The sequence below is a fragment of the Panthera leo genome, chromosome B2, assembly GCF_018350215.1.
Source record: "Panthera leo isolate Ple1 chromosome B2, P.leo_Ple1_pat1.1, whole genome shotgun sequence".
NCBI lineage: Eukaryota > Metazoa > Chordata > Mammalia > Carnivora > Felidae > Panthera > Panthera leo.
This window is the reverse complement of record NC_056683.1, coordinates 35,687,556-35,830,537: the sequence shown is the minus strand read 5'-3', so window position 1 is coordinate 35,830,537 and position 142,982 is coordinate 35,687,556. Positions and strand designations below refer to the sequence as shown.

Below are 142,982 nucleotides of genomic sequence, written 5' to 3'. Positions count from 1 at the left end.
CAGCACTGCATGGGAGGAGACAGGAGGGGCATTAGCCCCAGTAGTGGTGGTCTCAGGGAGGGTTAGGGTCCTGGGGGTGAGGCAGTCACTCTGGAACAAAAGACCCCTTGCCTGAACCCTTGGTTTCCTTGTGTCCCCTGGAAGCTGGAGCCACAGACTCAACCCCCAGAAGAGACAGACCCTGCTGACTCCAAGGCATGCCTTCACAGCTCTTGTTACTTATTACTTATTACTAAGTAATAACCACTTATTACTACCCCCCCCCCCCCCCCCCGCCCCAGGCACCTTGCAACAGAGAACCCTGGAGAACCTTCTGCCGAGAGGCCAGCCAGGGAGGCACAGAGAGGTTAAGTGACTGGCTTAGTGCACCACAGCCTGGAAGCTGCAGGGTTGTAGCCACCACCAAATCCAGAAATTCTCAGTCCTGAAGAATTAGGGAAAGCAGCAAGGAAGGAATGTGAGACACACAGAGAAGTAGTCAAAGCGGGGCACAGTTTTCAGGAACTGGTTTCCCCTTCAAACAATGGCCAAGTCCCCATCCCTGCTTCACATGCCCCCCTCCAGTTCTATACCCTGAAGATTAAAAAAAAAAAAAAAAAAAAAAAAAAAAAAAAGCGCCAAGCTGACTACTTGGCCTCTGCCTGGAGGAAGTGATACCAAAGCAGTCTTTAAGAAACAGTGGGGTGGGGGTGCCTGGCTGGCTCAAGTTGGAAGAGCATGTGACTCTTAATCTCGGGGTCAGGGATTCGAGCCTGAGTCCTATGTTGGATGTAGAGATTACTTAAATAAATAAATCAACTTAAAAAAAAAAAAAAAAACACGGAGAAGCAGTGGGGGTCCTCCAGGATTAACTAGAGGTTAAAAGGGACAGAGAGGGAAATCCAGGCAGAAGGGGAAGCATAGCAAAGACAGAGAGACACGGAGTGTGAGAGGAGTAGAGACAGCTCTGTATTCCTGGGGTGAAGGTTCAGCAGGAGCAGAAAGATATTTCAGAAGAAAGAGGCAGAGCCTAGTTCCGGAGGTCTTGCTGTCCATCTGAGGAGTTCACAGTAGGGAACTGAAGGGTTTTGCACAAAGGAGTAGTAAGTTGAGATTTGTGACATAGGGGGTGGATTGGAGGCCGTGGGTATTAGAGACAGGGAGGCCAGTTAGTAGGCTACTGCAACAGTCTGTGGGGGCAGGGAATGATGGGGAACCACATCAGGCGGTAAGAATTGGGTTGGGGGAAAAGGGAGAGTCCAGAAATATTTTGGAGGTCAAAGCATCGGGACCTAAAAGAATAGAGACAGAGTGAAGAAAACTGAGGTCAAGGCTGACCCCTGGATGTCTGGCTTGGTTGTGGTAAAGGTAGAACCACCCTCTGAATGGTCCTAGGGGAAGAAGAACAGACTCAGGGGACTCATCCAGGTGGAGCATGTTGAGTTTGAGGATGTGCAGACCAACTGGGGGTAGTTGAATATTCTGGCCTGAGCCCCATTGTTTGTGGTGGCTGAATTCCCAAAGGGGAGTAGAGGTGACTGCCTGCGGCGGAGAGAGCAGGGGCCCAGCAACAGACACATGAAAGGATGCTCAACATCACTTATCACCAGGGAAATGCAAGTCAAAACCACAGTGAGATATCGCCTCACTCCTGTCAGAATGGCTAGTATCAAAAAGACAAGAAATAACAAGTGTTGGTGAGGATGTGGAGAAAAGGGAACCCTCGTGCACTGTTGGTGGGAATGCAAACTGGTGCAGCCGCTGTGGAAAACAGTATGGAGGACGCTCCAAAACCTAAAAATAGAACTACCCTAGGATCCAGTAATTCTGCTCCTGGGTATTTATCCACAGAAATTGAAAACACTAATTCAAAAAGATATATGCACCTCTATGTTGCCTGCAGAATTATTTATAATAGCCAAGGTATGGAGGCAAGCCAACTGTCCATCAATAGATGAATGGATAAGGAAGATGTGGTGTATACATACAATGCAATATTAGCCATAAAAAAGAATGATACCTTGCCATTTGCAACAACACGGATGGACCTAGAGGGTATTACGCTAAGTGAAATAAGTCAGACAGAGAAAGACAAGCACTATGTGATTTCACTTATATGTGGAATCTAAGAAACAAAACAGATGAACAACAACAACAAAAACCAAATGGACTCTTAAATACAGAGAACAAACTGGTGGTTGCCAGAGGGGAGGGGAGTGGGGCACAAACTTCCAGTTATAAATTAAATAAGTCACAGAGATGAAAAGTACAGCATAGGGAACAGAGTCAGTAGTATTGTAATAATGTTGTATGGTGACAGATGGTGACTACACCTGTGGCGAGCATTGAGCAATATATGGAATTGTCAAATCACTGTGTTGCCCACTTGACTTGAAACTAATATAACATTCTATGTCAACTATACTTCAGTAATAAATTTTTTTAAATAAAAATAAAAAAGAAGGGGCCAAGACAAAACTATCAGAGAGAGAGAGAGAAGGAAGCTAGTAGAACACTGTGTTGGGGAGGGAGGGGAGGAGAGAGGGGCTGATGAAGGAGGGAGGGAGAGACGGGTGCCAGGTCAGATGCTGCAGAAGGTGCCGGTGAGAAAAACACCAAGGGTGCCCCAAGGACTTGGCACCAGGGATTTAAAATTTGCTTTCATGTTTATTTGTTTATTTTTGAGAGAGTGAGAGAGAGAAAGTGAGGAGGGCAGGGGCGGGGAGACAGGGAGACAGAATCCCAAGCAGGCTCCACACCTGTCAGCTCAGAGACCGGCACGGGGCTCAAACTCACAAACCGTGAGATCAGGACCTGAGCTGAAACCAAGAGCCGGACACTCAACCAACTGAGCCACCCGAGTACCCCTGACACTCGGGATCTTATTTATAATCAGGGTCTGGCAGGAAACTCAGGATATGTTCAAACTGAGTAATCCGAAGGGAGTTTCATGAAGGTGCTGGCAAGGTGCAAAGGTGTGGAGAAGACGTAGGGAAATCAGGAGGGTGCGGTGAGGGGCCAGGCCAAAGGAGACCTGGGTGGGGGAGCCATGTGGAGGAGTCACTGGCCAGGAGCCATAGGCAAGGGGAGAGGAACACAGCCAGCCTCCTGCAGCTGACAGGGAACAAGTCAGGAGATTAAATACCTCGGCCTCACTCTCCCCCTTCTCTCCACCTCCTGTGGGACTCCCCATCAGCGGGGCCCACCTGAAGCCACAAGGCAGGGATCCTGGGCCATGCAGCCCGGAGCCCAGGCACTGACCACCAGGCCCCACAACCCTGGTGAGCAAACAGATAAATGCACTGACCCATGGAACTAGCAAGAACGGGGTGGCACTGGCTCCAGGCCCGTCTCGTTCCTTTCTCTCCTCTCTGTTTCTTTCTGCCTGATCACTCATTCCTCCCTGACAGGGGTAGCCCACATCTAGCCCCTTCCTGTGTCTGTCACCCCAAAGGAAAAGTTGCTCTTCCCTGCTGGCTCCAATGGCAAAATCCCAGGAAAGATGTCTGAGTGGTCTGGCCCAGGTCACATGCCCATCCCAGAAGCACTCATTCCGCTTGGGGTGGGGAAGAGGAGACTTGTCCATGGCAGGAGCCGCCCCAGGAGCACTCAGCCCCGGGAGAGGGCGGCAGCTGCTGAAAAGCGGATACTTGTAGATTAAAGCTGGGAAAGTGGTGAGGAGGCAGGCTGGGACCAAGATACAGCCCTTGGTGTTTCTAAATGAGACAGGAGGTGAGAAGGCAGCAGAGGGAAGCTTTCCTTCCTTGCCTCCTGCTGGGCGGACACCAAAAATACAGAGATCTGTACTCCCACACACCCACAAACACACATGCTTGCATATATATCACTATAAATATATGTATATATAGGCACATACGCATGCCTATACAAACATGCTTGCTCACTTTACACTCCTGCACAAACATATACATAGTCACCGATGTTTATACGGTATCAGTCAGGATAGGCAAGGTTGTGCTGCCCTAACAAACAGCTCCAAACAATCTCCGTGGCTTAAGACCACAAAGGCTTCATTCTTGCTTATACGCGATGTCCATCACAGCCCTTGTTCATTGTGGTCAGCCCAAACCTTGCTGGGCACCGTGCCAGAGGGAAAGAAAGACCTTTGGAAGGTCTTGGGTGATTAAATCTTTACACCCAGAAGTGACACTTTCTCTTCTGTTCACTGGCCAGAACTGGTCCTATGGTCCCCACCCAAGGAAACCAGAGACCCAGAACTTCTTAGCAAATAGCACTAATGATGACCACAACATAACACAGACATGTGTTCACACACACACACACACGCACGCACTCACTGCCCTTCCCATGGCTTTTGCATTTCTCATATCCTTGTGTTTCTCAGACCCTCACAACTCCCTGTTCCCAGCAATCAGGGTTAAAAGTCCCTTCCTGGAAACCAGAGGTCATGGAAACCCCCACCCTCTTTTACTTCAGGCCCAGTCGGCTGCTAGCAGCTCTCCCTCTCCCAGCAGGGCACAGCCAGGCATCTCCCCTCCCCTGGGTGACTACTCCTCCTTACCTCCCTTTGCCCCTGCTTCCTCCCTCCTGCTGAGGACAGATAAAAGGGACAGCTGCAAGCTCCCCACTCCCTCCCTGCCTTTCTTCTTTCTGCGATTGCCTTGGGAGCTTACTAAGTGTGAGCTGGTGGCACAAGAGAGGCAGGCTTCTAGGGGGCTAGAGAGACAAGGAGGCGAGGCCCAGAGGGCCTGGGGGTGAAGGGAGGTCAGGCAGACACCAGCAAGGACCCTGAGAGGGCCTGTGATGCAGGGAGACGGACACAAATGGAGAGAGGCAGAAAGGAGACGAAAAACGTGGCAGAGAGACCCAAAAACACAGCAGAGCAACAGAGGCAGATGGAAAGAGACACAGATTGACAGAGATGAAAACAGAGACAGAGAGATGACAGAAATAGGTGGAAACAGAGACACGGAGACTGGGCAAGAGAGATGCTTGCAGAAAGGAGCGGGACAGAAAAGACTGTTGAGCTCCAGTGTGGAAGTAGGGATGTGTCAAGAGTGAGTGAGTGTGTGTGTGTGTGTGTGTGTGTGTATTACCATACAGCCCTGGTTTTGAAGCCATTTTATCATTCGTTAAAATGGACCAGTGAGAGGCCCCTGAGTGGCTCAGTCGGTTAAGCGTCTGACCCTTGATTTCGGCTCAGGTCATGATCTCATGGTTCCTGAGACTGAGCCCTGAGTCAGGCTCTACACTGACAGCACAGAGTCCGCTTGGGATTCTCTCTCTCCCTCTTTCTCTGTTCCACCCCTACTTGCACTCACTCTCTCCCTCTCAAGATAAATAAATAAACTTAAAAAAAAAAAAAAGAAATGGGCTAATGAAAGTGGGCTCTGAGGTATCTTTAGAGATGGGGAGAAGATGTGTCCCTTTTCAAGCAAGTGGCCGGGTTTGGGGCCAGGCAGTAAGCTCAGGGGACTGGCGGGGGTTTCCTTGGAGATGTCTACTGTTCGGCTCAATCATGCTCGTTCTGTGGGTTGGAGAAAACTGCAGGGTCTGAGCTGTGAATATATTCCCAGCTATCTCTGCCCCACCTCTGCCACCTGCTGCAGCTGTGGCCCGGCAAGACGACCCTGGAAGAAACACAGAGGGAGACATGTGGTCCCTGTTCTGTGCAAGGAGTGGAGGTGTCCCAGGCTGGGAAGAGAGGCAGATTCCTGCCTTCAGGGGGCCCTGGGTCTGAGTGGAGACTTGGGCTTCATTCATTCCTTCACCAAAAAATCATGGAACCTGTGCCAGACTCTGTGCCTGACCCCAGAGACGCTGTGGAAGACAAAAGCCACAGGCTCCCCGTATAGTTTAGTACAGCTGACAGACTCCAAACAAACTGCAATTGTATAATGACAAATCAGGTTAAACGCTACAAAGGAAGACAGCGTCATGTGCGAGGGAGATTCTTCAGACTGGGTGCTCAGGAAGGTCTCTCCAAGAGGTAATATTGTGACCAAGACCTTCCTGATGAGAGGGGGCCAAGCAAGAGGAAGAGTGGGTGCGGCATGGGGTGGGGAGTGGGGAGACAGGGCCCAGGTGGAGAGAACAGCCTCAGCAAAGGCCTGTAAAGCAACACCAAGCTTGGGCGCCATACCAAGACCCAAGGAAGGCCAGTATGGCGGGAGCCGTGAGCCAGGGCGGCCCCGGGAGTAGGACCAGCCAAGTGGGCAGGCGTGTCCAGGGCAAGCCCTGCACTGTGGAGTGTATTCTAAGGGCAACAGGAGAGACATGAGTGGTATCCCTCCATTCGTGTGCTGGCACCTACTATTTGTCAGGCGCTGGAAGCCAGCTAAGGTGTTGGGGTAGGAGTCAGAGGACTGTGGAGCAAGGAGACTAATGCACACGGTCATGTTGCTGCTTTGCTTAATCCCCCTCAGTGGCTCCCACTGAACAAAGTCCAGACCCTTTAGCAGGACTGGCAACGCCCTGCCATCCTGTCTCCACCTTCCTCCCCTGTCATTCCTCTGCCTCAGACTCAACGCTCCCCACCAGGCCTTTGCACATGCTGTGCCCTCTGCCTGGAACACCCTCCCTGCTGCTCTTTCCCTCCCTCTGCCGACTCCTAGCCATCCTCCAAGACTAGCTGCAATCTCTTTCCTCTTGGCGAAGGTTTTCATGAGTCTGGTCCCCTCCCCAGTGAAACGGACCACCCCCACTTTGGGCTTCCCAGCATCAGGGGCTCGGGAACATTTCCCTGCCCTTGTCTGTCTGTGTGTCTGTCTCCTGGATGGAGTCCTGGAGACCACCGCTCTGCAGGCCAGCTCAGGATCCCCGGATGAATTGCCCACCTGTTTAGAGGCAGGGCTCTTTGTCCCAAGGGGTTTTCCAACGTCCACACCCCAATGCCACCTCAGGAGAATCGGAGCTGAACGCTTGTTTGTAGGGAGAAGAGACAGAGGGCCAGAATCTAGGAGATGTGTCTAAGAAATGTTCGCAAGCCTTTTGCCTCGGTGCATCCGTGAAAGCAAGGCGGGGCACCGGCATCCGTACCGGAGCCCTCTGGGAAAATGTGACCAGAGTTCCCGCTCTTGCAGCATCTGCGCAAACCTGCGGTCCCATCTGGAAATATGGCCTCAATAAGTGCTGCTAGTGTCCCCCTTAGTACGCAGAGGACACAGGCTTCATTAAGCTGGATCGGTGACCTTCCTGGAACGGATCATTCGAGACATCTTCCCAACAACCGAAGTAGTGCTGGCTCTTTGTATGTAAAATTGTTAAAACTTTAAAAAAGAAATGTTTCGAGGCAATGAATGGGGGGCAGGGTTCAGGAGACAAGGCAGGGTCATGGTTTAGCAGCGGGGCTAAGGGGCTCGGAGCTGGGAGAAGGGGTGGACCGGGCAGCGGGGCCGTGCTGAGGACTCTGGGTAATTGAGGCAGGGACCCGGAGAGAAGGTCAGGGAGGGGAGATGCTCTCCATCTCTGCTGTCAGGTGCGCGTGACTCGGGGCACCGTCTGGGAGCGCCAGACTGAACCTCTGCCTAACCCCGGGCAAGTGCTGCTGCCACATGGAGATTGTTATCCAATTTGCCACTGTCTCCTCCAGAGACTTCATGTGCTGCCAGGACGGAGGCATAGGGAAAGCCTGTCCCCCAGGAGATGACCTCTCCAAGATTCTTGCCATGCTTCTATTTCAAGGAGGACATAGATGTCTGTGCCACGGCATCCCCTTGGGAGGACCTGGGAGTGGGCGGCAGGGGACAAAGCTAAAAAGTCAGGGAGAGGGGGACAGAGGTCAGGAGAAGCAAGGCAGGGGCGAGGGAGCCTGGGGAGAAGGAACTATCACAGAAAATGGTACAAATTCACCAGGCCCCCAGCCCACCATCAGGGAGGCAGCAGGAGGAGGGCCCGTAGAGGGCTTGCCTCCGAAAGATGGAAAGCTAGGGAGAGAAGAGTAGAGGCCAAGGCGAACTGTTCCCATGGCTGCTGGCTCTTCTCTTCCTGAGCACTCCTGGCGGGAAAGGGACATTACCGAAGTCCAGCGTGGTTTGGATTCCCATAAACCAGTCCCAGAGGCCCATGCAACTGAGTGAGATCCCTGGATGGCCAGACTATCCTGTCAGCACCTACTGAAGCTGGGACTGCCCTTGGCATCTAGAAAAAGAAGGCTGCACTTTGCCCAGAGCCTGACAACGGAGACAGCTGCATTCGGCCCCTGATGCACAGCAGGGCAGTGGGCCTGGGGTGGGGGAAAGGCCCTGTGACGTGGGAGATGGAACAGCCTGACCTGGAGAGATGTGGCAGCAGCAGGGAGGAGGACACAGGCCCACTCCAGACCGTGAGCTCAAACAGAAAGACATACAGGGATAGAGACACGGACTGGAGGTTGTGGGGAATGGAGAAAAAACCAAGAAGCAACGCCAGTTGCTGTAACAGGCAGGTCCCCGCATCTCAAGGGCCTGGCCTATGAAAGTTCACTTCTCTCTCAGCCACAATCCAATGCGAGTGTTGGGGTGGCCTGCCATGTGGCCCGTTAGGGCCCAGGCTCCTTTCTTTTGTGCCTCTGCCTCCCTTAAGATCTCTGACTCCTCCTTGTTCAGCCAGCAGAGTGGGAGAGACACCGGAAGGGTGCCCCCAACCCTTGATGCTTCTGCCTGGAAGTGACATGCCCCCATTCCACTGGGGAGAACTAGGAATGTGGCCCCACCTAGATGGAAAGGGGCCTCAAGCATGGCCAAAACTCAGCCCAAAACTCGTCACCGTGGAATGGGGTTCGTGAAATTGTGGCGGACTGCTGGTCAGCTCTGTTTCTGTTGCCAGCATTAATTGGACATTTCTCCTGGGCCACACCTCTTACAAAATGCAGTTTATTCTAGTCTTCACAACAAGCCCTGAAAACCAAAGACTGTTAATCCCTTTATACAAGGAGAAACCAAAGCTCAGAGGGGTTAAGAGGCTTAGCCCTTGGTGGGGAAGCGGGGATTTGAACCCTGGGACTTTCAGGTCAGGGCCCATGGCATTTCATTTTCCCAGATCACCAGGCTGTTTCTCTAGCAAATGGCTGAGAGCTGGAGATGGGCAAACAGGAGGGAAGCAGGAGGCAGCGATGAGGAGTAAAGGAAAATGACGAGGGAGAGAGGACAGGAAAGAGGGAACTACAAATAAAAAGAAAACTGGAGATTCCCATGGAAGGAAGCAAGTAGTGAAGCTTGAGGGGAGAAAGAGCTGGAAGGAGATTCCAGGAAGCTCTTGGTCCAGACACCGAGTCACTTGTCACACCCTCGCACCTCCTCCAGTGAAAATGAGCTATTCTCATAGACAGTGTGGGCCCGGCCTCTCCCCTCTTCACTCCTCTGCCGCTTCGGGGCTGCTCAAGGCCGCCTCCTTTGTGAGCTTCTCTGCTTGGCCTCACCCCTTTGAGGAAGGATCTGGCTTTAGCTGTCCACCACAGGCCTGAATTTGAGTCCCACCTCTGCAAGTACGAGCACCAGGTGTTGAACGGTTGAGGGCTCAGTGACAATGCAAGCACTTTATAAACGCCAACAAGAAATGGTCCCGGGAGGGGGGGGGGCGTTCTGAGGGGCGTCCGCTGGAAAGAGTGGCAAGACGGGGAGCAGCCCAAGGGCTGGGGAGGCAGCTCGAAGCCTTGCTGCCCTGGATGGTGCGGAAGGGAGGGGAGGACGGAGATAAGGCATCTGAAGGCAGCTGTGTTTCCCAGCTGCCCTAAGTCAGGAGCGGCTTTCCTGACAGGGTGACTCGGGAAATGAAAAGAAAATGAGTTGCTAAAATGTTTTATTTCCCTGGCTGCGTCATCACCGTGGGTGCAAGGACTGCAGTGAGGAGCCGTGCATCACTTGACCCCTCACCTTAGTGGATGATGGAGGGTCACTGCTCCCCGCCTTGCAGGCCCCAGAGCAACCCTGCCGCTGCACAGCTTGTAAATCGTTATGGCCCGATGAAGAGCTCACCCTTAAATGTCACTTACTGGGGAATTAAGGCGAAGACAGGCATTGGGCCCGAGGTGGGGGCTGACGGGGTGGGGAGTCAGCCTCCCCAGGAAGGGCAGTGGGACACTAGGTCTGGGGTTAATGAAAAGTGCCCCTGTCCCCCTGGGTGATCATTATCTCCAATAATTATCTCTGCTCCTGTGGCGGAGGCGGGGTGGGGGAGACGCTTGAAAAGCTGTCATTAGCCTAGATGGGCTAAGAATAGAGAGCTGGCTGGCACCATGGACCTGGGGTCCTCATCCCCTCCTGCCTCCTCTCTCTCTCTGTCCCTCTGTCTCTCTCCTGCTCCCTCTCTCTCTCTCTCCCCCTCTCTCTTTCCTTCCCCCTCCCTCTCCCCCACCCCTTCTTTCTTGTCTTTCTCACCCCAGAGATCTGCATGGTTCATGGGCTTCTCTCTGCCCCAGTGGACTCTGAGCGCAGAACTGAGGAGGAATCTTAATGAGTCTCCGGGCCAGAGGGCCATGGTTGGGGGCTGCCACGCCAGCTTCACTTTCTAGCTTTGGGGCCAAGGAGAGGTCAGCTTCCAGCTTTTCCTTGGAGGCTCTTTCCTGGAAGAAGTGACACCACAAGTCTCAAGTCATCCCAGCAGTGACCCTTCATGCCTCCTCTCTGTCCCATAACCTTTTTTTTTTCATTGCAAAATAAGTCTCGCATCCAGAAAAGGACATGAAACAAATGTGCCATTTAATAAATTATTTTATGGGCACCCAGTTGGCTCAGTCAGTTAGCGTCTGACTCTCGGTTTCGGCTCAGGTCTAAATCTCACGGTTTCGTGAGTTCGAGCCCCGTGTTGGGCTCTGTGCTGACAGCGCAGAGCCTACTTGGGGATTCTCTCTCGCGCCCTCTCTCTCTACCACTCTCCCACTCACACCGTCTCTGTCTCTCTCAAAATAAATAAATAAGCATTTAAAAAATAATACATTATTTTAAACAAACACTAGGGTAGCCACCACCCCAGCCAAGGAGCAGCTCTAGCAACCCATGGACCCCTTGCCCATCCGCCTCCCTCTTCCCCAGGAGGTCCCAGGCAATCACTTCCTGCTTCTCTTTCTAGTCTGTGTGCTCCCTCAGTAATACGGTGCTGTTTTGCCTGTTTCTGAACTTTACATAAATAGAATCGTATGTTACATATTCTTTCATGTCTAGCTTTATTCAACCAACCTGGTGGTGTTTGTGCGACTCAGCAGTGTGGTCGGTGTAGTCACAGTTCATTCGTTCTCATTGTTGTAGAGAAGTGTTGTCTTCGTGCCCATCTGCCCAGTCCCGCTGTCACCAGCTGCAGCACCTTAGCGCTTCAGGCCACCCATACGGTGGGGACACAGCTTGAGTCTCGCAGCAGCCAGGCAGAGCCCTCTGCAGCCTCTGCAGACAGACTTGTCTAGATGGCATGGTAGGAGTGCTGGGTCAGAGTGAGCCCCGGGCTCTGGGCCCTGAACCCAAGCTCTCCCACCCTCCTGGGAGTGCTGTGTGCTAACAGGGAGCCTAGGGAGACTCTGGCACCCACAGAGAGAAGTTCTAATGGTGGCATCCCAGGCATGGGCAGTAGCTGGGGAGAGAACTTGAAATAGCATTTGGAGCCCAAGTGTTGCCTGGTAGACGTTTGCTGAGTTAATGAATGATCGCCTTCCCAGGATCCCTCCAACCAGGCTTCTAGGTGGCCAGCCCTTGTTCCCTTCCCCCCCGTTGCCAACCACACCAGCTCTCGGCTGAGAGCTTTCTGAGACTCCAGCTTTCTGAGATTCCAGACTCATAACCTCCCTCCTGCCTTGCCTCTCAGTGACATTAACTGCTCTACACACGATACCTGCTTGCTCCTGGGCCCTGGAAGGAGCTGTGTGGACTGCTTCCTGTCACCTGTTGCAGGTCTCCCAGCCCGTCCTGCCCGGAAGTTCCCTTAGGTCTAATCACCATCCCCCTCACCTTCCTCACCTGACCCCCGCGCCTTGACGTTGCTGCCTTGCTGGCTGTGATCAACAACAGTAACTCATCAACTGCATTTTGAATGTATAAAGCGCTTCCTAATAACACTAATCGCGTGTGGACAGCTATTATCATCCTGTTCCAAGCATTGTACATTTTAAACTCATTTAACCCTCAGAACCACCTCTGCGGCGGGGACTATTATTATCCCCACTTTATAAAGGAGGGAGCTGAGGAGTTAAGGAGCTTGTCCAAGCTAGAGTTGCCAGATAAAATACAGAATGAGCAGTTAAATTTGAATTTCAGATAAACAAGGAATTTTTTTTAAGTATAAATATGTCCCAAATGTTGCATATCAAATTCAAATGGGCATCCTATATTTTTGATTTCCTAAATCTGCCAGCCCTAGCCCAAAGTCCCCCAACAAGTAATGGTGGAGTCGGATTCAACCCCCAGCTCGCCTCTGCTCCACCGGGACCCACGCTAAGGCCCTGGCGCTGGCAAAAGACACAGATGGATTTCAGACTCTTTTGTAAATCAAACCAGCAGAGCTAGGAAGCAGACTTGCTATGGAGGCTGAAAGGAGCCCAGTTTCTGGCTCCAGGAGATAAGATTTAGAGAAGAGCCTTCTTGCTGGGAATCACTCAGCTCAGAGCCTCCAAAGGCCAAGGTCAAGTCCCCTGGGTTTCAGATCACCTGGGGGCCAGTGACCATACCCTTTGATTCCTGTTTTCCATGCAGCCACAGGGGTTGGCCCTGCCCTGCCCGGCTCAAACCCAGGCACCCCAGTCCTTCCAGCTCTCCAGAGGACCCCCGTTTCCAGCCTTAAGACTCATAAACCACCTCGTCTGACTGCTAAAGCCTCGCCAGGGCCTTCTGCCCTCTGCCCTCTGCCCTCTGCCCTCTGCCCTCTGCCCTCTACCCCGTCCTCCGCCAGAGCTAATTGCTTTATTTAGATGTGATGTGGCCACAAGATGTAACTATGAAAATTGCAAAAATGACTATGTGGTGGTGTCTGAGGCTGCAAATGGGGGTATGTGCTTTTATTTTGCACCAAATAACGCATTTACTTCTTCGGGGGGAAGCCTGTTTGGCAGATAGCGAAGGCACTGCTAATAATAACACTTTGCACTGAGTGCCTCAAACATAGAGGAAGAGCCACGAAAGGGTCCCGTTTCTGTTCCCGACAACTTGAAAGCTCCGCGAACACGCGTGCCTCCTTCCTCAAGAGCAGAGGGAATTGTGAAGAAAATGCTGTGCATTTTCGCTTTTAACTTGCTGTTTTGATCATTTCCAGCCACCAGATTGTAGAACCCCTGGAGAGACTGGGGGGGGGAGGTGGCTGCGGGGAAGTGGGTGTCTGGATGTGGAGGTCGGGGCTCCCCCCTTCTCCCTCCTTCCACCACCCTCTTAAAGGGCAGAGCAAGAGGGAGCCGCCTAAAACAACTTCTGCCCTGGCTGAGGCGCAGATCTGTGGGCAGAAAAATGAATCAGGAGAATTCTGTTTTGCCAGTTTGGGCAAATGATGCTCCATACCTGGGCCTCAGTCTTGCTGGGGGGTGTCGGGCTTCATGATCCTCGTCCGGACAAGGGGGCTCGTAATGAGCCCCGTACAAGGATGCCGTGAGGGCTAAATAAGTCAGTTCATATAAATGGGCTTAGAACAGGGTCTGACACATAGAAGAGCTCAATGCATTTAGCCAGAATAACAGTTATCATTTTCTGAACCATGAGGAGTTTAGAACAGCTCGGGGACCAAGGAGATAAGCGTGTGAGGAGATGGGGTGTGAGGCCATAGGGAATGGAGCAGACTATGACTAAACTACAACCTGTGTGGACAAAGTCAAACATAAATTGAAAAAAATACTCGGCAAGGCAAACGAAATGGGTCTGCGGGCTGCCCACAGCTCTGGGTCCACCTGTTATAACTTGGTTGAGCTTCAGGAGGGTCCCTTCTACCATTAAAAACCTATGATTTAGGGGCGCCTGGGTGGCTCAGTTGGTTGAGCGTCCAACTCTTGACTTCAGCTCAGATCATGATCCCAGGGGTGTGGGATAGAGTGCCATGTCAAGCTCCACACTGAGGGTGGAGCCTGCTTGGGATTCTCTCTCTCCCTCAGCCCCTCCCAACGCCCCCCCCCCCCCGCCAATTAACAATAAATAAATAAATCTATGATTTAGATCCAGCCTCTAGCACTCAGAACTAGAAAGTGCCTTGGACCCATCAAGTCTGACCAACTCCCTCACCCATTTTACAGGTGAGGAAATGGAGGCCTAGAGGCGGAATGTGCCATGTGAGTTGTACGTGTGGAGGAGGGGGTGGACTCCAACCCAGGGTGTCTGTCACCCATGCAGGGCACTTTCCCATTCATCCTCCTGGTTTGCTGCTGTGTGCTCTTGGGGAAGCTCCTGTACCACTCCAGGCTCACTGTTTCCTTCCCTGTGGAAGGAAAGGCTTGGACTGCATGCCGAATGTGGGTTTAGGAGCAAGGGAGGCCTGGATCCGAATCCTTGCTGTGTGACCTGGGCAAGCAACGTCAGTCCCCAAGCCTCATCCATCGTCATCCACACTACCACCACCAACACAGCTCACTCTCTATAGGGCTTGCTGTGTGGAGGCCCTATTTATCCTAAGTTGCTTTACCTGGATGGACTCGTTTGTTCCTGACGACAACACTGGGAGGTGAGTCCTATTATTATCCCCAATTTGTAGATGAGACAACTGAGGCCCACAGAGGTCAAGTAGCTTGTCCAAGGTCATGCGCCTCTCTTGGGTTATTAGTGGGAAGGAGTCAATGTCCACTGTATACGCCAGTGTGAACATCAGTGCCCCACCCCCAGCCCCAATCTAGCCAGTGCCTTCTAGGAATCTGTCATCACAGCCAAGACTCCCAGGAACCAGGAGACCTATTATGCACCATATGGCTATAGAATTAATAAAGTGTTGTAACCAAAGATTGGAAAAGAGATCAGGGGACTCAGCTCCCGGAGTGAAACTATTAAAAAAAGAAAGAAGCCACTCAGCTCTGCAACAGGGGAGTGGGAATGGGGCCCAGGTCTCCTCTTAGATGCTGGGCAAACACCAGGCGAGGGAACATCCCTAACCGGCTCAATGTGTCTGCTGTTGGTCATAAAGACCCAGTTTATTGGCGCTGTGGTGATAGGAGAGCCGAGAAGTAACAAGAGGACCTCTTTGCAAGGGGGTAAGGAGGCAGGTTTATTACTTCGGCAAAGAGAGCCACTCAGCGCTGTGACTCCCATCCTGACGACAGAAGGCAGAGCCCACCTCACCGGGCCTTGGGGCTGCAACCCCCCATCAACCTCTGCTCACAGGCGGGGGGATGAATCAGACTCAGCATAGCCTTTGCCCTTCCTCTTTGTTTTTCTGGAGCGATGTCTACACTCTACCCCAATGGCAGAAGCCAGAATAGGCTTCCTGACTTCTGCTGTCCTCCCTCCTTGCCTGTCCAGGCAGAACTGAATTGTTCTCACCTTCTTCTGCCTTTCCTGGTGCCAGGGCTGCCTGGGTTCAAATACCAGCTCTGTCACTTACTGGCTGGGTGACTTGGGCAAGTCACTTCACCTCTCTGGGCTTCAGTGCCATCATCTGTGAAATGGGCATAATAACAGAAACCACTTCATGGGATTGGTATGGCGATTAAATGAGGCACGTAAAGCCCAGTGTTTGACACTGTGTAAACACTCAATAAATGTATTTTTAAATTATTATTAATACCAGTTTGGCCCTTACCCTATTGTATTATAATTTGACAATGAGTCTGTCTCCTCGACTAGACCATGGGCTCCGGACTTCTCCTGTCCTCCTAACAACCTCATGATGTAGTTTCTTTTGTTTCTTAATGTTTCTTTATTTACTTTGAGAGAGAGAGAGAAAGAAAGGGACAGCAGGGGAGGAGCAGAGAGAGGGAGAGAGAGAATCTGCTGCCAGCGCGGAGCCCAACGCAGGGCTCGAGTCCACGAACCATGAGATCATGACCTGAGCCGAAATCAAGAGTCAGACGCTTAACCGACTGAGCCACCCAGGCGCCCCTCCTGATGTAGTTTCTATCGTCTCCATTTTAAATATAATGGCATTGAAACTCAGAGCGATTAACCAACCGGCTGCCCCAGAGTCACACAGCTGGTACCAGACGGGGAACAGATCTGAAAATTAGACTCTGTGACGCTTACATTTTGCAACCAGGTCCTCAGCCTGGGTGACATCCAGGGGCTCCCAGTTCTGCTGCTTCAGTGCTGGGCTTTTGGGCAGTAAATAGTTAAAGATGCTACTCCAGACTTCAGGCAGGAAACAGTTAAGGAAAAGTACAATTCCAGGGAGGGCCCAGAAGCCAGAAGCCAGAAGCCAGGTCTGCCGGCCTCTGGGACACGGTGCCAGGAGGCTCAGAGGAATCTGAGCTGCAGAGGGCAGCTGCCATCACTCAGACAAGGAAACACCAGCTGGAACGCCTTCATCACCGGGAAGGTGCTGCTGCTGTCAACCAGCGTGCACACACGGGGCCAGATATGCAGAGATGCATACACACGGATGTATACACACACAAACACGCACGCGTGCATGCACACGGGTGTGCACACACACTCTCACACACACCCACTCACCCCCTGCAAAGCTGCGCCAGAGGGAACCACTGTGCCTGCTTCCTCAGGAGGGAGGCTCAGTGTTTTGCCAAGGACGCCTGGGGGGTCCTTGTCATAGGAGAGGAATTTGGATGAACGTGGAAAGTGCAACTCTGGCAGGCAGCACTATAGGGAGGGCAGGGGGCTTCCTAGAGTTTTGCTCAGCAGGAGTTCAGTGTGAAGGGGTGAGAGGTCAGAGGACCTTAGGGTTAGCAGATCTGATCTCCCTTGGCTGACATCCATCCAAACAAGTCTATGACCCGACCCTGCCTTTCCCCTCAAAGAGGCTTTGCATTTTTTTTTTTTTAAGTTTATATGTTTTGGAGAGAGAGAGAAAGTGAGTGCGAGCAGAGGAAGGGCAGAGAGAGGGGGGACAGAGGATCTGAATCAGGCTCTGTGCTGACAGCAGAGAGCCCAATGTGGAGCTCAAACTCACAAACCGTGAGATCATGACCTGAGCCAAAGTCAGACGCTTAACCGACTGAGCCCCCCAGGCGTCCCAGAGGCTTCACATTTTAGTGGACATCAGATCCACCTGGGAAGCTAATTTAAAAATTCAGATCCCTGGGTCACCCCACCCGCAATCATCCTCCCCATTTGGCAGGTGTGGAAACTAAGGCTCAGAGAGGCTAGGTAACTTGCTCAGGACCACACAGCAGAGCTGAAATGGAACTCTGGGGCCCAAGTCCTGAGAGGCCAGTGCCAGGCTCTGTCTCAGGGGTAGGCATCTGAGAAAGCCACAACCGATCCCTTGGGGAGTGAGACCAGGAGCAGGGGGGCAAAGGTAGGAAAAAGGGTCGGGACCCCATACTCAGAGGCAGGCATTCCAGGCAGGGTTCTGTTTCTACTGGGGGCTGGAGGCTCAGAGAAGAAACTGAGGCATGGGCACAACTATGTGGACTGGCTCGGCATCGCTTCAAGACAAGTGCCTGGTGGTCAAGGACACTGGCTGTGCAGTTAGCAGGGATTATGTGACCTTGGGCAAGTGATTTGGCCTCTTTGAACCTATAAAAAAAACAACTGGGGTAGCAGCCATCCCTACCGCACAGGGCTGTTGTGAGGACTAAGTGAGCTAATGTGCCAGGGGTCCCCGGAGTGGAGGGGGGAGGGGGTCTAGCCTGGTACAGACCCAACCACGGGTGACCCCCCTCCCCCCAGCCCGAGGTGGGTATACCACCCCAAAGCTGCCTGAGGGCTGGTCCACTCCTCCCGGCCCACCCCAGGCCACCTTGAAGCCAGCCCGACTCACCTTGCTCTCCAGGAGGGGAGCAGAAAGGAGGCCGACCCTGGCTCCGGATGCAGTCAGCCGGAGCTGCTAATAGAGTCTCCTGCCCCCGCCCTGGGCTGCCATCTGTGCAGGGCCGGACGGACCTGACAGTCTCAGAGGGCGGTTCATTTATAACCGGCCCTGCTCCCCATTTGTGCCCAGCCAGAAGGGCCACGAGCCCCAAACCCTCAGCCTCTCTGCAGGAGAAAGAGAGGAGAGCGAAATCGGGAAGAAGTTCCAGCCTCGAATCCTTTCTTCCCAGGGACGGGTAGACAAAGGGGCACGGAGGTGAGGCCTCTGTCCTTTAATTCCATCTATCAAAGCCTTGGACTCACATCCACACCTCATTAATCTGCACACTTTACTGAGAGGCAGGAGGGTGAGAGAGCCCGCCAGAGCGGGGGCTCTGCAGCCCGACGGACCCAACCTCCAGTGCCCACCAGCTCTGCAGCCTTGGACAAGTTGTTGACGCTCTCTGGGCCTCTGTTTCCTCGTCTATAAACCGGACACCATAACAGAAGCCACCTCCCAGCGCTGTTGTAAGGATTAAGTAATAATACAGATAAAGATTTCGAACAATCGCGGGCACATGGTAAATGCTCAACTGTCATTATCAGCTGCTGGACCATCTGGCGTCATCGTGGGCACTGGGGGGGGGGGCCCACATATGAAAAAGGAGGCAGACGCGCCTCAAGGTCTCCCTGGGGGATGGGGGAGGCATCTGATGTGTAACAGGTTGGGTGATTGGAGAAGGGCCACACGGTGGGGCAGGTAGTAGATGGGGAGGGTAGCAGAGGGTGTCCCAAGGAGCAGCGGCAGAAGTCCAGGGGTCTTTACGGAAGGGACTGGAAGTCTGGGCTTAAACCACTCGGCCTGGCTTATGTTTTTCCCTCCTTCATTCTTTGTTCACTTTCTGTACGACTCCTGAGGGAGAAACCGACAGAGAACTCATCTGTGGTTGGTCATTTTCCCATCAAGGGACTGGCCTCAGGCCACCAGGCATTCCTTTAGGATCTCTGCCCCCTGGTTGGCCTAGGACTCCATCAGGCCAGCGTGGTCACCGCGGAAGGGGAAAGCACAGTGTTGACCAGGAACCAGGACGCTCTGTTGTTTTTTGAGGAGTAACCCAGCAAGGGCCCCGACCAGGAGGCATCTTGTCCTAACTGTGCATGGGGGTGAGGCTCCCTCACATGTGGTATCTCCCCCACTCAGATATTCAGCTCTCTGAAGACGCAGTCACTGTTCTGTCCCCTTGTTTAGGGGCTCCCTGAGGACAGGGTTGTCTCCTCCCTCAGGCTGGGGTTCACTGAGGGCAGGACTGTGTCTCCCCCCCCCCCCCAACCCCAGACTGGGACTCCCTGAGGGCAGGGCTGTGTCTCCTCCCTCAGACTGGGGCTTTCTGAGTCAGGGCTGAGTCTCCCCCTCAGACTGGGTCTCCCTGAGGGCAGGGCCATGTCTCCTCCTTCAGACTATGGGTCCCTGAGGGCAGGGCTGTGTCTCCCCCCCCCCCCCCCCCCCCCCCCCCCCCCCGCCCTTGGACTGGACTCCCTGAGGGCAGGGCTGTGTCTCCTCCTTCAGACTGGGATTCACTGATGCAGGGCTCTGTCCCCCCCTCAGACTGGGACTCCCTGAGGGTACGGCTTCTCCCTCTCAGACTGGGGCTCCCTGAGGGCAGGGCTGTGTCTCCTCCCTCAGACTGGGTCTCCCTGAGGGCAGGACTGTGTCTCCTCCTTCAGACTGGGATTTTCTGAGGCCGGGCTGTTTCCCCCCTCAGACTGGGGCTCCCTGAGGACAGGGCTGTGTCTCCCCCCTCAGACTGGACTCCCTGAGGGCAAGGCTGTGTCTCCCCCCTCAGACTGGACTCCCTGAGGGCAAGGCTGGTCTCTTCCTTCAGACTGGGGTTTGCTGAGTCAGGGCTGTGTCTTCCCCTCAGACTGGGCTCCCTGAGGGCAGGGCTGTGCCTCCCCCTCAGACTGGGGCTCCCTGAAGGCAGGGCTGTGTCTCCTCCTTCAGACTGGGATTCACTGATGCAGGGCTGTGTCCCCCCCTCAGACTGGGACTCCCTGAGGGTAGGGCTTCTCCCTCTCAGACTGGGGCTCCCTGAGGACAGGGCTGTGTCTCCTCCCTCAGGCTGGGGTTTGCTGAGGCTGGGCTGTGTCTCCCCTGTCAGACTGGTCTCCCTGAGGGCAGGGATGTGAGATAGAGAATTAAAGTGCAGGCAGGTAGTGGAAAGCCCGGTGAGAGGCGTAGATCCCATGTTTAGGCAGTGGGGGTTGATGGAGGGCATGTCCGGAACACCCTCTCTTCCCGGCTCCTGCCCCAGCCAGCAGCTTTCACAGACCTGTCTCTGGCTTCAGGGGCAGGGAGGAGTGTGAAGGGCTCCCCAGTGCCCAGCCCTCTCCAGAGCCCCAGAAGGAAGCTCCTGTGCTGTGAGAGCCAGAAGGACCCACTCTACGCATAAACCACACAGACTGCTTAGGTTTGAGTTGCTGCCCAGCTAGTGTTTGTTGAGTGAATAAACGCAAACATACCCGCCAGTGATTCCCCAGCCTAGATGGCTCACCTTTACCACACTCCATCTTTCCAAATCCTCCCAGGCCAGCCCGAATTCCAAACGGCCCAGGCACAGACTCTCTCAACCTTCTTTGACCCCCTGCTGCATTTGAGCACGGCCCCGGCCCTCGACTCCAGTCTTCAACCGTGGCACGCACTGGACTCGACCTGGGGAGTTCCCTAAAACACTAATGCCCGGCCTCCCCATCGCGGATTCTGATTTGATTGCCTGGGTGTGGGGCTGCAGGGCATTGCTTCTGTCTCATTCCCCCGGGTAATGCCAACAGCTGCAAGGTTGAGAGCCATGCAATTGAGAGATCGGGCTGAGGTCTCCTCTAGAGGAAGGGGAAGTTTTGTCACCACTAAATCCCAGCGCCTAGCACCATGCTTAGCACATAGTCCATGCTCAATAAGTGTTTGCTAATAAACGATTGCATGACAGGTGGGCCGATCCCCCTCCTGGAGGTGAGGTAGTGATTAAGAGCTTATCTCTGCGGACTGAAAGACTAGAGTCAAGTTCTGCCGCGTCCTCAGTCTTGGGCACGTTGAACCTCAGTTCCCTCATCTGTAAATGGGGCGAATAACCGCCCCTTACCTCGCAGAGTTGTTCTGAGGGAGGATGGAGAGCATATCTGCCAAGGCTTAGCTCAGGCTGTTTGTGTTGATCTGGGTCCTGGCAGGAAACAGATGGTTCATTCAAACCACCGAGGAGAGTCTATCAGAGGGGTTAGTTGCAAAGATATGGGCAGGATTGAGGAAGGAGCAAGGGATGGGAAGAACCCCGGGGCTGGCAACACTGGGGAGCTATTAGCACCCCTAGGCCTAGAGGAAGATGAGGAGAAAGCAGTCGTGGGGAGCCGGGAGACAAAGCTGTGCTGCAGGAGAGGGACCGAGACGGGGCATCGTGAGCACTGAGGAAGCAGCCACCGCATCCCGAAACACCTACCTCAACCTTACCCCCCTCCCTCCTCCATTTCTCAGCGCAGCCTCCTCCCGGACACTGCCAAGCAGGGGAGGTCATGGCGTTGTCCATGAGGTCAGGCTCCTGGAGCCACAGTGCAGGGAGGAAGAGGGCAGAGAGTGGGTTTGGAGGAACAGACAGAAGATACGCAGCACTTGCCATATGGTAAACACTGATGAAATAGTATGACTATTATTACTGTTCAGGTGGCTCGCGCGGACCATTTTGTGACATCTGACTTTGACATTTAGCGGTATCATCTGCACATGTCAGCTCTCGCTAGCGTAGCAGACGGTTTAGGGGCCAGGCCCAGCTCCTCAGCTACCCCATCTGCACACAGCAGGTGCCCCATACGCACTGGAGAGAGAAAGGACCGCAGGAAGGAATGACAGCACATTTCCGTGTTCAGCCATGGGCTTCAGCATGTTTGACAAGCCATCAAAATGGCTTTGCGATAGCAAGCTTCATTAAAATGGAAGCATGGTGCTCTAGTATGCAGATGGGGCCACTTTATTACTTTTTAATTTGTTTACAGAAAGCCCATGTTTGGTGTTCACCATCTTCGCAAATAGTAACAAATGGGCATGTTTGCTGCCTCCAAAGCTGTGGTGTCCCTGGATAAATAGGCTGAAACCGTGTTTGAACACTGCACGTGGTTACTCTTAATAGAATCTGACATGCTCCTCAAAATGTGTGGGAGGCTGAGGGGAGGGGGACGCTAAGTGTGTGGTTTGCGGCGTGTGTATCTTTGGGTGACTCATGCCCTTCTCTGGACTCACCTTCGCCATCTACACGATAAGAGCCCTGGGCCAGAAGGTCCCCACAGCCTTTGCGGCTTTCCTATCCCAGGGCTTTGTAATGCCTCTATCACCCTAGAAGCTACCAACCTCCCTGAACCACCAGCTTCCTGACTCCCAAGAGAAGCCCTCTTCACGAAAATAAAATAAAACTACACATTACCAAATGCATTTTGAAAATGGGTCAAATTGAATGAAGAATACTTAATGGAGCATAACTATTCGAGCGACAGTTACAAATACTTACGCTGTAGTCCCCCAACGCAACAACATTCATAAACCCACCGGGACCCTCGAATCCCAGTTTCACTCGTTATTAGCTATGCGACGTTGGGAGAGTTACTTAACCTCTCTGTGGCTCGGTTTGCTCATCCCTGAAGTGGGGTTAATAACGACACCCTCCTCATACGGCTGTTGTGGGGCTTAGATGCATAGTAGTATTTGTATCAGAGAGAAAGGATTTAGGACAATCTCTGTTTCATAGAGTTGCCCATTCAGCGGAGCCTGTCCCATCCTGACCATGCCCAAGGAAGTGGCCCAGCCCCATGGGTTTATTTTCTTTGCAATGCTCATCACAACCTTCTTATTTATCTCTCTCTTTATGGCGTTCTCTCTCCACTTCAGTTAGGGCTGCGGGAGGGCACGAACCTTGTCAGTCTTATTCCTGGCTGCCTTCCCAGTGCCTAGAACGGCATCCGACTGGTTCTCCACAGATTCTTGTCCAGTGAATGAACGTGCAGGGCATGGGGACCAGACTGGAGCATAAACTCTGAAAACCAGTGGTCAAGATCGGGCCCCACATGGACCCCACACGCACGTACTGTGTGTTTCATACACACATATCCAACCTCTGAAGTCTTGGCTCACGGGACTGTCCTTTAACTGGATTTGCGTTTTGACTTTTAGGATAAAGCAAGATCAGCAAAGAAGGCACAGAAGCACCTTCTGTTCCTTGGGGCGGAGTCTGAGACCCAGCAGCCTTGCGCCATTACCTGGGCCTTCGCTCCAGGGGCTGGGGATAATGTAACTTCTTATCCTGGAAAGGGGCCCCCAGCAGAGGCTCCCAGATGATGTACCCCTTTGGGTGCCCAGGGCTTTACAGTTTAGAAAGTTCTCTTGGAGCCCTCATCCCACCTGATACCTCCATGTGAGAAGGGAAAGCCTGCACTCGCTCAGGGATCATGACCCCACCCCCCACCACCCCATTTTATAAATGCAGAAGCCAGGTGTGGAGGCAGGACAGACTTGCCAGCCTTAGGCAGCCTGGCCTGGGCTCTTTCCAATAATGCCAGGAGGCCACCCGCAGAAAAGAATATTAAGTACCCTGCTGATTAAATCAAAGAAAGGAGTTTGTGCATTTCAAATGAATTTCCAACCACAAAGGGAATGAAACTGAAAGGAATGGGCTACTCTCAGTTAACCAGAGTATTCTGTTAACCAGGAACATACCCTCCCCCAACCGTCAGCACACTACCTGGAAGCATACCTTGGAGATCATCCTGTCCGGTGTTCTCAGGATTTCAGAAATTATATCTATTTCTATATATCTTTTTTTTTTTAAGTTTATTTATTTTGAGGAGGGGAGGGAGAGAAAGAGGAGAGAGAGAGAGAGAGAGAGAGAGAAGGAATCCCACGCAGAATCCACACTGCCAGCACGGAGCCAGATGAGGGGCTTGAACTCACAAACCGTGAAATCATGACCTGAGCTGAAATCAAGAGTCAGACACTTAACCGGCTGAACCACCCAGGTGGCCCAGAAATTATATATTTCTAATTGATCACTCTAGCAAAGACTCAGGACCCAGTACAATAAAAACAAAGAGTCCACCTTTCCTGAGAAGCATTTAAAGGCATTCCGTTATTACCCAACGGAATGGGTAAAAATACCCAACCAAGTATGCACTTACGATGCTCCAAGCACTCTTCTCAGCCCTTCAGGTCACAACCCTTAAGATACATCATTTTCCCCTATTTTATAGACGAGGTACAGAGACGTTAAGAAACGTGCTCAAGGTCACACAGCTCGTAAGTCGTAGAACCAGGATTCACATCCAAATAGTCAGGTTCCTGAACTCATGCTCTCCAAGGGAAAAAAAAAACTCAGTAAATTTTAAAGAAGTAAAAAGACACAGCAATATTGGTAAAAAAAAAAAAAAAAAAAAAATCATTTTATTGCCAAGGTTTTAAATCACAAAGATAATGGTTAGCAGTGGAAAGTCCTGACTATCATATCATATAACTTTCCTTATAATTGTACTACCAGTGAGTGAGGCTGCAGCAGACGGTGTATCCCATTGACTGGCGGAGGTGGCAGAAAGTGAGTTTGGGTCACGGTTATAAAACACTGCTAACGACCGTGATTATGCTATGTCTTCTCACCTCTGTTCTTCTTTTATGTGTACAAAACCCAAAGCCCAGAGAGGTTGGGTGATTTGCCAGAGGTCACACAGCAAGTGAGCTGGAGAAGCTAACCCACTCAATTCAATGAATGTTTATATAACATCTGCCACGTGACTGAGTTATGTTCTTTGCACCAGAAGCGAAATAGGAAGCCGGAGGCCAGATCGTCGTAAGCCAACTTGTTAGCCAGTCTAGGACTAAAACAGCTCCTTCCCTTGCCCCAGCTGTAGCCCGGGGCTATTTTCTGCTGTTAGTGCAGTGGCCACTGTGGGGTAGTCACTTAAAGGTTTTAGACCTTGGTTCTCCTCAGGAGAGGAAAAAGGAAAAGGCCAGACGCCTACTGCTCCTTTTATTTGGAGGCCAATGAATCCCTCTCACCTCTCAGAAACTTCCAAATAACCCTCTCCCTTCCAGTAATTCTAGGAGAATGAAAATTGACTCCCACCTGCTTCTCCTACCACCATTCAAGCTAATCGCTCAGGGAAAGGCAGGGACAAGCTTCTCTGTGTGCCAGGGGTCTCCCCTTTCTCCTCACCCGCCTGCCTGGGGAGACTGATAATCCCCATCAGTGATGTCACAGGACTAGGTGGGGAGGGGGGCCGCTGTCATGCAGGGGACGTGAAGACAGAGGTCTCCAGCCAGGTGGCTGGGCAGCGGTCAGAGCAGAGGAAGGGGCCCCGGAGCCCCTCCCAGGGTCTGCGTTGGAGGCTTTCGCATGAAGCGACAGCAGCTTATTACAGCTAATTTCCTTCCCCTTGCTAGAACCGCAAATCCACAGGGTTTTCACAGCATATTTGTGTATCTGGCACTCTCAGCCCGCCTCCCCTCGGGGACCATAAGAGATGCTGAGGAAAGAAGCAACATGGTCTTCCATAATTTCAAAGTCAGTTCCAGAGTTAATAATAAATTAAGAGCTGGGGGCGGGTAGAAGGGGACTAGATGTGGAAGGCCCACTCACTCCCTGCCAGTGTAGACCGGCCCCTCCAGGAACATCTTCTAGGCGTCGGGGGAAATAATGGGAGCTCCGGGGTCTGAGATGCTGAGGTGGCTTCCCCAAGGTTACAAGGCCACTAGACCCCAGATCTTTGTGGTACCTAACCCGGTGGGTCCCCCACCCCCCAGGATGGCCAGGTGGGGGATGGAAGAATTGAAGCACATTCTCTCCCATAGCTATCTTTCTCCCTGTCCGTGGAGGGTTGGGGCACCCTAGCAGGCCCCAGCCCCCCTCAGAGCACCTGCTGATCCCAGAGAAAAGGCGAGACAGCTTTTTCAGACAGAACTGGAAAATTCTTCTCCCTGGAAGACAACTAAACCCACTCACCTCTGAGGAGGTTTCCAGACCAGCAACCACGCCAGTTGGAAATTCAACAGTTCCAAATGCCTGTGTAATTTTGTTATTCATTTTTTGGTCCTAGGAAGACTATCTCCCAGACTGGGAGCTCCCTGAAGACCAGGGGCTCTGCCATCAGACTGGAGGCTCAATCAATTCTTGTCAGAGCTAAGATCTCGAGGGGACTTGGAAGCAGCAGCGAGAGGACGCTGGGCACCACTGGGTGGGTTGAGCCTGGAGAAGACAGGGTGGGGTTGGACAAGATGGCTGCCTTGGAATCCCAGAAGGGCCGTCCTGTGAAGGCTGTAGAATTCACTCTTTCTATGTGCTACCCCCAAGAAGAAGGCTAGAATTAAGGAGAGATGATACAGGGAACTGGACTTTGGTTACAGAAAAGGATGAACTTTCTAAGAGAATGGATGGGCAAGAGGTAGTGAGCCTCCCATTATTAAAGGGGGAGCTTCTGAGGAGGGGTCTGAAGCACCAGGTCATAGCTGGACCAAGTGCCTTTAAGATCCTTTCCAAACCCAAGGGTCAATCAGTGATGGTGGGTGTTCTAGTCTCCTCCACCCTCACACCTAGGACTGTTCCTCCTGATAACCCCAGGAATGGGCCAGAGGCAAATGGGCAGGAGGACACAGGGACCCAGCCCCAGCCAAGGAGGCCACTGAATAAATTAGTCAGGCAAACAGCTACAACAGAGATGCATGAACACATTGTGGCTGCTGCAGGCCTGGAAGATGGCCCCACTCTCTGTAGCTGAACAGAACAAATAAATAGGAAAATAAATCTTCCTTGCTGACCGGGATCGTGTTCCATCCTTACTACTGCGGGAGAGCAAGGCCTCTGCCCACCTAGGACACTACGGGGGACCCGCTCATTCTTCATAAGGGAACCTGGGCCAGAACCAGGGAGTGACTTGCCCACAGTCACACTGTGGCTAGTGGCTAGCAAGGGGCAGGGCCAGGGCAAAGCCCTGGAGCTCCTTCCTTGCAAGCCAGTGCTTTCTCTCAGTCTTGGCTGCCCCCACAGTGCCATCCGCTCCTGCAGCAGCTGGGATTCCTCTTTAAAAATATGTTCATCGCAGGCAAGTCCCAAAGTGGACAGAGAGATGATATGTGCATTATTTGCTGACCCAGGAAGAGCAGGCACAATGAGCTCCTGACATTTCTGGAATATCAAGGAATGTGTTACACTCAGTCTCCCATATTTCCTCCCCAAGCCATGTTGTCTCCTGAGCAATTGGGAAGCACAGACCTTTGTCATCCTTCACCTTCCTGTGCCTTTTGATTCCTTCCAGGAACCCCTCCACACCTAGTTCCTCCAGCTGCCTGATGGGCTGATAAACTCCTCCACTGGAAGATAGTAGCCGTTCAAAGTATTGCTCCTTCCAGAAGAATTTACTTACTAAGTAAGGCTCTGCTAAGAGGGGAAGGCTTAATATAGAGCCAGAACCCGGACATCAAGGGCTTTCAGGATGACAGGGAAAGATGTGGGGGGTCAGAGATGCCTTCCCGGGGCTCCTTGGCTGCTCCCTGATGAGGAAGGAAGGCTCAGGTGGAGGTGGGGCACTATCCAGGAGGGGAGGGAGATAAAAAGGAGCCTGGGCACACCCGGAAGGCTGGGGGCAGCCCTCTCCACCAGGAACCAATGGCAAGGCTGTCCCCAGACACCATCTGAACCAACCAACCACCATGAACCCACCGCAGACCATCCACTTCACCCACCAAAACAGACATCACCAAAACGTTGCTGTGGGGTGACTTGGGTGGGCTCTCTCTTGGAGCTAGTTTATCACATGCTGTCTGCATGCCAGGGACTGGATGCAGTGACCTCCGGGGGTCCCCTGCTGGAGATTTCTAGCCCCATCAATCCCAGGGCACTGGAAGAAAGGAGCAAATTCTATGTCCGGGGACTCCTAGGAGCGTGTTCACAGGCTCCAGAGCAGGGCCTGAGCAGGGCCTGTGGCTCCTGATCCCTCCCCCACCCCTCCTCTCCGACCCAGGGCAATTTCCCCAGAAGTGTGCTCATGCTGCGCCCTTCGAGCCTCAGCGCCAATTGACTGGATTTCAATCAGAAATCCATCTCCCTTAAGGACCGCTTTGGATAAAAGCAGAAGTAACCTGCAATCTAGATGCTGATGCCAAGTCATAATGGGGGAGCCGGAGAGAGGCCAGCTGCCCGACTCGGGTCCCCAGCCCCCAGCGAGAATGAAACCAAGCTTTGGCTGAGGCTGCGGCCGGCCGACTCAGCTTCCACGGACTTACAGGAGAGGGGTAGAGCCTGGTCTCCCTCCATCTCTGCTACCCGCCGCCGGCCGAGCCACCGAGCCTCGCCGAGGGGTTAATGGGCTGCTAGCAGTTGGCCAGGGTCCGGGAGCAGCTGTGCGCCCTGGGCGCGCCCTCCGGGTGGTTCCCGAAGCGCGCGTGGCAGGGGCTCCGGTAGGCTGGCTAAAGGGGACCCGACATGCCCTTAAGAGCAGGAGGAACCGGGGGCTCAGTACTTCTCCCCACCCACAGACCCCAACCTCATCGGAAGCTGCTACTTCTGTCACCCGTTCCTCTCCTGACCTATACTGGAGTCAGGAAAGGGTCCCTCCGAGAGAGGACGGCTGCTCCAGTCCCCTCCCCGCCAAGACCCCGCACCCTGCGGGCGGGGCCGGGCTGCAGGGACAGGCGGGACCCCGCGGAGCGCTGGCGGCTCTGGTGCGCAGCGCGGGCAGCCTCCCTGGTAAATAATGCACGCCTCCCAGTCGCGGCTGCAGCAGGTAGTGTATCAAAGTAATATCGCGCCGCGAATTGCAGTGTAATCGCCGTAATTTAGGGCCCCATGGGTGAGCCCGTTTCGGAAAGGCTGCGCGCCCGGACGGGCAAGGTGACTGGAGCGTCTGCGCTGGCTTTGACCTCTGGATTTCCTCCAAGCTAAGTGAGGCCATAAAAAATTCAGAAGCCCAGGCTGTCTCCTAGCAAATGGGGTGTGGGCAGAGAGATTGTATTATCTATCTAGACCCAGAGAGACGGATGCGGGGCCGGGAGTAAAGCGCTGTGGCTGTGCGCGCACAGCCAGACACGTTGGTCGTTGGCGCGCTGCATTCATCCTCTCCCAGGTGGCCGAGAAAGGCCCGGACGGTGTGTCCAGGGCGCCCTGCCAGAAGCGAGGCGATGTTTTCATTAGGACTTGGGCGGCCCCTGCAGCCAGCCGGCGGATCCGTTCCTCCCGCGGGCTGCTCAGCAACCAGCTTCCAGACCCTCCGAGGACCCCGTTCGGCGGCCGCCGCCGCTGCTCCTCCTCCCTCCCACCCCCGGAGCTGGGAAGTCGTAGGGCATTAATATTCCTGCCCAGGTCCCCCTGAGGGGCAAGCTGCCCGCGTCCCCTCCCCCAACCCCGCCAGGGAACGTCGCTGTGGGGTGGAAAGATGATAACAGGAGATGTATTTGCAGGCTCCCTTCTAACTTCTTGATGGGAGCCAGCTGGAAGCGCACGAGCTGCGCTGTCCCTCTGCGCTCCGCCTCTGGTGACCTACAAGGTGATAATCAGGAGCTTCTCTCAGGAAAGACAAAGAAATGGAAAAACTTATCAGGCCCTGCAGCCCTGTCACATTGCATTAGCGGGGAGCCTGTGTATTTGGCCCTACTTTCACTTGGGTGTCAGAGGGGCTGTTTCCTGGATCTGTAAAAGCCCCTCCCCCCACCCCAGGCCTAACTGTCTGGACTCAGGCGTTCTCTTCCCTCCTCACCCCTCTCCAAATCATTTCCATCTCTCAGGGAAGAGATGTGACATACATCAAGCTTTCCTGGACTGACAGTCAGCTGATGTTCCCCACCCCGGTTCCACCCCCTGGTTTTCTCTCTGTTGCCTGGGCAGTGAGCTAGTAGGGCCCTCACAAACCAGCAGTTCCGGCTGAAACTAATCTAACGCTGTTTATTTATTACACTTCAATTAAAAATTAAAAACAACAAGAAAGAGATTTCTGTGTGTGTGTGTGTGTGTGTGTAAAGATGTCCAGACTATATTGTTAAACAGAAAAAGCAAGTTGCAGAATAGCATGTAGAGAGCTATCTCATTTGTGTTACATTTTAAATAAAGGCTATATATACTCACATGCTTGCATATGCATAGAAAATGTCTGAGAAGATAAAAAAGACTGTTAACAGCGGTTGTCCCACGGGATGGAGAGAAAGGGACTTTAACCTCTTACTCTTAAATTTTTGTACTGTTCAATTTTTTTCAACAAACAATTGCATTGCTTTCATAATTTAAACATAAATCTTTTTGAAAATAAAAGAAAAGAAAGAAAGAAAGAAAGAAAGATCTTCCAGTATAACCCCTTCATTTTAAACCAGGCCCAGAGAGAGAAAAGGAGTCTCCCAGGTTGCACAGTGCCCACATGGTAACCCAGTCCCTGTCCTACACTGTTCCCACACCAAGCCCCTTCCCAGGCACACAGCCCTGCCAGTCAGGCTCAATGGGACTGCAGGGGGATCATGGACCCCTTTCCCAGAGCAGGAAAGGCCTCTGACAGGAGCATGACCTGATTCAAGGGAGCAGCCAGATAAAAGAGGGGGAACCAAAGACAAGAGTTGGAGCCAGATTTGGACGCGTAGCCAGTGTGGCCTTTACTTGCCGGTGGCCCTGCTTTCATCCAGCCCCCACAGACCCAATCTTCTCATGTAGCTGGCTTCTCTTGGTCCAGCCTTAGCAAGGATGAGTACTGAAAGGTCATGCCTAGAGTGTCTAACCATCCTGACTTGTCCAGAACCGAGAGGGTTCTCAGAATGTAGGATTTTCAGTGCTACAATTGAAACTCTCCTAGGCAACCCGGGACATGGACAGCCTCGTGCTAGCCATGTCTACAGCAACCCCCTGAGAGTTTGGCAAGGGCACCCCTTGACAACTCAAAGATGAAGATTCTAGGTTATCTCCAGGCGAGGACAGCCAGCACCTGCTCTGGCTTTTCTCAGAAGTATGAAGCGGTAAGAGTTAATTGATGTCTTGTCAGTTGTGATTTCCCCTCAGTTCAAGTACATGCACACGTGTGCGCATGCACACACGCACACAAAACACCTCCCTACCTCCCTTAGTCTGTCCAGAGGCACGTCAGCCAGGGCCCAGCAATACCGCCCAGAGCCCCCATGTGTCTCTGAGCAACATAATCCTCAAGAAATTCTAGAGCCTTTAATTACACACGGGGTGCATCGCAATTTCTCATCTCTCCCTCCCCACCTCAGGAGACAAAAAGGAAATTTCACACCCTAGTGAGCCCAGCTCGTCTTTTCCTTTTTGATGCCAGCCTGGGGTTAAAAAGCAGGGACAGGCAACACAAACCTCCTCTGGGTTCTGATACTTTTTCTGATTTTGAGATTCAAGGCACGCGTCTTAAAGATCATAATCTGGTTTTGCCATGCTCGCCTTCCCCGCCGATTAATGGCACCCTGGCTTCTGTATTACAGCACCCAGAGTTCTGCAGAATGCCACCTTCCACATACCCTCCACCTGCCTCTGGCCCTGCTTGAGACTGATAGCCCAGAGGAGAAAAGGCTAAGGTTAAGCAAGGGAATCTTCACAGAACAAACGGGAGATCCCAGATCAAGTGCTGGTTCTGTCACTAGCTAGCTGTGTGACATTGGACAAATTGCTTCCCCTCTCTGATCTTCAGTTTCCTCATTCATAAAATAAAGGGGTTGACCTAGGTGGTCTCTAAAGTCCCCATAGGCCTCAGCTTAAATCCTGGCTTCCCCTTCTAGGCGGGTGAACTTGGGCCAGTTACTTAACCTTTCTGTGCCTCGGTATCTTCATGTAGCTCATTGGGTTGCGGTAAGGTTTAAATATGTTAATATTTGTAAAATCCTTAGAGCAGTGCCAAACACATACTAAAGCACTTGTGACAGAGATATCGGTGCCCCTACCACATGCCCTCTGCTCTCACGAGTCCACGTGTAGCACTTGGATTTGTCGGTTTCAAGGATCTGCATTTCTGTGTCTGACAGCTTTCTTCGATCCCCCCCCCCCCCCCCCCCCACCTACCCCACCCCTGAGCTCCAGGCAGCCTGGAAATGCAAGCAGTTTAAGTACCTGCTCACAGTAGGGAGTTGCCATATAAATGCCCAGCAACCTTGTCCCTCGTTGAGACAACTCTGAGGCTTGTTCCACGCAGTTTCCCAGAGGCCCAGCAGAACTGAACCCAGGATCCAGGACGGTAAGTGCTCTTCAACACACCCTTTATCGGCTTTCCTCCTTTCTCCGCCTGCCTCCCAGTGCTTCCCAAGATCACCCTCCAAATAAACTCCTTGCCCACAAACCCTTCCCTCAGTTATCACTCTGTGCCAAGGCACTTTAGGCATTACTTTCACTCGCTGCAACAACTCTGTGAAGTGTGTGTGTGATTGTTCTGGGTTACAGGTATGGAAACTGAGGCCCACAAAAGCTAAATGCCCTGCCCAAGATCATGCAAGTAAGTAAGTGGCCCGGCTGGGATTTGAACCCAAGTGTGTCTGACTCCGTAGGCTCTGTATTTCCATCCGCCTGCCTCTGAATCTTGCTCCAGGGACAGACACCTCATTCCTTCGGAGCTACAGCAGCAGCTCCTTTGCTCCAGGCAGGGAAAAGGGGCACGGGGCCAGGGCCATCTGTGAAATTTCCTCCCTGGCAGCCACTGAGAGGCCACCCAAGGACTCTTTTTCCAATCACACAGACAGCCACAGAGCCCTTGGGTGGCGCAGTCCTGGGCAGAGCGATCAGGCGCTTGGTACCACAGCCCCAGTTTTAGCGCAAACATGTGGGGTCCCTTGGGGGAAAGCGGCCTCCCAGGGCGCCAGGAATGGACTAAGCGGCTGCCTGCCCCGAGGGGGCCCCATGTTTCCTGGCCCCCCCCACGGAGCCTCCCTCTTGGCCTCAGAAGTATGTGCAGGAAGCAAGAGCAATGGACCATATGCCTGAAACTGGAGGAACCAAGCCTCACAGCCAACCCCCAGCAGAAGACCTCACTTCAGACTCGGGCTCATTACGGTCCCTGATGTTTTAAGTCAGATTTTATACTTATCAATAGCTTTTATACGCACATGGTTCCAAATTCACCAAAGACTCCCTCCCTTCTTTGCACTCCACTTTCCCTCCCTGAAGACAACAGCTGCTGTTGCTGATTTACTGTGAATCCTCTCAGAGATATTCTACGGATAGACAAGCACACAAATGTAGGCATTATAGCACGTCGTTCTTTTTTCTCCAGAACAATATATCTTGGAGATCTTTCTATATGAGTACATAAAGAACTTCCTCGTTCCCTTTTACGGCTGTTAGTATCCCAGTGTATTTATGTCCCATAATTGATTTAACCAATCCCCAATGGATGGATATGACCACCCATTTCCACTCCTTTGCTAATACACACCTCGTACATATGTTATTTTGCATGCTTGGGAGCAGGTAGGAAAAATAGCTACACATGGAATTTCTGGGACAAGAGATACGTGCATTTGTAATTTTGAAATATGCTGCCACACTGACCTCCAAAGATGGCGAGTCATTTGCGCGCCCACCAGCCATGTGCCCTGCAGAGGGCCGGCTGTGCCTGGCATATATGTGCGTGCTGACTTTGATCTCACAAAGTGAGAGGGTGGCGTTATTATCCTTCTTTGATGAGAAAATTGAGAGCGATTCAACTTTGCCTAAGATGACCCAATAAACCTTTTTATTGAGCCTTTAATTGCATGCCAGGCTCTGTGCTAAGCGTTTTACGCTCATTATCATGTTTAACACTCCCAATAACACTATGAGGCAGTTACTCTTACCATCATCATTCATTTTACAGAGGAACCAAGTGTGGGAGCTCAGAGATGTTAGGTTTTCCCAGCATCACACAGCTGCCTGTGTGCACACACTTGAACAAAGAGAACCCGACTAAGCAGCCTAGTATCTGTGTGGAGGGAGTCTTATTTATTAAGCACCTGCTGCATACACATAATCATTTAAGTTCCACAATAACTGTATCATTTTACATTCCCAGCTGAAGGGGAGCACTAAGAATTCAGGAGCACAGGAGTAAGAAAGTGAAGGCAGATTTGGGAAGAAGCCTAAAACCCAAGCCGAAGGCATGCCACCTACAACATGGACAACAGTGAGCTAACAGGGCTGATTATAGGTTCTCGAACCAGGACGTGACTTCATCAAAGTCGTGTTTTAGCATAGTAACTCTGGTGGCAGTGCTTTGCACATGCTATTCCCCTGCTCAGAATGACTTTTCTCCTTTTTACACCTGATACACATGGAGAATTATAGCTGAAAGTTCTCTGTGAAGCATTCCCTGACCCCTGGGAGTTTGACTAGGTGCATCCACACCCCTATGATAGACGGAGAACCCCCAAAAGCAGTGGCTGGGTCTTATCTTTGCTTCCCCAGGCTCTTGGTCCAGTGTCAGGTACGGACGGAGTGGGAGCTCCATAAATAGTTATAGAATGAATGAATGAATGAACGAACGAAGGCCTGACAGAGATAGTGGCAGCAGGAAGAGAAAGGAAATAGGAAGCCAAGTTGAAGAAAGACAGAGAGGGCCTCTTGACTGGTTAGGTATAATAATAACAGCTTACATGCATATAGCACCTACTGTATACCAGACCCCATAAAAGAGGTACTATTATTATCCCCACTTGACAGATGAGGACACTAAGGCTTGGAGACATTACCCAGTCAGTCAGTGCCTGAGGTCACACAGCTAGTAAGTGGTGGAACTAAGCTTTGAACCCAAATGAGTAAAGTCAAAACTCTCTGTCCCGGGAAACTGGCATCACGATGCCCAGAGCCCCTAGGTCTTCTGATCTCTGCTCTGTTGCATTAGCCCTGCCTTCCCACCTCCCACTCAGTTATCACCTCGAACACTCTTACAGGACCCAAGCTGCAGCCCCTGTAAAATGTACAGCCTGGACAGAAGGGGCACAGTCCCCTCCTTTTCTAGCCCTGTGTGCAGAAACGGGGGAGCATGTGGAAGTGCGGGCAGGAATCAGAGCCCCACCCCAGTGGCTTTTGGCCTGCCCCAGTGGGCTCTGGGCGGGCAGCCAGTGCAGGCTGTAGTGCCTGCCATCTCTCAGCTGCACCTCCTCCTTCACCCAAGTCACACTCCACACGCTCAGGTTCCTTTGTGGTGGGTGTTTTGATTAATTTTATTCTAATTAATTCAGTAATCTCAAGCTGTTTGCAAAATCTGCACCGAGCACTGCTCTGTGATGGATCTGCAGAAGGGGCTGCAGACAAACACACGATTCATTTCTCTGTTGGCGCTATATATATCTTACGGCTCGGAGAGGGTGGGCTGGGGAAAGGCGCAGGAGCGCTGCCTGCTTGCTGGCTTTCAGAGTCGTCTCCCAGATGCCCTCTGCTTGCTCGGGGCCGGGGCTTTTATGGTTGGTGGCGGGAGGACCAACACCCCAGAGGCTTTCCTGTAGGCAGGCTTGGTGGCACTTCTGCTTCTTTTTTGTGGTTCCTTGGGCAGTTTGCTTAACCTCTCCAACTTCGGCACCCTCACCTGGAAAATGTAGGTGAAACACCTGCCCTGGCTGCCTCATGGGCACTCAGAACCATCTAGAAGTAGGAGGACAGGCTTGGGAAACTGTACAGAAACAAAGCGCTGCTGACATCATTATTGGAGAGGCAGTAGAGCATGATGGTTAAGATTGCCGTACCCTCTTTCTATCTGGATACTTTTGGAGAGGTTACTTCACCTCTCTGTACCTCAGTTTCCACACCAGTAAGACGGGGATGAAAAGAGCACCCTCTTTATAAGGATTCTTGTAAGGATTAAATGAATACGAGTTTTTAGAACAGTGCTTGGCATGGAATCAAGCACTGTACAAAATTACTATTATTATGGTTATCTCAGCCATCTTCATCCCTTTAAAATCTTTGCAGTGGAACACAAGTGCCCAGTTAGGCAGGAAGCCTTTTCTTATTAACAGTAATGAAACTTGCACCCCAGTCCCAAAGCATCCATCTGTCCCTCATTTCTCTGAATGTATTGAAGTCTTCAGTCATAATCTCTATGTCCTCCTTGGGTGGCCCATTTTCTTTTCTTTTTTTCTTTTCTTTTCTTTTCTTTTCTTTTCTTTTCTTTTTTTTTTGCCTGCTCAATGGAACAACCCAGATTACAGGACCTGTCTTGCCCTGAGTCTGTAACTCCCATGATCCTGAGATTAAAGGGGCTCCGTCTGTGGCTATTCCAGAAGTCCCATCCAAAGGGACCTAGAGGCAGCAAGCTGATGAGAAGGGAGCTCATCTTGAAGCTGAGTTTGCTAAGTATACACAAAGATTTTACTTACAACTAAATAAATATAGGAAAGTTTCTTTTTAATTGAGGCAATATCAGTTGTCTATATAAATAACGATTTTCCTTTGTATGGAGGGACACTGGAAGGGAAATATGGAAATAGTGGAGGAGAATCTCACCCAAATATACCCTTGGAATCTGTACCACGAAGAAGAAAAACCAACCAACCAACAACCCGGAAGAAAATGGAATGGAAAGGGAAGTGATGCTTTTGATGGGTACTCAGGGAAGGCCTCTCTGAGAAGGTATCATGTCAGCCAACTCCTGAGAAATGAGAGGAAGCCCCTTGTGTTACCATATGGGTTATCATCAGTTCATGGGGCACCTGAGTGGCTCAGTCGGTTAAGAATCCGACTTTGGCTCAGGTCATGATCACTATCAGTGCAGAGCATGCTTGCGATTCTCTCTCTCTCCCCGTCCCCCTCCCTGTCTCCCTCCCTCCCCCCCCCCCACCCATGCATGTGTGTGAGCACTTTAAAAAATAAATGAATAAAAATAAGGAACTTTCACCATCTGGGCCATGAGCACCTCAGACAGAGGGCACAGTCATGCAAAGGCCCTGAGATAGGAATGAAATGAACTTGGGGTGTTTGGAAGACCGACAGCAGTGGCTGAGGAGGACAGAAGGATAAATCAGAGTCACAAGGCCACCAGGCCCAGACTAAAGGATCTCATAGGCCATGGTAAGGAGCTAGGTTTCATTCTAAATGCACTGGGAGCCCTTGGAAGGTTTTAAGCAAGAAAGTGACCCAATCTCATTTGTTTTTAAAGGTCACCTTAGCTACCTTTTTAGAATTCATTCATTCATCATTCCATCCATTCATCAACAAGATTTACTGTGCACCTACTGTGTGCCAGTCTGTGCCAGGAACTGGCAGTTCAGAGTTGAGTAGGACATTATCCTCCCCTTATAAAGCTCAGCATTGATGAAGAAATGGACATAGAGATGACTTAAAGGCGGGGTGGCAAGTGTCATGGTAGAACAGGGTGCCAGGGGCCTGGGATTGGGAACAGAAAAAGCCATTGTAAGAGTAGTTGTCCAAACTGAGTGGCTTCAGAATACCCTGGAGGGATTGCTAAAAATAGATTGCTGTTGCACACAGTCTCTCCCCACAGATTCTGATTCATTGAATCTGGAGTGGGGTCTGGGAATTTGCATTTCTAGCCAGTTTCCAGATGATGCTGATGCTGCTGGTCCAGGGAGTGCACTTTGAGAACCACTGGATCAGAGGCTTTCAGCTTCTATGGACCAAAAAAGGCCTAGTTCCTGGAATCTGTTTCAGGACTTGAGATCCTGGACAGTTCCTGGCATCTCCCTTTCATATTTTTCTTCCCGCCCCCACAAGGTCTGAGACAGGGGAGCCTGCTGAGCAGGTGAGATTGGCGATTTCCCCACGATCTCCCTCCATCGGCTTCCCCTTGAATTCCACTCAATTCCTCCTTTCCCCTCTCCCTCCCTGGGAGGCACATCTTCAAACTCTGTCCTGCAACTGAAGGAGCAATTTCACTCTCAGTCGCTTTCATTGATTCCTTTCAGGATGCAGAAGACCTCAGTCACCACTAACACAGTTCCCATTCAGCCAGCCGACAGCCTTCATCTCCCTCCTTCTCAAAACTGTGCCTTGGGCTGGGGGATTCCAAGTCCTGTAGCCTTCATCTGCATGTCATAGACTTTATTCATTTCACACCCTAGTGGTCAGACATGTCCCCACCCCCTTCCTCTCTTCCTGCCCCCTGCCTTTCTCTGTGCCTTGAATCTCCCCTTCTCTGTCATTTTCCCCCAGTCCCCTCCCCTCCTCACCCCTTTGCCCATGCCTTTTGTGCTAAATTTGGCCAGCTCTCCCACGAAAACCTAAATTACCAGGGTTCCTGGTTTCCTTGGCCCTAAGTCCCTCAAAGGGACAGGGGTGAGGTTTCCAACATCAATCAAGAGCCTGAATTTCAAAATTTATTAATTCTCCAATTTGGGGTTTTCCCAACTATCCTTCAAGACTAGAAATATCCTTGGATTTTCAGGGGGCAGTTAATTCCACTCCCCTCTCCTCCACCAGACTATAAACTCTCTGAGAACAAGGAGCTCTGCTACTCAATTCTGAGATAATATGCTCAGCACACTGCCTAGCACCTAGTACACACTCAGTAAATGGCCGCTTTATTATCACCAGTATGATTGCCTCGCTATTGTTATTGTTATTGTTATTGTTCCCTCCTTTGCTTGTGTCTTGCCCGATACCTGGCACATAGGGTCTCAAAGCCTTCCAGGTAAACACATAACAGAATGCAGAGCTGTCGTTCTTACCTCACTGGTCTCGCCTCCTACTGCCTCATTCGCCTGTAACAGCTTCGCTCTCATTTGCCTTTTTTTTTTTTTTCTTAACTGCCGCTGTGTTCCGAGCCGGAGCATTTGAACGATTTTTGTGCAATAACTCCCCACCCCCAACGCCCAGATCTTAGAGGCCTGGGAGATTAGTGTCAGGAGATTTGGTGGGTAATGGGTTCTGGGCAGTAGCAAACGGCCCCCTTTGCAGAGATACAATTATGCAGGTTACACTTCCCTAGCTTCAGACACAGCCACGGACCTCAGGGAAACCGGTGTCAGCACGTATGGTGCATGGGGCCACATTATACAGAATATTCTCCACTTGCCGTAAAGCTGTTGACAAATATATAAGAAACAAGATGGTTTTCTTTTCCTTCTTTTTTTTTTCTCTGTTAGCCAAATACCGCAGGCCCTCGTGAGTCACAAAAGTTTTGAGATATTACTCAGGAATGTAGGAGGAAAACTCCATATTTCCCCCTGTCAAAGGTTTGGTTTTCTTATTTATTTACTAGCGTGCCACTGGGTAAATTGAACCCTGAACAACATTAAAAGGAAATAAACATATCTCTCAGCTGCTCACGGACCTGGCGCTCACCAGGGAGCTGGGTTATCAACAGGCCTCCCCAGCCAGGGATGAAGTTGCAGCCTAGAGGTGCAGTGGGGTGGGGGGGGGGGGGGGTCCAGGGGCCTGCAAAGCAAGCGACCTTCAGCTTCCCACTCCAGGTATATTGGAGGTCCCTTCCCATCCACCAGCCTCCGAGACTCACGACAGACAAACACCTGTACTCGATGTCCACAGCAGCTCCAGGTAGCAGAATGGCTCCCTTTTTATCCCCACCTTTGTCCTTCTTGTGCTTCTTATCAACCCCTACACACACACACACCCAGCAATGACAAACAAACCAGAACCATAGGAGGAATGTCATCTCAGAGTCATATCTGCATGGTTGAAATCTAAGGGTGAGAGGCATGAGAGCCTCTTAAGGCCTGTTTACAGTCACTGAGAATCAATACTTACTTTTGGGGAAAAAAATACACACACACACACACACACACACACTCACAGCTATGGTGAATGGATGGATCCCTCTCACCCTGAAAACCATGACAGATGAGTTTTGTTCAGACCTCTATGCATTTTAAAGGTGCATTTAAACTAAATCTGGGTCAGTGGAGGCACCCACCCAGCCCTGGCCTGGCCTCCTCTCTCCCTCAGCAGGGGGGCAGCCGACCAGGGCTTCGTTCAGAATTCAATCTCGCCTGGTGGGGTGACTGCTTCTCTCTCTCTCTGCTCAGTTTCCATAATGAGAAAAGCTGGACCTTCTCCCCAGGGGACAAGCCTGGCCCAGGTGGGTTTATAGGGGTGAAGGCAACGTCCCCACTCTCCTGTCATCTTCAGAGACCTTGACCCCACCACAGTTGTGCCTCGAGGCTGACCTGGATCATGACAAGCAGTCCACACAGTCTCCGAGAATGCAAAACCCGTTTTGACATTCCTTCTCTTGCTCAAGAACCTGCAGAGGCTTCCGTTCTTGCTCAAGAACCTCCCAGAGGCTCCCACCACAACAAAGCTTCTTCTCAGTCACAAACCACAGGCAGGGTCTGCCTGGAGCTTTGGGTTGAACAGAACTCCAAGGCCCAGCGTGGCTCAGCAGGGAGAGTGTAGTGACTGATTGGCAGGGCCTGCCATGGATGAAGGTGAGATATTGGAAGCACCTTTGCTGAAAAGCTGTCTTCCCTGGGCTAGAATTGAGACCAAATACCTCTGCTGTTCTTCCAAATCCCTCCACTGTCTGGCCCCTCTCCAGTATCATCACCCACTACTCGCCAAGGCCATCCCATCACGTTGTACCTGGCGTGGGCCACCTCCGCCCAGCTTCCGTGCCTTTACTCCGGCTGGTATCCTCACCCTCCTGCCATCTCTCCGTCCTTTGTCTATGAGTTTGATTCCTAATCCTTCTCATGGTCCAGTTTAAATCCCCCTCTCCCATTAAATTTTCTTAACTGCTACAGTCCGGCTCTCAAAGCACCCAAGGGCACTACCACACATTGAAATATCTGTATGTGAGGCATGTTTCCTATTCTAAGTGCTCATCTCCCCAACGTGATTGCAAAACCCTCACCCCGCCATCACCTCCCAATAAGAATCACATCTTAATTTCTTTTTGCACCCCCCACAGCACTTCACACGATTCTTGCCAACACCCAGCCTGGCCACAAGCACTTGCGGATTACCAGGCCTTCTACAGGTTTAGACAAGTGCTCTGAGATCTCTGGGGTCTTAGAAACCAAACCTGTGAGGCCAAAGATGGAGTCAGATGGGCCTGCCTTCACTGTGCACCCTGTGGCCTGGGCACAGCCTAAATTTCCGAGCCTTGTTGCACCCATCTGCAAGATAGTCAGCCACTTTTGTGCCCCCTCCTTCCCTGCCCTCCAGGCGAGGGGCAGAGTTTCAATTTCTCCCCTGCTACCAACAAGCCAGAAACCCAGGGCCAGGGACCAGGCCTCTCTGAGTCCCGGGGTCCACCCCTATAACATTCTCAAAGGAGAATGGGTCTTCAGAAAGGGTTTGCTCCTTTCTCTTTGGTCCTATTCCCTGACGCACAGTGGAGGGTGACTGGGGAGTAGGTGAGGAAGGGGGAGGCAGGAAAGTTGTGGGGCCCAGCATCTTACCCTTGGTACCACTCGCCTTATTCCAGAGCTCTCTAATTCCGCCCACCTCTCCTTGGGCTAGGGAAGGGTTTGGGAAGACAGATGTGCTTTACAGAGTCCACAAGGCAGGAGTCGGGGGAGCCTTTAGGCCTCCACCGGCTAGAAGAGGAAGGCAAATCTGAGGCCTACAAGTCAGTCATAGGACAAGTCAAGGTGGGGTGGGGAAGGCTGAAGGCCCAGCAGCTTCCCTGAGGAGCAGGGTCAAGTGGAGAAGGGCTGAGAAGACAGACCCCAGTTGGAGGTTCAAAGAAGGATATAGAGCAAAGGTCCCCCAAGCCCGCAGGGCCCTGGTCCCACCAGTCACAGGACCCTGCCAATCAGATACACACAGATCCTTCTTTACACCCCCCCCCAACCCCTGCACAAGGACCACACCCCACCCCCTTCCGCACACGCGTAGATCACAGCTGTTCTGCCCCGCCTTCCCCCAGAGGAAGGGGGGGGGCTGCCACAAATAGTGATTACACGAGTTATGGAAAAATATCTGTGGCCCAGTTAAGTGCAGAAAGCAGGACACAGCACAGTTTGTACAGTCGGAGTACCACAGGGTAAGAAACGTTGAGAGGCCAGATCCAGCAGATGCTGAGGGAACAGGCTCTAGAGCCAGACCACTTGGGCTTAAATCTCGGCTGTCTCTTCCACGCTGCGTGACCTTGACAGGGTACTTGACCTTTCTGTGCTTCAGTCTCCTCATCTATAAAATAGAGAGGACTAATATGGGCACCCCTCTTGAGCGAGTTAATCCTCAGAAAGCACTCAGCACAGTGCTTCGTAGCACCGTAGAAGCCACTGGGAAGCAAGCTCAAAAGCGTGCAGACTTTTGTGTCTTTGACGGACCGCTTTATCCCTGCACCTAGAATACCACCTAGCACGTAGGAGGCATCAACAAATCTTTATAAACGAATGAATGGTGGTGGAGAGGGGAGACACACAGATCAGTCAGAGGCTGCCACACCCCCCACTCTGGGGGAAGCAAGCACACACTCTGTGACCATCTATATGAGTCTGTCTTTCCACAAACACTGAGCATTCACTCTCTGCCCAGCAATGAGCTTTGGGGTGGCAGGGGTACAACATGGGGTGGAGGGAAGCCAGAGACTGCTGGTTATCTCCATTCCTTTCTCCCCTTCTTCCCCAGTCCTGGAAATTTGGCAGATCATATGACCAAATAGAATAAAGACTACATTTCCTGGCCTCCCTTGCAGCTAGATATACTCACGGGACTAAATTCTGACAACTAATGTTTAAAGGGAAGCGTCAAGCGATAGCTTCTGGAAGTCTCCTTAATAGACAGGTAGCACTCACTCTTCCCCTGGTTGACTGGAAAGTGATGTAATGACTGGCATTGGAGCAGTCATGTTAGTCTGTGAGGGGTCATTGGTCATGAAAGCCATCTGTCACAGAGCAACAAGATGATAGGAGCCTAGATCTTGGAGGACAGAGCCACCTGGATGCCAGACTTTCAAGAGAGAAGGAAATAAAACCTCTACATTGTATAAACCAATATTTGAAGGCAGCCCATCTCCATCCTAACTGATGCCTACTGCTCCATTGCTGGAAACCATAGTCAACCAGGTAAACGGACCAACTCTGCTGAGTGAGGTGGTAAGGGACACGCACAGGGCACTTACCGTGGGAAGAAGCACAGAGGCTAGGGGTGGGGGGGCGGCGAGGAGGGGAGAGACCACAACCCAACTGGGAGGAGGATGTGGGGGAAGGGGATTTCAAAGGATGGGGAGGAGTTTTCAAGATGGCAGGGGGGAGAAGGGAGAACTCTGGGAGGGGGGAACAGAATTTTGTCCCCAAAGACCAAAGAAGGTTTTCCAGAGTGAGTGGAGCCAGACTCTGATAAGAAGGACTTTGTCAGGGGGCGCCTGGGTGGCTCAGTCAGTTGAACGTCTGACTTTGGCTCAAGTCATGGTCTCGCGGTTTGTGAGTTGGAGCCTTGTGTCGGGCTCTGGGCCGACAGCACAGAGCCTGGAGCCTGCTTCAGATTCTGTGTCTCCTCTCTCTGCCCCTCCCCTGTTCATGCTCTGTCTCTCAGAAATAAATAAACATTAAAAAAAAAATTTTTTTTTTTTAAAGAAGGACTTTGTCAGGCCAAGGCTGGGAGGAAGGGCATTCTTGGATGAGGAACGGCAAGTACAGAGGCTAAGAGGCCGGGGCTGAGGGACAGAGACAGTCTGGTGTGGTTTGAGCACAGTGTGCACAGGGAGAGGGTAGGAATCATGGAAGAGGAGTCACGAGTGTTTTAAACCATGTCTGGAGCAAGACTTGAAAGCTGTGAACAGGTACCTAGTGTTTTAAGTGGTTTAAGGAGTAAAAATCCCTCAACTTCACCACAATCCGATGAGGCAAGCACTCTCCTAATCTCCTTAGCAGATGCAGAAACCAGGCACAGGGAGATGAAACCCCTTGCTCCCGACTGCACGGCAGTGAGAGATGGGGTTCAGACTGGCATCTGGGCAGTGGGACCCCTCAGCCTGCGTGCTCCCCCCGAGACCCAATGCACTTTCTCAGAACCGTGGACTTCACTCTAAGTTCTTTCTTTCCCTCCACCTGCCCAGGCAAACCCCTGCCCCGTCCACACCTGGCATCCTCTGCGGGCTCATATGAGCGCCGGGCCCCCTTATGGCAATGCCAGGAGATTTTGGTCTTGATCCTGAAGGGAAAGGGAGAGAAGGGACTCCAGGGAGGCCCAGAAAGTACAGAGCAGCCAAAGAGAAAGGCACATCGAAAAAGGGGGGCCTTTTGTGTTGGGGGTGAGATTTCCAAAAGGAAACATCACGTATCTAATCTCGTGTATACGATGGGGAGTTAACGACCATCTACATGTTAGTGCTTTTCTTACGTGTTCTCATTTACACCCACACATCAACACTATGCAGCTGACACTCTCACCGTCATTTTACAGACAAGACGAGGCACAGAGATGGCAAGTAACTTGCCTGGGGTTGCCCAGCTCGTAAATGTTAGAGCCCGTCTGTGTGACCCCCCAAGCCCACCCTAGGTGGCCTCACTCTTACAAGATCTCTGTCAGAGATCTTTATATCCGTGACAGAATTCTGTTCAGATGCTGCTGCCTCTTCCCTCACCACCCTCCCATCCCCCTCCCATCCTGCTACCACAATCTGTAGTCAACATATGCCTCGAAAAGGCGACAAAGCCACAGACGTCCTCAGAGGTTTAAAAAAAAAAAAGTAGTATTATTATGCAAGAGCTGAGAGAATCATCGCTAGAAACACCCCTTGCCTTACGCAGTCCTGGCACGTTTGGAAAACCCGTCCTAAGACAAGGATCTGACTGCCTTCGGGCACCAAAGACCTTGGACTGGTCCTCCTCCACCCCCTGCCTCAGGGAAGGAGGCCTCTCAAATACCGGCTGAGCTGGGGAAGCGCCCCTCTGGAGATGGAGATTTATGTTTCCCCAGCTCGGGCCATGGATTTGTGATAACCTCTCCACAGGGAGAGGCCCAAAGCAGGGGTGCAAATCCGGGGGCCCGGGGGTGGGGGAGTCGGTGCTGCTCGCTCAGAGCTCAGCGTGCCTTGGTCCCTGGAGCTGCTGCCGTGGGCCCACCGCCTCCCCAACTGGCCTCAGCCCCTCAGGGCCCCACTGCCCAGCTGTCAGTCCTTCCAGGGCTTTGCACCAGCCTATGGGTGGCCTGCTCCAGACCTTGTGGTATTTTAAGCCCCAACTTGAGGCTGACTGATGGCTGGATACTGGGCGGCCCACACGTCTGGAGTTCTTCCCGGGAGAAGCCCCAAGTACAGCCCAGTAAATCAATAAACAAATTAATAAGCAAATACTGCTGTCTGCTGAGCCGAACTGGGACTCCCGGAGAACAGATTTCAAATCAACAACAGACGGCCACAGGGCATGCCGGGAACCAGGGCATCATTTCTGGGTGGAATTTTCAAAGCCCCCCCTTGCTCCCAGGACTAGAGACAAGGTTGGGGGCCGGAGCCAGCAGGGAGCTGAGGGGGACAGAGTCTGTTATGGAGGAAAGCGTCTTTCGGTCCCGAGTTCATCTTTCATTCTCACTTGCGCGGGTCCGCTGTTTCCTGCCGAGAGCGGGGCTTGGTGCGCAGCTGGCAGGAGCTTTGATCTGGGTACCACGGATGATGATGTGGGTGACAAAGGAGCCCTGAGTCACACAAGGCACCAATTAAGGGAGTTGGCCCTTTATTGCCGACTCTCATCTACACGCACAGGGGCTTCTGTTCACTTCCCAGAGGGGCCTGCACAGGCAGGAGGAGGAAGGCCCAGCAGCCAGGTGGAAACAGGGGCCTGTGGCAAAGGACAGACCCCGGTGGGTGCACCCCAGTTTTTGAGAAAGTGTGCACATAGGGTGCCTGGGCCTGGGGAAGACTGTTACTCCAGCTCTGGGCAGCCCGCACCAGATCCTCCAGGCGAGGAGGCCCTGGTAGAAATCCCTGTGCCAGCCCCCTCCCCGGGCAGCAGACCCCCCACCCCGCCCCACCCCCACCCTGCACTGCCCAGGGCCAGGGTCAGGACGCAAACAGAAATGCCCAACAGCCGAAAATAGACTCAACCAGACCTCCAGAGAATCTCCAGCCAGGAGGCCGGTGGCGCCCTTTTCTGAAAGGGACTCCAGAATGCTCACGTCTTCTCTTTTGTGCTCACAAATGCCACCCAATCGCAGCGAGGCCACTGAAGCTGAATAATAAGGCAGAAAGAGTGTCTGCCTGGGGCGCTGGCCTCTGGGCTGTCTGCCAGGGCTGTCAGGCCGCCCAGACTTCAATACCAACAGAGAGAAGGGACAAGAACACAGCTCCGGTAAAGGCTTGGAAGCTGGGGAGGGAAATGACCTGTCTTGTGAAGAGACAGAGTTCAGCCTGCCGGAGGCCTTGTGACGCGAGGCTGTCGCGAGGAGGCCCGGGTGGGCAGGCTCTCCCCCACTGGGCGGGCACTTAATGGTGCCCACGGTCAGCAAAGCGGACCTTGTAAGCGCTGCCCTGCCTGGTTGCCTTACGGCTGGTGCTGCTCATGAGCCTGGGCCTACCGTTTCTCTTACAGTCGTTGGCGAGGGGTCTTGTCAAGCAAACAATCTTCAGAAAGGAGGACAGAGGCCAGCCCCAAACACCCCAGGACACTGGGAGGATTCTGATCGTGCAGTGCAGGTGCTGACAAACCCCCCGTGATCCTCCACGGGCTCACAGAACAACATCAAGACTCATGAATATGTTCCCCTGCTGATTCAGTCAGAGGGTACCTGCTCCGTCCCAAGCACCTTTGGAGGAAGGTGTCCAGCTGGTGACAGTGAGCAAGACAGACATGGTTCCTACCCTGCCTAAGCTTGTGGTAAGAAGGAAGCCCAGCTTGCAGATTCAAAAGGTGGGCTGGGGTGGGCAGGACACTCTCCAGAGGGAGGGCAGGATTTCAACAGGGCCTAGAAGCGGGCTGGGATGGGCTGGGAGCAGAACACATTGCAGACAGCGGGGAGGAGGCTGGCAAAGGGCAGAGGCCAGGATCAGCCAGTCAGGGAGAAGAGGAGGCCAGCCTGCCCAGAGGGAAAGGGTATGGGGCAAACATAAACCTCTCCCCCTTCCAGGCCAGGTGGAGGGGCAGAGGGCCCAGCTCCAGGGCCTGACTCCTACCTCCCAGGCCACTGGCCCTGAGGTGCCCAGCTAGCCCAGGCCAGGACGGATCCCATACCAATCACCACATGACAGGAAGAGAGTAGCGGGGGAGGGGTTTGGAGGAGCTGAGAGAGGAAAAGAGATCAGGGCACAAGACGGCTTCCTTGCCTGCCCCAGGGAAGCTACACAACTATAGAGCACAGACCTGGGGGGCGAATCCTAGCTCTGCCTCTTAATAGCTGTGTGGCCTTGGGTGAGTCACTTCCCTTCTCTGTGTTTTGGTTTCCTCATTTGTTAGATGAACGTAAAAATAGTACCAATGTCCATAAGTTGTCATGGGATTAGATGAGTTCCTGTGTGTGAAGTGCCTAGAAGAGCTTCCAGCACATAGTAAGAGCCCTGTAAGTTTGACTCATTACGCTCAGGAACAGGCAGCTGGGCCTCCTCCCGAGGAGGGTGCACCGGGCCCAGACACTGTCAGTGTGGACAAAGAGAGAAAAGAGAAGAAAGGGGGGAGAAGTAGCCCTGGACGACAGGCTGCTCTACCCTTTCGGATGAGCCATGGAAGCCAGGTAGGAAACCACTGAGCTCTGATGTGTGTGTGTGTGTGTGTGTGTGTGTGTGTGTGTGTGTGAGAGAGAGAGAGATTTAGGTACAGTCGAATGCACTACTCTTAAGTGCACAGCTCGGTCAGTTTTTACACACGTGTACACTCCTGTAATCACGATGCAGGTCAAGATGATATTTCCGTCACCCCAGAATGTTCCTACAGGGACATTGGCCTTTACAAAGCAGTCTGCATCAAAGCAGGGAGCCCACATCCCAAGGAGGCATGAAATAATCTATTGGGGTGCCGCTTCTATTTTACCTTATCCTTTTCAATTTGGCTTTTTGTGTGTACTTTATAATACATATAATACATTAACACAGTTGTGTGTGTTTAGAATTATTAATAGATAAACACATATTTGCTGGGGATATGAGCTGAATATCTCCCCCCTTGGCCCTCCTCCACCCTGCCCCGAGGCTCCCTGCCCTGGCGTTTCGGGTAAGATTTGGTTAATAGGAGGGTTTGTTGGAGGACAGTCCAGGGAAGGAATTTATTCTCGTGCCTCCCCCCCCTGCAGAGCCACCTCAGACCGCTGTGTCCCTTACTAGAAAGCTCCTCACAGGTTGACTCCCTCCAAATTTCTATAATCATTCCCTTCTCTTCCCTGTGGACAGAGGGGTGGTCTTTTCTCTGCTTCCTGCACAGTCCCTTGTGGTTCCTGTACACCCACATCTCTTTTTTTTAAGTTTATTTATTTTGAGAGAGAGAGAGAGAGAGCGGGGGAGGGACAGAGAGAGAGGGAGAGAGAGAGAGAATTCCAAGCAGGCTCCCCACTGTGGGTGCAGACCCCGACACAGGGCTTGAACTCATGAACCACGAAATCGTGACCTGAGCCGAAGTCAGACGCTCAACCGACTGAGCCGCCCAGGCGCCCATACACGTACATCTTTACAAAGAATCCTTTGTATATAAACTCTCTTGGATTACCCTCATTTAAATAGGACATCTGTTTCCCCGCCGGGACCCTGGCTGATACACAGGCACATCCTCAAAAATGTTTCACCCACAGGAGTATGTGATCCAAACATTTGGAGATCGCTGTTAACTCCGTGCTCTGTTACCCAGAAATCTGGACCCATCGGGGCGGCCTGGCTCTTCCAAAGGGGAGAGGGGAAGACAGCAGTCTCCAGCGTTTGTTTCCCCTCCAAACTTGGAAGCAGCAGGTGTTTGGTCTGCTTTAGAGATGGACCTGACTGAACTCCCACACGTGGCTCGCCAGCGGCTCCTCATCCAGAAGACGGGACAGTGGGGGCTGGGGTGGCCATGCCTCCTGCTCACCCCACTGCCTCTCGGTCCCCATTTCCTGTCCGTGAGGGGAGTTTAATGGTTTGCTTACAGAGGTACAGACAGGGTTTAGGGAAGCCCGCAAGGGGTAGCCCAGCACCCTAGGGCTGAGGAAAGTGGGGAGCCCCTGAGAGAGTAGCAGTGTGGAGGGGGCCGCCTGACAGTGCGTAAGGGTGGGTGGAGGGCACAGCCAGCCCGCGATGACCTCACCAGGAGGGAACTGGATAATAAAGTTCCCGTCCTCACTCCCTTCCCTTCCTCCAAACACAGCAGGAAGCCAGAGGTCAGGGGAGCCCTCGGAGGCGGCCAGGAGGCAGCAGGATGTGGGAAGGTGGGATGTGGATCTGGAGGGACAAGGAGAAGGTTTCCTGTCCAGCACCAGAAACGACCTCTGTTCCCGAAAGGCCTTGCCGCTGCCCCCGGGGCCCCCGGCCCCCCAGGCGCTCAGCGTGGCCACAGCCCAGCTCCACACAGCCCTCCAGGTACCAGCGGGAGGGACTCTCACCCCAAGCAGAGGCTGGAGGAGTGAGTGGGAGGATCCAGGCAAGCCGAAGGTTGGAGGAAGAAATCTGAGCCTTCCAGGCAGGCGGGTGGAGGCAGCTAAGCTGTAATCTGGCTAACTCCTAGCCTGAGCCGGCACCCAGCAAGGACAGAATCTCTCTGAGTCCTCACAGCCTCAACGAGAGGAGGTGAGGGAGAGGGGAGGCCATAGATAAAAACGCCGGTGCCTCCAGCAAACCATTTAGGAACAGCTGCTCCTGAGCCTTTGTTCACCAAGAGCACACGGAACTGATTCTCTCTTTCCCTGGAGCAGGGGTTCTGGTGTTTATGGCTGAGAAGGAGAGGGGAGGGGAGGGAGAAGGGGAGAGGTGGCTGGCAGAGAAGGTGGAAACGAGTTCTCTCGCCCTCACCCCTGGGAAAACTCGGACCCCCCCTCAGACCCGGCTTGCATCTTTCTGACTGTGTAGCTCCGGGCAGGTTCCTGCATTTCTCTGGGCCGCAGTGTCCTCATCTGGAAAGTGGCAATCATAGCACCCTCTTCCCCGGGTTCTTGGAGGAGTAAATGCGACAACACGTGTGGAAGCATATGTTCCTCACCAGAAGAAACGGGGGATGGTGGGCAAGTGCCATTTTATGGAAGACCCAAAAGGAATACTCGTCTCTAAATGTGTCTTGTTGAAATAACAGGACCTTTCCCCCGCCCCCTATGGGTTTGCTGAGTGTCTTCATGGGCCCCCCTGCCCTGCAGGCTGCCTTGGAGCAGGGGAGAGGATGGGGGCTGGCAGCTGGGCTGGAGGTCAAACACAGACATAAAATGTGGGAACTTTGGGGGTAGGGGACACAATTTGGGGCGCATTTGGCAATTCTGGCAAGGGGAAATTGCCCCAGAGGAGGCAGGCAGTGTGGCTAATCATAGCTAGAGTCAGAATTCCAGGGGAGGGGCGCCTGGGTGGCTCAGTTAGTTGAGCGACAGACTCTTGATTTCAGCTCAGGTTGTGACCCCAGGGTCGTGGGATGGAGCTCCAGTCAGCGCGAAGACTGTTTAAGATTCTCTCTCCCTCTCGGGGCGCCTGGGTGGCTCAGTCGGTTGAGCATCCGACTTCGGCTCAGGTCATGATCTCACGGCTCGTGAGTTCGAGCCCCGCATCAGGCTCTGTGCTGACAGCTCAGGGCCTGGAGCCTGCTTCGGATTCTGTGTCTCCCTCTTTCTCTGCTCCTCTTCCACTCACACTCTGTCTCTCTCTCAAAAATAAAGATCAAAAAAAATTAAAAAAAAAAGATTCTCTCTCCCTTTCCCTCTACCCCTCCCCTGTGCTCTCGCTTGCTCTCCTCTCTCTCTCTCTCTCAAATAAAAATAAAAAAGAATTCCAGGTGAGGGGAGCCACCGAAGTAGAAGCAGGAGACTGGAACAGGAACATCACCCAGGAGGGAGGCAGGGCAGGGGGCTCTGTGCTGGGGCGGGCTGGTAGGAAGGGCCACATACAGGTCCTGGGACAGTCCATGCTATCAAACACCACACCGTGTGTCTTGATAACCTCAGATGTAGAGACCCTACCCCAGAGAAGCCCCTCCAAACCTTTGTCCCTCTTGCTGTCTTTCTGCTACTCCCTCTGAGCAAAGCCCGTCCCTGAATTAGTCCAGCCATCTGCCTTTATTCTCCAGATTGCTGAGGTCTGCAAGAGAAAATGATTCCTTCTTATTCGTCCTGGAGCCCCTGCAAATTCATTCATTCATTCATTCATTCCCACATTTATTCATTCAACCAATATTTATTGAACATCTACTACTTATGTTCACTATTCTAGGCCCTGGGGGATACATCAGTGAATGAAATGGAGCCAGGTCCTCAGGGAGAGAGACAATGAACAAAATAAATGAGCAAAATATAGAGGAGGTGCTATGGAAGAACAGGAAGGAGAATAAGGGGACTTGGGGAGGGGGCATCAACTTAAAGAAAGTAGCCAGAGAGTATCTCATCCAGAAGGTGGCTTCTGAGTAAAGACCTGAAGAGAGCGAGAGAGGAAGCCGTGGAGGCATCTGGGGGGAGAGTATTCCAAGCAGCGTGAACAGCAGGTACAAAGACACTGGGGAGTGTGGAGGTGGGAGTGGGCCTGGCATGTCTGAGCAACAGCAAAGGCCAATGTGGCTGAGGTAGAGTGAGCAAGTGAGAGTAATAGGAGGTGACATCAGAGTTAGTGGGCGGGAAATCCAGCTGTGGAGGGTTGTGGAGGCTATTGGAAGAGCCTCAAGACCTTAACACTGCATTTGGTTTCCTTCTTTCAAGCCACACTTCGGTTATTTCAAAATGTCAAATCCCCTGTGTCAATTAGGGTGCGTTCGGCAATTAGGATGCATTTGAAAAACCAACAGTCAGTGGCTCAAATCGTGAGGGTATATGTTGTGTACTGGACAAGTATCTGCAGGGAGCAGGTCCCAACACTAGTTTAGCAGTTCTACAGATGTCATCAAGGCCCCAGACTCTTCCTGTTTTTTTCATTCTGCCACCCTTAATGTGTCTCCTCGTGGTGACAAGATGGCTGCTGCAGTTCCGAGCCTTGCACGCCCTCCCAACGGCTGCCCAAGTAGAAATGAAAGGGTCAGGCAGAGAAAAATTGTATGTGTACCGTGAGAAGACAGGAAGATTTTCTTCTCACGTATGTCTCTTATCATGGAGGAAACAGTTTCCTAGAAAACCCAGCAGACCTTTGGTTTTGTTGACCAGAATGGGGTCACATGTCTACTCCTAAGCCGATCACTGGCAGAGGGGACTGGATGGTCATAACTGGTTTGTACCTATCATGATTCATCTTGGGCCTGGGCACACTGACTGGTGGAGAGGATTGGGGCTCTCTTAGTGAGGGAGAAGTGATCCTGTAGAGTAGGTGATAGGTAGTGTCTGCCATGCCCATCCCAGTCCCCACTGCTCCCCTTCTGGAGCACAAAGAACACAGAGACCTTCATGCTCCCTCAACCACCCACCTGCCCTCCCATCCCATCTATGACCCCTCCAGCTGTACCCTGGAGCCCAGCCCTCAGGGTCACCACTCCATTGAACTCATCACTGTTCTTCCTAAATCAGCCACTCTGCCCGACTTTCCTGTCCCAGCAAATGGCAAGACCATCCACTGGTCCAAGACAGAATTACATGCTTGTAATATGTCAACCAGTGTACCGGTGACATATTACATTAGCATCATGTGACGTATTACATTAATAGAGAACGTGATACACAAAAAGAGGTTTTGAAAGTACCTGCATGGTTTCGCTTGGCCTCTTGCAGTCTTGCCATTTGCTGCAAGGAGAGGAAATTCCCAGCAAACTGTTGTCTCCTCTGCCTGAGTCCCCAAATGAGACATACACGGAGCAGATGCGAACCTGAGCAGGATCACCCCAGCTAACCTGAAATCCTGTGAGCAAGAAGTAAATGTTTGTTGTTATAAGTCAGGGAGATTTTCTTAGGATTATTTGTTACTTAGCATTTTTTGCCAAATCGTGGTAGTAGCTGACTAATACAAGGGACGTTTAAGTTGTTTCCAGTTCTTTGCTATTGCAACAAGACACATGCTTGTAACATGTCAGCTGGTGCACGAGTCCATCTTCAACTTTTCTGGTTAATGCTGATTTGTTTTCCAAAATATTGTACTAATTCACATTCCACCAGCAGTGTTTCAGAGCTTCCGTGGCTCCACACTCTTGTCAACCCTTGGTTTTGTCAGATGTCTGCTGATCTGATGGGTGTGAAATTGCATTGCCTGTCTAACTCTTACTCACCTTTGCCTTCCTCTGAGCCTTCTTCCCTAGCTCCCCAGTCTGGTTTTTTTTTTTTAAATATTTATTTATTTCTTGGGAGAGCGCAAGCAGGGGAAGGGCAGAGAGAGGGGTTACAGAGGATCTGAAGTGGGATCTGCGCTGACAGGCTGACAGCAGTGAGCCTGATGTGGGGTGCGAACTCACAAACCGTGAGATCATGACCTGGGCTGAAGTTGGACGCTCAACCGGTTGAGCCACCCAGGTGCCCCCCTAAGTCCCCAGTCTGAACTAGGTCCACATTCTCAACACATCCCTAGCTCCTTACGTTTGCCTCTCTTACAGGGCTGGTAACATGGCATTGTATTTCTCTTTCAACCTGTCTGCCAGCCCCAGTATAGAGATCAGCACTTAGTAGGCACTTAGTAAATAATTATTGAATGAATGTTTGATGAGAAACTTTAAGCAAGCCGGTCAGTTCCTGAGTGTACGAGTTGAGACAACTGACTCATCACAGGTACAATACACATCAAGGTGTGTAAAATGTCAGAGACTGATTGCTTTTCATGTGGGTCTCTGATTTGGGCTTTGAATGCTGCTGGTTTTTATGCCGAAAATGTGATCAGACCAAGGTGGGTCTCAGGAGACTAGCAGCAGCTACAGAAGTGAGTGAAAGCTAAACCCTAAGGGCCTGGGAATGTTTTGCGGGGAAATGCGATCTAAAAAAAGCAGGTAATAGTAAACAGCTAGCATTTACTATTGTTGCACACTGTTCTAAGCACTTTCTACATGTATGGAGGCTTACAGCAACCCTGTGGGAGTAAATATCAGAGGAGGAATCTGAGAAAAGAAACTTGCCCGAGGTACACAGCTGGTGTGGAGGACCTTGATGGGTTTGAACTCAGGCAGTCGGGCTTCGGAGCCTGAACTTTTAATCTCCATTCTCTGTTGCTGTTGGAAACCATCACATGCACCTCCAAGGCAATTGCTTTAGAGATCATGGAATTTGGCACCCTCCCCCCCCCCAGAGATCCCTTCCCTGAAGTGCTGAGGACCCCTTTGGATGGCATGGTTTTGTTTGATATATCTAAGGTCATATTCAAAAGCCAGAGTTCTGAGGGATCCTTGAAAATGCATCTCTGCTGCCAGTCAGCGTGATGGAAAGAACACAGATCTGGGAGCCAGAAGACTTGGGTTTAATCCACTCTTGGCCACAGTCTTAGTTTAGGTTATTTTTGTTGCGAGAAGGAAGAAAAAACAACAACAACAACTCCAAAAATTCCCAAAATGAAGAGGAAATACAATAAGGGATGGGTGGTGTTCGTGGCATACCCAAGTGTTGAACCAAGAACTGGTGCACTGATCGGACCATGCATTCTTTCTGTGCCTTTCTTGCTAGGCTTAAGACCATCATCTCGTTCCAGGGTCAGATTCTTAGGTGATGAAATCTGATTGGTCCAGCTTCAGTCAGGTGCTCTCCTCAGGTCCAAACAGCTGTGATGAGGAAGGCAAGATCCCATAAACCTCAGAAAAGGGGGATCGTTGTAAGCTAGGCAGATTATCTCTAGAAGGTGTCTAATAAAGTTGCAAATTCATTGTAGACCTTAGGGAATCCATCTTCCTTCCCGGGACTCAGTTTTCTCATTTGTAAAATAAGAGCTTGGATCTGTGTCTGTTTACCATTTTATTTGCTATGCTTGGCATATGGTAGATGTTTAACAAATGTTTGTTGAATGAATGAATGGGATCCAGCCATCTCTGTATTACCTTCTGATTCTGATAGTCTGCCTTCTGGAATGCTTATTTTCAAACTGTGGGGGTTATGAGAGCTGACAGTGAGGAAGAAGAGGGAGAGGAGGGTAGACAGACACCAGCTGGAGGTGTCCAGGGAAGCCAATTGAAGCAGCCCTTTCTCTGGGCATCTTGCCAGTGTCAATCCTCTATCCTCACCAAGCACAGCCTCCTGGACAGAATTTGGCTTCTCTAATGGACTCTGCCCCTGGAGGGATAGTGCCCTTTGTAACTGAAATTGGCTTCCTGACAATAGACAGCACAGTGTCATTTGGTCTCAAGGAGATGACCCTGGTTTCGTTTTTTGTTTTGTTTTGTTTCGTTTTTCCCCTGGATTTGACTCCAGTGTCTAGAATCCAGACTCTTCCAGTTATTCTATGACCCAGGTGGGTCACTTAACCGCTCTGAACATCAAAGTCTTCATCAGCCACACAGATATGAGAATATTTGTTCTGCCTCATTCATAGGAGCGCTTGAGGAATATTGCACGTAAATTACCCAAAATAATTGAACTACATTTATGGCGTGCTAATAAGGTGCTAGGCGCATCATTGTATGCTAAAAGGGATGATTTCATATAATCCTCACACGAATTTTATGAGGTATCTACTATTATTATCCTCATTTTTTTATAGATGAGGAAACTGAGGCTCAGACGTTAAATGACTTGCCCAAGTTCACACAGTTGATGAGCAACAAAGCCATGTTCGGAGCCACTCTGAACCACTAAGCTCTACGGCCTTTGTCGATGGCCCAGCTATAGACAGGTGCATGACAAGGTGGTGGTAATTACTATTATTGTTGCCCAGAGCCTAAGCCCCCTTGGTGAAGCTAAACATTGAGGTTCCTGACATGGGATCCAGGAAACCAAAATTTGCACCCCAGAGAAACAGAACTTCAGAGCATACTCCCTTAGAAAAGAAAAAAAAAAAGTCTAAATATTATATGAATTAAGAAATCTCTAGGCTGTAAGTGAAAGAAACTTAGCTCAAACTAGCTTACTCAAAAAAGGAGATTTCTTGGCCTCCATCCTGGGAGGGGCAAGGGTGAGGAACATGAGCTCCAAACAGCTGCTGGGCATCCTCTGTCTGTCATAGCTGCTGTTTTCTGCATGCTGCCAGCCTTCTCTCATATTTCACATGAGCTGCTTCTTCTCGAGAAGAGTATAGCTCCCAGCCGTTCCAGGATCACATCCCAACAGCTCTACAAGCAGAGCTGAGGTGGAATTTCATTTCCCAGCTAGAGATTAAAAATCTCAGTGAAGAACTCCATTGGCCCAGCTCAGGTCATGCGATTGGTCTGAACCAATCACTATGGTCAGGGGCATGTAGTTCTATGATTGGCTGCCCAACTTGAGTCACATGCCACCCATATGAGCAGTGGGAGTGGGTCTATTATCAGAAAGGAGGGGCCAATAGAGATGGCCACACAGAGATGGACTCTGAGGAGGGAGGAGATTTCCGAAGCCAGCGGTCACCCCAGTTTGTGTCCTCTCCAACTGGCGACTCCAACCTTGGTCAGAGTCCTTCTCCTTCTCAATCGACATCTTCTAATAGAAAGTTACTTAATGGGCTGTTAGTTTCATATTCCTGTCTTTTTCTTTAAAGGTGTTCAGTGGTCTAGATATATAGAGGGTGAGTCTGTCCTTTTCTGCAAGTTACTGCATTCATGGATGCACCTCAGCTTCCTTGCCTGCAAAATGGGGCTGATTGAGCGTCTACCTAACTTTCCTTACGGGGGCGTGTGAGGATCCACAGAGCCAATGGATGCGAAAATTGCTTTAGAAAGAACAAAGTGCCATATTTACAAACACAGGATGTATTTATTGATTTATTTATGTTCTTTGTGTTCCAAAACAGGATTTGAGGTAGTTTACCAAGATGCACACAATAGAGTGAGATAAAAATAGAGTGAGAGAGCAAAGGGAAAACAAGGGTAGAAAAATAAAATAAAGCCAGGGAAAACACTAGTCCTTTGAAACCTATGCTCAAAATCCCTGAACAAGTTCACATCTGAGCTTCCTCATGAACCAAAATGTGGGAAGCGTGATCAGTTACAAAAGAGACAGTAGCCATCAAGGCAAAAACCCAACAACATGCCGGGGAAGGTCACACAGCTTATCTTGGCACTAGCATCTGATCAAGAGGATATTGTGGATATCAAGACATTAAGGATATGCATATTCAATAATATTTAGATCCCTGTCCCTTTGTTTTTGCGATGTCACGTGACATCTCCTTCAGGGTCTCATGGAGACTCATCATTTATGATTTGATTCAATTTAGCTAAAAAGCAGATGCCAATTAAATAGCGAGCAAAAACATCCCTTTCGTCTCTTTTGCTTTCTGTTTATGGTAAAATGAGATTGGGCGCAAGGAGTGCTACATCGGTTCCCCAGTGAAGTACAGGACAGAAAAGTTCGAGCACCTTGGCTTAGCCGAAACGAATAAAAATCACCAAGACATAAAACTGATCCAAGCAGGCCATAAAGACACCGCTGCCTTTGCCTCAGAACTTGGGCTGTAATCTGCTGTCCTGGAACAAAATTCAAACATAAATCAGCCTCCACTGTATTTTTAACCACCTACGAAATTCTTCATTTCCTGCCTGAAATGCTTCTGACAGTGAAGGATTCCACTCTCCCCCACTCCTGCTCTGAGAAGGTGCCCTCGAGGCAGTGGGGGCGCGGAGAGGAGGGTTGGGGTCCAGGTATGGGCCCCACGGGTCAGGCAAGCCCAGGATGGAACAAGGGATAGAAGAATCGACCCAAGGGTCTCCGTGACGAATAAGCCAGGGCTGTGGCTAGCCTACACAGCGCTTTTGTGCAAAGTTGAAAGGGTGACCCTGTAGGCATGGGAAGGCCCTTGGGGTCCCACCTGCACTGTCCTCTCTTCCATCATCACCTAACTTAACCTTGTCCATCCTGGGACCCACAGCCTAGACAAAGCCCACAGCATTCTCTTTTTTTTCTGAGCTCTAATGCATTAATGCCAGACAGCTGGCATTTAATTATATGATGTCTGGCGTTCACTATTTCATGTTGTCAGTCTGTCTCTCTAACTAGATCGAAGCTATCTTGAGGTTAATGATTGGTTCTTATTTTATATGTCTCCTTTATGGTCAAGGAGGGCACCTTATGTCTAGGCACTTGACATATCACAAGGTCATTAAAACAGAATCTTAAGGTGTCTAAGCTATCCAGTCCCCCGCCCCATGCCCATTTCACAGATGAAGAAATTGAAAACCAAAGAGGAGGCTTTACCTGCCCAAGGCCATGCAGTGAGAACCTGGCCTTGCCAGGAATGAACCAGTTCTCCTGTCTGCCAATGCAGTGCTCTATTTCCCTTAAACACTTCGCTCTAAAACTCATAAATAGTTCAGAACCACAGCCCTCTGGAGAACAAAGATGGACAGACAACGGGCCCACAGTAATCCATCTGTGTGTGGGCAGAATTTCCAGCACAAAGCCAGGCCAAGCTGCAATAGGCTTGGCAGACAGCTCCCATGGGAATCAAAGCTGGTCTTTATATGTACCAGGGGGACGAAAGGACGTCGGGGGCTTACCTGGGGCTTTTCAGCCTCCCCAGCACCACGGGGATCACACTGACTATATGTCTGGACACGTGAAACCCATGACTGATGGTCTCAGCAGGAAAGACAAGTAGAGAGGTGGAGAGAGCATCACAGAGAGACCCTTGTGCATGTTGGGGGCTGCCTTTTGCAGTGAACCACTCATCCTTGACAGCAGGAAACAACCCAAGTATTTGCCCCAAACTCCTTACAACAGATGCTTTACAACAGTGTCAAAGCTGATTGCAACCAATACCAAAACAATGCCAAAAAATACCAATGGCAGAAGTTACTAAGTGAAACCTATACGGGAAAGCTGGCCCCAGAGGCATCTCTCCTGGTCATTCACAAAGCACAGCACCAACCACTTCAGAATTCTCACAACAACCCTACAAGCCCGGCTCCACAAGCTCATTTTGCAGACGTAGAAAACATGGCTTAGGGAACTTAAGTGTCTCGTCCCAAATCACACCACTGCTAAGTGGCAGAGCTGGGATTGGAGTTCGGGGCAGTCTCCCTCACTTCCCTTACACCCCAACTCACACACACTCTGATTCCAGCCCCATTTCAAGTATTTGTCCCATCATCAGAACCATGGGGCAAGGTTTGGCGTGGGAAATCTGAGGCTCTTCCAGGAGAAGGATGATAGCTTGCCCAGCATTTCACAGGGGAATTGGGGACAGAGACAAGGGACCGAAGCCCACTTAGATCTCTGTGGCTTTTTCTTGGTGCAAACAAATGCAGAAGGAACCACTTCTAAAAGAACACAGTGTTTTTCCCCCCCTCTTCTCACCTCCCCTGTGCCTGTGCCTGTGATAATTGGGAAGACAGAGTCTGGTTTTTCTGGGATTGGAACCAATACTGTGAAGAGTGTTCTGACAATAAATGCTGTTGATTGACAGTTGATGGACAATGTTCTTGAGTAAGTTTTTCCTGTGCTGGGTGTTGAGAACTGCTCTAAACAACTGCTCAACAGCCTGCCTCCTGTTCAGACAGGATTTACTATACTTTCCCTCTGTGGGCCTCAGTCAGGCAGCCAGGAGAGATGATATCTCAGGTCCCTTCCAGCTCCATCACTCAATGATTCTATCAAGAAGAGAACACAGATCTGAAAACATTTTTCCTTTTCCCCCCCAGACACTGAGTTGGGGTTATCACTCACACACACAAACACAGGTACCAGTGGAGAGATAACTAGTCAGAAAGTAAGGAGCTTTGACTCTGGTATCATCCTCTTTGACCCAAAATTCCACTTGTGTGAATTTATCATAAAAAGCTATGTACACAAAGATGTTTGCTTTGGCATTATTTGGAAGTAATGACTAATGGAAGAATGTCCGATACAAGAATGGCATATACTTACCTGGCAATATATACAGCTATCACAAATGATGATTTGAAAGACATGGGAAAATGTTTATGACTATTTTTGAAATTGCAGTTCAATATCCATTAATGGGCCATGAAAGAAACTTAAAAGGTTTCCTACCACCAACTTTATTTTTTATTTTGTTTGTTTGTTTATTTACTTATTTATTTTATTTTTTTTAAATTTTTTTAACATTTACTTTTTTTTAATTTTTTTACTTTTTTTTTTTTTTTTTTTTTTTTTGAGACAGAGAATGAGCAGGGGAGGGGCAGAGAGAGAGGGAGACACAGAATCCACAGCAGGCTCCAGGCTCTGAGCTGTCAGCACAGAGCCCGACGCGGGGCTCGAACTCACAGACTGTGAGATCATGACCTGAGCTGAAGTTGGACACTTAACCGACTGAGCCACCCAGGCGCCCCTACTTATTTATTTTTAAGTAGACTTCATGCCCAGCATGGAGCCCAATGTGGGCTTGAACTCACGACTCTGAGATCAAGACCTGAGCTGAGATCAAGAGTTGGAAGCTTAACCAACCAAGCCACTCAGTCACCTCCCACCAGCTCTTTTTAAAAATGAAATACGGGTGTCTGGGTGCTCAGTGAGTTGAGCATCCAACTCTTTTTCAGCTCAGGTCATGATCCCAGGGTCGTGGGATCAAGCCCTGCGTTGGGTTCTGCCTGAGTGTGGAGGCTGCTTGGGATTCTCTCTCTTTTTCTCTCTCTCTCTCTCTCAAAAAAAAAAAAACAACAAAATAAAATGAAATAGAATGGAATGCGGTGAAAAAAGATGCGAAATGGTTTTGAACTAGAAAGAAAAGGAGCAACTCCATCCCTAGAGGGTGGGCCATTGCTCCTCACGGGCCAATCTAGCCATCCTCTCCACGCCCCTAGCCTGAGACCTCAAATTAGAGGTTGCCCCTCATAAACATGGCCGCCCCAAGCTGGCCACGCCCCTCAATAAGATGGTGACCTCCAGCAGCCCCACGCCCCCCGCCGCCGCCACGGCCAATGAGGGAGAAGCACGATTTTTGCTCATGCGTGGTGCCGCCAGTGGGTGCGTCCAATAATGACTGGGGGATCCCTGCGAGTAACATGACCAAAAAGAAGCGGGAGAATCTGGGCGTCGCTCTAGAGGTGAGGGGAGAAATGGGGGGTGGGCCGGGTCGTTCGTTGCCTTCTCCCCGCGGCGGGGAAGTGGGTCGGCCCGGCTGCAGGTTGGAGGAGGGGTGAGGGGAGAAAGTGAGGGTGACGCGGGTTCGGGCGAGGGACGTGAGGGGCCATAGAGAGTCCGAGGGGGTGCCCGGGGATGAGGGGCGGGCTGAGGGAAAGGCAAGTTGGAAAGTCCGAGGGGGCACCAGAAGTGAGGGGACCTCCAGGGGGAAAGAGACGTGGGGGTGAAGGGAAAGCCCCAAAGAAGGCGGGACACGGAAATCAGGAGGCCGTAGTGAAAACGTGTAACTGAAGAGGACGTAAAAGGGGCGGGCACTGGAAGGTGAGGGGGACCCCAAAAGCATGCCTGTGGATGAGGGAACCCCCGCAGAAGTGAGGGGGCCCATACCGTTTACTATATTACTAAATGGCTTAAATATCTCCTGAGATAGGAAGTTTTCCCTCTGGGGTGCTGAAGCTTGTAGCTTGAAAATTACTTTGGCGATCTGTGGGATTTTGTAGAGAATTGTGGAATGATGAAGTTCCCAAAGAGCTTAAAAATAATTGACTGCATATGGAAGGGAAAGAAGATTGAGGCATATTGAGCAACTGACTTCATTTGCGTTCTCAGTCCTCGCTATGGGCCTGTGAGATTTTTACAGGTGGGGAAACTGAGGTTGCAGATTGAGGCCAGGTCGAAGCAGTGGAGGAGCTGAGAATCAGCACAGGTGATTTGCCCTCTAATGCATCTTGTTTCTTCTGGGTTACAGTTCCCTAGATTACTGTCCCAGTGCAAGAGAGATAGATACAGGGTAATAGTCTTCCTGAACTTACTACCAGTAAGTAGTTCTCAGACTTTAGAATGTATTAAGAATAATTTGTCGAGCCTGGTAAAAATGGAGAGTTGTGGGGCACCTGGGTGGCTCAGTCGGTTAAGCATCCGACTTTGGCTCAGGTCACGATCTCACGCTCCGTGAGTTCGAGCCCCGCGTCAGGCTCTGTGCTGACAGCTCAGAGCCTGGAGCCTGTTTCAGATTCTGTGTCTCCCTCTCTCTGACCCTCCCCCATTCATGCTGTCTCTCCCTGTCTCAAAAATAAATAAACATTAAAAAAAAAATTAAAAAAAAAAATGGAGAGTTGAATTGTCTTCTACCCCGAGTAATTTAGTAGGACTTGGGTGTGTATTTTCAACAAAGAATCTGCTTTTTTTTTTTTTAACTAGGCTCCATGCCCAATAGGGGTTTGAACTCATGAACCAGAGATTGAAAGCCAAATGCTTTACCAGCTGAACCAGCCAGGCACCCCCAGGAAGCTCCATTTTTAACCAGCTGCACACACCCATGCCGATGCAGGTGGTTTTTTATACCACCTCTTGAGAAATACTAGCCTACGTGGCACGAAAAAAAAGGTTGATGGAAATGTGAACCTCCCTCCAGAAGAGAATATGATTGGAAAAATGAGGTAGCAGTGTGTGGTGGGAAGAGCATAGACTTTATAACCTGCATTAGGACATAGTAGGCTGCTGAAACAAATTCAAAAATTCAGTGGCTTCAGAAAGTTTATTTTTTTCTAATAGGACAGAGCAGGGATTGGCAGATGTTGTCTATAAATGGCCAGATAGTACATTTCTAGGCTTTGTGGGCCATGTCTCTGCTGCAACTATAGTTGATCCTAATTATTCACAGATTCTGTATTTGTGAATTTGCCTTCTTGCTAAAATGTATTCGTAACCCCCAGATCAGTACTTGCGATGCTGTTGCAGTAATTCCTACACAAACCGGTGAAAAATTGGAGTCACCTGAGGCCCAGCTAAGGTCGAACAAAGCAGTGCTCTGCCTTCATGTTTCATCTTATGCTGTAAACATGTGTCTTTTTTGTGGTCTGTGTAGTGCCATGTTCTTTGTGTCTCTGTGCTTTTTGTTGGTGATTTTGTTGTTTAAAATGGCCCTCACGTGTAGTACCCAAGTGCTATCTAGTTTTCCTAAAGCACAAGAAGGCTGTATTTGCCTTCCAGAGAAAATATATGTTAGATAAGCTTTGTTCAGAGATGAGTTATAGTGCTGTTGGCTCTGAGTTCGATGTTAATGAATCAATAATATATATTAAATAAGGTCTCTAAACAGAAACACAAAAACCAAGGTTTTGTATTGATCAGTTGATAAAACTGTTGTGACCAGAGGCTCACAGGAATCTAACCTGGTTCAGTATTTGCTAATTCATTGTTGGCAGTAACTGTAATAGAACATAACTACCATGAATAAGGAGCATCAACCATGCTTAGACAGGCTGTCTTAGCACAAAAGCAGCCATAGACAATGTGTGAATTAATGGGTGTGGCTGTGTTCCAATAAAACTTTATTTATGAAAAAAGGCAGGGACTGTATTTGGTCCCCAGGCCAACAGTTTACCAATCCCTGGTCTAGAGTACCAGGGCAGTAGTGGTTCTGCCATATTCCTCTCATCTTGTGACTCTGCCCTTCTTCAGTGCCTTAATTTCACCTCATGAATGAAACTAAGTCACATCCCATTGATGTGTCCACTGGCAGGGAAAGAGAGCAGAGGAAGCATAAACATCACTGTCTTAAGAGTCGTGGGCCCAGAGCACCCACTTTCGGTTGGCAAAGATGCGAGCTAAGACTCCAGAGCTCACCTAACTGTAAGGGGGCGCTGGGAAATGCATTCATTGGCCAGGAGGCCGCATGCCCAGCTACAGCCCCATCACTGTGGAAGAAGGGCCTAGTGTGTTTAGTGAACAGCCTGCAGTCTCTATTGCAGATTGCAGTTTGCCTCAAGTGTGGTTTCGAGGCTCACATGAGACCATAATGTGTGAAATGCCTAGCTCACGCCTGGCTCAGGGTGGATAATCAACAAACAGCGCTCTTTCAAGTAGCCTTTGTAGTTCTTTTGCAACCTTCCATCATGGCTTAGGCCCCACATTTGGACTTTAGTTGCCTTTTCTGTGGCATGAAGGCCTTAAACTTAACCGGAGATTAGAAATTCATTGACCGTGATCCCAATACGGATCACAGATGTTTTTGTTTGGCTGACACAGGTTTCTAAAATGTTTCAAATTTGGTGGGCATATGCTCTCCTGGTGTCTTTACTGGTCACGTTCGCCTTTTTTTTTTTTTTTTAATCTTGTCGATACTGATTTATTTACATGTGTGATCTTGTTCTCTAAGGTTACTTTTTGCTTGGATATTCTAAGATTCGAGATCTATAACTGTGCACCTTAGGAAAAGCTTGGCATCTGGCTGTCTCCCCACCTGTTCCTCTGTTGCCCCCAGCAGATCTGAGTTTTGAATGTGCACTGATATTCAGTAGCAGGGGATATTGTCCTCTTATTAAAAGTCATGTGCTCAGAGCCAGTGAAGTGGTGATTTAATCAAAATGTTTGTTAATCTGACGAGTGCAGTAAAACCCCCACAAGTGAGTGATCTCAGCACCTGCAAACAGTCTCCACTTGTTGTAATGAACCAATTACCACTGCCTGCTTGGTGGTTCTCACCCGAAGACTGGCTTGGGCCAGCTGTACTGGGCTGTACTAGGCAGTCACCTCCCAGGACAACCAAGACACCTCCTAGCCGCCTCTGCTTGTATCTCTTCTTAAGGTCTTTTTGTCCAACCCATTTGCTACTTTCCAAGATCTCAGAGTTGGAAAAGACTGGCTATGAGTTTTAGCTTCTGAGAGTTAATTCTGCATAATGAGAGAGCATTCAGATGAGATTGATTTTAATGTGTGGAAGGAGGGAAAGGTGGCGTTTCAGTCTAAACTGATAGGATTTGGGCTGATACAAAACCTGTTTCTGTTTTTTTTTAATGTCTGACAGTAATGAGCTGTTGGTCACTGTACTTTTCTTTTGTAGCTACACCGTCCATTCAGGTTGGTGTCTTTAGATGTTTCAACAGCCAGTGGGTCTTAAGAGATGTGTGGTGTCCTAGCTGACATCTTAAGGGAGATAACTGGCTTAGATCTGGTCCCCAGTACAAAAATCTGTCAGTTTGGAAACTTTTTGCTACAAGGTACAGGAAACTGACCTATATGGCCTAAGTAAATAGGAATATACTTTTTTCTCTCTAACAAATTTGGAGGTAAATGTCCCCTGGCATTTATTGGTTCAAAAGCTCAGCTAAGTCAAGGCTGGTATTTCTGCATTCTCTTAGCTATTTCCTCATAGTCACAAGGTAGCTGCCACAGCTCCAGTCATCATATCCAACTTTTAAGTCAGGAAGAAGGATAAAGGAACTACAACACTCTCCCTTTTATCAGCAACGCATAAACTGTCCCAGGAGTCTTCCAGCTGACTTCTGGAACATCTCATTGGCCAGAACTGGATCATGACCACCCCTAGCTGCAGTGAGTCTGGGAAAGCACCTGTTGAGCTTTTCTAACCTCTGTAATGGAGGTGGGCAGAGGAAGAGGGGTTTGGGAATCAGTGTTGGGTTGGCCAACTAATAGTATCTGCTATAGGGAAGAAAAGTTAATGGGAGTCATTAGAATTCACTGGAATCCTTACCAGAAAAAGAGGTCAGGATCACTGAGGAGTAAGGAGAGTTGGTAAATTGAGGGGAGAAAATGGCCTACGCAGGATGAGCACCAGGAGGAAAGAACCTTGACATTGTAATTATTTGTTCAATGATAAGCCACTGCTGTAAACTCCCAGCAGGCATAGAGGGGCAGAAGCACCAAGTTGTTGGTTTGCAAACAGCCCCCTGACCTGGAGGGCAGAGAGAGACCCAAGAAAGGGCAGGCCACTCCAGACTGGTAGGTGGCAGGTTTAATAAGCAAGGGAACAGGGGCGCCTGGGTGGTTTAGTGGGTTGAGCACCCGATTTGGGTGATCTCGCAGTCCATGAGTTTGAGCCTGCTCAAGTGAGTTTGAGGCTCAGAGCCTGGAGCCTGCTTCGGATTCTGTGTCTCCCTCTCTGCCCCACCCCTGCTCACGCTCTCTCTCTCTCTCTCTCTTTCTGTCTCTCAAAAATAAATAAAAACATTAAAAAAATTAATAAGCAAGGGAATTCACATATGAGGCTTGTCTTGGGTGGTGAGTAGACCTCCACACCCGCCTGCCAAATCTTAAGTTTGTATAGAGGCCTTAACTGGGTTCAGTCATGTATGCTGTCCAGATGGTCTCCACAACACATTGGTCTCTCAAGGCTATGTCCTTAGAACAGCTCCCACTGTGGGAATAGTGGGCAGAACGTACATTCCAAGGTCAGGGGAGGGGTGAGGAGCCTCCAATTGCCCTAGTCCTGCCCGCAGGTCAACCTGCCTGCGGTCACGCTCCCTTCATTACCTCCTGCGGCACAAAGGTGAAGACACAGTACTGGGATAGGCTGTGTACAAGGCTAAGGGGAACCTACCGGTTTTCTGAGACAAGGGGAAGCAGCAGCTTAGTGGATCATCAATATTTATTTACTGAATTGGCTTGAGTGGCTGGAGGAAGCACTTGAACCCGCGCCCCTGACGTCTGGGCCCCATTGAGTGGTTCACTGGTCAGAGGTTAGGAGGCCACGGTGGGGCAGGCAGCTGGATGCCTCCCATCCAGGGGCCGGGAGAGAGGCTCATGGCGTGCGGAGACTGTTCAAGGGCCACTGACCATTAAATGAGCCTCACCTGCTGCCAGGCGCAAGCGACAGGTTGCCGTTGGGCAGGTGATTTCTCTCGGCAGCCCGTGTCTGGCTCCGTTCCACTTGACGGGGGTCAGGAGACTAAAACCTCATTACCTAACACGGCTGGATGTCAGCATGTGTGGAGTGGCTGTTTGCCAGCATCTTAATTAATGAATTCATAAGGCATGGGGTGGATGCCAGTTCTTGAACAGTGCTTTGAGCCTTTCAGCGATGAAGAAGCTTTTGCTAATTTATCAAAAAACATATATTGGGGGAAAGAAGGGAAAACAAACCCCAAACAGCGTTCTGGCCTGGGGACAGCTGAAGGCCTCAGGCCGGGACTGACGTGGCTCTCCTCGCAGAGCTGCTCGGCACGCCAGAAGGTCTCGCGGGATCTCAGAGCTGCCGTGTGCTTCGGCAGGGCCCCTCGTGATCCTGACCCAGGGTGGGGGGCGATTCTCCAGAGAAATGACAAGCCCTTTGGCTGTCTGCTTTTCCTGGAAGTTGTTTGTTGATTAAAAACTCGGAGGGTTTACTGTCTTCATCTGCTCAGCCTGGGAGAGAAACTTCTGATGATTTGGGGAGCCATGGGTGAGGTTTTTGTTTTCTGAGCCACCTCCACAGAAAAACACCCCTTAAGCGGTGTCAGGGTAACCGGCCCTTTGGGGTTTGAGGCTGGTCACCCAGAAAATCGAGGCCCGTGACCCCCATGTGACTTGGCTGTGTGGTCTGACGGCCTCAGATGGAAAGCCCCAGTGCTCTTGCCAGAGACCATCTGTGCAGGTGTTCTGGCCTCTTTACCCATTATAATAAATGTCCCAGGGCCTCCCTGATGTGTGAAAATGATTCCAGAAATCCAGTTCCCGGGCCACTGGGGCTGGAGGTGAAGCCACTGACACCCTCTTCAGGGCTGTAAATTGGCAGGTGAAAAGAAAGGCCTTGCCCCCCACTGGGGAAAGAAGGACTTGTCAGGGCTAACTAGACCACCTTTTCCTTCTCGAAACTGGGTCTTTTTGTGTGAATTTTGGAGGGTGCTGTGGCAGTTTAGGCAATCTGGGGGAGGGTGCCAGGGATGTTGAAGAAGCTGGAAGGTGGGGGCGGGGGTAATTGCCTTTAACATGAGGACAGGCGCTCTGCTCCTGTCTTACTGTCTCCAAGCAGATTGCAGTCAGGTTCTTCCCTCACCGAGAGTATCTGTTCCGTGGACAGAGACCAAGCAAAGCCCTCGTACAAGATTATTCAGAGTAGAGAATCTGTTGAAGCCAGATCAACAAGCTTAGATTGGCTTCGACTGGGATGTGGGATGACTTTGTTCCCCAGAACCCTTCTTTGTCATGAATGTTTTCATGAGGGATTTTGGAGAAAGAGCTTGCAGTATTGGAAGGAGCATAAGCTCTGAAGCAGAAAAACTCAGATTCAGATCCCCAATTCTGCCACTTCCCAGTTACATGACCTTAAAATCTCCCCACCGGGAGTTTGCTCCCCTCTACAACAGGGACAGTCCCTTCCTTGCAGAGCTGATGCCAACATCGGTAGCATATACGAAGCCATCTCAGACTGCCTAGCCTGGGGTACAAGGAGCGGAGGTTACGCCCAGGAGCTGAGTGGCTTCGGGCTGGTAGCTCTTTGCTTTCTTCGTTGGGGGTTGGGGGGGGGGCAGCTAACAGCACAGACTCGGACTGCGCAGTTCCCCTATGGGTAGCCCTGGACAAATGGCTTCATTTCCATGACCTTAGTTTCCTCATCTGCAAAAGGCGAATACAGGAGATCCCCCTTACCCGTGATGTCAGTTACCTGCGGCCAACTCGGTCTGGAAGCAGATGATCCTCCCCCTGACATATTGTCAAAAGGTGGCAGGCAGGTCAATGCTCCCTTGCAAAGCCTGCGTCATTCACTTCATATCATTCTCATCACGTAGGCATTTTGTCATCTCATATCACAGGAAAGGTGAATACAGTACATACAGTAAGATATTTTGAGAAAGAGACTCCATTCACATAACTTTTATTATAGTTTTACTATTATTGTTAATCTCTTACTGTGCCTAGTTTATAAATTAAACTTTATCATAGGTATGTGCGGATAGGAAAAAACACCATATATGTATATATATAGGGTTCAGTAGTATCTGTGGTTTCAGGCATCCACTGGGGGCCTTGGAGCGTGTTCCCAGCAGACAGGGGGGACCACTGAGCAGGGGGGACCACCTCATAGGGTTATCGTAAGCATTCCGTGAGTGAAGTGCTCAGAACAACCTGGAATATAGCTCATGCTATAGAAGTGTTGGCTGCTACTGGTAGTGTGATTTAGTTTTGCGTGGACTTTCGGCTTCCAGAAGCTGCTTTGACTCATGCTGTGCCATCTAATACCCTGACACCATGCTCTCTATTAGCAAGTACCTGGCCAGGCAGGTGTGGGATATGCCCCGTGACCACTGTCTGACTTCGGAGGTTAACCTATTCTGGCAATTTCTGTCAGTCACTGGCCAGAAGCTCTTGAGAGCAAGACTGGGAAAACCAGAAATAACTTCCCAAACCGGAAAGTAGAGTGATCTGCATTGTAACCCAGAGCTAAGCCCTGAGGGTGCTTTCTGCCCTTTCCCAGAAGAAAGCCTGGCCCTAGACGGTGGTTTGGGGTAGGCAGGGAGTCACCTCCCAGGCCATCAAGATGCTCATGGGAGCACCATTCAGCCACCTTCAGTAGGAACACCTGCAGCAGAGAAGCGGCAGCCTGTGGCTCAAGCTTGTCAGCAGAATATGAGCTGTGCACAGGGCCCAGCAGCAGCCAGACCTGGGGCTGCTCCCCCACCCCTGCGGGGCCTGACCCGACCAGCGTGCTGGGCAGTTACCCATGCGTGAGCTGGCACCCAGGTTCACCGTCCCCAAAGAGGCTTTATTCAGGGTTTCGATTCCAGGAGGCTCCACACTCCTGAAAAAAGTGCCTCACGGGATTTCAGATGAATTTTACAGTTTCTCTTAACACAGTGGTTTTATGGCGTTATAGGACCCCAGGGAGACTTCCCGAAAGCTCTGAGAATAAGGTGTTATTCCCCAAGTCAGGTGGCAGAGGGGCTTTTCTTAGCTGGCTCAGGGCTCCTGAACTGCCGGGGCGGCACACAGAGCACACGGCACTCAGCCGCATCTGAAGGGCACTTGAGGAAGAGGCTGCAGGAACTCTGCCCCCCAAGGACTGGAAACGAAGAAGCCCTTTCTTCCCTTGGCACCTGCCAACAGGATCAGTGGCCCCACTTGGTCTCTGCTGACCTTGACTGCTGGGCTGACTTCAGATCTTCACCTTGTTGTGCAGGAAACATCCCCCGCTCTGTGGAGAATCCCTGGTCCTAAACTTCTCACTGAGCCTGCTCCTCTGCCCGCTCTTGAAGGTGCCCCCCAGGCTCTGGGCTCTGATGCCCCAATCCATGTTTGGGGCATCAGAAAGACAGCGGTGCTCATCCTGATGGTGATGGAATCACTTGTGGGCTTTCTTGTTCAAGTACACCCTTCCTGGACCCTGGTTCCAGGACCGCCTCTGGGACCTTCAACTCCTTCCTGTATCCTTCTGCCTCCCTACCTTACATACTTCTTTTTCCCTCCTCCTCTGCATCTTCCTGCCTGGGCTCAGACCCATAGTCTCCATGGTCTCGTCTCGGGGATAAGAACAGACTTTGCTACCAGGACACCCTGCACACTCCCCACCTACTTCTCTGTCCACTGAACTGCTGCACACAGGTTTTCACACCTTCCAGGTCCTCAACTCTGCGTGAAGTGCCAGAGGTCACAGCTAATGATAGCTCACACCGCCACCTTTCTGACTTCTGGTGTGCCTTTATATCTGTGCTTCACTGGCTGACCGTCATCTCAAAGACTTACAATATTCTTTTTCCCTGTATGAAAATGGACACTTGGTCTTCTGAATATAAACGTAATGCATTTTTTAAATGTTTATTTTGAGAGGGAACACACATGCGAGGAGAAGGGCAGAGAGAGAAAATTCCAGGCAGGCGCCTCGCCCAGCACGGAGCCCCACACGGGGTTCAGTCTCACGAATTGTGAGATCATACATGATCTGAGCTGAAATCAGGAGTCAGACACTTAACCACCTCAGCCACCCAGGCGCCCCTTGGTATTTTTTAATGTAATTTTACATCAGTATCCACTCTGTGCTCCCACACTGTGTCTAAATGAGTGCCTTGTCTGAGTCCCCCCTGGCTGTTACCACTTTGCCTGTGACAGTCACAGCCAGCAATGTTGTCCCCTTTAGCTCCAGAAAAGCCCCAGTACCTGAGCTTGCCTCGGGCCAGCCGTGCTCTTCTTGCCAGTTGACCCTGTATCGTCCATTGGGCAGGAGTCCTAGGAGACACTATGGCCTCCAGAGTGTAACCTTCTCTTCCTATTTGAGTCAGTCCAGTCTCTTTGACAGTCCCTTTCTTAGTCCCGGGGCTTCACATTCCTGCTGTCGGCTTAACTGGATGCCAGGCCCATGGTGTGGCCAAACACGGTCTCCAACTGCCAGGGTCCGCCTGCCATTTCATGTCTCCTCAGAGGCCCATCTGTGCCCACACCACACCTGAATCTGTTCTGCCCTTAGGCACTGCTCTGGCCTCATCCTTGGGCCCAGCCTCAGCAGGCTGGTGCTGGCTCCAGAGCCCCACGCTTCCAGCTTCATCCTCAGACAGGAACATGAGGTTCCCAGCATGCTGTGTCCTAAGCCAGCGTGGTGGGCCAGCCTTTAGAGGCAGTGCTGTTTTGATGGTCTGTGCTGCAGGCCCCCCCTCCCCCACCGAACCCCACCACAGACCCAGAGGATGGCCATATCCCAGCTAGAGGGTCTCCCCTTCCCACTGCTGCCAGCCAGTGAGGAGTGGAGATTCCTCTCCATCACACACCCCACCCACTTCTGTCTCCTCCTCTTACTCTCACCTCACATTAACTCACTTTCCTTTTTGTTCTCCGAAGATCCAGTGAAAGCCATTCTCTGCTAATAGTGATAGCACACACTTCTTTAACTTTTAGGCACTATTCTAAGCACCTTACATGTATTGCCTCTTATTCTGACAACAGCTTTTTTTGAAATATGAAACATTAACTTTGTTTTGCACATGAATAATAGGTGCAGAATTAAGGAAGTCCTTTAGAGGGCAAGTGAGCAGTCAGCTGAGGCACCTGATCACAGCCCACACTCCTTACTACCACACTTTTCAGGAACCACAATTTCAGGTTTCTGGGCACTTGGACTCCCAACTGCTTGTCCAGCTCTGACCCTATGTTTCTAGAATCTGCTTGACATTCATCTCTTTATTCTGGTCCTCACCCTGTTGTCCTCTCTCTTGTCCTGGCTGTATTGTCCTCTATTGCCTTTAGCCTGGCAGCAGAGAGAAAGCTAACCAAGGATTATAGATTTGCACTGGGGAATCTGCAAGGTGAATAATCCACCTTGAGAGTGTCATTGTGAGTTGACTGAAAACCCAATGAGAGGCTTCCTTTAAGGCCCACTTTCTAGGTCCTCTCCCCCACTTCGGGGCCCATTTTGAGTCAGTCCCACTCTGTAGCCACCACTCCTGACCCCAGTCATAACTAAAAGCTGCGTCCTGACCTTCCCTCCCTGCCTTCTCTGCAGCCAGGTCACCCTGGATTTTTGCACCCATTATTAAGCTGCTTGAAAGCTGCCTCCTGCTTCAGCAAATGCTGCAGGGTGGTTGCCAGCAGAGTCACCTACTGAGGACAGGTTTGTGGCCTACTGAAGAGCTTCCTGACAGTCTCAGCCTCCCCTCACTCGGCCCACATCAAGCAGCTGGGTTATAAAAAAAAAGGGGGGAACTTGCTATTTAGAAGGGAATCAGAGAGAGCTGTCAGCAGGACATAAATATTCATAGAGGGAGGTTAGAACTTGAGTCCCTAAAACCTTGATTTGTGTTCGTCCGTTTAAGCCTCATTAAAAAGTGGTAAATGAAAGTGGGGATATTCAGTGGAACTGCAGATAAATTGGGCTTGTTCAGATAAAGGCCTCCTACTGCCAGCTCCACACGCCCTACCCAGAGCACGACAGCAGATTGGCTTGGCCACTTGTGGTTTGCCAACCTCAATTTAACGATTTTGCTTAGCGTGAGTTCCCGGTCTTGTTCTGGGCCAATTACCACTTGTTTGGGCACCCGGTAGCCTTCCAGAGATGTTTAGGCGTGGAAATACCGAGCCTGCTTGGGGACATTTGAACCAGGACTTGGCCCAAGGAGTGGCAGGAAGACATCTGACGCAAGAGTGAGCTCTAAGGGAGGGTTTCAGGCTCTAGTTTCTACATGAGGCCTAGATGTATCTGTAGCCCCTCAGCCCCATCCACGTTCAACTGCAGTCCTTCCTCCGTGGCTACAAACACAAAGACTGCAGCAGGACAGGCTTTGTGGTGATCACAAAGGGGAGACAGACGGCCGCCATTCTAGGATAGGAGCTACAAAGTCAGGTATCCTTAGGAGCCGGGCAGTCACATTTACAAGTGGAATGGGCCAGTCTGGGCTAGACTTGATCCCTGGGGTACAAGTTTACAACATCTGCCCTAGGGGTTCCCAGAGTATAGGAAGGTGAGGTTTAGACACCCGTAGCTGGGATGACATCGTGTGCAGTCAGCCTTAGGAGAGCCAAGGGAAGGAAGTGATACTGCTCCAGTCAAGGGCAGTAGAGAAGGCCTGTGGAGGGGGTAGCACTTCAAGAACTAAGCTTTGGGACCTAGCGTGGAATTTGGTGCCCTGATTGTGGTTTGCACACCATGGGATGGAAACAGCAAGTCTCAGGGCCCCAGGAGCTGGGCTGTGTGTGTTGAGGGTGCTGCTGGAAGAGGGGGCTGCGTGGCGGCCTACACCACCTGCTGTTCTCGTTCAGCTCCACTGACCATCACGTCACGCTCTTGCTGTTCCGAGCCTGACTGCCCAGTGCTTATTTCCCTGTAGTGCAGGTTCCAGGATAGCCTTCGGCCTCCCAAGGCACAGGCCCCAGCTCGTGGCTGGGGCTGTTCCCCAGGACAGTCCTTCCTTTGGTGCCCATTAGCAGAGAAATGACACAATTAACCAGGCAATCAACTCAGGGCTCTTCAGTTGCTCCCTCCCACAGGGCCTTGCCTCTGGAGCTGCAGTTGGCAGGTGGCTGAGGCTGTACGGAAGGGAATAGATGGTATGTCTAGAGCTAGGCGTTGGGACAAGGCAAAGTGGCTGACCCAGAAGTGGCTGGGATGGGTGCTGGCCAGGGAGAGGGGCAGAAGGCTTCAAGTGCATCTCTCCTAACACAGGCCTCAGAACACCTGCCTGGGACTCTGGGATCTGCACTTGTAATCATTGATCACTGTCTCTGCAGGGGCCTCTCCGGGAGGAACTGGATAGAGAACTGGCTGAGACCAGTTAAGGAGAGGGGTGCTCCAGTCTGACTCCTCGAAAAAGTCCTTCCCTTTGGGGATCCCAGCCTCCCATATAGAGGTCATATTTGCTATCCCTCTCCAGGGATGTGATGGAAAATTGAGCATCATGGGACCCCAGGCACTATTCAGTCACCTGCCACTGAGGGACACTGGGCCCTCTGAATCTTCCCACTGACCGAGATCTAGGCTGCCTCCAGCAGGGCAGAAGTACAGGAACAGACCTGGGCCCAGAGAGGTGGCAGATTAGACACCTGGAGACAGATGGACAGAGATGAACTTTCAAAGCCACATACATGATACCAGGAATCAGGCTTGAACGATCCAGTCCAGTATTTTAGAAAACATTTTCCTACAACTCACATTATTTCCCCAAGAACATGACTCTGAAACTATAATAAATTTAAAAAAAAAAAGGGGGGGGGGGAACTGATACCTTTGTCAGCCAGCCTTTGAGGAGCTTAGCTACTTTGCCCCACAAGCAACAGCTACCTTGATGATAGGCAATGTTTTTGCACAAGAACCAAGTCAGAAACAAGTTTTTGAGCTGTGTTTTTTTACAGCCGTGATTTTTATTGATTCTCATGGGAAAATATATATATATATTCTTACAACTTAAAACTACTTTAAGTGTGTCAACGTAAGAAATACCTCTGCTTCTTGGCCCCTATATGTCTAATCCCCATCCCTCATGTGTGTGGAGTGCTGGGGAAAGGCAGGGCCTCCCATAGCAGTGCCTTGTTCCCTCCTAGACCAGGACTGTCTCAGGTCACTTCTGTCAGCCTGGCCGGCATGCGTCCTGGGAAGACAGGGAGATTGCTCCCGACGGCCCCCCACCCATGCCTGGTCCAGAGAAGCAGGGCAACTGTGGGAACCGCACCACACCCATAGCTGTCTGCAGTGGGGCTCAGGCTGCACTGTGTGGAGGTAGAGGACGGCAAAACAAAGATGCTGGGGGGACGGGGTGCCATCCAGGAAGACTCCTAGAGGCCCCTTCCTCCCCATCCAAGGACCCCAACTGTTTTGAAAGTTGAAAGGCTCTGTCACCCATCTCTATCTGCCCATGTGCTGTGTGTTTCAGATCGATGGGCTGGAGGAGAAGCTGTCACAGTGTCGGAAAGACCTGGAAGCTGTAAACTCCAGGCTCTGTGGGACGGAGCTGAGCCCAGAGGCCAGGTAAGGCATCTGCCCTTGGCCCCTCATTCTCATCCTGGGGACCTGGCCCTGAGCTTCCATTTGCCCTACTCCTTGCCGCTGGAGATTTGGGCTCCTTGTCCATCCTGCCCCGGTGTGCCAGCTGCCCCTCAGATGGGAAGGAAAAGGGCTTGAGCCATAATACTCCTTCTCCCCTTACAGGAAGTCTCTGGAGAAGGAGAAAAACAGCCTGATGAACAAAGCCTCTAACTATGGTAAGAAAGTTCCCTTCCTTTACCAGCCCCATCCTCCAGGCCCAGGGAGCCCACCGGGTGATGGGGATCGAGAGGGTTCTTTGGGAGGGAGCCATCCCCCCCTGCTCCTCCACCGAGGCTGTAGGAACCCACTGTAGGCCCAGCAGCCTGGAAGGAGAGGTTTGTTTCTTTGTTCCAGGGGAGATGGAGAGGCCTACGGGCCTCTTCTTCCTCTGTGGGATGAAGGGGAATGGCTGTAGTCAGGTTCAAAAGAGACTCTCATATCCACCCAGACTTGGGACATCTGTTCTCCGAACCACCCCGCCCCCCGCCCCCTTCCCCTCCATTCCATCCCAGGATGAACCTCCCACTTGGGCAGCAGGAAGGGCTACTATGGGTGGAGCAATGCTGCCACCTTCTGGGCGCTGGGGGCAGAGCCAGGTAGAACCAGGTAGGGTGCAGAGCGGGAAGGTGGCTGGTACCACCCCTACCCCCACCCTGCCCCAGCCAACCTCAGAGGAACATGGTCTACAGAGGCTCATCAGACTTCTCTGTTCTGTCCTCCCCGAGAGACCAGACCTGGCCAAGAATCAGCCCCAGAACAGTCCAGGTGACAGGGAACCTCCCAGAGGGACCAGTTTGAATCAACACTGTAAGCACATACACACCCCTGCGTGGGCCCCAATCTCAGTCTGGCCTGCCCAGCGCTGATTTACAGGTACATACCCACTCTTTTATGCAAGTAGGAGTGGGATATCCATTTTGCCTCAAGCCCAGCAATTTTTTTTTTTTTTAATGTTTATTTTTGAGAGACAGAGAGTGAGCCGGGGAAGGTCAGAGAAAGGAAGACAGAGGATCTGAAGCCGGCTCTGCGCTAACAGCGCAAGATGCAGAGCTTGAACTCACAAACTGTGAAATCATGACCTGAGCCGAAGTCAGACACTTAAGTGAACTACCCAGGTGCCCCTTAAGCCTAGCAATTTTTACAGCCGCAGCATCAACCCCATTTCCCTGAGAGGTACGGTACCTCAGTACCACCCACCTGCATGTCACACGAGGGGATGAATGGATTCAGTGTGGCCATAGGACTGGCCTCCTCTAGAGGCGAGCCCAACCACCTTGTGGGTACAAACTGCTTTCTCTTAGTGTCCCTGGTTCCTGCTTAGCTGGGTGTCCAGCAGGGGGCAGGACTGGAAGCCCTGATGGTGTGGCCCCACCCTGTACCCGCTCCAGCGTCAGGCCCCAAAAGTCCCAGCTACCCCGAGTCTCTAGTTGGCCAGATGAGAACACCTGAAAGGATGAGCACCACGTAGCCCCCACCCCCAGCCCAAAGGACTCACCTGGTGATGCCATGCCAACACCTAGCTTGGCTTTCAGGTGTGGCCTTTTTGATAACCCCCTCACACACTCCATCCTCAACTTTCACTGCGTTTGAAGAGAAACGGCTGAGCAGCATTGCGTGGTGGGATTCCTTTGGGCCAGGATCTGTAGCCAAAAGGTTGTGAGAATCTGGGCAGATCAAGGATAGTCATTTTTATAGATAAGGAAGTGGAGAAGCTGGGAAGGAACACGTCTGCCCCTCAGAGCAATGTATGTGCCCATTTGTGAGAGAAGCAGACAGAGGAGAGTAGCATATGGGCCCAAACTACCTGTCCACTCCTGTTTCCTCCCAGAGAAGGAGTTAAAGTTGCTTCGGCAGGAGAACCGGAAGAACATGCTGCTCTCTGTGGCCATCTTTATTCTCCTGACCCTCATCTACACCTACTGGACCATGTGAGCCTGAGACTTCTCCAGAGTCAGCACGGGGTTCCTCCTTGGCCCCCTGGTCACAACCAAGCAGGCCCTTCAAGCCTCAAGACAACCAAGGTACAGGCGTATTTCTCCCCGACCCCGACACTGGATCAGGGCTGCCAGCCCAGCCCCTCTTCACTCCTGGTCCTGCTGTGGGGCCTGGGTCTCCAGAAGGACTTTGTGTTGATTCCCCTCTCAGCCCAAGGGAGAGGCAATAAAGAACAGCCAGGCTGCTTCTGTCTGCTGAGTAAATGTCATGGTCTGACTGCAGCTGGAGGGCAGTGGGGGTGGCACTCGGGAATCAAGGAAGAAAAGATGTTCAAGGGGAAGTGTTCAGCTTAGAACTCAGAAAGGAGAGGGAAGGCAGGGCTGCGAAGGTGAGTCCCCAGCTTAAGTGGGGAATAAGGAGACAGGAGGAAGCATGTAAAAGCCAAAACTATTCTGGGAGCCATTTCCAGGGCTTAGGCCTTGCACTACCAGTCCACCGTGCCCACCAAACACACTTTCTTGCCCTCCAGTCACGGTCGCTGCCTGTAATTGTGGCATGAAAAAAAAAACAAAAACACACGCCATGCAGCAAAGGGTGACCAGGGAAGTGGTCATGTGGAGGTACCACAGAGTTAACCCATCTTCAAGAGGCAAGCAGGGCTGGTGAGGCCCGGCAGAGTGAGTAGGCGGCAAGAGCCATGGTAATGACCAGACTTACAGTGACAGTGGGCAGCAAATCAGGCAGGGTTGGCTGGAGTGAGGGCAGGAGCAACAAACACGGCCACCCCCCAACTCTGCTCCCAGCACCAGGGGCAGGAGTGGGAGGCTGAGCAAAGCCGAGCATAGTAGGGCAACCAGAAGGATCAGGGGCTTGGCCTGGAGACTACACCAGTTAGGAAAGTGGAGTTGCCCTAGGAGCTCAGGGTGTGAGACATCAAGGACCCTCAGGGCCAGGGTGAAGGAAGGAGCCAAAGTACAGCAGGCTAGAGGAGGCCAGCACCAGAGCTGTGGAGCTGGTGGAGCAGCTCTAGCCCTGGGCCGAGAGGGAGGCACCATCAGCACCTGCACACCTCACCCCAAGCACCGCCCCCCCCACCCCCACCGGTGCAGGCACAGAACGGAGGGGAGGCTGGCCAGGGGTCAGTGCAACCGTCTCTCCCTCCCTCTCTCCCTCCGGTCTAGTGACACTAATTGGTCTGACACCTCTGTTATTTTAGTCACACAAACTGATCCTGGATTGTCACAGTGCTACCATGGGGTGAGCCGTGTGATTTATGTAAGGGAGAAGGTGCCTCCCTGCCCTGCTGGGCAGTAGGTTCTTTCATTCTCCAGTCCCTGCTTCCAACAGGAGCTGCATAATTTCCGGACTCTTCCTAGGTGGGGCCCCTCTCTAGCAGCAGGGCCCACAAGGCCCAGGAGCTTGTAGAGGCTCTGATTAAACAAACCTGCTTTCCTCCCCGCTTCTTAAGTAGAGCTTCCTCCCCTTCTCCAGCCCAAACTGTTTCATCCAAGCCAATCCCAGACCACACAGCACCAAGGACAAACAGCACTAGCCCCAGCACAGAGCCACACAGGCATTAAAAATATGTTTATCTTTAATGATCCAAGATTCTGCAAGACACACTGATATACCCAGAACGGGGTGGAAACACACCTTTCTCAGCCGTGCTGCCACCAACCTGGGGGGAGGGAGGGGCTGGATGCTGGCTAGGCGACACCGCCCCCCCACCCCCAGGTAGAGTCATTTCCAACCTCACAGGGAGTCTCTGTGGCCTATCGCCATGGAAACCAGCCTAGCACTGGGATGGGGCTCTAGGGAGCCCATAAGAGCATCTCTGAGAGGTATTTCCCATTAAAAACAACCACAAGTACCCTCCCCCACCCAAAGCTACTGCCCAGCTTCCCTTCTTCCCCCCTCTGCCAAGACAGAGGAAATGGAGTGACCACAAAAGGACAAACAAAAGTGACTGTACTTCCTACTGGGGAAGAAAAAGGGGGTGAGTAGCAAGGTGGCTGTGGCAAATGGGGGGGGGGGGGGTGCCATGATTGCCAGAAGGCTGGGTGTGACCCAACCCGAGGTACCTCTGTTGCCAGGGGGCCACTGCTGCTGGGGCATAGAAAAAGGTCTTTAAAGGCTGCTTCCTCTTCTAGAGCTGCCCAAGGTTCAGAACAAAAGGGAATGGGGCCCAGGAAGGCTCTACAACCCCAGGAGGCAGTCATGCCCGCTATCGAGACAGCACTGTGTCCCGATGCAGTGGCAGGGAAGTATGGCCCACGTGCCTCCCTTCCCGGCCTGCGGGACTGTCAGAGGTCCGGCTGGGACGAACTCCAGGGAAGACCAGGACAGAGGTCAGGGAGGAGATAAAATCATCTCCAACTTGGCATCAAAACAGAGCAAGTTCAAAGAAACAAAACCTTGATTTGTACAGCAGCTGCCCCTGGCCTACACCCACTCAGGGTCGGCCCAATAAAAAGCTGGGCAGAGCACGGGCATGGCCGCCCTCAGGGCAGTGCACGGAACTCAGAAAAGTGAGTCTACAGGATACAAGAGAGAATGGCAGAAACAAAGCCCTGCTGTTCTCTGACACGTCCTCCACTGGCCACACATGCCCTCGGCCCTGACCTCAAACCCGCCTGTAGGAGCAGCATCCTTCAGGCTGATTCCTGGCAGGGAAGACAATTCCCAGGCAGGTCTCTGGGGAGGGAAGTCCAAAAGGTGTCCCAGAAGGAATGTCAGAGTCCTCAGAAGGCCCCCGACTGAGTTCTTCAGGGAGAATGGAGAGGAGACCACCCACCCCTTATGGTCAGGCTGCAGTGACTGTGCTCCCCAGTCCCTTTCCGAGAAGGGGTAAAAAACCAGTACTGTGAGCCCCAGGCAGAGCGCCCTGACTCAGAGAATGACAGATCATTCAGCAGGGGTGGGCATCCCCACACCCTCAGGCGCTGTGCATCTGGATGAATGAGAGGACATCTTCCTTGGACAGCTTGTCTGGGTCCTGGGGCTTCTGGGAGTCATGAACACGGATGCCATCCCCCCACTCCCAGAAGAGCCTGCCATAGTAGCAGATGCTGGGGAGAAGGAAGAGAAAGGAGGTCAGAGGGCTGTACCCGGGTGGAGCAGGACCAAGAGATCACCACCCCAACCCTGGCAACCATGACTTAGAGAACTGATCCTTAAAGGGGTGGGTCATTTAACTCCAGTTGAGGGTCTTCCCTCTAGCAGCCAACAGGTACCCAGTGGGCCCCAGCTCCTTTCCAACAAACAGATGCTGATGCTAATTGTGTCCAACTAGATTCCTAGAATTACTGATATTCCTGGTTTATCTGTCTGTGCCGTTCTAATAAAACAGTATTAGTGTAGCAACAGACACTGGTGTCAGTGGCTAATTATAGGCGCATTAGAGCTACTGGCTGCTGTCAAAACCTATGACTGTAACAGTCTGGCAAACGGACTCTGGGTGCTCATGAGAGACACCTAAGACCCCTGAATCCCAAGTGGCAGGGCTGCAGGCCCTTGGTAGGTTTGCACCACCAGGCCAGTGTCAGAAGGTCACATAAGCAGTGGCTGCTCCATGGGGCAGACAGATGCCCTGCCTGGATGAGGCTCTTCCCACCCAGGACCCCCAGCCATCACAGCAGGTCTTGGTGTCACTTGCTTCTCACTGAGCTTCTATCCAGAACTGGGGGCCACGCCCTAGAGGGGGCATAGCCCCACCCTTGGGAGGAGCCCAGTCTATGCTAGGGGAGCCCCTGCTTGGGCAGCCATCTTTCTCAGGACCTGGGGTATGCCCCAAGAGGGCTGGCCGGCATCCTGGCAGGAGCACCTGGGGTTGTGAAGAGGACAGGCACAGAGGAGGGCCACTTACTGAAAGGGGGCGATGGAGTCTGCAGGGAGGTCAAAGGTAGAGATCTTGGTTTTCTTATTGTAGAAGAACTTCCTCTTGAAGCTTTTGCTGAATCCCATAGTCCATGGCTCTGACAGAAGGAAGAGGGGAAAGCTCAGAAAAGGACACAAAATATTCATGCGGGACAGGAACAGACCAACATAGGGGTGTGCCTTTCTGCACTTGTGTTCTTCCATTGCCCTCTCTCCCAAAAAGCAGGCAGAGAACAGCCTGTGAGGAGGATGCAGCCTTTATCACCAGCCCAAAGGGGCTCAAGGAGGACGACTAAGATAATTACTTCTCAACAACCCCACCCCAGTCCTGCCAACCTGCCACCAGGGCAACAACTCTGGGACCCTGGCAGAGGGAAGGCTCTTTTAGCCAGAAGGCACTGAAGAAAAGGGACTGTACAGAGGATACAAATGGCCAAGCCTGACTTGCTGCCACCCCCAGAGAAGGCCCTTTACCTGCATGAGGACACTGTGTGTGCACAAACCAACTGGGCTCCTCTCTCTCAGCCCCAACCCGACCCCCAGGACCCACCAAGGAACAGAAGAGGCTCGGGAAACAGTCCCCAACCCCACACCTCATAGAAACGCCAGCCTGGCTGCCATGCACCTTAGTAGGCAGCCTTCAGCTCCGGCTCAGACAGGGTCTGGGCCAGTCACCCTGGCTGCAGGAAAGAGGACAGGCAACAATCACCCATCACCTACCATTCACCGTCCTGACGATGTAGAGGCCAGTGGGCACAAAGTGCCGGTCATCCCGCCCTGTGTAGCTGAGCTTCGGGGTGCCACTGGAGCCCTTGATGATCTTCATTTCTAACCTAATTTCCCCGAGGTGAGTAAACAGCAAGTGTGGTTTTGTGCATGAGAGCGAGCCCTCACATTATTCTCCGGCTAATATTAAAATCCCACCACCCACAGCATTTTATCTCAGTTCAACATAAGAAATGGAAACTGAGGCAGAGATGTGAGTTGCTCCAGGCTACCCATCGAGGGAGTCTGTGCAGAGCTGGATGGACGACTCAGGCTCTAAACTCTAAGCAATGGAGTCAGGAAAGTGACAGATGTCCCTGCTCTGTTGCTGCCGTTTGGGGGACAGGTGGGGGGGGGGGGGGTGTTTCAAGGGTGACACAAGTAAGGTTAAGATCTGAGACCAGAGGTGCCACTGGGTCTTCGATCCCCCACCAAAGGCATCACTGTGGCCACTAAAGAGTTAACACGAGACCACGGAGACCTGGCCCAGCTCCCATGGCCGCAGCAGGCACAAACCCAGGATGAGACCCCCCAGATGAGAGCACCCTGCACACCACTAATGCAAGGAAGCAGTTACGCCCCCCCTGCCCCTCCAGGCTCAATCTCTCTGTCAGCACCAGGAGCTGGGATTTATAGTGTTTCAAGCAGCTTGCTGCTCTGCCCCTCGCAGGGACAATCGTAACTATTACAGCATCAATGAGCCCGTATTTCTGCCTGACACACACCGCCCTGCTCCCCTCCTGACGGTGCTGAATCAGCTCTCAGCCGGGGGGCTCTTGGCTGCGGCAGGGGGGCTAAAGGCAGCCTGCCAGGGCCAACTCACCACCTCCCCCACGACACACCTCTGCAAAAAGAGAACGCTGCTGCACCCCCACCCCAACTCTCCTCTCAGATCCTGCACTAATACTGAGTCACTCACCTGACAAAAATCTTCTCCATCTCCTCCAACCTGTACACCTCCTTCACCCTGTGTGTAGAGGGACAGAGAGAGGACAAAGGTTTTATGGGGTGTGGGGCGCAGATATTCTTACCCAGCAGCAGCTGGAGGCAGGAGGCTGTGCCTGTCCTTGTCTTCTTCTGGCCCCAGTACCCCAACCCACCAGAATGAGGACCTCCAGCCCCGTGTGCTGCTGTCCAACACAGATGCCCTAGCTCAGAGCTACCAAACACTCCCTTGGGCCTGCCCCACGGCAACTGAGGAGCACAACTATGGTTACTGAAGAAGGGGGAGAGAGGAAGATCTGGCAGACACCCAAGTCATCTTCACTGTCACCAGGGGCCCAAATACCAAGGTCCAGGCTCTTGTGTAGGTCACCATGGATTTTAGGGCTTCCTGTAGCAGAGTTATTTCCAAACAGTCCTAACAGGCCTTTTACCATAGGGGGTAGGGGGACCTCTACCCAGGGTGCAGGGTTCCTTCACCTCTGGGGGCCTCTGAACACATCTTTGGAACTGCTGGGTAAGGTCTCCAGGGACCCAGCAACTAGACAACAAGCAACACAGGGAGGGTCCCCAGAAGGTGTCCCTCAGGACCTGGCAGACAGGACATTTTATAAAAAGTGTAGAGAGACACCTCGGTCTCCAGTCATATAGTCTGGGTCTCCAAGCCCCAAAGGTAATAACCTCTGACCCGGGCACAGCCTGGAAAGTCTGGTCTCCCTATGTGGGCTCCCTGACTGTCCTCATCCTCCTCTCCTACCTCAGGGCCTGGAACTTTCACACTATCTAACATGGCAACAAACACTCTCTTCTTCCTGTTCAAAAACTCCCATTCCCTTAGCACCCTTTTCTCACCTGAAAAAAAAGAAAAGGCCAGGTGGTATGCTAATGAGTGTGAATGTGCAAGGTGTGTCAGTGCCCCGAGAAGCATGTGCATCTTCAATGACACCTTAACCCCTAGGAATGCATCTCCTGTGGAGGCTGGCCCACCATGACAGGCGGGATGGGGAGACACTCTGGGGCGAAGGACACACCTACCCAGCACCCCACCCCAATTCACATTCACCAAGGGTAGTCTTAGCTCTAACCACAACTTTGCCTGGTCCTCTCTACTGAGCCCTCCCATCCTCCACAGGATGGGGAAGCAGGCACTGGCCAGAAAGAAGCAATGGGGAATGGGGGTTTGGGAGGGAGACCATATGCTCACCTGATGGGATTCATGTCAGGCCGACTGGGCTTGGAAACAGCTTTCACAAATTTCTCAGCAAGCTGAATTCTAGAGCACAAACAGAGTCTCTCAGAGGTGAGCCAAGGCGCCTCCACTAGCACCCCTGCCCCCAGGGCATCTGCGTGGCACCAGAGACGGAACACTTCTGAATGTGGAGCAAAGCCACTCCAAGAGGCAGCACTCCTATGCCTGAGGAAGCCCACCCTGCCCTTCTCCACTAACATCTTTGTGCACGCCCTCCCTCTGTAGATTTGGACATCCAGTTTTGCTACATGTTGGTAGGCTTTTCTGAAGTGTGCCTTGAGTTGTGCTCAGTCCCCTCCACTAGAACTTCAAATGTCATCTGTATCGTGTATGTCGACTCACCCCAAACCACTGATGCCACAGCACACCCACTCAGAAGAACCAACTTAGGCATATCAGTATCACGGCAGTGTGAGAGGTCCCTCCTTTGTGTCCCCCACCCCCCTTCTAACAACTGATCAGTCATCCATCCACAAGCAAAAGGGCCGCTGTGGGATCCAGATGAACAGACTTAAACGGGACCATCCATGCTCAAGACATGTTCTTCAGAGACCCTCCCTCTCTCCATAAGCCTATCCTCTTGCTCAACCTGAATCAAAACATCACTTCTGATCTGAACAGCTGTGGCCAAACGGAGTGTGCTGGTATCTGTGGCAATGGAGGCCCCCAAGCCCCAGCAAACTCTGCAGTGCAGATACTAATTCCTCACCCTGGCCCTGGAACCAGCCCACGGGTGGGGAAGGAAAACTAACGATAGCCTTAGGCAAGAAGGCCTGGGTGAGGGACCAAGCCTCAGAGGCTGCTGCCGCACAGCTGACCTGGCCTACCCTGCCCTCCCTCCCCAGGACCCAGGTCAAACCGCTGGTTAAAGTGCTGCTCCCGCACGTCACTGCCATTCAGCACGAGGACATCGAGGATGTGGATGGCACTAATCTTCCGCTGGGCCTTCCCCTAGAAGAAGAAGTGCGCTGCCCATCCTGCCAAGCATCGGCCTGGGGCCCACTGCCCACCATGGCATGCTGGCCTCTGTTCTACCTATATATCACCGGGGGAAGAGAAGGACTCCAAACACAGAACTTTCTTGTGCCTCCCTCCCAGATCATTCTCAGCACCACACCAGCCCAGACTTCCGAGCAGCCAGAGATCTAAGGCTTTAGGTGATGAGCACCCCTGAACCTCAAACTCAGTGAGGCTGCCGCCATGGTGCTCCATTCGGGGCCTAGCTTCCCAATCTTGTCCACTGTTCCCATTGACTGTTCTGAAAGTCATCTGTATGGCTGTCATGGCCAAAGCTCAAGGGATCCCTGGTAAAAACAAAATCAGCAGCTAAAAAATACCCAGCAGGCCCACTAGGGCCCAGGATGCCCAGAGATGACTGAGGTTCCCTCTTGCACACATGGGGACTGTGATCCTTCCTACCTAAACGTATCATTGTTTCGAGCAACTACCCAAGGAGGAGGAATCATTTCACAGCCTTCCCCCAGCTCTGGGCCCTGTCAAGCACCACAATGTGACCCAGTTAACTTGGGGGGAAAAGGGCCAGGCTCAGCCGTGCCCCAGTTCCCTAGCTGGCAAGGCCAGAACACATGAGCAGAACCACCTCTGACCTCCCCTTTCAGTTCATGGACGATCTCCACAGACAGTAGAGTATCCCGGGGTAGCTCTGTCTTCAGGTCTAGCTTGACCCAGCGGTCTGACTGGCGGCCGTCCCACGTGTAGATCTGGGACTTCTACAGGCAGAGAGAAAGGGCCTCATGAGGCAGGCATGGAGATTGAGGGGTGAGCGCTCAAAAGAGCTTTCAGTTGGCGGTTATAAGCTGATGGGGCTGGGAAATGTCAGAAGAAAATGTCTAGGAGAGATTAGTGTTATACTTCAGCGACAGAGATCTGGCTCAGTCCTGGTGGTAGGGAACAGGCCCAGGGCACCATTCAAAAGGCCTAAGTCCAGGGGTATATGGGTGGCTCAGTTGGTTAAGTGTCCAATTTTGGCTCAGTCGTGGTCTCTCGGTTCAAGGGTTCGAGCCCTGTGTCGGGCTCTGTGCTGACAGCTCAGAGCCTGCTTCAGATTCTGTGTCTCCTTCTCTCTCTGCCCCTCCCCTGCTCATGCTCTGTCTCTCCCTCAAAAATAAACAAACATTAAGAAAAAAAAAAAAGGCCCAAGTCCATGATTAGTGACCCTCAAAAAAGATCAAGCCTATGGAGCACCTGGGCCTGGGTGGCTCAGTTGGCTGAGCACTTTTTTTTTTTTTTTTTTTTTTTTTTAAGTTTATTTATTTGTTTTGGGAAAGAGAGAGGCAGAGAGAGCGAATCCCAAGCAGGCTCCAGGCTGTCAGCACAGAGCCCGATGGGGGTGGTGTTACAAAGAAATGGTTGCATGGATTCAAGCCACAGTAGCCTGCTGACAATCCTGTTAGCCTAGGAAGCTTAGTATCACAAGAAAAGAAGTAGTGTTCCCTTTACAATGCACAGAGATGAATACGCAAATGTGAATGAATGAAAAACTGAATGGATGAATGACACTTGGCTAACTCACAGAAAGGAAGTGAAGCTTTAAGAAATACCTTCCCTGGGGTCAAAGCCCCAGCTCCCTAGTGCCAAGAGAACACGCACCGAGGGTGGCAGGCAGCTGTCCAGACTCCCACAGACACAGAGCAAGGTTCCACCACCCCGACAGTAGAGAGGAAGCCAGCAGCAGACTTACCCCCAGACCGATGAGGAACTTCTGCTCGCTGCCAGACACCATGCAGCGGTAGTCAAGCACTGGGCGGATCTTCTCCAGGGTTTTGGAGGTGAGCAGCGTGGGCTTATAGCTGAAGATGTCAATCTCAGTGCCCTGCAGCCCCGGGTCAGAGAAAACATGGCTGGGTTGGGGGAAGGGACAGGCGCTCAGTATGGGTGCCTGTATGAGGGATGGGGGCAGGCTGGGAGAGGCGAGGGACAGGAAGCACTTGCTCTCTGAAACATGCCCCCCTGCTCTCCCTAACCATGCACTAACTGGGATCTAATTCCATCTGCTTGGAGTGTTCCTTTAGGACCTATTAGAAGAGGCTGGGAAGGGAAAGAACACCAACTCCCTGAGTACAGATCAATTTACCAGAGCTATAAGGAAATGCCGCCAGAATATAAAAGCCACCCCTTCAATAAAACTGAAGGCGAGGACTCATCAGTAGTTGGTCTGAGAGCAGTTAAGTGACCGCTCCACCCCATTCAGAAATATGTACACATGCTACTCTTCTGAGGTCATCTGGAACCTCATTCTCCAGTCCGTGACCTCACAAAACCAGCACAACGGCCCCATAATCTGGGCTAGATTTAAATGAAGCCCAGCCCCTCAGAATCCAGGAGGTGCCTACACAAGCCCTCTGGAGGCCAGGCATCTGGAGGGAGGATGGCACGGGTCTGATACCTTCCACATCTGAAGTTAGGCCTCTCTGACTTTTTATTTTCAACAGATACCAAACTCACCTGGATTAGCTCAAAGAACTTAGATTTGGGGTCTGAGGAAGAAGGAGCAACTCGAGCCTGGTCTGGGATCTGAAAGGAGACAGCAAAGAGCTTTGATTTGCAAATGTACTTTCAATGAAAGCTGTGTGTATGCACATGCAGGCGAGGGGATAGGTCCAGACAGGGGAAGAGGCAATGGCCCCCAACAAAGGGGGCTAGAAAGCAGGAGATGGGAGTGGGTAATCCGGTCACTACCTCACTTTAAGCCCTGTGGTTGCACACCACAAAGGCCCCTTCCCTCTGTCTGGGACTCTCTGTGGGCAGAGAGTTGCTGTATAGGGCCCTGGCAACAAAATGAGGCCTGGTCACCCACCACCCTTGTCCTTTTTGACCCAACTGCAGGACCACAATGTCAGTGAAAGGGCCAAAAAGGTAACTCCTGACAATGCTAAGACGTCTAACTCTGGAACCCTGTGAGGGTAGGGAGACGTTTACATGTAAGGAGAAACCCTAAGTAGACAGGGTTGGTCAATCCATTCTTCTCTACAGCTTCCCTGCTCTGGAGTAATAATGGGCTAGGGAGATGCTCACCCCCCAAAGTCGAAGGCACTCTTTCCGGATCTCTGCCTGCCGAGGCTCACTCAGGGTTCTGGGAAAATAAAACCAACAAGTGATTAAAACCTCCAAGAGGTACAAGGAGTGTGCATCCCATGCACCCCTCAGAACTCCCAAGAGAGGAAGCCCAGATGAATAAACGTGTGTGCACACAGAGGCCATGCTGCCATTAGCCCAGGATGCTTACAACACTCACATGCCTCTGCCCCTTAAAGAAGGGGGATCAGATGTAGACAAAATGGATGACCTCCCCTTCTCACCACAAAGGGAAGGAAGACTACCCTCCCGATCACCCTGAATGCCAGAGTTCCCCACACACTCTCCTCTCTGAGCATGTTCTGGCTTTTCCTCTGCTGATACACATTAAGTCCATCCCAAAAGATGCCACTATGCTCCAGAAAGCTTTATCAGCTTATGCTGACCCCCTACCAGAAGAATGGTTTTCTTAGACCAGTCCTATCTCCCCTCTCTTGATCACTCTTTATTCTGTGTCCCCTCAACAGGGGACTGTTGGTATGGCATTCTACTCATACTATGCCACTCTACACCCTCTGATGCACCCTCTACATTCCTCCTGTATCCTTTTCCTGGGGTACTCTTATCTGCCTAAACACAAACATAAAGTCTTTGAGGGCAAGGTTCATGCCATCTACTTCTCTGGTATGCTTCACAGACCACAGCAGAGTAAAAGATTAAAAAAAAATAGACGTTTTTAAATGTTTGTTGAAATGAAATAAAGAGCTCAGAGGAAGGAGCAAAATGAAAAGATCTTTCCTTGAAATAAAAGAATTCTGGGGAGTGGGCAACACTCACGTGTCTTGAACAAAGGCATGGATTTTGGCCAGAGCTTTGATCTGCAGACTACAGTGGCTAGAGAGAGGGGGGGAAAAAAAAAGATTTAATTTCAGAAGGATTACCAAAAAAGGCAAAAGATATCAAAAAAGGGAAGCTCAGCCAGAGCAGTGGCCATCTACATTTGGGGGAGAGGGGCGGGAGAACTCAAAGAGAACCCCCTTGACTACACCCCAAGATATAGTTACATGGGGCCTGCTAAAGGCTTACAATAAAGCAGAACTGAGTCAAACCCGCTAGACACCCAGCTCCCAAGTCCTGCTAAAAGGAAAGTTCTGATCCCATCCTTAAAAACTTGAAAGCAGTAGTGAATTAATTCTAAATAAAGCAACGACAAAGCCCAGACCCAGTTCAGCTGCAGACTGAACTGACTCAACCCACCTACACTAGCAGCTGCCCTTGCTACTGTAATCCCCACTATCCTTTTATACAATGTCTGGCGTTAAAGAGTGTGTGACATGTGATAAAGCAAGAAAATGTGACCAGCTAACAAGAGGGGAAACAATCCAATAGCAGAAGATCCAGAAATGGTCCAGATGTTCATATTATCAGACATGGCCCTTAAAATAACTGAAAAACATATTAAAGGATCTAGTAGAAAAGATGTACAACATTCATGGAAAGATAGAGAATTTCAGCAGAGGTACAGAAACCATATTTCTAAAAAACCAAGATTCTAGGATTGAAAACTATGATATTAGAGATGAAGAATGATTTTGATGGGCTTATCACCAGACTGAAAACAGTAGAGGAAAGAATCAGTGAACTTGGGGACAACGAGGTCAACAGAAACTCAAACCAAAACATAGAGAAAAAAGTGAAAAAAAAAAAAAATACCAGTATTAGAACTCTACAGGACAATAGCAAACAGTTAAACATAAATAAGTAGAGTCTCAGAAGCAGAAAAAAGAATAAGACAAAAATACTAACAAGATAATAGCCAAGAATTTTCCCAAACTGGTAAATGAAATCAATCCACAGATCCAAGGTCAGAGAACCCCAGGCAGAATCAGTACAAAGAAAACCATATATAAACACACTGTGGTCAAAATGTTGAAAACAAAGGGAAAATCTTAAAAGCACTCAGAGGAAAAAGGACACATGATATGCATGAAAACAATAACAGTAATGACTGACTTCTCTCATCAGAAACAAGGAAGGCAGAAAACAATGGAACATTATCTTTAAAGTGCTGAAAGAGAAACACGACCAACCTCAAATTCTATATCCAATAAAAGTATCCTTCAAAGAGGAGAGGGAAATAAATACATTTTCAAAAGACAAATTACTCCAGCATACTTGCACAATAAAAATAGGCTAAAAGAAATTCTTTAGGCCAAAGGGAAAGGATTCCAAACAGAAACCCAGTTCTGCAAGAACTAGAAATGAAGAACACCAAAATGTGTAAATAGGTCAGTAGATACAAAGGACCTTTGTAAAAAATGTAAATGTACATATGCAGGCATACCTTGTTTTATTGCACTTCACATTACTGCACCTGACAGATAATGCATTTTTTACAAATTGCAGGTGGCAACCCTGTGTCGAGCAAGTCTATTGGTGCCATTTTCCCAACAGCATTTGCTCGCTGCATGTCTCTGTGTCATATTTTGGTAATTCTCATAATATTTCAAACTTTTACATTATTGTTATATTTGTTATGGTAATCTGTGATCAGTGAACTCTGGAGCCTGAAGATGTGGCTGAATTGCTATAAAACTTTATCAGATGAGGAGGTGCTTCTTATGAATGAGCAAAGTAAGTAGTTTCTTGAGATGGAATCTACTCGTGGTGAAGATGCTGTGCAGACTGTTGAAATGACAACAAAGGATTGAGAGTATTACATAAATTTAGCTGATAAAGCAGTGTCAGGGTTTGAGAGGATGGACTCCAATTTTGAAAGAAGTTCTGTCAGTAAGATGTTATCAAACATCACATGCTACAGAGAACCCATTCATAAAAGGAAGAGTCAATCAATGTGGCAAATGTCATTGTCTTATTTTAAGAAACTGCCACAACCATCCCAACCTTCAATAATCACCACCCTGATCAGTCAGCAGCCATCAGCACTGAGGCAAAACCCTGCACCAGCAAAAAGATTATGACTCACTAAAAGCCCCGACAATGGTTAACATTTTTTTTAGCAATAAAGCATTTTTTAAATTAAGATGTGTACATTGTTTTTTGTACACAGTGTTACTGCACACTTAGTAACCTATAGTATAAACAACTTTATATGCACTAAGAAACAAAAATTAATTTGACTTGCCATATTTGCAATATTCACCTTACTGCAGTGATCTAGAACCATACCTGCAATATCTCTGAGGTATGCCTGTACAGGCAGATATACTTTAAATCTCTTTAAAAGATGATATAGACTTTATGGTTTAAAATAAAAATAATAGCAAGCTAAAGTAGGGTTTATATAAAACAAGAACACAAAGGCAGAACTGTAAATACATATATACTGTGGTAATAAGGTTTTTACATTGTTCATAAAGCAGGATACTCTTTGAAAGTAAACCATGATAAATTAAAGATGAATACTGTTATCTTTAAAAGAGCTAAAATAACTCTCAACAATAGCCAAATTCTGGAAAGAGCCGAAATGTCCATCAACTGATGAATGGATAAAGAAATTGTGGTTTATATACACAATGGAGTACTACGTGGCAATGAGAAAGAATGAAATATGGCCCTTTGTAGCAACATGGATGGAACTGGAGAGTGTGATGCTAAGTGAAATAAGCCATACAGAGAAAGACAGATACCATATGTTTTTACTCTTATGTGGATCCTGAGAAGCTTAACAGAAACCCACGGGGGAGGGGAAGAAAAAAAAAAAAGAGGTTAGAGTGGGAGAGAGCCAAAGCATAAGAGACTCTTAAACACTGAGAACAAACTGAGGGTTGATGGGGTATTGGAAGGAGGGGAGGGTGGGTGATGGGTATTGAGGAGGGCACCTTTTGGGATGAGCACTGGGTGTTGTATGGAAACCAACTGGACAATAAATTTCATATATTAAATAAATAAATAAATTAGCTAAAATATAAAACAAAAAGACATAAAAAAGAAAAAATCCAAGGAGATATAAACGAATATTAAAAAATACCAACCAGCCCCCCCCCCCCAAAAAAGGAAGGAACTGAGACACAAAAAGAAAACAGGATAAAGAGATACTAAACAACCAAGATAAGAGGATTTAAAAAAAAATTTTTTTTTTAATGTTTATTTTTGGGAGAGACAGAGTACGAGCAGGGGAAGGACAGAGAGAGAGAGGGAGACACAGAATCCAAAGCAGGCTCCAGGCTCTGAGCTGTCAGCACAGAGCCTGACACGGGGCTCAAACCCCGTGCTCTGTGCTAACAGTGCAGAGCCTATATAGGATTCTCTTTCTCTTCTCTTTCTCCCTCTCTCTCTGCCCCTTGCTCACTCACACTCTCTCAAAAATAAATAAATGGGGGCGCCTGGGTGGCGCAGTCGGTTAAGCGTCCGACTTCAGCCAGGTCACGATCTCGCGGTCCGTGAGTTCGAGCCCCGCGTCAGGCTCTGGGCTGATGGCTCGGAGCCTGGAGCCTGTTTCCGATTCTGTGTCTCCCTCTCTCTCTGCCCCTCCCCGGTTCATGCTCTGTCTCTCTCTGTCCCAAAAATAAATAAAAAAACGTTGAAAAAAAAAAAAATTTAAAAAAAAAAAATAAAAAAATAAAAAATAAATAAATAAATAAATAAATGAATTGAAGAAAAAAAGACAAATCAATACTAAGCAAAAGAAAGTTGATGTGACTATATTAATACCAGATGAGGTATTAATATACTCAAGACAAAGAGTATTACTAGAGATAAAGAAGGATATTTCATAATGACAAAAGGTCAATTCATTAAGAATAACAGAATACAGATTTAGAGACTAATAACCCTTATGAACACAGACTCAACTCAATAAAATATTAGTAAATCAAATACAGAATATATAAGAATGATATTCATAACCAAAGCATATTAAAAAATGCAAGACTGGTTTACCATCTGAAAATCATTCAATGTAATTCATTGTATTAATGGAATAAAGAATAATACCATAATAATTTCTATAGATACAAAAAGTATCTGACAGAACTAAACATCCATTCAAAATAAAAACGCTCAACAATCTCAAAATAGAAGAAAACTCAATCTGATAAAGGACGTCTACAAAAACCTATTGCCAACACCACACTTAATGATTAAACACTTTATGCTTAAAATTAAGAGTAAGGCAAGGCTGTCTGCTTTTATCACTTCAATTCAACATCAAATTGAAGGAATTAGTCAGTTCAATAAGGCAAGAAAAAAACCAGAACTACCATATGATCCAGCAATTACACTTCTGGGTATTTATCCAAAAGAACTGAAATCAGGATCTTGCAAAAATATTAGCACCCCCATGTTCACTGAAGCACTATTCACAGTAACCAAGATGTAGAAACAACCTAAATGTCCACTGACAGATGAACAGATAAAGAAAATGTGGTAATATATATACAATGGAATATCTTTTTAAATTTTTTTAAGTAAACTGCACACCACATGTAGGACTTGAACTCACAACCCCAAGATCAAGAGCCATACGCTCTACCCACTGAGTCAGCCAGGCACCCCTTTACATACAATAGAGTATTTAGACAGAAAGAAAGAAAGAAAGAAAGGAAGGAAGGAAGGAAGGAAGACAGGAAGAAAGAAAGGAAGACAGGAAGAAAGAAAGGAAGACAGGAAGGAAGGAAGACAGACAGGAAGGAAGGAAGGAAGACAGACAGGAAGGAAGGAAGACAGGAAGGAAGGAAGACAGACAGGAAGGAAGGAAGACAGGAAGACAGACAGGAAGACATGAAGACAAAGACAGGAAGAAAGAAAGACAGGAAGAAAGACAGGAAGAAAGAAAGACAGGAAGAAAGAAAGACAGGAAGAAAGAAAGACAGGAAGAAAGAAAGACAGGAAGAAAGAAAGACAGAAAGAAAGACAGAAAGAAAAAAAAGAAAGAAAGAAAGAAAAAGAAAAAGAAAGAAAGAGAGAGAAAGAAAGAAAGAAAGAAAGAAAGAAAGAAAGAAAGAGGAAAGAAATTAAGCAATATGAGACAACATGAATGAACCTTGAGGATATCATGCTAAGTGAAATAAGCCAGTCACAGAAAGACAAATACTACATGATTCCATAACTTATATAAGTTCTCTAAAATAGTCAAATTCATAGAACCGATAAGTAAATTAAGCATTCTCACAAGATACACAGTCAATATACAAAAGTCAACTGTATTTCCACATACTAACAATGAACAACTGGAAAACAAAATTTTTAAAATACCCCTTACAGGACACATGATGGATCAGTCAGTTAAACATCCAACTCTCGATTTCGGCTCAGGCCATGGTCTCATGAGATCAAGCCCTGTGTCAGGCTCTGAGCTGAGCGTGGGGCATGCTTGGAATTCTCTCTCCCCCTGCCACTCCCCCACTCTCTCTCTGCCTCTTTCTCAAACAAACTTAGAAATAAATAAATAAATAAATAAATAAATAAATAAATAAATAAATAAATAAAAAATACCACTTATAAGAGCATCCAAATACACAAAATTCTTAAGGATAAATTTAACAAAAGATGTGTAAGACCTCTATACTGAAAACTATAAAACACTGCTGAGAGACATTTAAGAAACTAAATAAATGGGTATTGTTTAATTTATGGATAGAAAGATTCAGTATTAAGATGTCACTTCTTGCCAAAATGATTCATAAATTCAATGTAATCTTCATCAAATCTTATAGAAATTGACAAACTGATTCTAAAATTTACACAGAACTGCAAACAACACACCTAGACTAAGTTGAAACAGTCCTGAAAAAGATCAATGCTGGAGAACACACACTACCTGACCTCAAGATGACCTGTTTGAAGGTACAGTCATCAAGAGAATATGGCAGAAGACATACAGATTAACAGAACAGAATGCTCTAGATAAATTTTCAACAAGAGTGCCAAGACAATTAAATGGAAAAAGAAAAGTATTTTTAACAAATGGTGTTAGAACTGGGTATCTCTAAGGAAAAAAAAAGAACTTCAACCCCTACCATTACACCACATACAAAAAGTTAATTTCAGGTGGGCTATAGACCTAAACAAAAGAAATGTCTACATGAAAAGAGAAGAATATTTTCATGACTTTAGGCCAAGACTGTTTAGAAAGAAAAATCACTAACAAAAAGAAAAAACTGATAAGCTGGATTTCATTATCAAAAATTAAAAGTTCTAGGCATCCAAACTGGAAAAAAAAAAAAAAGTAAAATTATCTCAGTTCACAGACAGCATAATCTTTCATGCAAAAAAACCCTAAAGATTCCACCAAAAACTATTACAACTAATAATCAAATCTGGCCAATTTGCAGGATACAAAATCAACACACAAAAACCAGTCATTTCTACACAATAATGAATAATCTGAAAGGATGAAGAAAATAACTCCATTTACAATAGCATCAGAAAGAATAAAATACTCAGAAATAAACTAAAGAAGTGTAAGACTTGTACACTAAAAGCTACAAATCACTGCTGACAAAAATGGAAAAAGACATAAATGGAAAGACATCCTGTGATCATGGATTGGAAGACTCAATATTGTTAACAAGACAATATTATCTAAAGCAATCTACAGATTCAATGTAATCCCTTTCAAAATCCCAAAGGCAATTTTTGCGAAAATGGAAAAACCCATCCTAAAATTCATATGGAATCTCAAGGGGCCCCATAGCCAGAACAATCTTGAACGAGAAAAACAAACTGAAGGTCTCATATTTCCTAGTTTCAAAACTTACTACAAAGCTAGAATAATCACAACTGTGGTACTGGCATAAAGATAGGCATACAGAACCAAAGGTACAGAATAGACAGCCCAGAAGTAAACCTCTGCATATATGATCAAATGATTTTCAACAAGGGTACCAAAACCATTTCATGAGGAAAGAATAGTCTTTTCAACAAATGGTGCTGGGAAAACTGGTTGTCTACATGCAAATGTATGAAGTTGGACCCTTACTTTATAACATCTACAAAAATTAACTCAAAATGGATCAAAGACCTAAAGATGAGAGCTAAAAGTATAAAACACTTCGAAAAAAGCACAGTGAAAAGTTTCATGATGCTGGATTCAGCAATGATTTCCTGAATATTACACCAAAAGCATAAACAATAAAAGAAAAAAAAGAAATTGAACCACATCAAATTAAAATCTGTGCACTGAAGGACACAATCAATGCAGGAAAAAAAACACATAATGAGAGAAAATATTTTCAAATCATATATCTGATGAGGGATTAACATCCAGAATATTAATAAAGAATCCTACCATTTGACAATGAAAAACACCAATTTAAAAATAGGCAAAGGACTAGACAGAATAAGCATTTCTCCAAAGATACACAAACAGCCCAATACGAAAATATACTCAATATCAAAACTCAAAACTACAATGAGACACCACCTCACACCCATTAGGAGGGCTATTATCCAAAAAAAACAAAAACAGAAACAAAAACAGAGAGACAACAACGGGTGTTGGTGAGAATGTGGAGAAACTGGAACCCTTGAGCATGACTGTTGGTAACGTGAAATAGGCCAAGTGTTGTAAAAAATAGTATGGCAGTTGTAGCTGCACCATTTTAAGCACAATTACCATAGGGTCCAACAACTCCACTAAGTGTATACAAGAAAGAACTGAAAGCAGGGGCTCAGTTACTTGCACACCAATATTCAAAGCAGTATTATTCACAGGAGCTAAAATGTGGGGACAATCCAAATATCCAACAACAGATGAATGGGTAAACAAAATGTGGTGTGTGTGTGTGTGTGTGTGTATGGAATATTATTTAGCCCTAAAAGGAATGGAATTCTGACACATGCTACAACATGATATAAACCTTAAAAACATTATGCGAAGTGAAATAAGCCAGACACAAAAGAACAAATATCGTTATGATTTCACTTATATGAGGTACCTAGAACAGGCAAATTCATCGAGCTTCAAGGTGGGAGAAATGGGGAGTTATTGTTTAATGGGTACAGAATTTCTGTTTTGGATGATTAAAACATTCTGGAAATATACAGTGATGATGGTTGCACAACAATGTGAATGTATTTAATGCCAGTGAATTATACATTTTTTTTTTTTTAACATTTATTCATTTTTGAGAGACACAGAGACAGGGAGTGAGCATGGGAGGGGCAGAGAGAGGGAGACAAAATCTGAAATAGGCTCCAGGCTCCGAGCTGTCAGCACAGAGCCCGACGTGGGGCTCAAACCCACAAACTGTGAGATCATGACCTGAGCTGAAGTCAGACACTTAACCGACTGAGCCACCCAGGTGCCCCAGAATTACACATTTTAAAAATAGAGGCACCTGGGTGGCTCAGTTGGTTAAACCTCCAACTTCGGCTCACGTCATAATCTCACGGTTTGTGGGTTCAAGCCCCACCCCACGGTCGGCTCTGTGCTGACAGCTCGGGGCCTAGAGCCTGCTTCGGATTCTGTGTGTGTGTGTGTGTGTGTGTGTGTGTGTGTGTGTGTGTGTGTGTGTGTCTCTGCCCTCCCCTGTTTGCACTCTCTCTCAAAAATAAACAAACAAATAAAAAGGGTCAAAGTAGGGGGCACCTGGGTGAGTTGGAGCCCTGCAACGGGCTTTGTGCTGTCAGCAGGCTCTGTACAGAGCCTGCTTGGGATTCTCTCTCCCTCTCTCTCTCTCTCTGGCCCTCCCCTACTTATTTATATTCTCTCTCAAAATAAATAAACTTAAAAAAAACTTTTTTTAACTTCTGTTTATCAAAATATACCATTAAGAAAATGAATAGGCATGTCACACATTAGGACAAAATATTCACAACACACATATTTGAAATCAGACTTGTATTCAAAATATAGAAAATAGAAAATATATTACAATTTAATAAAAAGAGGGGCACCTGGGTGACTCAGTCAGTTGAGCGTCTGACTCTTGATTTTGCTCAGGTCATGATCCTAGGGTTACGGGATTGAGTCCCATGTCAGCCTCCATGCTGAGCATGGAGCCTGCTTGGGATTCTCTTTCCCCAGCTTGTGCTCTCACAAAAAAAGAAAAAAAAAAAAATCAATTTTTTTTAAAAAGTTTATTTATTTACTTTGCGAAAGTGAGGAAAGGGATAAGAAAGAGGGAGAGAGAGAATCCCAAGCAGGCTCCGCACTGAGAGTGTGGCTTGATCCCACAAACCGTGAGATCATGAGTCACATGTTCAACAGCCAATAAACACATGAAAAGAGGTTCAACGTCATTAGTCACCACAGATATACAAATCCAAACCACAATGAGATATCACTTCACAGAACTATTATCAAGAATAAAAAATAAAACAAGTTAAAAAAAAAAAAAGAAACTGAAAACCAACCCCCCCTCCCCAAAAAAAGACAAGAAATAACAAGTGCTAGAGAGGATGTGGAGAAGAGAACCCTTGTGCAGTGATGGTAGGAATGTTAATTGGTACAGCCACTATGGAACACAGTATAGCATTTTCTCAGAAAATTAAAGATATAAAACTACCACGGTCCAGCAATTCTTCTAGGTATTTATCAAAAGAAAACAAAAACACTAATTTGAAAAGACATATGTCCCCCTAGAGTCATCACACCATTATTTATAATAGCCAAAATGTGGAAGCAATCTGAATGTTCAACAGATGAATGGACAAATAAAATGTATATATACAATGGAATATTACTTGGCCACAAAAAAGAATGAAATCTTATTATTTCCAACAATATGGATGGATCTAGAGGATATTATGCTATGTGAAATAAGTCAAAATAAGAAAAAGACAAAAACACTTATACGTAGAATCTAAAACACAAAACAAATTAACAAATAAAACAAAACAGAAACAGACTTACAGAGAACCAACTGATGGTTGCCAGGAGGGAAAGAGTGGAGGGGGAATGGACAAAATAGGTGAAGGAGATTAAGTGGTGCAAGTGGTACAATCTTCCAGTTAAATAAATGAGAGACGGGAATGTAACATATAGCACAGGGAATATAGTTAACAATATCATAACAACTTTATATGGTAACAGATGGTAACTAGACTTATTGTAGTTACCATTTCATATATGTATATAAATGCTGAATCACTATGTTGTACTCCTGAAACTAACACAGGTACTTAATTAACTATACACACACACACACACACACACACACACACACATATAAACAAAAATAGAAACCCTCACCAGAATAGCTAAAATGAAAAAGACTAACAATACCAAATGTTGGCAAAGATGTAGAACAATCAGAATTCTCACACTCTGCTACAGGGAATATAAACTCATATAAGCACTTGAGAAAACTGTATGGCATTATTAAAAAGTACTCATCTAACCTATGACCTACAATTTCCACTCTTGGGTATTTATCTAAGAAAGCTGAAAACATTTGTCCACCAAAATCGCTGTACAAGAATGTTTTAGCAGCTTTATTCAGAATAGCCCCAAACTGGAAATAAAGTGTCCATTAACAGAAGAATAAATTTGGTATGCCCATACAATGGAATACTATTCAGCAATAAAGAGGAACAAACTAACACCACATGAGAGAATCTCAAAAATGTTACGGTAAGGAAAAAAGACAAATTAAACAAAAAACAGACACATAAGTGTGTATGTATATATGATTCCACTTACACTAAGTTCTAGAATGGGCAAAATCAGCCTAAGATAAAAATCAGAAGAGTGGTTACTTCCAGGTTGACTAGGTAGGGGCACAAAGAAATTTCCTGAGGTTGATTGTTTTTTTTTAATCTTAATAGGAATGTAGGCTATATGAAGATATGCATTTGTCAAAAATACACATAAGATCTGCATTTCAATTATGGAATTATCCATCAATCTTTAAAAAAAAAAAAGCAAACTGATTCATTGTAGGTCTGCTTAAACACTGCACTATTGGGAGCACTGCAGAGTCCAGTTCCGCCATGCGTCCACACACATTCATAGCAGATGGCAGCACGGTTCAGCAAACAGAAATGTTACAAAGCCCTGGCGTTGCTGACTCTAGACCAGTTCCCGGACCTGTTTCCTCATGTATAACATGCCGAAGCTTAGTGTCTTCTCCACCGTGGTGCCTAGCATTACCATCAAGATGAAAGCGCTGATGTGGCAGTACTGTGCAAAGTTAAAACACTGTAGGATGGTGGGCAAATGGGTAAAGACGTTCTATCCTTCTGTGATTCTCCAGGGCCACCTATATGTTCAAACTTCCATGGGAGACAGGATTATACCCTTAGAAATGACACCAACACCTGTTTGGCCCTGTGAGAAAGCACTTCTACTGATCCACTGTTACTATACAACTCTCCAACTTACCTCAAAAAATTTTTCTCCAAGTTTTCCCTTAGAAAACTGAGTCAACTGTCAACTTTAAATTATTACCAATAACAAGAAGGGGGCAGAAACCAAAAAAAGGCTTAAAACAAACAAACAAACAAAAAAACCCCCAGCATTCAGATCACGCATCTAAAGAATTCATGAACTGGCAAAAAAGTTTTATTACCAGAAATTTCCAAAGCATGTTGCATATTTGCTTTCTAGCCATCTCCTGTTTCCAAACAGGGAGTTTCACAAGGCAACAATCATGATGGCTTTTCACAAACAGAAGCAAATAGAGTTACTCCTGCCTCCAGGGACCGGGCAAGGCTGCTCTCTATCAGGTTCCACTATCATATTCAGGCTCCCATGGGCAGGGCAACACCAACCAGGTTCCCACTGGCCACCCTAGGGACAGGGCATGGGAGTAGGACAAGGGTCCCCAAGGTCCCCCACGTCCCAGAGAGCCCTGGAACAAGCACACCAATCCTAGTTACCAATGTTTGGGAATCGACAAAGTGATACTAAGAGCCATTCAGTCCTTCAATCTCTGGTCTTCCTTGATAACTACAGTGGTATCAGCAAAAAACACTGGGTTTGCTTACCTCTCATTGGACCGTATCATGTAGTCAGTAAATTCATGGTCTCCCTTGATTACCTCCAAGGGGACCACAAGGTTGACATCAGAATCAGTGTTCCGCAGCTGGTTGAGTTTAATATTGACTGAGAAGAGGTAATCGCGCACGTCATCTATGCCCACCTTCAGGCCCTTGCACACCACATACCTGGCAGAAGATACCCTGTCACTCCACTGAGCAAGGGCTTCTCCCCCACATTCCTCCTCCCCAAACTCCTTGCTGAGTCATAAAGCTAAAGAATCTTAAGTCTATGCACAAAGAACAGTACCAATTCTGTGCTGCAAAAGTTCAATTCAATTCCTTCCTTTTTATGTTGGGCTATATTTCTACTCTCTGTGGCAGTGGTTCCCAACTGCCCGGTGCCAGGCTGGCTGTATCACTGTCACTAGGCAGTCTGTTAAATTACAGACCTTGTCAATCAGACTCCCCAGGAACAGGGCCCAGAAATCTGTGTTTTTAACAAGCCACCTAGCAATTCAGACTGGCCACATCTTCTCTCATGTCATGCATGAGCACTGTGTCCCAACTAGGATGCCAACAGTGCCTCTGGTTGGTGGCCCTCCTGCCCTGGCCCAGCCCATAGGTGCCCCTTTTCACTTTCTCTTTCCCGGACCAAGCCAAGGATCCCCGACCTAAGTGTGAGGAATAAGGTTTGTGGAGAAGGAGGCAGAAGTTGCACTGACACACCACAGAACCAGTAAGATCCAAATCTTGACTCCTCTTGGCTCTAATCACTTCCTTAAAATCAGGGTTTTAATGTAGCTTGAGTACAAGCTTGAGTAGTTATGCCAAAGAGCTGCACTTTTCTGTTCTAACATTTAGTCAACTAGTCTGATTAGAATGGAGAGGAAGGCTTTACCTCTCGGAGTTGGCAGGACGGCTGGTAATCGGCTTAAAGAGACACACTCGTTCAAAGCAGCAGTACAGCAGGTAGATGAGCCCCACGCTGAACGGTGTGAACAGGTCAAAGGTTTTACAGATGAAGTGGCCTCCTAGATTAGAGTGAAGACACCAACAGCCGTCAGTGGGCTCTGACCCAGTGGTAAGGTAGTCTGAAGGAGTAAATGTGACAAAGCCAGGGACCCAGCGCTCAGGTCCATTAAAAGAGGCAATTTAAGGGGTAGTCTCAGTTTTAGAGGGGACTCTGGGGGATTCTATTGCACTAACTTCCCTAAATTCCTCATTTAGCCAACTGACACCTGATTTAAGCAGGTTTTTTTTTTTTTTCTTACTCCAAAACCCCATACGTGCTCGTGTCCAAACAGGGCCTCTAGCGGACCCCAGGCTGGGGAGACACCTGAGGAAGCGTTACCTGTTCGGACAACAGACAGCGCCATGAGGAACTGACAGAGCAGCAGCTGCTTGCTGAGGATCTCTTGCAGGTTCTCCTGTCCCTCCACTGAGAAACCCTGAAACGAGAGTATAAGAATCGGGAGTAGGAAAGAGTAGTGATGAGGACCTCGTTCATCCCTACTACATCTTCATTAAGATTTCCTGAAGCGTTTCCATTGATTTCCACCATCAGACTGATAAAAAATACAGCTCAGCATTTAGATTATTTTCACAGTCATATGGCTCCTCGCAGACGGAGCCAGTACCAGGACCCAGGCCTGACTCCTAGCACAGGGCCACTCTTCTGCTCCATCACTCCCAGGGGATACAACCAAGACTACTTTTCCAAGGAGATGGTCCAGAAAATTTTAAAACCCATTTGGGAACCCAGGGGAAGAGTAAGGCAGGGCAGAGGCAAAATACTGGCTGGTCACAGGCCAACTACAAGATAGGAAACAGAATGCCCTGGTCAGTCCAAGACCCTGAGAGTGGTGTGAATACTCTGCCTGGGCTTAGCCACTGTTCAGGCCCCAGGATGGTGATAGGTGAAAAGTTAACACAACTGACAGTCACAGTAATCTCGTTCTCTGCTAACCAAAACCCCCTTCCTGTCTCAAGACCTTGGAGCCTCTCCCTCTAGCTGGCAGGGTCTCTGGCCAGGGTGTTTGTTAAAAGAATGTGCCTTGCCACCCCTGGAGTGGTCTCCCTCTCTGTGAGATACCAACAGGGAGCAGAGAGCCAAGCTCGCACAGAAGTAAAGGAGGCTAGGAGTTGGAGGAGGGGGGAGAGGAGAGTTGTTTAATGACTACAGAGTTTCAATTTTACAAAAAGGAAAAAAGCATGGAAATCTGTTTCACAAAAATTTGAACATACTCAACACTACTGAACTTAAAAATGGTTGCAATGGGGGGGCGCCTGGGTGGCTCAGTCAGTTGAGAGTCCAACTCTTGATTCTGGCTCAGATCATGATCCCAGGGTCGTGGGATCAGGCCCTGCATTGTGTTCCACGCTGAACATGGAGCCTGCTTGGGATTCTCTCTCTCTCTCTCTCTCTCTCTCTCTCTCTCTCTCTCTCCCTCCCTCCCTCCCTCTGCCCTGTTTGCACTCTCTCTCAAATAAAAAAATTAAAAACAATTTAAAAAAAATTTTTAATGGCTGAGTTGGTAAATTGTATGTGTGTTGTTGTTGTTTTAACAATAACTTTCTTAAAATGTAAAGGACGCTGATGACTGTTAAGCTGGCACCAGCCAGGCCAGGTCCCTCTGCCTCAGTCCTACAAAGGTAATAGCTAAATGACTCAGAATCAGAAATTATTTAACAATGTCCTCCAGATTTGTAGATGTTTCTCAAAATGCATGCCTGTTCACAGAGTCAAATAAATAAATAAATAAATATCCCAAGTCATCAGGCTCCAATGCCCAAACAGAAAGACAATCCTTGAGTTTGTGCTCTAGCTGCCACAATGCAACAACAGCCCCCCAAGCACTATCAGGCCCTCACATCTGCTCAGCTGGAGCAGCCCCTCCCTCTTCTCCCCCAAGCCTATCTGCTGTTCCCTGCCATGCACGGTGCTGTGGAAAGCCAAGGCATCTTCAGAGCCTATGCTGACATCCTACACACTTTCACCTTTCCACATGGTTACTGCTTGAGAGGCCACCCAAGGAGCTCTAGAGGCTCTTCTCAATTCTAGCCATGTGACCCTGGAGCAACTGCCACATTCTGTCTTTCCTCTTAGTGAGTGGTGGCTTCCTCCAAAAAAGACTACCTGCAGCATCAGATTTCTAGGTGAGAAAGCTACAGTGGGCTCCCCTCTGTGCCTCAAGCAGCTGCCCGAAGAACAAGGTTCCTTGAATATTCACTTCAGCCCAGTCACTGACAGGGCTTCCAGTGGATTCCCCTGAGCCACTGCCTTTGGTTATGTGGTCATCTTCAGCCCATCCAGAGGCTTAGGTATGGTCATGTAAGGACAGCCTCTACCAGGAGCCACACCCAGGTGACCAACGATGGAAATGTTCTTTCCAGTCAGTTTTACGTAGTCCATCTTAGTCATGGTTCTCCCCTACCATTTCTCACAGCCAACCGAGGCCCTTCGAAGAAGTGAGCTCAGAAGGTCCACTTGCTCTAAGCAAAGGTGTCCACAAAATCACAGCATTGACAAAGTTATCATTGAAAATATGTGCAGAAAGAATAAAAAAATGCATCACATATCCCTACTATCTGAATAGTGAACTACCATTTTCTAGGGCAGCCAAAAGGACCAAGTAAAATAAAACAAAACAAAAGCAACTCTCAAGCTTCTAACATGATAAATCCTTAAAGCATCGCTCTATGGAGAACAGATCACCTACCCCATCAGCCATCAGAAAGTGGACACCCTTGCGATCTGTGTTATCCAGGACAAAATTCCGAAAAGCAGTGATGTTCTCTGGGCGGGTAATATCCCCATCTCCATCGATGCCACCCTCACCTGGCAGGACACAAGATTCACATTTAGCTCATCTGCCCTGTGGATCCCAGGAGCCGGAACACAAGCTCTCTGGGACTGTGAACACAGGTTCTCCTCAAGGACCTGGAGAAAAGGCCCTGTGAGGAGCAACTCAATGCAGGATCCATCCTGCAAGGCTGCCTTACAGTGATGGACCAAGAGGCAAAAACAGGGCCTGTTGTGATAAAGCAGAATTCAAAAAGAGTTGTCCAGCCAAGAGTCATCAATTGAAGTAGAGGGCCTTCCTCTTCAAGACTCAAGTTGTGTTTAAAGCACCTATATTTAGGAACCAACATCCACTTTTAAATAAGAACTGTTAAGAAAGAACTTGGGACTTTCTGCCAAATCACAACAATCAAGAAAGAGTGGAGGGGACTGCTGTGGGGCTGCTGAGCTGTCCGTTATCCAGTGAATTCCACACCCCGTGCACAGGCTGGAGATGGGCATGGAGTTTGTATTTGTTAATAACCCTGTCATTTCTCAGCTGGAGATCAGGCAGTTTCATTATCTCCTGTCACCACAAGAGAAGAAAAGGGGAATTAATATGGTTTTGATGAGAGTTTGCCTAGTGGAGTGTTTAACCTGTATCCTACAGGCCTGGGGTAAAAAGGGAAGGTCTAGAGGGAACGGAGATCTTCAGGACAAGGACTGGAAACCCCAGGCTGACAGACCTAGGAAAGAAAGCATGCCAAGTAGATAATAACTGCATCTGACCTAAAGTCCCCACAGAGGACTCTCTCAAAGCCCATCACCCTCCTCCATGTTCCTACCATAGTAGGGTTCGAAGAGCTCACTGGAGGCCGAGTAGAAGTCCTCCAGCTTGAAGTCATTTGGGCCCTTCAGAGTCATTCCAAAGCCCTTCGCATGCCACTTCTTCCTCCACAGCACATACTCAGAAAAACCGCCTGGGCCTGCGCAGACGTCAGCAAAGTACAGAAGCTCAGCTTCCCGGTCCTTTACCAGTGGTTTCTGCAAAGGTAAGTGGAGGACAGGGGAGGAAGGGAAAAAGTCTGGCTCAACGGGCAACAGGAAGGAGAATGCAGGGGGGTAAAACGAGCCTTTCAGCAAGCGGAGTGCAGAACTCCCGCCAGGGCCACGACACCCAGGATATGTATCCTCTGTGATCATCACCCCCTGGAGTTGCCCATTCGTGCTTCAAGATACCCCTAATGCCTTTCAACTACATGGCCTGGCTCAGACTCCTAATAAAAACATCTTAATGGGAATCTGAGTATTCGTTTTTATTTCTGAGTCCTTTTCTTACCATATCCTGCCTCTAAGAGTCCCATTGAGCAGAACAGATGCTGTATCCCCCACTTACAGACAGGGAAAAAAGACACCAAGACACAAAGCAACCTGTTCATAGCCTGTGTGCAACAAAGCTCAATCAGAATCCAGTTGGCCTGACTGCTGGACTCCGGTCTTCCTATCCAAAGTCTGAGAGGTCAGGGTTCCTGGGTGGCTTAGTCGGTTGAGTGTCTGACTTCGGCTCAGGTCATGATCTCACAGCTTGTGAGTTCGAGCCCCGTGTCGGGTTCTGTGCTGACAGCTCAGAGCCTGAAGCCTGCTTCAGATTGTGTCTCCCTCTCTCTTTGCCTCTCTCTCTCTCTCTCTCTCTCAACCATAAATAAAAAACATTAAGAAAACAAACAAAAACAAAGTCTGAGAGGCTTTAACATGTCTCCCTCCTGGTCACAGGGCCTACCTTTCCAAACCATAGCCTTTGCTTCCCTTCTCCCCTTCCTTCTTGGTTCTCCCTATTTTTTTCCAATTAACTTTTTATCTTGGAATAATTTTAGATTTACAAAAAAGTTGCAAAGACAGAGTTCTCATATACTCTTCATCCAGATTCCAATTTTGTTAGCATCTTACAAAATCTGTCAAAATTAAGAAACCAACACTGGTACACTGCTATTAACTAAATTCAACTTGATTCATATTTCACTAGAGTCCTTGTTTTGTTCCAAGATCCAGTCCAATATATCACAGTGCTTTGAGTCTCCTCCTTTTATGCACTCCCTTCTTCTCCTGCCTTTGCCCCTCTGCTAGCCAGGAGTACGGGGCAGTGCAGAGCTGGAGGCTGACAAGGCAGAGGGGGAAGGAGACACTGGCATGGAGCTTCCAGGCAGCCCCCAGGGTACCCACCCACACCTTAGGAATAACTAAATTACAACAAGTATTTGAATTTTTGCTGGATTATAGTTTTTAACCCTCCAGTAGCTTTTAACCCTTAATCTGAAATTTACGCTGAACCAGCACTGGCCCATATTGCGTTTATCTTTTACACACCTGGCCCTGGAGGGTGAATTCTACTTGTTCCGACCTGGCTCCAAGGCAGAAGGGATATACCACCTGCACACTGGTGACAACAAGAGGTTGAGCTCTAGAGCAGGTAACTAGAGGACCCTGAGGAACATCCAGCTAGAAGGAGCTTAGGCAGCTCAGCCTTCCCTCTCCATAGGTTTGTCTTGGCTGAGTACTTATCCAGAGTTCTGTAACTGCTAGATAAAGATCAGAAAGCTTTCAGGGAAAGAGCTGTAAGAAAGAAATGGAAAATACTAATGTTCACAATCTAGTCACTTTCTGGGCGAAAAGGGCCTAGCCTCTGATGATAGCTATCCTGCTTAACCAAAACAGTTGAAGAAGTCTCTGGACTTTAGCTAAAAATAAACTTCATCATCCTAAGACAAGCCTACCCAGGCATGCTGAGATGTATCAGTTCCTTCTCTTCTTTCCCACCAATCGGCCTCAGTATTCTTCCTTTCTGAGCCATCAATTATTCATATTTTTGGATTATATTCACTTGCACACATACAAAAAAGGCCTAATGGCATTTGCTGAGAACATTATGTAGCATTTTCTAGGCAGCCCAGTGGTAATGAGGCAGGGGTCACAAGTTTAAGGCCTGCACACACTGGAAAGAGGAAAAACAATGTTTCTCATCACTGGCTATGCCCTAGCCCCAGGCTCTAGGCTCTCCAGGTGAGCCACTGGCCCAAAGGAAGACCAGGCAGAGGAAGGAAAATGAATCAGTGAAAGAATCTCACCTCCAAAAAGAGCACTTAAGTATGATCTCCATCTGTGATTTCAAGACCTCACAGGTCATGGCCAGAAGGTCTTTTCATAGAAAGGACAGCTGGAGTTCTCACCTCTGCCACTTACTGGCTGCGCAGTTAAGGGCAAGCATAAGATTTATGCCTCTAAGCTCACATTCCCTCAACTGTAAACTGGGATTAATGTAACTAATTTCTCAAGGCTGTTGTAGGATTAAAGTATCATATGTCAAAGATCTTTATAAACTGTAAATACTAAATGTAAGATGACACAACATTCAACTGATCAACTTCCTTGGAGTCAAAACTCTTGTCTTTTCCCATCTTTTTCCTTTTCCAATGCCTAGTGCAGTACTCCACACTCAGTAGGCACTTTATAAGTGCTATCTAATTTCCTCTAAGATAGCACTGAAACTTAAAGATCTACATTCAATTTTTGTCTCCTGAGGCTACACAATGTTTACTACCTCAGCAATACCCCCAGGCACACAGAGCCTGCACATAACGTGCTAGCATATACCCAAAGAATCTTAAACTCTCTTCTTTCCCTTATCTCTTCCAATTCATATTTACAATTTGTTTCCCTAGTCTCTTTTCTCCTTTTACCACAACCCACAGAACCAGAAACCCAGTAAAAAAATTCACAGTCCCCTCTGCTTCCCACCTCGAACCTCCTCACACCTATCTAAGCTTCAAGTTCTCCATGCTCTTATTCTAAAGTTTGTGTGATCCCAGAGCCACTGAGATTCTAGCAAACCCAGTGTGTGTCTGGACCTTCAGCCACTCCCATCTCTGCTGGGGATTGCTCTGGAGTGTCTCTGCTCGCCTGAAAAACACACCAAGACTACTGGGCTTGGCTATCACTCTGGTCCTCAGGGGAAAACAGAGATGAAAAGAGGGAAGAAAACACTAGGGGCTGGAGAAAAATCCCTTTTTATAGCAGAGTGTAGAGAAACATCTCAGAAAGGGCAATTCTCCGTGGCCACTAACAATCAATTCAGGTCAAGAAGCTGCCTGAAGCGTTACAAACACAGTTGCCTTTTCCTATGTAACTAACATCTCCACCCTTGACCTGAATGGTACAACCCTGGCGCCTACTTCATTTTCCTGACAGCAAAAGACAATAACCAGATACCAGCTGCTGGAGGCGTTTACATTCAAAAGCCCAAAATGATGCTGTGACTTCCCATCAGCTTGACAGAGCTCCTCTGCCAGGCAGGGGTTTAAAGGAAATCATTTGGAACTCAGAAAATTAAACCAACATTATATCAACCTAATTTTCTCAAGATGCTAATTCCAAGAGCCCTTTTGTGCTGCCTGTTGGTCCTGGCAAACAGGGAGGGAGACCTGGGAGAGAGAAATGACTACAGGCTGGAGGGGTCTACATGCCAGTTTTGCCAGCATTGAGGGAAGCAGTAAGGGAGGTGGAGCTGAAACACTAAAAAACTTGGAAGATAAGTTCCTTTAGCAGGTGGATAATCATGGGGCCTATTGGAAGGACAGAATGTGAAGCAGAAACAGGTTTGGGAACAGCTGGCTGCTGACCCTTCACTGTCAAAGAGAACTAACTTTCTAGGACCGGGAAAAAATGCTTTGAAACCCTAAAGGAAATGCCAGAATGAAATTTCCTTTTTTCTTTCTCTATAATTATTGTGTGTCTGGGTTCAGATAAATGAGATGTAGCAAAGTAGAAAATCATTCTGCTCTACCACTTCTTGAGAAGGGCCAAAATCTAATAATTATGATCCCATGCAAAGCTGGTTCAGAAAGGCAGAAAGGGAAAGTGGCCACATCTGAAATCACAGATCTTAGATCTGGAACAAACCTTAAGGGCCTTTGGTCCAACCCTCTGGCAGGTTAGTAGGACTAATTCCAGAGATGAGGCAGCCGAGCCCCAAAGAAGGGATGAACTTAAGTGACACTACTTGCGATGGACGTTCTGTACTTCCTGCCCCCCGCGACCCCTCACTGAAAAACACAGCCTAGATTTTCAGACGTGATACTGATTTTAAATAGACCAGTGAAAGGACCCAGATGCCCACATTTCATTCAACACTCACATCACATTTGCCAGAGCACTCCCTTCTCATACCAGCAGCAGCACTGAAGTCAGACGATATCACAAATTTGAATTTGGAAAATAAGCTCACTGTAAGGACTACATACTCACCCTTACCACTCCACCTCATCCATGGTAGGAAGGCAGCAGTCTAAAGCTCCCTGGCCGCAGCTGCCCTCCACACACCAATGAGCCCAGAAAGGCTTTACAAGCATCTCAACCCTGCACCCTTACCAGTTCTCAAATCCACCAGAACATCCGGAACCTAAGTGCCACGGGGGAAGGGATCACATCTATCTCATTTAAAATTATATTCCTGGTACCTGGCACATAGTAGGATAAATACATGTTTACCGGATGCAGGAGGAGGGCCCACGCCCTATCTCATAGCCTCACCTCCCTGCTCCCTAGGCCTGTAGGTAGCACAACTGCCGACTTTGCCCAGAAATGTCCCTTTGCCACTGCTGCAAGCCCTGCCCTCCTCCACTTGGGGTGGGCAGGAGGATCTGCAGAGTTGGGGGCTGGAACTCTGGGCCTGAAGCCCTAGGCACAACTGCCTTGTGGAGCATCCCTGGGATTTTGAGGAGCTCCAAGCAAAATCTATCTCTACCACATAGCAGGAATACTCTCTTAGCATTGCACGAATGGCAATTTCTGGGCCGCTGAAGCTTAAGCTATAAATTCACACACAGAATCTTGTTCTCACCCCACAAGAGTCCCGCGGATTTGTAAACATGCGATCAAACACAAAATCCATGTTAGCCATCTTCATTGCCGCCCTGCAACAAAGACAGAAAAGTGCAACTCAGTACACCAGATGTATGGAAAGCTGAGGCTCAGATGAAATGTGCAACAGTACATATCAGGGCAGGGGAGGGGAACGTCCGCAAACCTGTTTAGGAAGAAGACTCCACGGATCATTTCGTAGGGATTAGCCCGGGTCCGAGCTCGCCGCATCTCCTCCCCATCCAGGACATCAAACACACTCTGCCCAGAGACAATCAGAACCTCGAGGTGAGCATCACCCTCCAGGATGGGACAGGGGACTCAAGTGCTAGAGGAGCCCAACTCAGCCCTCTGAGGAGGTAGAATACTGCTGCATCTCAGCTCTGAAACGACCGGTTGTGTGACCCCAGACAAGTTGCCCAATCACTCTGACCCTCCACTATCTCACCTATTAAGTGGAAAAGAGAAAATGTAAGCACATCCCTGCATGGTAAGTGGTTAATAAATGGCACCTGTGGTTATGCAGAAAGCCACCTGTTGGCATCACAAATCCTTAGAGCAAATCTGTTTCTCCACTCCAACAGCAACTTTCCAGGGACCAGAATTCTGATGCTGAGCTCACTCAGAGAGGGCAAACAAACCAAGACCAGTGTTTTCTGATGGCACCTAATGCACAACGGAGACCCCTTCTTCCTTCTCCCAATTTTTTCCCTGGGGAACAAAAAGCCTCATTTCACCTGAGTTCCAGTCACCTTAAGGATATTCCCAACCCTCTGCCGGCAAAAAACATAAGTTCAGTGAGGCTGGTCTGAGGTATTACTTCTTCTCCAACCCATTTCTTCCTCAGAGGTTCCCTGGCTCATTCTGCCCCAGGCAATGTACTTCCTGACACAAAATCACTCCAAAAGTATCAAGGAGAGGCTAACATTCACCCAGCGTGTCATGAGCTTCACGTGGATTATTTCATTTAATTCTCATAACAATCCTGGAAAGTATTCTCTCCCCATTTTATAGATGGGGAAACTCAAACTCAGAGCAGCTAAAGCAACTGGCCCAAGGTCACACAACAAAAAAAACCTGAAAAACAAGGATTTGAATTCAGGTCTGATGGTAAAGAACGGACCCACTGAGTTGTTAAGTGAATCCTTTCCCGGCTACTGACCACAGGGACAGCGCACTACTGCAGGGAACCAGGAAAAAGGATACTATCTCAGAGAAATGTAGCAAGACACACATCTGATCTCCAGGAAAAACCTCAGCTAAACTTCAGCCCCACAACCAATTCAAAAGAACTGGAAGAGCCCAGAACATCCCCTCACACAAGGTTTTCAACCCCAGCTCTAGCCACAGGCCTTACCTTACACTGCAACACACTGTGAAGCAGCTCTTCCCCACAAAACTCTGTCTCATCTTCAATAATCATCTTTCTCTATAGAAAGAAGAAAACAATCAATAACGACCACGTGTGACTGCATTTAGGGGAATGAATGGAGAAACGAGGGTTCCAAGTGAGTAGAGCAAGAAGGGGCTTGAGTGTCTGCCAAGGAACATCAATCCCTGGGGGAAGGGAAAGAGAAAACCTTAAATCCCTCTGGCTACACTCCAGATGGCTGTGAGATGAAGCAGCCCCCTGGGTGCTCTGACTAGAGCACCATATGGATATAAGACTCATGAATGCTGAGGCTGAGAAAAGCAAACAGGAAGGAAACGTTCAAGCTGTCTGCCCCCAGAGCATGGAGGCAGACGGATGGGGACCACCCTAAATGACAGAAGCCTGTTCTTCCTTCAACCAGGAAGCCTCCTGATCGATGATGAGTACAAAGGCAGGACACCAGGCACCAGGTAGGAGCTGGTAGCATCAGAGAAGACAAGTGTTCAAGAGACCTTCACATGGGTGTCAAATCCAACCTCAGGTCTGAGTGAGGCTACCTCTAAACCAACGATGCTCAGACTTGGGTGTTCTCAGGTTTTACACACTTCAAAATCACTGAGGACCCCAAAGAGCTTTTGTTTATGTGGGGGATATATACGTATCAACATTATTAGAAATTAAAACTGAGAAAATGCTAAAATGTCATTCAGTGTAAAAAAGCAATACATTGTGTTAACATAACATATTTATGAAAAGTAACTATATTTCCCCAAAAAACTTTTAATGAGTGGCACTATTTTCCATTTTTACAAATCTCTTAATATCTGGCTAGATTCTCCTCTCTACATTTACATTCAATTGGTTGTGGTGCAGCCTCTGGAAGACTCCACTGGACACTTATGAGAGAATGAGTGAAAAGACAAGTAACTTTCCAGTACCATTATGAAAATAACTGTGACCCTGCAGAGCCCCTGAAAGGGTCCTGGAGATCCCCAGGGGGCCCTACACTTTGAGAACTGTTCTCCAGACCATACTGATTTGGTGGCTATCTACTTTATTCTTACAATTTTCCAGAAGGAGATTAAACAAATTCCCTCTGTAACAACTCCCTCATTATTTTCTGAGGACAGGGACGGTGTCTTTTCATCTACCTGGAACAGTGCCCAGCAGTGACCAGAATATACACAAATGTATAATCAGCTACTCTAAAAAGCATCCATGAGGAAGACAGAAGTTATGCATTTTGTGCTGCCTTGCAAGTTAAATGACTAGGAGAAAAAAACCTTGTCACATCTCCTAGGGGAATATCTGTAAAGCCCTTGACACACCATCTTGACACAGCTTTACTCTTGCCAGAATGGCAGATTTACATTTTTCTTAAACTATGAGTATACATACTAGACTCAAGGAGAAAAGTCAGGAGATAAGTGCCAATAATTCAGGGTGTATTTTCCTGAAATCCTACCTTTCCCACAACCATCCAATCACTCATTTCCTGAGTGTCAGGAATTTCAGTGGTACATTCTGGAAACCATGACACCTGCTCACAGGCACTGGGCTACAAACAAAAAAGAGGCAAGTAAGTCAAGTAAAACAACCCCTTAGGGCTATGCCCCAACTCATTAGGGTTTCCCCCAAAACAATCAAAAGGGACTCAGACAAGACTAGGAAGGGTCCCTTCAGAAAGCTGAGACCAAATGCAGTGGTCAGACATGAGAATTGAGAGTCATGATGCTAAAGTTTAACTTCTGAAGGCCAGCAACAATTCTAGTTTGAATCTCTAGAAACTTCCCAAAACTTCAAAGTTTCTTTTATTTGTTCCAATGTTATTTCAAAAATACATACTATGGGCTAAGTACTCAGAATGCAGTTAAAAAGACATGGTCCTTGACCCAAGGGGCCTACAATCAGAGCAGTAGGGACACAGGGAAGCACACATAGGATATAAGTCTATGAAAAGGTAATTATACCAGGAAGACCCAATGGCAATGTGTTTCACCTCCTGATGCCTTTCAAAGTGTTATGAACAAATAAGATTCTTCACCTATTCATTCCAAAGCCGAAACTGGCACCTCAATGGTGTATTCTCTTAATTTTTCAATTACATTATACATTAGAAATATCTTCAGTCCTGTTTTTTTTTTTTTTTTAAGATTTTATTTATTTTTAAGTAATCTCTTCACCCCACGTCGGGCTTGAACTCACAACCCAAGATCGAGAGTCGCGTGCTCCGCTGACTGAGCCAGCCAGGCACCCCTCTGTGGTCCTTTTAAAAACTACTGATAGCTAGGCCCCACCCTCAGAGTATATAATTCTATCAGTCTGAGGCAGAATCTGGTTCTAAGTACATTTTTAGCTGTCCCCAAATGATTCTAATGTCCAACCAGGACTACATTCACTGGATTATAAAACCTAAACAGGTGGCTAACCTGCGTGGCAACACTACACACTGCCTCCCAAGCAAGTGTGGAGAAGAGACTCACCACTGCAAACTGAAGCAATGTGATTAAAGGCAATATTCCATGCTCTGAAAAGCATAAAATGGTAACGCAATGCAAGGTCATGAGCAAGCCAACCATCAACTAGAGAGAGAAAGTTTCAAAGAAAAATTACTGAAGCCTTTTGTCAATGAATCTGGCAGTGAATCATGGCTTCCCCTCCTCCCCCCACCCCGGTCAAATCCATTTGTAAATGGTTATACATTATAAACTCTAGGGGGAAGAAAACTCACATACACTTGGCATGTCCTTTTGGAGAAAAGAAGCAGACTCAATCTCCCCACAGAAGTGCGAACATTAAGGGCAAAAATGGACCGCAAAGAGGACTTTGTCCGAAGGGTCAAACCTTGCATTCCACATTCCTGGGCTGCAGCAGGCACCAAGCACTTTCTCTGCAGCGACTCCAGGATTGGACAGTCACCCCAAGGCAACCCAGACTCATCTACCTTAAAGAAGTGGACACCAACTAATAGGCCAAACTCTTAAACAATAGGGCAGCTCTTTTAAGAGAAAAACTGAATCACAGTAAGTGATAATTAGGACAGCCTTGCCTCAGAAAGGAATTTCAATAGCCTGTGTCCATTAAAAACAGAGATCTTACAGGCAAATTTGAGATTCTGAGTTAAGTTAGTTCTAATTCTGCCCCACTAAGAGAATCAAATCAAGACTCTTTACTGGTTTTCATACAAATGAAGACATGGAAAGCACCAAGTATTTCTGAGGTAAAAACCTCTACCTAGCACCCAATTACAAATATTTACCCTATTCTGCACTGTGTCATCTGCTATTCTGCTGGTCTCGTCTCCTCACAACTACAAGGCAACACAGCAGGACCACCTCCAGAAACCATTAGCTCCTGACTTGTCAGCGTCTTATTCTGAAGCCTTATTAGGCTTTTATCATGTGCATTCACAAGAGTTCTTTCCTGAACTGGAATATCAGGGAGACAAAATATCAATTCTCCAGAGTTCAGAGCCACGTGTGAAGCTCAACTACAGCAACTAGGTAGAAGACTAGACATTTGTGTTCTATTTTCTCTAGTTTCAACTCCGTAATGGTAATATTTCATCATTATTTTTAGTTGCTTTTATCACATCTACTTCAAATCCTCTGTGAAATACGATAGGACATAAATAAATGAATAAAAATAAAATCTCAACATCATCTGTGCCATGAAAAAGGACAGGAGTCTCTTTTGGTAGTTGGGGTTAGAACAACTGGTACCCAACCAGATAAGCAGACCAAACAGTAACTTATGGAGTATAAACAAACACCTACATAGGTAGAGATGGGGTGTCATAAACCCATAGAGGTGCAAGACCTTAGAGGGCATCTAATCCAGTCACTCACACAATGGGTAAACGGGTCCTCATTCAGCGCCTCTGAATCCTTTCAGCAGAGAGAGGGACCTCACTATCTCATGAGGTACCTTAACCACTAGTGGAAAAGTATACCTATTTACTAAAGTTCTTTGTGGGAGCGCGTGGGTGGCTCAAGTCGATTAAGCATCTGACTTCGGCTCAGGTCATGATCTCACAGCTTGTGAGTTCAAGCCCCGCGTAGGGCTCTGTGCTGACAGCTCAAAGCCTGGAACTTGCTTTGGATTCTGTGTCTCCCTCTCTCTCTGCCCCTCCCCACTCACTGTCTCTGTCTCCGTCTCTCTCTCTCTCTCAAAAAATAAACGTTAAAAACAATTTTTTTAAGCTCTTTGTGAAGTCAAACTCTGTCTTCCAGCATCTTCTACCCACCGGTCCTTAACAGAAAACAAACCCACATCCTATCATATCTCCCTCAGTATATCTCTTCTGTTTCCATTATGGACATCCCCAGTACAAGTCCATGTAAAAAAAACCAGTTCCAATCCCCACTGCCTCTGGAGACTTCTAATTTGTTAATATGGCTACTTAAGGCCACGTATACAAATTGGCTTTCCTGTCTCCTCCTCCCCTCACCAGTTACCTCTGGCTCATCTCGCCAGTCCACATTCAGCTCTTGATCAAAACCTTGCAGGGTCAGACCCAGGCCTCTTCGACCTTTTTGATTAGAGGCCTCAACGATGTCCTTCCGACCCTGGCTGTATTTACCCAATCCTTCACCTTCCCTGAAGCCCATCTTGGCCTGAAAAAGAAATAAGATAGAGCATTTAAATAAATAAACAGATAATAAGGGAGCACTTCTATAAACAGACATTTACTTAGCCCCTATCACGTGTCAGACATTATGCTAAGCTCTGAAAAAACATGAGTTTTTTTTGAGTAAGGCCTGAAGTTTTCCTTTAAGAAAGGCCTAATGAAGAAAATAAGCACAAAAAGTAACTGCAGTTTAACTGTGGGTCCAGTGGCTGTCTATTCTGGAGGTGAAAGTCTAGGGCAACCAGAAGCTGGAAAAATGAGAAGGAACCTCATAGCTGTAATTAAAAGCACCAAGAGCACTTAACAAATCTCATTGGACATTTGCACAACTACCCTTCCAGCTAATTTGTCTGATTAACTGAAATGTAGCTCTAGAGTAGAGTTGATAAAGAGAACGTAATTTAAAATGGAAATGCTTCAAGCAGCAACTCTACCTTACTCTCAGCCACTCAAACAGCCTTACCAGGTAAAGACAATGAGGGCTTGCAGGAGCCCACTTAATCAAGATATTAACTGAAAAATCACTTCATGTAACACTGAGGTATGGAAGGTACCATAAGATACTGGACAGGAATGTTTTTTAAATGTCACCATTGTCCATAAGCTCACACTAATCCCCTGAGGCATTGGGCCCAGTTATATGCCCCCAAAATCAGAAACCCAAATCCCAAACCCAAGCACCCTTATCTAATAAAAGAACTCCAGTCCTAAGAAAACATAGTTCCTCCTTGAGGGTCTATATTCCCTTTGGAAGGAGCATTACCAACTCAAGAACTGGACAGAATTCCTACAGCAGCCACAAATCTCTCCCCAGGTCAAAAAGGCTGACTGAGCTACAAACCTCCCCACTGTCCACTTCCCCAAAGTTTGTGGCCCCCCAGACTAGAATCCGGACTATGACTTCAGAAGTTGCAGTTCTTACTCTTAAATGAATCCAAAAGAAAATGGAGGGGTTAACTATAATATTAATATTTCTAGTCAGAAAGCAAACTTGAATTTCCCTAACCTTTGTGCACTAACGTTTGATAAGGAAAGCAAGCAGGTCTTCCTGGTCGCTTTCCTTCTTCTGATATATCAATGGAGTATAGAAATTGGGAAGGAGAACCGGACCTTCTTTCGAAATAATATAAAAGACTGTTCTGCTCCCACTTATTTTAGGCATCTGAGAGTGAGCAGGATTTTAGTCATTTCTCTTGAGATTACTCACTAGAGCAAAAATTCACAGCATGAAGCCTCTTTACCCATCCACACACATCTATGTGTAGGGAAGTATGTTCACATGTACTTACAATAAGCTTTCATTACTAGGGAGACTAAAGAGTGATCCAGCTCTGGACAGAAGAAGCAGGCTTGTGCAGCCACTTACCATGGATGATTCAAATGTGACAGATAGTTCTATTAAGAAGGGGGCCACGCTCTCTCTACTAAATTTCAGTGGCTGAAAAGCAGAGGAAAAACTCATGCCCTAGCTTTTCTTCTTTTCATACCAATACAATTTCCCTTCTCTTACTCTGCTGGTGGAGCTTTAGAAACCCAACCCGAGCACTGACATACCATAAGCTTCTGGGAGACACTATTATACATGGAATAGCGAGAAGAAGTTCCCTCCACAAGGGAGTCTGCTTTGAACGCATCGTCAAAAGAGTCAGAGCTGTGTTGCTTCCCCTCAGTCTCACTGTCGGACCCACTTAGGCTCGTGGTAGATGCTGGAAAAGAAGAAAAGAAACTGTTTAGGTGAGCTTATGGCACGAAGTATCCTCTAGAAGTCCAGGTTTCATTTATTCAACTAGTGTTCAGTTTATGCATCGCACACATAAAGTCCATTAAATGACCCAGGGTCAAACGTATTCTCTACCTCTTACTATGTTAACGTGAGCAAGTCACTCAAAGTTCCTAATAGTACTTGACACACGACGGGAGCTCAGAAATAACAGGTGTCCTTTCCCATCCTTTCAATTTCTCCCCCACAAAACTGAGATGATAATACCTACCTCATGGGGTTGTATGAAAGTTAAATGAAACCAGTGTTTGGAAGTACACTGTCAAATATAAAATGTATTTATTGAAATTTTATTTGTTTATTATTTGAACATCAACTTCCAAACACTGATACCTAGCTCCATTTTCAACAATTTTATCATGGGACTAACAGTTTCTGATTGCTTAATCTCCTGGTTTCCTCTGTTTTCACAGTCCTTCAAACATGTAGGTAAGAGGGCAGATCTACAGGACTGCCCCAGAGAAGAGGTAGAAGAAGAGCAAGGGAAAAGAGAAGGGTGGGAAGAAGGAAAAAGAACAGGAAGGGGGAAAAGAAAGGAAGGACAGGGAAGAGGAAAGGTGCTTATGCAGCAGCATCAACTAAGGCAAACAGCAGAGGAGCTACACCTAAATGCTTCAGGAGGAAGCTGGTGGCCTAAATAAGCTAAACCATTATCTTCATGGTCAACCACCTCGTTACCAAAGGACTCCAAATAAGACCCACCTTAGCAGCTGCCAGAAGTGGTCGGTTACCTGTATCCTGGCTCAAAGTGGGATGACTCACACTCTATTCACTATGTCTGTCTGGCTCTTACCCTTTCTTTTATAGATACATGAATTTCTTAAATTGAAAGCGATTTCAACCTGATGTAATTTTATTCAGGTAGTTTCTCAGACAAACCCAACCAAATTTAGAAATGGACCGTATCTCAAAAACTTATCGATTTCTGCATATTCCCATTGAAAATGGTATAACTTGCAAGCCAGGAAGAATGCAAGACAGAAAATGAGGGTGGTGGTGTCTAATCTCATCCCAAGGCTTGAGATGTTGTACAGTGCTCAACGGTATACACATTTCATTAATAAGTAACTGTACTTATTTAAGAATAAAAAAATTTTTTTCCAGTTTACATGTATTATGCTTTCAAACATGTACTAGTTGTTACACTAGAAATGCTTGTTACTTAGACCTAAATATTAATAACACAAACTTTTAGTTATTTCTTTTGGTCTAGGAGCATGGTGAAAAAAGTTAAGGGAACACTGAGGGTGCCAAGAATCAAAAAAAAAAACACTTGGGAGTCTCTGCTCTATGTACTGAAATGAACAGATCACCAGGACATACTGTCAAATGAGTAACAGAAGAGCTAGACCATATGCATGACACATGGCATCCTAAGTCTATACTAAAGAGAAAATAAGAATATATATTTATATTTCTTGTAATTGCACAAAGAGCTTTTGGAAGGAAAGATGTACAAAAAGACCAATAAAAGTGATTATCCACATATGCGGAGATGAGGCATGGAGACAGAATGCCAAAATGATTACTTGGAACAAGTGAAAGACATGACATTTGATTTACATTTTATATCACTAGAGTTTATACTTACTATCTTTTTATATTTTTGATTTATGAACCATGTGAATATATTACCTATTAAAATTTAAAATAAATGTGAAAAAGAAAGTGACTGACACAATTCTCTTAAGGAAGAAAGGAAGTCCCGGAGAAGAGATGCGGAGTCAAAGCCTGGCTGCTTGTTAAGGAAAGGCACTCGGGTAAAACAATTCTTCAAAAACCCAAGATGGTTACTATTCAGGTATTCGTAACTTGCAATGACGTCATAATTCTAAAGCCTATCTGCACTGATCCGCCCACTTCCCCATGAGAACACAAACTCACTAAGGGTGAACATTTGAGAAGAGCCAAGCCTTCCTCCAGCACCCCAGGCCTGATTCTCCCTCCCACCGGGCCCCAGCAGCAGCAGCAGCAGCAGCACTATCAGCCCAGCACTCATCACAAATACTAGGACAGGGTCACTCCCAGAGAGCAAGAACTGTGTCACACTCCACATCCCATCTCCAACACCTGGACTGAATCTTTCCATTTAACAAAAATTAAGTACTCACTGCAGTGAATTTAAAAAAAAATTTTAAGCCTTGATTTATGGTCTTAATGTATTAACTACGAATACATTTGTCTATAGAATGAGACATGTACAAAGTAATCTAGAAATTGCAACATAAATTTTCCCTTCAATAGTTTCATATAGAGGAGAAAACTTGAAAATAGTAATACCCAGGGGACAAAATGTACAGTATTGCCAAGAATGGCTTCATGTCTCACTTAGGTACATTTAACTTTGTTTTACCGTTAAAACTCTGACAAAGATGGTTTTTAAAAAAGCTGCTTTATGACCTAATGCCATAAAAATTTTTTAAATTAAGTCTTTAAACTTTTTTTTAAAAAAGGTTAAGTAAGAACAAAAAGTTTAAGCATGAGTGTGAAATGCCTATACCTTAACAGAGAATTGGGCCTTCCTTGGACTATTAACAAAGCCCATTCCCCCACCCCTCCCACCAGTAGGCTGAAATAGGACATGTGTCAGATCTGTCAGAAAACAAAACACTGGTATTGTTTAATTGATCAGACAACCACTCTGGTTCAGAGTGGTTCAGTTCTATAAAAGGTCCATGCTATATATAATGGGGCACTCCCCTAAAGTAATAACTCTACCCTCAGAGTTTAAAAATCAGATAGCTAAGGTCCTGGTTGAAAATGGTGGCAGCAGCTGGGTACAGGTTTCTAGGCCACTGGGTTGGTCCAGGGCACAACTGGGGTGGTCCATGTCAGATGGCACACATGGCAAGGAAGGCTCAGCCTGCACGTGTAAGGCCCTCACCCACTCTGTAGGGCTCCCCAGTGTGGAAGTGAGCATGCTGAACATCTTCCTGAAGTCATCTCATGGAGAGCACGAGAGATTGGGAGTTCATCACCTACCCCCATTTCCACATCAGGTCCAAGCCCTTTCCGTGGGGAGATGGTAATCATACTCTATTCCATAACTCTCACATGAATTCACTTCCCACTAGCTATGAAGATGAATAAAGAGAACCTGGACCACTGCCCCGTGGGGACCACAGCACTGGTTTAGACCATGACTCAGCACAAGGACCAAAAAAGTATATAGGACCTTAAGCCCACCTTCCTTACTTGTATCAGATGATGACTGGTACACTGATCTTGAGTCCCTTTGCTTATGGCAGGAGATGGCTTAAATAAATAACTTAGATTGGTCCATGAAAAAAAAAATTTAATAATAATAAATAAAAATCAGATAACTAAATATGCATTTCTTTTCTTTCAAGGATATAGCATTTTGCAAAATAAAGAAAAGTCCTATGAACATGTTTGAAAAAAATAGAATAAACTTAAAACCAACATTCTGGTTCCTAAGCAGTTAGCAAGGAGAAATTTTGGTTGAGAACGTCCTGTATGAGAGGTTATCAAATCTACCCTTTCCTCTTAAGGTTTCTCCAATTCTCTCAAAAAGGAACTGACTTGCTTACACAGACCAATGCAGCACATGTCACAGAGTACCAGAGAATGCCACTCAGAAGGAAAGACCCAGAACAATGAGTAACCATGGAAACTGTGAGGTGAGGTTATATTTATTTTGTTTTGCACTTGTCTACATTTTCTGTGTGAGAAATAAGAATATATTCATTAGAGGGCGGCTGGGTGGCTCAGTTGTTAAGCATCTGACTTCGGCTCAGGTCATGATCTCACAGTTCGTGAGTTCGAGTCCCACATTGGGTGAGCATGAGCCCTGCTTGAGGTGAACACGAGCCCCGCTTTGGGTAAAAAAAAAAAAAAAAAAAGTCCTGCCTCTCTCTCTCTCCTCCTCTTGTGGGATATTTTCTCTCTCTCTCCCCGCCAAGCCCCGCCTCTGCCCCTCCCTCACTTGCACACACACACTCTCTCTCTCAAAAAAAAAAAAAAAAAAGAAAGAAAAAAAAAAGAATACATTTGAGTTAAAAAATAAATAAATAAATAAAGCTATAAAGAAATAAAGTACCATTCCACACCTTGAGAAAAAGCCAGTTCCTTTTTAGACCAATCTTCAGAGGGCAGCAGATCTAAAGAGGAAGAGCTCTCAAGTGGCTCAAGACTAACCCTGGGTTTCTCATCTATTCTCTCACATACAGAGGAAACAGATACACTCTACAGCACAGTGCCCACATACTACAGAATTGTGCTTCCAAAGGTGAAATTCTCTTTACTCAATTGTTTCCATGCCTTCAACCTGTACCAAATGACACAGAAAGAGGTGGTATGTGGGCAGGTCCCTAAGCACAGCCCTTAAGTTTCTTTCTGTGTAGCCCAGGGATTCAGGGTCCTGACTAACCAGAAGCTACAATGTTAAATCAGTTACTACTCCTTTCACCAGCTCTCTGGGGATTCATAGGCCTACCTACGACAAGTTAGGAAAACCTGGTATCCTCACCAAAGGAGAGTGTGCCCTTGGTCTAGCTCCAGTTAGAGTTGCAGGCTCTCAGGTTTGCTTGAGGACCTATCTGTGGTCACTCATCAATGGTATGAATATCATTCCTGGGCATGCAGGGCACACACCACCCTCAAATCTCAAAGAGAAATCTTTTGTCTTTTTTGTCTTCGTAACATTCTTGGACCAAAATGACAGGGAGAACCAAATTTGAGTGGAAGGCTTATCAGGCAAATCAGTGGTGACTCTGGTGCAAACTACCAGCACCAGATTCTGGCACAAATTACCTTTCCACTCCGTTCCTCTTCCTTAGGCGTTACCTAGCATGCAGCTGTCTACGTGGTTCTGAGAGTGAGGTTGACGGGAGCTAAAATATCACCTTACCAGGCATTTGTGAGATCAAGAAGTGTCTTGGATAAGCCTTATTTCTTTTATTTCATGCAGTATTTGAAGCCAATTCTTAGCCTGCCATGATTTAAGATAAAGTTGCCTGGATTAATCCTGATGTCCACAGACTGCCACAGTCACTACCCATTTTACCCCTGGGCCTTTGGGGCCACTCTTTTCAGATGAAAAGGAGACAATTGTCATTGCTGCAGCAGTAACTAAAGAGGAGATTTAGCCTCCCAAGACTGATAAGAATTTAGCAAACACTGGGCAATTTTGTAATGAAGATATAAATTAACAGGAGTAATAAGGTCAGTCTATTAAAATGATCAGTTTCATTAAGAACTTGCCAAAGCTGGGTGGCACTCCCATTTACCTCCCCAGGAGCTCCCCTTCTAAAACCTAGCAGAGAGCCCAAAACATTATTTAGAGTTTTCATTTAAGAATTCTTCTCTACCTGATAGAAATCATTACTCTTAAATCATTTTAAAGAAGAAAAGTTCAAAATTTTTCACATAGCAATACAACAGTAGGGCAGAATTTTTTACATGGCAATAGAACAGTAGGGCAAACAAGCCAAGATTAAAAATGAGAGTGACAACACATATAGAGAGGCAGTTCCAACCACTAACGGCCAAGGTGAGCAGCACACAGATACAGAAGAATAAATTATGGATTTTAATAAATATCGCATCCTGCCTAACAACTGCTTTGGAATACACTCATTCCTGTTTAAAGACTCAATTTCTCCTTCATGCCAGACAAATGGTAACTCGTTAGAGCAATTTAAGCAGATACCGATAAAGGAAGTTTTTGATTAAGGTCATGAATCTGGGCTGACAGGAAAGCGATGGTGTTTCAGGGAAAATAGCCTATTTAGGGAAGAATTAAACCTGGTGGAGGGGAAGACGCTACTAGCGTGGTGCCAGCAAAAGGGCCTGGCAACATCCAAAGCAACACACTGTGGGAGGGCCAGGAGCCCGCACTGGATACACACACAGCTAAAGAGAAAAGGAAACTGTCTTGGAGCCTAGACCTCATTTTCCCTGAGAGAAACAACTAAAAAGAACAAAATGACCTCCACCTGCCTCTTCTTACTTCAAAAGGTTGTTACTTAATAGCAAATTTCCAAGAGTTTATTTAGGCTTAAAAATCCTTCAAAGTCCTCTTAAAATACTCAAAAGAGGGGCACCTGGGTGGCTCAGCTGGTTGAGCGTCCATCTTCAGCTCAGGTCATGATCTCGAGGTTAGGGAGTTCGAGCCCCACGTCAGGCTCTGTGCTGACAGCTCAGAGCCTGGAGCCGGCTTTGGATTCTGTGTCTCAGTCTCTCTCTGCCCCTCCCCTGCTCACACTGTGTCTCTCTCCCTCTTTCAAAAATGAATAAACTTAACAAAACAAAACTCAAAAGAACACATGATGCCACAGTGGCCATTACAATAACATCCCTTTTTTCCTTTACTCTGGTCAAATGTCAATCTCTGACCAGGCAACGCAGTTACCTTGTCAATAAAGTAAAATAAACACACTGATTAAACTAAATAGATGTATTAATGAGTCATTGCACTGAAGTAGCAGACAAAGCACAAATAAAGACAGAAAGCACAAGAAAGCACAGAAAGACAAAAACAGTAACTACTATTTTTTGTTTTTCTATTTGTACTCCCTAAAGAGCATTTTTCAGTCATCTGTTCAACAGTATGTTCAGGTAGAAGTGGTTGAAGCAGAAGGAAACACATTTGCTTTAATGCAATGACCTCACTAGGAAAGCTGTATATAAACCCCAGCAAATGTAGTTTCTGGAGAGACAGTAAACTACCAGGGCACACCGTCCAGGGGACACCTAAGAAAAGCCAATACAGAACAGAAATGATATAAATGCTAAGTACTTAGTGAAATGATCTTCTACAGAATGGAGGAGGACAGGCAAAATGAAAGAGGTGAAGCATTTTAAGCTCCTTGGAAAAGATGCTACTGGTACTTCTATCAATTCTATTCAGTGAATATTTATTAAGCATCTATTCCATGCGGGAGGTGGGGTGGGGGCAGCACAGAAAGCAATCTTGCTGATGAAGACACCAGACTCCAGCCCTCAGTTTTTGTGACGTGGAGCTGCCCCTTCCTAAAATAAGCTAAACCAGGGAAATCTCACAATGTTTCTTTGCCTCTGCCTCCCGCCTCATTTCCTGAAAAATGAAAAGGACCAAATGGCCTACTGCCAGACACGTACAAGGTACTGGCCACATCTAGACTTCCATTCTGTACACACAACAGCAATAGTCAATCCTAACTGAATCATATGGCGCTACTTCCAGAAAAGGTTAAAGCTATTTGGTGCAATTAAGGGGGATGCAGGGGGGAGTTGGGTAATCTCAATTCAGTCCATTTTAAAAGCTTGAAATTTAAATCAGACTGGTTCCCTTATAAGATCCTTAACCATGTACCTTCCTCTACCTGGGCGTTGCCCTCTCCTTACCTCAAAGAGATGTCCCCCGAGAACCGCTTAGACCCAAATACTGCCGGCACCTGAGCACATCTGAGAAACGTGAAAAGCATTTGAGAAATTGTGAAAGCACAGATGTGCTTTCCCTTCTTCTCTTGTAGGCCATCTCTCCCAATAACCCAGAGTTCTACCTAAGGAGACTCTACTTTCACCAAGCTGCTCAAATCCCAGGTGAAAAGCAAAACTCCCTTTCTTCAACAGTCCCTAGAACCAACGCACCCAGTATGTTTTTGCCTTCCCACTTAGTAACCTCAATTACATACAGCCTTTCTCAGCTACCTGGAATGGAAGCTACTATGACAACTTTAAAGGCAAACATATCTCCACACACAAGGTTATGAGTCTCTTATTCAACCGGGACCACAGCTGCACCAAATGCTTCATTCAGCTCTACTGCCGGTCAAGCTTCTCCTCTCGGAACCAGCTTCTCAGTACAACTGATGAGTAACTGTCCTTCCATTAGTCTACCACTTGTAAACTGTATTTCCTACCACTCTCAAAGGATGCTTCATACCCTTTCAGTCACCAATCTGTCACCAAATTTCATTCTAATTTACCAGTGATCCAGCAAAGGATCCAAAATCCAAGATGACTGGTATACTGGACTGACTAGCGTCCCTCCAAAAAGCTATATCCACTCAGCACCTGGGAAATGTGAGATTTGGAAATATGGTCTTTGCAGATGTAATCAAATTAAAATGAGGTCATACTAGATTAGGGTGGGCCCTGATCCAATGACTGATGTCGTTATAAAGGAATTTGCACACAGACACACACAGAGGGAAGTCAGAGGCAGACTGGAGTTATGCTGCTATAAGCCAAGAACACCAAGGACTGCCAGCAACTACCAGAAGCTAGAAGAGGCAAGGAAGGATCCTTCCCAAGAGACTTAGGAGGGAGCACAGCCCTGCCGACACCGTGATTTCAGACATGGAGCCTCCAGAACTACGGAGAATAAATTTGTTGTCTTAAGCCACCCAGTTTGTGGTTATTTGTTACAGTAGCCCTAGGAAATACAGCTGGCAAGTCAAGGTAAATGTAAGTGGAACTACTTCTAATTGCTTGGTATCTGAGGCAAGCTCGTAGGCACCTTACAATTTCTCACAGAAAGTTACCTATGGAAACTGTGAATGTCCATAACCCTAAAAAACAGGCAAAGCAAACGTCAGTTTCAACCAGATCAGTGAAATCTTTTGAGTTTAACGTCAATAGTGAGCACAGGATGCTCCAATTCATTTAGGTGTTTCTGGTCACACATGCTGAGGGAATTGAGAAAACAGAATACAAAAACCTGAGGGGAATTAGGCCAGATCACTGCAGCAAAGAGCCCATCCCCTGTGAAAGAGCCCCAGGATCATTAACAGCAATTAAGAGCACAGGGCACTCAATGCTCACCACTACCTCCAACAGGTTTAAGGCAGCAAAAGAGTGCCACCTGCTGAAAGGCCAGCAGCAGAACTAAGGCACTACTGTCAAAATTCGAATTTTTTTATTTAAAACAAGTTGCCCGTTCCTAGTAGAAGAATGGCAGAAGCAAGAGAAGCTATAGCAAACAACTCTCTGTAGAACTTGCCTAATTTCCCTCAAGGGGCAGTGGACTGTGTTCTGCCCAATTCAGGCACCAGGGATTCAAATAACCAGATGGCCAGTGGCCTCACATCACATGGGCAAGCATACCTTTTGCTGCGTGATTGACAGAAGAGGGAGGTTCGTCATCAGACGTAGAGCTGAGGTTCAGGGCAAGCTCTGCAACTCTTTTCTTCTGTTTCTTGATAGGGGCAGTGCATTCTGGATCATTTCTCCTCCTCATTGTTACTGCAACCATAAATCCAGATAGTCAGCTGCCCTTGTCAGAGCCACTAGGATCAGAGCAGGGATTCCAAGGTAAAAGTCGTCAATGGAATGGGATTTGGCAATTCTAAATAGCTTCCAGTGCCAGCACTTGAATAGCCTCTTCCTCAAATTGAAGTCCAGGAAGGATGCTAGCCAAGCTCGTCTTCAATAATAGCAGTTAATTTTACTGGATAATGTGTGGTGCTTACAGACCCAGAGGCCTCAGGGAAAGGGTGTCAGATACCAAAAAGTCATGGATCAACTCCACAGGCCACAAGGAGGAAAAAAAAAAAAAAAAAGCCTTGGGAACTTATCATTCTATACTTTTCATGCAACACTAGCCATGCATGACAACAGTGTAAACTGGACCTAATGAGTATCAACCATTCCAGAAGGTGAAGGGACCACCCCAGAATGACTGCTCCATCACCATTATTATTTTAGCAAGACAATTAACGGATTACATAATATGATAAAAATACTGGCTTTGGTTTATTTCGGGATATTTGAAAGCATGGAAGAATTGGGAAAGTTTTTAATGAGTAAGGAATGGAAACAGTAGTTGACTCAGGGCTGAGGATACAGAAGAGTAGGAAAATTACTGAAACCAGAAGTAGCCACGTCATAGGACTCAGGTACAAAAATAATTTTAAGAACACGAACACACCTCCGTGAAAAGAGGATGGAAACAATCAGGCACCACATCACCATCACCCATGCCCATGTGTAGGCACAGGAGGTAAGCATGAGGGGGAAAAAATGCGATGGAATGAAGTGATTATTACATCTAGAAACTTTAAGGAATGATCAAGTCAAAGAGCAAGCAAGAGTAGTAGTGAATACAGTGTGGTTTACACACAACTGACTGTCTGTTAAGACTCAGAAAAGAGAAAGAACTCAAAACATAGGAGCCAACAGGTGGGTGACCAGCTGGGCTGCAATTCCTTGAGGAAGGGGAGGTGCAGAGGCACAAAATGGTCTTTTAACATGAATCACAGCAGGAAGAAAGCAATGAAATGCACAGATATCACTGATCCCTTCAATCTCACAAAACCCTGAATCACATGTTTCACTTCTCTCCAGCTCAAGGATGAGCCCATCAACCCAATGCATAATCTTATCCTCTTTAAGGAAGCAGCCTTTTACTAGGCACAGGCAGGGGTTATCCCAGGGAAGAAAAACGGGAGACACTGAACAAAGAGAAAGTAAGACCACGTTTCACTTTAAACCAGCGTCTTAAATGCCCCCAAAGGCCCATAACAAAAGTAAAAGGGCCATCTGATTACTAGCGACTCTGAGAGATGGTAAGCAACGGGAATTCAACGTGGACTGCGTCGCGGTGGGTGCAAAAAAAGAATACATAGTTGTGTGAAAGGCAGGAGACACTGATGCTCCTCCCCAAACCATCTTAGATTTGGGCCTTCCAAATCATCTACTCCAGCGCTCTCATTTTCCACTGGAAAAAAACCGAGGCCTGAGAGGGGAAGGCCGCACACCTTAACCAGTGCCCTGCTCCAGTGACCGACACAGGCCAGAAGAATGTGCCCAGGCAGGGAACTTCTGCGTGGAAGGCAAGAGGCCTGGTTCTACCTGCTGCTCCCCCAAGGGACGGGTTCAAATCCCCTCTCCAGTCTTCTCTCCCGGGGTGTCGGTTTCGCACTGCCACCCCTATCCACTGAGGGAGGAGATGAGCTCCCATCTCTCCGAGCCGGTCTTTTCATTTGAAAACAACGTGTGTGAATATGTGCGCAGAAACGTTTGTCAGCGGCAGCTCGGGCTGCGGGAGCTGGAAGAGCGGGTGGGGAGCGGGGGAGGGTGGAGAGGAGGAGGGGAGAGAGAAGGGGCGGCGAGGGTCACCACCGCCGGTGCGTGGCCGAGGCGGCGGTGGAGGGGAGAGGGATGCTGAGCCCGCGCGCCCGCCCGCTCGCTCCCCCCGGGCCGCGCGTCGGCACTCACGCTGAGGGGAGAGGGTGAGCTGCCTGGGAGCGGAGAGGGGGGGGTCAGGCCGCCGTTGCCGCCGCCTCCTCCACCAGGCCTGGCCCTGCCGCTGCCAGAGCCGCCGCCTCCTCCCTCAGTTTCGTTTCCCCCACAAGCCAGCCAGGTCCGCCGGCCGCGCTGTCGCGCTCGGGTCCCGCCCTGCGGGCTGCGCAGTTTGATGACGTCACGGGCAGCCCGCTCCTTCCCGCGGCCGGGTCCTGGCCCCGGGGAAGAAGACCCAGGTTAGGGCCCGCCCCACCCCCACCCAGGGCCTTCCAAGGCGCCTGCGCGGAAGAGCCTAGCGGGGAAGGATACGAAAGTAAAAGTAACCGAGGTACCTTCTCTTCCCGCTCTGGGGACGACAAACAAATATAAAAATTGGAAGAGCAGGTGTCGTCACATCACCTCATTTCACTTAATCTCATTGTCTTCAGTTTACAGATTAAGAACAAGTTGAGAAAGGTAAATGGTGAACTGGTTGAGGGCAGAAACCCAGTCTTCTTGTTCACTGCTGGCTGTATCCCCAACATCCAGCATATAGTATATCCTAACCAGATGTTGAACGAAGGTCGGGAGGAAAGAAGGAATGCTGCCTATGGCATCTTACCATATGGACGCAGATGGTTTCCCATCCCAAACCCTCTTCCAGTTTTCTAGCCAATATGGCCAGACGTGTGCTGAACATTCTCACTCAGTCACTTCACACCCATAAATTCTAATCTGACTTTATGTTCTGTAAACCTGCCCTTTTCCCAGTGAATGGCACCACCATTCATCCTGTTGATCCAACCAGAAATCTGAGATGGCCCATTTTCCTCATTCCCCAAGTCCTCCCAATATACACTTAATTGAGTTTACCTCCTAATTATGTCTCATATATATCCATTCTTCTCCATCCCCATTGCCACAACCCATGCACTCACTTTCTCTAACCAAGATTAGTCCAATAATCTCCAAACCATTATCCCTGTCTCCATTGGTGATGCCTCTGGTGTAGATTTTTAAAAATTTATTCTGATCCTGTCACTACCTATCAATGGTTAAAACCCAGCAAGGACTTCCTATTTCACTTAGGTTGAAGCTAATGTCCCTGAGATGGTTACAAAACTCTCCAGTCTCACCCCTTCTGCAGTCATGCCTTGTGTTACTGATCCTTTATCCCCATTGCCATGTCTCCTAAGGGTTCATCCTCCTGTCTGGATAGCTCTTCTCCCCCTTTGCTTGGCTAATGTCCACATATCCCTGATATGTGTTTAGCATCCTTATCTGGAAATCTTTCCGGACTCCCCAAGTATGGGTTGGGAGTCCCACCCTGTGTTCCCATAGCTTTGTCCTTCTGCTATCAAAGCATTTATCACAGTGTTGTGTAATGACCCCTTGACAGGTTTGCCTCCCCAACTCGGTTGTAAATTTTGTACAAGAAAGGTTCTTTCCGGGGTGCCTGGGTGGCTCAGTCTGTTAAGCATGTGACTTCAGCTCAGGTCATGATTTCACAGTTCATGAGTTCGAGCTCTGCATCAGGCTCTGTGCTGACAGCTCAGAGCCTGGGCACTGCTTCAGACTGTGTCTCCCTCTCTCTCTTCCCCTCCCCAGCTCATGCTCTGTCTTTCTCTGTCTCAAAAATAAATAAACATTAAAAGAAATTTTAAGAAAGGTTATCTCCATCTGTCTGTATTAAATCCTTAAGATCCATAAGATTTAATACAGTGGCTGGTAGTAGGTGCTCAATAGACATTTATTGAATCTGTTGAAGTATGGAAGATGAATGAAGGTTAAGTGATGTGCCCAAGGTCACAGAACCAGGAAGCAGCAGATGAGCATTTAAACCAACTCACGACAGATTCTTAACGTATGTGTGCCTTAGACACCTTTGGTAATCTTGTAAAGCTTATGGACAGACCCATTCTCAAAAATAATAATTTGAATGGTACAAAATACAAGTTTAGATAACAGGGGAAATCAATTATATTGAAATAAATTATTTAATGAACTTTGTGATTTTTTTGTAATTTTAATGTAAAGCATTAAGTAATGATTTTAAAAATAGGAAAATTAAAGATAAAATTAGTTTTTGATATATATGAGTAAAAAAACAATGAATAGAGCTGAAACAACCAAGTAAGTATTTAGGGGAATGATAAATCTTGATTTCTACCTTACACCATGTGCAGAATTAAATCAAAATGGATCAGACCTAAACATAAGAGCAAAAATGGTAAAGCTTGTAAAAGAAAACATTAGCAACTATGGAGAACAGTAATGTATATTTGAAAGTTACTAACAGAGTAGATCTTAAAAGTTCTCATCACAAGAAAAACAATTACCACTGTGTGAGGTGATGGATAGTAACTTATTTGTGGTAATCATTTCACAACATATACATATTGTCATTATGTTACACACCTTAAACTGATACTATATGTTATTATAACTCCATAAACAGGGGGACAAGGAAGTTAAAAAAAGAAAACAGGAGAATATCCTTGCAGACATGGAGTAGACAAAGGTTTTTTTCACAAAAGACCAGAACAGCATTAATCAGAAGAAAAACTTAATAGACCTCATCAAATAAAAGGCTTTTTGCTCCTGAAACCAATATTGCACTGTATGTTAAATAACTAGAATTTAAATAAAATTTTGGGAAAAAAATAAGAGGCTGTTGCTCGTCAAAAGACACCATTAAGAGGGGCACCTGGGTGGCTCAGTGGGTTAAGCCTCTGACTCTTGATTTCAGCTCAGGTCATGATCTCATGGTTTGTGGGTTTGAGCCCTGCATCGGGCTCTGCACTGATGGCATGGAGCCTGCTTGGGATTCTCTGTCTCCCTCTCTCTCTGCCCCTAGCTTTTTCTCTCTCTCTCTCTCTCTGAAAAACATAAATAAACATTTAAAAAATAAAAAAGACACCATTAAGAAATTCAACAGGCAAAGGGCACCTAGCTGGCTCAGTCAGTAGAGCATGCAATTCTTGATCTCAGGGTTGTGAGTTCCAGCCCCGAGTTGGGTGTAGAGATTACTTAAAAATAAAATCTTTAAGAAAAAGAAATTGAATAAGCAAGCCGCAGACTGAGAGAAAAACATTCACAACACATATATCTGACAAATGACTTACATCCAAAAAACACATAATACTCAGTAATAAAAAGAAAGAAAGTTGCAATTCTTGTCAAAATGGAGAAAATACATTCCATCCCATTTCTCCAACTGAATGCAACTAAAACCTAGGAAGAATGCATGGAACATCTCTCTAAGGATCCTGAAAAGGAAATGGTAGCAGGATTAGTGGAGAAGGAAACCAGAAGTCAAAGAACCACCAAATTGGAGATAAGTTTCCCAATTCTAACCTCGTTGGTATCTCCTGGCCGGGAATGAAAGGCAGCTTGAAACGTGGAGCTATCCAACAGGTGCAGGTGAAAAGAACTCCAAGAGAAACCATGTATTTCTCATCCCAGAAGCAAGAAAGAGGTTCCTACAGATTACAGAAAGTGGGGGGGGGGGGGGTGTTTTGTCAGCTTCTTTAATTCACTTCCATCCCAGTCTCCCGGCAGTCACCAGGTGACAATGCGGACAAAGCCTACAGCCCATTAGAATCACAGCCCACAGAAGGTAGATAGGCAATTGTGGTTTGGACCTACTTGGGCCAGTTCCCCATTATTTTGCTTGCTTGTTTGTTTGTTTGTTTGTTTATAGTAGGCTCCACGCCCAGCACGGGGTCCAATGTGGAGCTTGAACTCATGACCCTGAGATCAAGACCTGAGCTGAGATCAAGAGTTGGACACTTCACCAACTGAGCCACCCAGGTGCCCCCAGTTCCCAGTTAAAACAAACAAAAACAGAACAAAAAACAACCAAACAAAAACAAATAAACCAAAAAAGAAAAAAAAAATCAACATTCTCCATAGGATTTGAGCAAGACCCAGCATCATATATGTAATATTCAAAGCGTCCAAGATAAAATCCAAAACTACTCAGGTGCCTGGGTGGCTCAGTCAGTTGAGCAACCAACTCTTGATTTCAGCTCAGGTCATGATCTCAAGGTTGGTGACATTGAACCCCACTTCAGGCTCTGCGCTGACAGTGCAGAGCCTGCTTGGGGTTCTCTCCCCCCCCCACCCCGCCCCGTCTTTCTCTGCCCCTCCTCCACACACTCTCTCTCAAAATAAACAAGTAAACTTAAAAAAAAGACTTTATCTTTTCTAGAGTTTAAGGTTCACAGCAAAATTGAAGGGAAAGTACAGAGATTTTCCATATACCCCTGCCCCCACACATGTGTGGTAGCTTCCCCCTTTATCAACATCTCCCACAAGAATAGTACATTTGTTACAATTGATGGACTTACACTGACAAGTCATAATCACCCAACGTCCGGAGTTTACATTAGGGTTCACTCTTGATGTTGCACATTCTGAGGGTTTGGACAAACGTATAATGACATGTATTCATCATATGGTTTCATACATAATATTTTCACTACTGTAAAAGTCCTCTGCATTCTACCTATTTTTCCCTCCCCACCCCAAACCCTGGCAACCACTGATCTTTTTACTGCCACCATAGTTTTTGTCTTTTCCAGAGTGTCATTAGTTAGTAATACGCACTAAGTTTCCTCCAGGTCTTTTCATGGCTAAATAGCTCATTTCTTTTTAGTGCTCAATAATATTCCATTGCCTGGATGTACCACAGTTATTTATCCATTCACCTACTGAAGGATATCTTGGTTATTCTGTTACTTCTAAGTTATGAATAAAGCTGCTGTAAACATCCATGTGGATGTTTTGGTGTGGACATAAGTTTTCAACTCCTTTGGGTAAATACCAAGGAGCACAATTTCTGGATAGTATCTTAAGAGTATATTTAGTTTTATAAGAAACTATCAAACTGTCTTCCAATGTGGCTGTACTATCTTACATTCTCACCAGCAATGCATGAGAGTTCCTCTTGTTCCACACCCACACCAATGCTTGGTGGTATCAGTATTCTGAATTTTGGCCATTCCAGTGTGTGTGTGTGATGGTATCTTATTTTAATTTGCATTTCTCTGATGGCATATGATGTGGGGCATCTTTTCATATGTTGATTTGCCATTTGTATATCTTCTTTGGTGAGGTGTCTGGTCAGGTCTTTGGCCTATTTTATAATTAAGTTGTCTGCTGTCTTATGAAGTTCTAAGAGTTCTCCATAAATCTTAGGTAATGTACTTTATCAGATGTGTCTTTGGCAAATATTTTCTCCCAGTCTGTCTTCTCATTCTCTTGACATTGTCTTTCATAGAACAGGTTTTTTATTTTAATGAAGTCTAGCATATCAATTATTTTTTTCATAAATAATGCCTTTGGTGTTGTATCTTTTTTTTTTTTTTTTTTTTTTTTTTTTTTATTTATTTTTTTTTTTTTTTATTTTTGGGACAGAGAGAGAGACAGAGCATGAACGGGGGAGGGGCAGAGAGAGAGGGAGACACAGAATCGGAAACAGGCTCCAGGCTCCGAGCCATCAGCCCAGAGCCTGACGCGGGGCTCGAACTCACGGACCGCGAGATCGTGACCTGGCTGAAGTCGGACGCTTAACCGACTGCGCCACCCAGGCGCCCCTGGTGTTGTATCTTGAAAGTCATCCTCATACTCAAATTCATCTGGGATTTCTCATATGTTCTCTTCTAGAAACTTTACAGCTTTGTGTTTTACATTTAGGTCTGTTATCCATTTTGAGTCCATTTTGGTGAAATGTGTAAGGTCTCTGTCTAGATTGTTTTAAATGTGGATGTCCAGTTATTCAGGCACCATTTGTTGAAAAGATTTTTTTCTCCATTGTATTACCCTTATTCATTTGTCAAACATCAGTTGGCTATATTTGTGTGGGTCTATTTCTGGGCTCTCTATTCTGTTCCACTGATCTATTTGTCTATTCTTTGGTCCATACCACATTATCTTGATTACCACAGCTTTACAGTAAGTCTTAAAGTTGGGTAATGTCAGCCCTCCAACTTTTTTCATCACCTTCAATAATGTGTTGCCTATTCTGTACCTTTTGTCTTTCAATATAAACTTTAGGATCAGTTTGTCAAGGGGCACCTGGGTGGCTCAGTTGTTTAAGCATCTCCAGCTCTTGATTTTGGCTTGGGTCATGGTCTCCTGCTTTGTGGGATCAGGCCCAGCATTGGGGCATGGGCCCTGCTTGAGATTCTCTTGCTCCCTTTCTCTCTGCCCCTCCCTCAATCATGCTTTCTTTCTCTCTCTCTAAACAGGTAAATAAACATCAAAAAAATAATAATCAGTTTGTCATTATCCACAAAATAACCTTCTGGGATTCTGATTGGGATTGCATTGAATCTATAGATAAAGTTGGGTGAAATTGATATCTTGACAATATTAAGTATTCCTATCCATAAACATGGAATATCTCTCCATTTATTTAGATCTTTTATTTCATTAATTGGAATTTTATACTTTTTCTCCTATAGATCTTGTACATATTTTGTTAGATTTATACCTAAGTATTTCATTTTTGAGGGTGTTAAAGTAAATAATATTGTGTTTTTAATTTCAAGTTCCGTTTGTTCATTCTGGTATATAAGAAACTGATTAACTTCTGTATATTAATCCTATATCCTGCAAGAGACAAAAGGTTTTTTTTTAATATATATTTATTTTTGAGAGAGAGAGAGAGAGAGACAGAGCCTGAGCAAGGAAGGGGCAGAGAAAGAGGGAGACACGGAATTCAAAGCAGGCTCCCAGCTCTGAGCTGTCAGCCTACAGCCTGATGTGGGGCTCGAACCAACAAACCGCAAGATCATGACCTGAGCTGAAGTCATTTGCTTAACCAACTGAGACACACAGGCACCTCAAAAGACAAATAATAACTGTTTATAATAACTGTTTATAATAACTGTTATAAAATAACAGTGACCAAAACAAATAGCCCAATTTAAAAATGAGCAAAAGACTTGAATAGACATTTCTGCAAAGAGAAAATACAAATGGCCAACAAGAATATGAAAATATGCTTAATATCAGAAATCATTAGAAAAATGAAAATCCAAACTGCAATGAGACATCACCTCACACCCATTAGGATGGTCACTATCAAAAAATGAAACAGGGGTGCCTGGGTGGCTCAGTCTGTTAAGTGTCTGACTTCAGCTCGGGTCATGATCTCATGGTTTGTGGGTTCAAGCCCCATGTCAGGCTCTGTGCTGACAGCTCAGAGACTGGAGCCTGCTTTAGATTCTGTGTCTCCCTCTCTCTCTCTACCTTCCCCACTCATGTGCGCTCTCTCTCTCTCTCTCTCTCTCTCTCTCTCTCTCTCTCTCCTTCTCTCTCAAAAATAAATAAAAATGTTAAAAATTTTTTAAATATATACTATAACAGAAAATAACAAGTATTGATGAGGGTATGCAGAAATTGAAACCCTAGTGCTCTGTTGGTGGGAATGTCAAGTGCAGCCACTATGGAAAACAGTATGGAGGTTCCTCAAAAAATTAAAAATAGAGCTACCATATGATTCAGCAATCCCACTTCCAGGTATATATCCAAAAGAATCAAAAGCAGGATCTGAAAGAGATATTTGCACATCCCTGGTCATTGAAGCATTATTCACAGTAGTCAAGAAATAGAAGCAACCTAAGTGTCTAAAGATCTGTTGCACAACAATATGAATATAGTTAACACTACTGAACTGTACGTTTTAAGATGGTTAAGATGAGGAGCGCCTGGCTGGCTCAGTTGGTAGAGCGTGAGACTCTTGATCTTGGGGTTGTTAGTTCAGGCCCCATGTTGGGTGTAGAGATTACTTAAAAAAAATCATAAAAAAAATTAAAATGGTTAAGATGAAAATAAATGGTTACAATTTACAAATGGTAAATTTTTATGTGTTTTCCTCACAATTGAAAAAAAATGTCTATTATAACCACAACCTAAGAAGGAATGCAGACTATTAAAATGAATAGAAAAATAGTAAGTTTCCACAGAGAAAGAAAAAATATAAAAGAGAACCAAGTAGGGATTTTAGAATTGAAAAATACAGTAAGAGAAACAAAAATTTCACTGGATGAACTCAATATCCGAATGGCAATGCCAGAGGAAGAGTCATTGAACTTGAAGATAAATCAATGGAAACTCTCCAATCTGAACAACAAAGAAAAAAAAAATGAACAGAATGTCAGGGACCTGTGGGAAAACATCAAAAGGTCTGACACCAGTCCCAGAAGGAAGACAGAAAGACAAAATATTGGGTGCAGAAAAAAATATTTGAAGAAATAATGGCTGAAAACTTCCAAAAGGTGGGGGGGGGGGACCCATAAATTTATAGATTCCAGAAGCTCACAACTCTCCAAACATGAAAAACTCAAAGAAATCTATTCCCAAAAGCATCATAACCAAACTGCTGAAAACTAATGACAAAGAAACTATCTTGAAAGCAGCAAGAGGGGCGCCTGGGTGGCTCAGTCAATTAAGTGTCCGACTCTTGATTTTAGCTCAGGTCATGCTCTCACAGGTTCATGTGTTTAAGCCCCGCATCTGCTCCTTGCACTGACAATGCAGAGCCTACTTGGAATTCTCTCTCTCCCTCTCTTTCTGCCCCTCCTGAGCATGTTCCCTCTCTCTCAAAATGAATGATAAACTTAAAAAAAAAAAAAAAAGAAAACAGAGAAAAACTGAATATCATATATAGAAAAACAACAATTAGAGCAACTATGGATTTCACATCGGAAATGTCAGGAATGAAGGAAGAATGATAAAAATGGTAAGTATTTAAGTAAATATCATAAACTGTTTTTCTACTTTTATGTTCTTTAAAATTCACATGAGATTTGAAAGGAAAAAATATAACATCGTCTGATGGGGTTTTCAATGGATGTAGACCATTGTAGATGTCTGTCTCTATGTATGACAACTATAACATGAATGCGGGATGGCAAAATGACCTATAAGGTGGCAAGGTTTCCATATTCTGCTGAAAGTTGTAAAATATTAATTCTAAATAGACTATGAAAAGTTAGCTATGCATATTGTAATCCCTAGAGCAACCCCTTAAAAAAGATTTAAGAATTCCAACTTCTGGAATAGCATAGTAAGGACCTCTAAAAACACAGTCTTCCATAGAAGCAATGAAAACACAGGCAAATTTGTCAAAATCAATTTTTTTAGAACTCTAGAAATTAACCAGAGACTTGCAACAATCCAAGGAGGGTCTCCTCAGGAAAAATGGGTTCAGTAAGAACAGTGAGCTTTGTGGCATTTTAACTTGCCCCAATCCTATCCCCTTATCACCAGCTCCATAGTAGACTTGAAAATCAACAGCATCACAAGCATGGTAGCTATGAAAACCATCAACCTAGCAGCAACTAGCAGGACAAAACAGGTTTGGAGCTCCTCCAAAGCCCCACCTCCAGAGAATTATCTCTATTTTAACTGTCTGGCAGCTTGCTGAAAAACTCCATTCTCAAAGCATGTCTTTATTTTATCTGACCCAGAGGTTACTCTGTGCAAACAGTTCTATTTGCAAAACATTATCAAAAATAATCACTGGCAAGCATTACTTGAGGCAGCGTTACCAGTTGGACCTAACAAAAAACAAATATCTGGGAATGAGTTGCCCAAAGGGCTCTCTAAAAAGCCCCAGAATATTCCTAGGTATCTAGAAGGCTACAGGAATATGCAGGGCTGTGCACATGCTTAAGAAAGACCTGAGAGGCGGGGCGCCTGGGTGGCGCAGTCGTTAAGCGTCCGACTTCAGCCAGGTCACGATCTCGCGGTCCGTGAGTTCGAGCCCCGCGTCAGGCTCTGGGCTGATGGCTCGGAGCCTGGAGCCTGTTTCCGATTCTGTGTCTCCCTCTCTCTCTGCCCCTCCCCGTTCATGCTCTGTCTCTCTCTGTCCCAAAAATAAATAAAAACGTTGAAAAAAAAATTTAAAAAAATAATAAAAAAAAAAAAAGAAAGACCTGAGAGGGCCCTAATCTCTCACCTCTCACCTACTGTGCGGCTCTGCACAAGCAGGAAGTGAAGACAAAGGCAGAGTTAGTTGCAAACTGCCTGTCAGAGCATTGAAGCCATAATCTCTCACCTCTCACCTACTGTGCGGCTCTGCACAAGCAGGAAGTGAAGACAAAGGCAGAGTTAGTTGCAAACTGCCTGTCAGAGCATTGAAGCCATATCCCAACATGCACACACAGACCTTGACAAAGGCTAGGAGATTTATTGGTTCCAGGCATTTAAGGAAAATCTGTCCAGTCATTAGCTGACCATTAAACTAACCAAGCAGAGACTTCAGTGGCCATCCATGACAAAGAATGCAAACTTTACAGAATTCAGGAATATTACTAATAGCAATGAAACCAAACTAGTTGCCGGCGGGGGGCGGGGTGGGGAGGGGACACTGCAAAATTATTTTAAACATTCCGTTTTCAAGACAGAAAGAAATGGTAAAGTATGACTCATACAAGGAGGGGAAGCAGCCAATAGAAACTATACCAGAGAATGCCCAGAAACTGAACCTAGTAGATAATGACTTTTAATCATCTATTATAATATGTCCAAAGAATTAAAAGAAAGTATGAGGGTAGTGTCTCACCAAATAGAGAACATCAATAAGAAGATAGAAATCATTTTTTAAAAAGAACAAAGTAGGGGCGCCTGGGTGGCTCAGTCGGTTAAGTGGCCAACTTCAGCTCAGGTCATGATCTCGTGGTCCGTGAGTTCGAGCCCCGTGTTGGGCTCTGTGCTGATAGCTCGGAGCCTGGAGCCTGGAGCCTGCTTCTGTTTCTGTGTCTCCCTCTCTCTCTGCCCCTCCCCCATTCGCGCTCTGTCTCTCTCTGCCTTTCAAAAATGAATAAATGTTAAAAAAAATTTTTTTAAATGAATAAAAAGAACAAAGTAGAAATTCTAGAGTTGAAAAGTACAAAAACTGACATGAAAATTTCACTGTTGGGGCTTATAATGGACTGAATTGTCCCCCATAAAATTCATATGTTGAAGCCCTAATTCCCAATGTGACTGCATCTGCAGATAGGGCTTTTAGGAGATAAGTAAGGTTAAATGAGGTCATAAGGGATCCTCAATAACATTAACAGCTGACTGCATCAGAAATCATGGAGGCCAGAAGACAGTAGGATGACATATTCACAATGTTCAGAGTGCACCTGGGTGGCTCAGTCAGGTGTCTGACACTTGATTTTGGCTCAGGTCCTGATCTCACAGTTTGTGAGATCAAGCCCATGTGGGGCTCTACACTGACAACATGAAGCCTGCTTTGAATTCTCTTTCTCTCTCCCTATCTCGCCTTCCCTCCCCTCTCACATGCAAGCTCTCTCTCTTTCTCAGAATAAACTTAAAAAAAAAAAGTGTTGAAAGAAAAAAATTGTAAATTAAGAATTCTATATCCAGCAAAACTTCAAAAAAATAGCAACAAAACCAAACTGGAGGTAGGGGTCATAAAGAAGAAATTAAGACATTCCCAGATTAAAAACAAAAATTTGTCATTATCAGACCTGCCTTACAAGAAATACTGAAATGAATCTTTCAAGCTGAAAGAAAAGACACTAGACAGTAAATTGAATCCACACAAAGAAATATATAGCACCAGTAGAGGCTGCCTCAAATCCATTTTCAGAGTAGGCAAATGAAAAACAGTAAATAAATTACATTCAGAGTTCTCTGTCTTCTATTCTCTGCCATGTTCATCCCTGTCACTTAATCAGAAAACCAAGTCAGAAGTAACTTGAGAAGATGTATTTTTATTTCTTACTTTAAAAATAAATATGAATTTTTAAAGTATATACAGAGATATAGTAAAAAAAAAAAAAACTTACTATATCAATTAAAATGGAATCTTAATCCAAAAAAGTCAGAACGAGACAGAGGTATGAAAAACAGAACAAACAGTATAAACAAACACAATATAAAGAATGCAGACCTATAGCCAAATATATCAATAATTGTATTTAGTGTCAATAGTCTAAACACATCAATTTGAAGACCAAGATTGTCATAAAGGATAAAAAAATCAAGAACCAATTTATATGCTATCTATAAAAATTCACTTAATACAAGAGTCAGTTAAAATTAAAAGAATCAAGAAATGATATACCAAGCAAATACTGACCAAAAGAAAGCTGAAAGATCTAGAATAATATCAAAGTAGACTTCAGAGAGAGGAAAATTCTCAAGAATAAAGAGAGACATTGTATAATGATAAAAAGGATCAAGAAGACATAACAATCTTAAATATGTATGTGCATCACAACAGGACTTCCAAATAAAAGTGAAGACTGATGGAAATGGAAGGAAAAATGGGCAGTTATGGTTGGTGAGTTCATCTCTCAGTAATCAGTGGGACAAGAGACAGAAGTCAGGAAGGATATAGAAAATCTGAACGACTTCATTAACCAACTGGATCTAACTGACACTGACAGAACACTTCACCCAACAACAGTGGAATACACATTCAAGTACACATGTGCACCAAGATAGACTACATGCTGGATCATTAAACAAACCTTGATACATTTAAAATAATTGAAATCATACAAAGTAAGTTCTCTAACTATTTAGCATTAAAGTAGAAATCAATAACAGAAAGATAACTGAAAAATCTCCAAATACTTGGTACTTATATTAATTATTTCAAATGATCTATGGGTCAAAAAGAAATCTCAAGGAAAATTAGAAAGTATTTTGAACAAAATAAAAATAAAAATACAACATACAAAAACTTCCAGCATGCAGATAAATCATGCATAGAGGTCAATTTTATTGCATTAAATGCAGAAAAGAAGAAAAGTCACAATCAACAATCAAAGCTTCACTTCAAGAAAATAGAAAAGGAAAAGCAAATAAACCCAAAGTAAGCAGAAGAAGGAAATAATAAAAATAAAAGCAAAAATGAGTGGAATTCAAAAAAGAAAAAGAAAGAAACCAGAAGCTGTTCTTTGAAAAGATCAGTAAAATTAATAATCTTTTTGTAAGACTGACCAAGAAAAAAAGGAGGTATAAATTTCTGATACCAGGAATGAGAAAGGGAGTATCTTTTTTTTTTAATTTTTTTTTTAACGTTTATTTATTTTTGAGACAGAGACAGAGCATGAATGGGGGAGGGTCAGAGAGAGGGAGACACAGAATCTGAAACAGGCTCCAGGCTCTGGACTGTCAGAACAGAGCCCGACACGGGGCTCGAACTCACGGACCGCGAGATCATGACCTGAGCCGAAGTCGGCGGCCTAACCAACTGAGCCACCGAGGCGCCCCAGAAAGGGAGTATCTTTACAGGCCTTACAGGCATTAAAAAGATAATAAGGGAATACTAAGAACATCCCTACATATAAAAATGGGCCAACTGATATTGACCAGTTTCTTAAAAACTACAAATTACCAAAACTCACCTAAGAAGAAATTGATATCTGAATAGTTCTATATCTGTTAAAGAAAATGACTTCATAGTTTTAATTTAAAAAAAAAAACTTCAAAATAAAATTGAGGTCCAGATGGCTTCACTGTTGAATTCTTCCAAACATATAAAGAAGAAATCACACCAACTCTACACAATCTCTTCCAGAAAATAAAAGAAAGAACACTTTCCAGTTAATATGAGGCCAGCATTATCCTGATACCAAAAATGAGA

General features: G+C 47.6%; 2 protein-coding genes, 1 long non-coding RNA gene and 1 pseudogene across 6 annotated transcripts; 2 read left to right on the top strand and 2 right to left on the bottom strand.

Moving 5' to 3' along the window:
- Positions 1-23,759: 23,759 nt before the first annotated feature.
- LOC122219000 lies at positions 23,760-25,011 on the bottom strand. Its single transcript, XR_006202210.1, has 3 exons — positions 24,935-25,011; positions 23,997-24,169; positions 23,760-23,795 (listed from the first exon to the last, which is right to left on the bottom strand). It is a non-coding gene; the product is annotated as an uncharacterized LOC122219000 (long non-coding RNA).
- A 35,672-nt stretch (positions 25,012-60,683) lies between these two features.
- CCDC167 (coiled-coil domain containing 167) lies at positions 60,684-77,216 on the top strand. Its single transcript, XM_042938617.1, has 4 exons — positions 60,684-60,768; positions 74,872-74,966; positions 75,147-75,199; positions 76,852-77,216. Exons 1-4 carry the CDS (start codon positions 60,727-60,729, stop codon positions 76,953-76,955), a joined length of 294 nt encoding a protein of 97 aa, XP_042794551.1. The 5' UTR covers positions 60,684-60,726; the 3' UTR covers positions 76,956-77,216.
- CMTR1 (cap methyltransferase 1) lies at positions 74,959-129,596 on the bottom strand. Of its 4 annotated transcripts, XR_006202580.1 has the most exons (25): positions 129,353-129,596; positions 127,241-127,378; positions 117,964-118,115; positions 116,237-116,395; positions 113,245-113,337; positions 111,765-111,836; positions 110,574-110,668; positions 110,388-110,460; positions 105,340-105,538; positions 104,433-104,551; positions 102,065-102,161; positions 101,612-101,744; positions 100,720-100,899; positions 88,663-88,719; positions 87,826-87,883; positions 87,256-87,324; positions 86,492-86,623; positions 85,398-85,520; positions 84,650-84,741; positions 83,746-83,814; positions 82,519-82,566; positions 81,555-81,667; positions 80,824-80,932; positions 76,519-76,663; positions 74,959-75,153 (listed from the first exon to the last, which is right to left on the bottom strand). XR_006202580.1 is itself a non-coding variant. In XM_042938616.1 (24 exons), the coding sequence occupies exons 2-24, from the start codon at positions 127,371-127,373 to the stop codon at positions 76,594-76,596; spliced, it is 2,445 nt and encodes an 814-aa protein (XP_042794550.1). In that variant the 5' UTR covers positions 127,374-127,378; positions 129,353-129,596; the 3' UTR covers positions 76,088-76,593. The 4 variants fall into 4 exon arrangements, 3 of the variants coding, with proteins under 3 accessions (XP_042794550.1, XP_042794549.1, XP_042794548.1); XM_042938616.1 differs by lacking the exon at positions 74,959-75,153 and having other exon boundaries at positions 76,088-76,663; XM_042938615.1 differs by lacking the exons at positions 74,959-75,153; positions 76,519-76,663 and adding an exon at positions 78,535-80,026 and having other exon boundaries at positions 129,353-129,595.
- Positions 120,877-121,296, top strand: LOC122219248 (annotated as a pseudogene).
- Positions 129,597-142,982: the final 13,386 nt, after the last annotated feature.

Bases quoted from the DNA above. Each gene is read 5' to 3' on its own strand.
- CCDC167 (XM_042938617.1), top strand. From the start codon at position 60,727: ATGACCAAAAAGAAGCGGGAGAATCTGGGCGTCGCTCTAGAG. The intron at 60,769-74,871 runs GTGAGGGGAGAA...TGTGTGTTTCAG, and splicing joins ATCTGGGCGTCGCTCTAGAG to ATCGATGGGCTGGAGGAGAA. The intron at 74,967-75,146 runs GTAAGGCATCTG...CTCCCCTTACAG, and splicing joins GAGCTGAGCCCAGAGGCCAG to GAAGTCTCTGGAGAAGGAGA.
- CMTR1 (XM_042938614.1), bottom strand. From the start codon at position 127,388: ATGGTTGCAGTAACAATGAGGAGGAGAAATGATCCAGAATGCACTGCC. The intron at 116,396-117,963 runs GTATGTCAGTGC...TTTCTTTTTCAG, and splicing joins GTGTCTCCCAGAAGCTTATG to GCCAAGATGGGCTTCAGGGA. The intron at 80,933-81,554 runs GTAGGTGATGGG...TCCTTCTGTCAG, and splicing joins CATCGTCAGGACGGTGAATG to AGCCATGGACTATGGGATTC.